Raw genomic sequence first — 144,179 nt, 5'->3', positions numbered from 1 at the left:
ATGTTAGCATGTCCACAGGGCGAACCTACCCATACGACAGAATAACTATGTCTCTAAGCTAATTTGGGAACGAAGACTGAGTTCTTGAACCCTCCCATAAAGGGAGCTGAGTATTTAAGATGTTAATCCATCGGAGTCGGTGATGAAAATGCCCCTGAATTAGGTTCCGTAGCTGTATTTATACCCCCGCATGTCAAGCAGAGCGCCTCCCGTGACACAAAAGATAAACATAGCTACAGCTGTGATATGCAGAACTAATTTGTGTATAATGGCAATATTCTAAAGATTAAACAGTATGTTCCATAAGGTTCATTTTTCTATGTCTAAAACAACAATTATGATCCTTGAAGTTTCTATAATATTATCTACTACAAAGTTGTCACATTCTTAAAAACTTCTTTCCAATGTCCATAAGGCTTATATTACTAATAACTCCAACTGAATTTTAGCTCTTATGGCTTTCATAATACAAGTAGTTTGATTCTAAAACTGAGAACACATACTTTTGACTAATTGTCAACAATGAAAGCTTTTGCTTTCAAGAAGCTTGCAAATAACAAATTCTAAACTTCTCGAATGATAGAATTAGGTTATTAGTTCAAATGTTAAATAACTCATCTTTCATAACGTTTTTTAACAGTGAATATATAAAAAGTAAAATAATTAAGAATAATATTAAATATGACCGAATCCTTGATATGGTTCGGGAGGATCATATCAATATCCCCCCTGGTCAAAAAATAATTTCTTCGGCGTAGTTAACGGAGAAGGAGAAATTATTTCAGCTCATAAATCTATATATGAATTGTTTTCACATAACATTTAGATAATGACTTTTTCAAATTTCAAACTATAAGTACTTATATACATATATAATGAGAGATGCACTTGTATAGACGTCAGATATTTACAATACGCTCAACTTAACCTACACAAAGACTAACACACATATAGACCAGTACGCATATAGATTAATATACACTTGGATTAAGATACACATAGACTAATCATAGACAAAGATACAGATCTGTATTCACTCATACACGCACACCCATTTACTTACATCTATTTATTTACATCTATTCACAAACGTATATACCTATTTACATAAGTGCCTGCTGTTTATGCCCCACAGTTAGTGCTTTCAAATGTTTTTGCGTCTGAGGCTTGCGAATCCATTTCTTACATTGACATAGCGTAGAATTCGCCTCTTAGCAGCGGACTTACTATAAACGGTGCAAAATTTCTGCATGACTTCGTGCACTAAGTCATCGAATTTTAACTGCCTTTCCCCCAATATGCTTTCAATAACACACTTAAAGTCTTTATTGGGTTCCATCTGGTTTACGGTACGACCACTAATCTGAATCGTCTCACTTGCACCATTGTCGCATCCGAGCGGCACTCCATCTTCTTCTTCTAGAAACTTGTCCTCTATAGGATCATTCGTCAAAGTACTTAATATCTGGTCAAATTCTATGTCCAGATTAGGCGATAAACACAAACTGACCATATCGTCACTATCCACAGGGTACACATTTCCTGCAGTTGCAACGTCAAAGATGGTTATTTCCTCGGATGTTATTCTTGGGGCATTAGTCCCAGCACTTGGATTCTCTGTAGCTACAGCAACGTCTGGAAATTGAGGTTCAGGATGTCCTTTCAGTTCCAATGGATCGATTCCAGCCTCCTTCATTTCCGGGTTTCTAGTCTGGGTTGACTTTTCCACGCACTCTCTGGATCTTTGCATATCCTTGGCTGCGCTCAGCTGATCTTGCATCCAGGATTTAAGGTTGTCAAACTGGGAAGTTAGCTGTTGTGACAAAGTCTCGGTGGCACGAGAAATTTCGTGGCTGACGTGACCTTTAAGTCTATCTTCCATCTTGTGAATTTGCTCTTCAACCACAGTTGACATGGATGTTTCCAATTTAATCTCTCGATATAGCTCCCTTTCAGCTTGCTCGAATTGTTGTTGCCAGTCTCTATACTTCTGGGAGTTGATGTTATCTAATTCTCGCTTCATTTTCAATGCCTGTCTCTCGTTATGTTCTTTATACCTCTGGTCAATGGTAGCCGACTTTAAATTCAAAGGATCGGTGTTATACACTTGTGCAGCATGATAAACACGGGAACTGCCTAGATCCATATCGTTTAGACGAGCACCTAATAAGAGTTAAAGAGGATCGTGACCAACTTGTCCAACTTTCTGAGAAAGAATGACAACAATGGGATGCGTCGCGACTTAATACAGTAGAAGCTCAATAGATTTATTTTTATCAAATATGCTTTGAATCCGATCTTCCTCTTTTTCCTTCCATATGTTCACTAAATAAACTAAATTTGCCCTTATACATATTTTTCCAAATGATCCTTCTCCCATGCCTTGCGCTGAAGTTTAATACATTGTTGTTTAGCATCTTTATAAATAAAGTAGAAGCTCTGGAATTTCGTGATCTTGTACACAAATGTGGTTCATTCTTTATCAATGTCTCGACAACAATCGGGAACATTAAGTCCTGAACTCGAAGTAAGATTTTTACTTGTGCTACTCAAATGCTTCATTTCCATTTCGAAACGAAATAGTTCTGTGCTTTTCTACTACTATGAAAGTTCAATGGTCTTGCACAATGAATCTCAACTTTAAACAATTTTCTTGCCCTTGTACACTTCACAATCGAGCCAACACGTTTAGGATACCTCTTTTGATATCGTGCCCCACGTTGTGGATGCCATTTGTAACGTTCCGAGGCCGTCGTCGTCGTGATCACTATCTCTCCCTTCAGTTTTCCTTTCAGCGTCGTGATCAACACATATCAACAGCTGAATGACTATGAAGAGCGACGCATAGCGTTACGCAGAATTGGGAAGGAAAGAAAAACATAACTGATGAGGGAAAACGCTCAAAATCAAAATAAAACAAATACCATCCTTTTGAAATCATCATGGCTTAGCTGCATGGCTGGGGAGAGACCTGCGCTCGATCGCCAGCTCTAAACTTCGAAGGAGACGAAGAAAGTGAGCGGAAACATCCATCGCGACACTTTAGGCTGCTCTCATACTGAACTAGGCTTCGTGGCGGTTCCTCTCTCGAACCTTTAGGCCACCCTCTGTCGTCAGCGTCCTCGAGCATAAATCGCCTTCGAAAAACTATACAATCGCAGCTATTACATTTAAAAAAATCACGAAGACAAAGCGTCCATCCTCATCTTTACCTTCCTATTTCCTTCAATCACCTTTCAATATCCTATGTCATCTGTTTCTTCACCTCGGCTAAAACTCAGTGGGCTAATGGGATACTCTGACCCCTCTCAGGTACGGGTATAGTAGTACAAATACGTGGGATATGAAGCTTCGACTGTTATGTACTAAATCATTTTACAGGCTATGGGAAAAGGGAGATTTTATAAATGAATAACATCTGTTTCCGAAGAAAGGTCTGCGTCTTCAGTAGGCTTCTTTATGGGCAATTATTTTCCTGAAGATGGTTTATTTCCAAGATATTTTTATAAATTTACATCTTAGTTACAGAACATATTTCCTTCTTATAATTAAATCCATGCGACGTTTGCAGTTTATTTACATAATATGGATCAAGCTGTCATATCAGTTATATAAAGACGACCAGGCGCTTGCTTGGAACTTTATGAACGCTCCTTGACATAATGAAGCATAACTTTGACGTGACTGGCGAAGGTTTTAAGTATTGACTCCGATTTTAATATAAATTGGACATTATGGGCTGGCTTCAAGATATATGTAGAAATAAAAACTGCTGTAATTCGTAAAATATTAGAGACATCGACTTGATATCGGGTATGGCAACATGTTAGCATGTTCACAGGGCGAAACCTAACCATGCCAGATATCAATAATGAAAAACCTGATCAATAAATAATAATCATGGAGACGAAATAATCTGAACTTATTCTTCCGTATGATGGCATGTTAGCATGCCCACAGGGCGAACCTACTCATACGGCAGAATAACATTAAGTCCTGTTGCTTTATGCAAAAATTGAAAATATATTACGTATAAGTTTCGAAGGAAATGAAACTGAATTATCACAAAGGTTGAAGGAAATCGTAAATTAACTTATTCTCACGCATGGTGACATGTTAGCATGTCCACAGGGCGAACCTACCCATGCGTCAGAATAACAGTAAGTTCTGAGTCGAAATTTAACATTATTTTGTGAAGATTTTATTTAAAATTTCAGAAAACTTCAAAATAAAGTTGAAATGAACTTATTCTTTCGTATGGTGACATGTTAGCATGTCCACAGGGCGAACCTACCCATGCGTCAGAATAACAGTAAGTTCTGAGTCGAAATTTAACATTATTTTGTGAAGATTTTATTTAAAATTTCAGAAAACTTCAAAATAAAGTTGAAATGAACTTATTCTTTCGTATGGTGACATGTTAGCATGTCCACAGGGCGAACCTACCCATGCGTCAGAATAACAGTAAGTTCTGAGTCGAAATTTAACATTATTTTGTGAAGATTTTATTTAAAATTTCAGAAAACTTCAAAATAAAGTTGAAATGAACTTATTCTTTCGTATGGTGACATGTTAGCATGTCCACAGGGCGAACCTACCCATGCGTCAGAATAACAGTAAGTTCTGAGTCGAAATTTAACATTATTTTGTGAAGATTTTATTTAAAATTTCAGAAAACTTCAAAATAAAGTTGAAATGAACTTATTCTTTCGTATGGTGACATGTTAGCATGTCCACAGGGCGAACCTACCCATGCGTCAGAATAACAGTAAGTTCTGAGTCGAAATTTAACATTATTTTGTGAAGATTTTATTTAAAATTTCAGAAAACTTCAAAATAAAGTTGAAATGAACTTATTCTTTCGTATGGTGACATGTTAGCATGTCCACAGGGCGAACCTACCCATGCGTCAGAATAACAGTAAGTTCTGAGTCGAAATTTAACATTATTTTGTGAAGATTTTATTTAAAATTTCAGAAAACTTCAAAATAAAGTTGAAATGAACTTATTCTTTCGTATGGTGACATGTTAGCATGTCCACAGGGCGAACCTACCCATGCGTCAGAATAACAGTAAGTTCTGAGTCGAAATTTAACATTATTTTGTGAAGATTTTATTTAAAATTTCAGAAAACTTCAAAATAAAGTTGAAATGAACTTATTCTTTCGTATGGTGACATGTTAGCATGTCCACAGGGCGAACCTACCCATACGACAGAATAACTATGTCTCTAAGCTAATTTGGGAACGAAGACTGAGTTCTTGAACCCTCCCATAAAGGGAGCTGAGTATTTAAGATGTTAATCCATCGGAGTCGGTGATGAAAATGCCCCTGAATTAGGTTCCGTAGCTGTATTTATACCCCCGCATGTCAAGCAGAGCGCCTCCCGTGACACAAAAGATAAACATAGCTACAGCTGTGATATGCAGAACTAATTTGTGTATAATGGCAATATTCTAAAGATTAAACAGTATGTTCCATAAGGTTCATTTTTCTATGTCTAAAACAACAATTATGATCCTTGAAGTTTCTATAATATTATCTACTACAAAGTTGTCACATTCTTAAAAACTTCTTTCCAATGTCCATAAGGCTTATATTACTAATAACTCCAACTGAATTTTAGCTCTTATGGCTTTCATAATACAAGTAGTTTGATTCTAAAACTGAGAACACATACTTTTGACTAATTGTCAACAATGAAAGCTTTTGCTTTCAAGAAGCTTGCAAATAACAAATTCTAAACTTCTCGAATGATAGAATTAGGTTATTAGTTCAAATGTTAAATAACTCATCTTTCATAACGTTTTTTAACAGTGAATATATAAAAAGTAAAATAATTAAGAATAATATTAAATATGACCGAATCCTTGATATGGTTCGGGAGGATCATATCAATATCCCCCCTGGTCAAAAAATAATTTCTTCGGCGTAGTTAACGGAGAAGGAGAAATTATTTCAGCTCATAAATCTATATATGAATTGTTTTCACATAACATTTAGATAATGACTTTTTCAAATTTCAAACTATAAGTACTTATATACATATATAATGAGAGATGCACTTGTATAGACGTCAGATATTTACAATACGCTCAACTTAACCTACACAAAGACTAACACACATATAGACCAGTACGCATATAGATTAATATACACTTAGATTAAGATACACATAGACTAATCATAGACAAAGATACAGATCTGTATTCACTCATACACGCACACCCATTTACTTACATCTATTTATTTACATCTATTCACAAACGTATATACCTATTTACATAAGTGCCTGCTGTTTATGCCCCACAGTTAGTGCTTTCAAATGTTTTTGCGTCTGAGGCTTGCGAATCCATTTCTTACATTGACATAGCGTAGAATTCGCCTCTTAGCAGCGGACTTACTATAAACGGTGCAAAATTTCTGCATGACTTCGTGCACTAAGTCATCGAATTTTAACTGCCTTTCCCCCAATATGCTTTCAATAACACACTTAAAGTCTTTATTGGGTTCCATCTGGTTTACGGTACGACCACTAATCTGAATCGTCTCACTTGCACCATTGTCGCATCCGAGCGGCACTCCATCTTCTTCTTCTAGAAACTTGTCCTCTATAGGATCATTCGTCAAAGTACTTAATATCTGGTCAAATTCTATGTCCAGATTAGGCGATAAACACAAACTGACCATATCGTCACTATCCACAGGGTACACATTTCCTGCAGTTGCAACGTCAAAGATGGTTATTTCCTCGGATGTTATTCTTGGGGCATTAGTCCCAGCACTTGGATTCTCTGTAGCTACAGCAACGTCTGGAAATTGAGGTTCAGGATGTCCTTTCAGTTCCAATGGATCGATTCCAGCCTCCTTCATTTCCGGGTTTCTAGTCTGGGTTGACTTTTCCACGCACTCTCTGGATCTTTGCATATCCTTGGCTGCGCTCAGCTGATCTTGCATCCAGGATTTAAGGTTGTCAAACTGGGAAGTTAGCTGTTGTGACAAAGTCTCGGTGGCACGAGAAATTTCGTGGCTGACGTGACCTTTAAGTCTATCTTCCATCTTGTGAATTTGCTCTTCAACCACAGTTGACATGGATGTTTCCAATTTAATCTCTCGATATAGCTCCCTTTCAGCTTGCTCGAATTGTTGTTGCCAGTCTCTATACTTCTGGGAGTTGATGTTATCTAATTCTCGCTTCATTTTCAATGCCTGTCTCTCGTTATGTTCTTTATACCTCTGGTCAATGGTAGCCGACTTTAAATTCAAAGGATCGGTGTTATACACTTGTGCAGCATGATAAACACGGGAACTGCCTAGATCCATATCGTTTAGACGAGCACCTAATAAGAGTTAAAGAGGATCGTGACCAACTTGTCCAACTTTCTGAGAAAGAATGACAACAATGGGATGCGTCGCGACTTAATACAGTAGAAGCTCAATAGATTTATTTTTATCAAATATGCTTTGAATCCGATCTTCCTCTTTTTCCTTCCATATGTTCACTAAATAAACTAAATTTGCCCTTATACATATTTTTCCAAATGATCCTTCTCCCATGCCTTGCGCTGAAGTTTAATACATTGTTGTTTAGCATCTTTATAAATAAAGTAGAAGCTCTGGAATTTCGTGATCTTGTACACAAATGTGGTTCATTCTTTATCAATGTCTCGACAACAATCGGGAACATTAAGTCCTGAACTCGAAGTAAGATTTTTACTTGTGCTACTCAAATGCTTCATTTCCATTTCGAAACGAAATAGTTCTGTGCTTTTCTACTACTATGAAAGTTCAATGGTCTTGCACAATGAATCTCAACTTTAAACAATTTTCTTGCCCTTGTACACTTCACAATCGAGCCAACACGTTTAGGATACCTCTTTTGATATCGTGCCCCACGTTGTGGATGCCATTTGTAACGTTCCGAGGCCGTCGTCGTCGTGATCACTATCTCTCCCTTCAGTTTTCCTTTCAGCGTCGTGATCAACACATATCAACAGCTGAATGACTATGAAGAGCGACGCATAGCGTTACGCAGAATTGGGAAGGAAAGAAAAACATAACTGATGAGGGAAAACGCTCAAAATCAAAATAAAACAAATACCATCCTTTTGAAATCATCATGGCTTAGCTGCATGGCTGGGGAGAGACCTGCGCTCGATCGCCAGCTCTAAACTTCGAAGGAGACGAAGAAAGTGAGCGGAAACATCCATCGCGACACTTTAGGCTGCTCTCATACTGAACTAGGCTTCGTGGCGGTTCCTCTCTCGAACCTTTAGGCCACCCTCTGTCGTCAGCGTCCTCGAGCATAAATCGCCTTCGAAAAACTATACAATCGCAGCTATTACATTTAAAAAAATCACGAAGACAAAGCGTCCATCCTCATCTTTACCTTCCTATTTCCTTCAATCACCTTTCAATATCCTATGTCATCTGTTTCTTCACCTCGGCTAAAACTCAGTGGGCTAATGGGATACTCTGACCCCTCTCAGGTACGGGTATAGTAGTACAAATACGTGGGATATGAAGCTTCGACTGTTATGTACTAAATCATTTTACAGGCTATGGGAAAAGGGAGATTTTATAAATGAATAACATCTGTTTCCGAAGAAAGGTCTGCGTCTTCAGTAGGCTTCTTTATGGGCAATTATTTTCCTGAAGATGGTTTATTTCCAAGATATTTTTATAAATTTACATCTTAGTTACAGAACATATTTCCTTCTTATAATTAAATCCATGCGACGTTTGCAGTTTATTTACATAATATGGATCAAGCTGTCATATCAGTTATATAAAGACGACCAGGCGCTTGCTTGGAACTTTATGAACGCTCCTTGACATAATGAAGCATAACTTTGACGTGACTGGCGAAGGTTTTAAGTATTGACTCCGATTTTAATATAAATTGGACATTATGGGCTGGCTTCAAGATATATGTAGAAATACAAACTGCTGTAATTCGTAAAATATTAGAGACATCGACTTGATATCGGGTATGGCAACATGTTAGCATGTTCACAGGGCGAAACCTAACCATGCCAGATATCAATAATGAAAAACCTGATCAATAAATAATAATCATGGAGACGAAATAATCTGAACTTATTCTTCCGTATGATGGCATGTTAGCATGCCCACAGGGCGAACCTACTCATACGGCAGAATAACATTAAGTCCTGTTGCTTTATGCAAAAATTGAAAATATATTACGTATAAGTTTCGAAGGAAATGAAACTGAATTATCACAAAGGTTGAAGGAAATCGTAAATTAACTTATTCTCACGCATGGTGACATGTTAGCATGTCCACAGGGCGAACCTACCCATGCGTCAGAATAACAGTAAGTTCTGAGTCGAAATTTAACATTATTTTGTGAAGATTTTATTTAAAATTTCAGAAAACTTCAAAATAAAGTTGAAATGAACTTATTCTTTCGTATGGTGACATGTTAGCATGTCCACAGGGCGAACCTACCCATGCGTCAGAATAACAGTAAGTTCTGAGTCGAAATTTAACATTATTTTGTGAAGATTTTATTTAAAATTTCAGAAAACTTCAAAATAAAGTTGAAATGAACTTATTCTTTCGTATGGTGACATGTTAGCATGTCCACAGGGCGAACCTACCCATACGACAGAATAACTATGTCTCTAAGCTAATTTGGGAACGAAGACTGAGTTCTTGAACCCTCCCATAAAGGGAGCTGAGTATTTAAGATGTTAATCCATCGGAGTCGGTGATGAAAATGCCCCTGAATTAGGTTCCGTAGCTGTATTTATACCCCCGCATGTCAAGCAGAGCGCCTCCCGTGACACAAAAGACAAACATAGCTACAGCTGTGATATGCAGAACTAATTTGTGTATAAAGGCAATATTCTAAAGATTAAACAGTATGTTCCATAAGGTTCATTTTTCTATGTCTAAAACAACAATTATGATCCTTGAAGTTTCTATAATATTATCTACTACAAAGTTGTCACATTCTTAAAAACTTCTTTCCAATGTCCATAAGGCTTATATTACTAATAACTCCAACTGAATTTTAGCTCTTATGGCTTTCATAATACAAGTAGTTTGATTCTAAAACTGAGAACACATACTTTTGACTAATTGTCAACAATGAAAGCTTTTGCTTTCAAGAAGCTTGCAAATAACAAATTCTAAACTTCTCGAATGATAGAATTAGGTTATTAGTTCAAATGTTAAATAACTCATCTTTCATAACGTTTTTTAACAGTGAATATATAAAAAGTAAAATAATTAAGAATAATATTAAATATGACCGAATCCTTGATATGGTTCGGGAGGATCATATCAATTGGATACTCAAGATGGAATTAGTTTTCACGTGTTCCTTGCATTTTGCTTCCAGATGGCCAAGGGCACTTGCAAGGGGCGGTACCACCCCCCCCCTCAATTTCAAACTTTATGCAAATAAAAATACATTTCGTAAAATTTTCTTGCTCGCAATGTCTGTTATTCTTATAGTCCAAGAGCCATAACTATGGGGCGGCGGGAGTCGGCCCTGGGAGCCAAACTATCTATATGGGGGAAAAAAATATTAAAGAGAATGCCATGGCGCCCCGTAAAATTATTTGCGTCCTATTGGAACAATTTCTTTCTATGAATTATTAGTGATGACATTGTAATCCAAGAAGTCATTGATCAATGAAGGGATTCCTATTTGTTTGTCAGGTGTCAAAACATGTATTTCAACTATAATATAATACAATTCACAAATATTTTGCGAAATTTTTAAGGTAACCAGTAGGCAAACATTGTTTGTAGTGATGCAAGAGTCTCTCCCCTTTGAAGGAAATACAGTCCGTGTTGGAGTAAGGGACCCATGTTTTGATGTTTTAGCAAGTACAAAAAAATGTATTTCAAATTTTTACACAATTCATCAAAGTATAACCATTATTATTTAATTAATTCAATTTTTCTTGCATAACACAACACAATGGTGTTGTTGGATTCTCGTTAAATTCCTTTGTAAGTAAAAATCTTGCATACTGGAAACTAGAGGGAATCATTATATAGCATGATTTATAAAGGGTTCCCTTAACCAGTTCTGCAGAGAGGTCCTAAGCTGTTGGTACATATTCATCGTCTATTAACATTATCGACATGTAAATATCAAGTAGATACAGTCAATTTTAGCCTATTTATGTTAAACTTTATCTTTATATTCTTTGGCAATCTGGAAAGATCATTATCGAAATATTGCTATTTAATGTTGCTCGATGTTCTGCCCCCTCTAGAATTGACCGCCCCCCCTAAAAAGAATTCCTGGCTACAAGCCTGTATTTAGAGAACACATCACCCTTACCAAACAAAATATGCGAAGTCATGAAAATAGTAGCCCTACTTATGAGCAACTGGGAAGGTCTTTCCACTCATCTACCTGCGAACTGAGGCCATTAAAAAATTTGCTGATGTGGTAAGCATGGACAGAGAGATTGAATTTTTATTTGCCGAGAAATTTCTGTAAGTTTTAGGCTGACAGAGGGCAAGTGTGTACAGAGGCGCCATCTTTAAAATAACGAAAATGGCGTTTTGAAGCTCACTTGATTAGTGTTGCAGCCTTGAGGTAGTTTTGTAAATGACAGTTGATACCTCATGTAAATTTGAGTTGTATACAGTCTGCCCTACAATTTTTATTGGACTTACAGTTTTCATTTGACTTGATAGAGCTCTTTCCATGGCCGTATATAAGGGAAGGGTTTAATGGGTTCAACGACCTCCCATTGGTTTAGTAAACATATTGCACTAATTATATAAACAAATCTCAAAAGTTGTCCTGACATTGCGTTGTTTTGAATGTAAGTGTTTTAAAAATAAAAGCTCAATCATAATAAAGTTAAATGCAACGATAATAGTGTTAGGATAAGCCAATATTTGCATCAAAATTGTGTATAGAAAATCTTATTGGTTATAGTTTATAAGTTGTTATTCACAATTAATGAATAGTAACGATTAATTGATTCATTTGGTTTATTTTTCTTCGCTTTTCTGTCACATTTGGCTAATCGCGAAGATGATGATATGATGAAATTGATGAAGGGACACTCGGATCGGGATTCAGACACATGGCCAGCCCGGGATTCGATCCCCGACCCTGGTAACCCCTGTGCTAACCATTCCACCATGGAGGTCGGCAAATGGTAACAATTAAATTGTAAGTAATGAATTTGAGATTTGGGCTGCTGTACATTGAACCCTGGTTTATCGATGGTTGAAACCTATCCATTATTTCTGTATATATAATTCCATGGCTCTATTCCTTTCTTTCTTCTATTGCAGGGGTTTCCAACTGGCGTCCCGCGAAGCCGTTTGCAAAATACATTAATTTTATGTATTTTTATTAAAATACGTTCTTTTTTTACTGAAGGAACGGATGCTCTGTGAAGAAAGACAATATCACAGGTAGAATTGATTTTGCAATCAATAATGATCATCAGAAGAATCTAAAGTGACGTAACTTTCTCTTCACACCATGCATTCCAACCCCTTCGCTATGCGGAATGAACTCGCCCGTGAACGTTTGAAAGTGTTTTTTCTTCAATGAAGTTCATCAAGAACCGCTACGAAGCCGAGTGGCAGATTCTTCACTGCTTCACCTTCGACTTTCAAATACAGATATTGAAGTGAACATTCCAACTTTAATAAGAGAATCATATCGGCCTAAATTTTCACATTGAACACTTACTATGAAGGATTCTCATTTGTATGGTGTTTTTTTTTCATTTCTTTCAATTCATCCATAAGTATTGTTTTTTTTGTGAAATAAATTGTAATTATACAATTTTGATTTGTGATTCCATTGTTTTTATTGCCTCATTTTAGAAATTTAGGTCATGCGAAAGTACTACATTTTCAGTTCAGTACTTACAATTTTTGTAATTTTTAATCCCCCCCCCAAAAAAAAAATGCGGCACGCCAATCAACTGCTGGATATAATGTTGGCCCTCAGACCTTTTGAAGTTGGAAACCACTGTTCTATTGTAATGTGATAAAGTTTGCACAAGAAATGAATATTAATAAGAGATTCAATAATATTACATAAATATTTTGCAAGCGCGACGCTCTGTGCGGTGGCACGCGTCGTAGACCCCTAACTGCGACCCTGCAATAGCCAATAGGTCACCTGTGCAGATTTCAGCCCAAGGATAATCTCTCTTTAAGGACCCCCCGCAGTCAGAAAGGTCATCAGCCATACGAAATGGTTCACGTGCCCCAGACATGTTAGTTCGTGGAAATTCAAGTTTCAGGACTAATCCCCCTTCCGTAGATGTGGTCAGGCCCCGTCACTTTGTCCAGAGTAAAATAGCCGCATGTGAGCAGGTGTATGCTCACAAAGCTCACGGCCCTAGGGAGGAGCTACTCGGGCAGTCAGATAAAAATAATTGTTTGTGTATACGTGCCGTTAACACGAGTTATAGGACGCTGGTGGCTTTTTCCTGTTTTCATGGATTGTTTTGACGTCCATAAAAATATCCAAAATTACTGCAATCATATTCTAAACAAAGTAATTACTACTTCGTGTATTTTTCATCAAAAGTTGTTAATATACACTATTTGTGTGTAATTAGAATATAATAGTATTTTTATTTTCTACTGAGCGAGATTCAGCCTAGCCTCTTAACTAACATTGTAGAATGAAATTATGTATGAGGGTTGTTCAAGGTCCAGGAATTTTAAATAAATTCAATTCCAGTCCAGGAGAGAAAATCAGGAAACGTAAATGGCATTTGGACAGTAAAGAACCCCTTTTCATGTTTACAGTACTTCAATTCGAACCAGGAACCTTTTTTTCGGATGAATTTAAATGCGGTCAAGGAACTTTTTTTTTTCGGATCAAACGTTCCGTATTGAAATGAAACAATACGCAACTTGGACAGAATTTAAATTGTGCGAGAAAAAAGGTTCCGGTCCTGTTGCGGAACACAATAGAACTCATTAGATTTTATGAGTTCCTGACATTTAAGAACCCTGTTACGACGTGATATATATACGAGGGTCATCCAGAAAATAAGGACCGTTTGGTTATACAAAATGAAAAACACAATATTTATTGGAAAAAAAAACAATTCTGTTACATACCTGAAGCTTCCTTCACTTCTCTACATAATCACCTCCTACATTTAAACATTTGTCGTTTCTGGGCACGAGCTTCAGAATTCCCATGTAATGACGTTCTGGTGCTTCCTGTCCATATTGTTGCCGGAATCTTCTTTGTACCGTTACAGGAGACTTCAATTCTGCAAACCAAAAGCAGCACTCAACTTTCTGACGAACAGTAAACGGCGCCATTGTACAGACTACTCACGAACAAAGCCGCGCATGCGCTTAATTATGTTACGGTTTTTTCCCTTCTGGTGGTAAAACAAATTCCTTTCTTCCCTCTTCCAAATAAACGTTATTTTACATTTCTATCATTAACGATTGTTGAGTTATTTAAATTCTTTATTGGTATATTTTTTCTCGGACACAATGTATAGCAGTCGTACAATTCCTCACAATACAAAATAAAATGTGATGAAAAAATGTTTGCAATGGGCTTTATTTTGTACCCTATTTCACAATAAGGCCCGCGTAGCAACACTCAAAGTTCGATTGTAAATTGTTACAAAACTATGCTTCAAAGCACAAAAAAGCAATAAGATCAGATTCATCAGATTATAAACCACTTACGAAATAAAAGTCTAAGCTTCCAATTCAGTTTCAGTCCATCTAGCAGCGAGGGCAAGTGAAAATGTCCTCGTCCTGAGGTAGTATCCCAGCATACTCCTCATGACACCATGTCCCGCATACCACACAAGCTCTTGGGCCTTGTTGTGTAACATGGCACGACATGCCTTTTCGTAATATTACAGCTCAGTACAATAAAAGTACAACGGGGAACACTTTGTTGTTGTAACGGACACGTTTAATGTTACATGCAGACCAAGTATTATTCTACTTCTACAATACATGAACATATACAAGACGAAATATGTGGTTTGAAAGTTATATATCTCACCTTTTTGCAACAGCAACAAAACTTCGGACTGCTCCAGTTCCACGACGACTCATACTACGCAGGAATTACGGGTAATGTTCTTCCTTGAATACTTTCAGCTCTCATACAATGTTACCATCTTGCAGTCGCTCTTCATAGTTTCAGAGAAACAGTCAGTGGGCTATATTGTGATCCTGGTCTTATTGGGGTAACTTACCTTATATATAAATTAATTGTTTAATAGTAGTACAGGTGGCCCGGTTCTAAATCCTCATTTGGGGCTCGAATCATCATGTGGGGCTCGCAGTGGTGCCAACTCACCCCCCGAAAATTTCACCAACTGATATTTTGAAGCCTTTCACGGTGTATGTTAACCTCACAAGCAGTGTTGCTAACTCGGCGTAGCCTTTTATGGTGTATGTTAACCTCACCAGCAGTATTTCCAACTCGGCGTAGCCTTTCACGGTGTATAATTTTTTTAGCTTTTTTTTGTGTGTGAGTGTACATGTGTTTGGGCGAGGCGTAGCCTTTTATGGTGTATGTTAACCTCACCAGCAGTATTTCCAACTCGGCGTAGCCTTTTATGGTGTATGTTAACCTCACAAGCAGTGTTGCCAACTCGGCGTAGCCTTTTATGGTGTATGTTAACCTCACAAGCAGTGTTTCCAACTCGGCGTAGCCTTTCACGGTGTATAATTTTTTTAGCTTTTTTTTGTGTGTGAGTGTACATGTGTTCGGGCGAGGCGTAGCCTTTCACGGTGTATGTTAACCTCACAAGCAGTGTTGCCAACTCGCTTTACAAAAACACTCGCTGAAATGGCGCTCGCTGAAATAGCGCTCGCTAAAAATGGGCGCTCGGGTTCAGTTCTCGGAGAGAGGTTAATTTAACCTAATTTTTTTTTACCTCTGTCTTCCACATGTATGTAATGCGATTTGAGGAGAAGAGGGTGAATTAACCTTATGGCTGACAATGTTCTATAAAATAACAATTCCTATGAACTCTGTAAATTTCCGAACATATGTTGTATTCACACTTTTACATATCTTCGAGTGTACATTACAAATCTGCAAACAGATTGTGGCTAACTCGTACTGTTTAAGAGATGAACCTACTTCCGGTTGCTATTTTGGATTTCCGAGCATAGGTTGTATTCATACTTTTACTTATTTTCGAGTGTACATTACAAATCTGCAAACAGATTTTGGCTATCTCGTACCGTTTAAGAGATAAACCTACTTCCGGTCGCCATTTTGGATTTCCGAGCATAGGTTGTATTCACACTTTTACTTATTTTCAAGTGTACATTACAAATCTGCAAACAGATTTTGGCTATCTCGTACCGTTTAAGAGATAAACCTACTTCCGGTCGCCATTTTGGATTTCCGAGCATAGGTTGTATTCACACTTTTACTTATCTTCGAGTGTACATTACAAATCTGCAAACAGATTTTGGCTATCTCGTACCGTTTAAGAGATGAACCTACTTCCGGTCGCCATTTTGGATTTCCGAGCATAGGTTGTATTCACACTTTTACTTATTTTCAAGTGTACATTACAAATCTGCAAACAGATTTTGGCTATCTCGTACCGTTTAAGAGATAAACCTACTTCCGGTCGCCATTTTGGATTTCCGAGCATAGGTTGTATTCACACTTTTACTTATCTTCGAGTGTACATTACAAATCTGCAAACAGATTTTGGCTATCTCGTACTGTTTAAGAGATGAACCTACTTCCGGTCGCCATTTTGGATTTCCGAGCATAGGTTGTATTCACACTTTTACTTATCTTCGAGTGTACATTACAAATCTGCAAACAGATTTTGGCTATCTCGTACCGTTTAAGAGATGAACCTACTTCCGGTCGCCATTTTGGATTTCCGAGCATAGGTTGTATTCACACTTTTACTTATCTTCGAGTGTACATTACAAATCTGCAAACAGATTTTGGCTATCTCGTACCGTTTAAGAGATATTCCAAAATTATATATATATTTGATAAGCGACAACAACAGAGCCATCTCTGTACAAATGTTGGAACTCGATGAATGCTTGAGTGGGACAAGTTATTTTTTTTCAGTACGTCAACATTTTTAATTTTTTTTGCCAGTGAATGGGTTAGGTGACTTGCAACGACGAAGGCCTTCTAGCAATACGAACTTAGCTTATGCCGGCGTAATTCGCTAAAATATCTTTAAATTTGCATATTTCTCATACCGCCGTATCTTGTTCTATTAGACCTCTTCAAGAAAATCGCCAATTAGTGAAAACTAATTGAGCACAACAGCAAAAGAGGTGCTAATAGGGCAAGCATACAATGATATGGGGATATGTGAATTGTCGGTTTCTTCGATTCAGATAAATGGATCGAATTGAAACTGGGATATTTTGCATTTTTTTATATGATAGCTAAAATAACAGAGATTTTGATTGGCTAATAATTTATACGTGGTGTTTTCTGATTGGTTTAAGTAAGCAAAATTTCTATTGGCTGTCTAAAGCCGGAGCACAGCGCTGATTTCTCACCTTTGCTGGATTGGCAGAGGAACCCACATGGCGGGGGATAGAACCTGAACGGGCTCCACCAAAGTATAGGAGACTAGAAGCATATAATTTGGCGAAAAAACCTAAGTAAGGTCATAGAGAATATTTCAAAAAAAGATTTTTTTTTTAAAAAAAAGTTAACAATTATATTTTGCATTGCACAGCATTGGATATTAAATAACATACCCCCAAAAAATCTCTGCATTATGCGTTCTGTAAAAAATTGCCCTACGTGCCAAACTGCTGTGTCAAGTAAACATTTTCAAAGGCACTGTCGTACTTGTGTGCCGGGAAAACAAATATGTGCGACCAAACTGTGCTCTAAGTGTGGAAAAAATATTTCTATTCCCAACTTCAAGCGACACCAGCTTACTTGCAAGAGCACTGGAACATCTCTACCGCAACCTTCCAAGCGAAAGGTAGAAGTAACCTCTCTCGATGCATCGCCACCTGCCAAACGCGTCAAGCTGGCGAAGAAAGCAGACCGGTTTGCGTTTGAGCATTTATTAGAAGACTTTGACATAACATCAGACAGCTTCTGCGATGTGCGTAGTTTTCTGGGGAGCGAGCGAGCTAAGATAATATCCATCCTCAACGATGCATTGGCCACACACTCCACTAAATTCTATGCTGTGCTATGCTGCAAGTATAAGAAACCGTCTGATAAAATATATAAATTCTTCCATGCCACAAAAGCAAAAACACTGCATCAGGCAGATGTCACTGACCTCGACAGCATCTACGACAAGTTTGTCGAGGAGCTTGTGGCAAAGCACGAGGAGCATCAGGCTGAAGGCTCGGGCGGTTCGCTGTGTGGCGACCCCCACAAACTTTGTTTGAAACTTAACAAATTCCTGCCACTGGCAGGGTCTAGCTATATTGCCCTGCCACCCGAGGTTAAAGCAAAAAAAGCTATTCTCAATATTCAGAACAAAGACACCAAATGCTTCCTCTGGTCGGTGCTGGCAGCATTGCACCCTATACCTTGGGAAAAGAGTCCACGCCGTGTTGCACACTACAAGCAGTATGAGTTGGAACTGGAGGATGCAATGGCGGGGATTGCCTACCCTGTAGAAGTCTCGCATATTCGCAAGTTTGAGGTTCGTGCTCGTGACTTGTTGGGCCTGCAATTAGCCATCAATGTTTACGGTGTCGAGAACAAACATGAGGTCTACCCCATCCGCGTGAGCAACGTGAGCAACAACAACGAGGCACGAGAAATCAACCTCCTGCTCATCAAGGACGAAACCCATCACCATTACACCCTCATTCGCTCGCTCTCTCGGCTTGTTTCGAGCCAACGGAGCAGTGATAGTCACCACGTCGAGGTGTGTCGCAGGTGCTTGTCTACATTTCGCAATCGAGAACAGCAGGATTACCGGCGCATCAGAGGTCCCAACATTGCTGCTGAGAAGCTAGCTCGCCACATGCTCTACTGTGGTACCAACAAGCCTGCACGAACTATCCTGCCCGAACCTGGTGCAGTAGAGTGCTTTCGCAGGCACAGTGCTATGGTGAAGCATCCTGCCTATATTGTAGCAGACTTCGAGGCCTTTCTTCAACCTCTGTCTAACTGCGAGCCCAACCCCGAAACATCCTCTACCATTCCTTTCCAAATCCACGAGGCCTCGAGTTACTCCTATGTTGTGGTGTGGCGAGACCAACATATTGCCTCCGAGCCCTATGTGTATCGCGGTCCCGACCCGGTCAAACACTTCCTGGAGAGAATGCAACAGGAAGCCATCAAGATAGGGAAGGTGCTGTTGGCCCCCAAGCCCATGCTGCCTCTGTCTCCCAAAGACAAGCATCAGCACGAAATAGCTCTAAATTGTCCTGTTTGCAACTCGGTCTTCACTGACGATAACAAAAAGGTCCACCACCATGACCATTATGGGACCGGAAGCTACATTGGCCCGTGGTGCAGCAGGTGTAACTTGAGAGCCAGGGACCCGCGCTTCATACCGGTCTTTTTTCACAATGGCTCGGGATATGATTTCCATCACTTGGTCACACATCTAGGGTACGACAATGCAAGAATCAATGTCCTGGCACAAAACGAGGAGCGTTATATTAGCGTCAGCAAGTGGGTGCCGATCCCCGGCGACTCAAAAAACAGGAGCATCGAGCTTCGGTTCCTCGACTCTCTGAGGTTCCTCCAGGCAAGCCTGGATGCTCTTGCTGGGAAGCTCAGAGACGACCAACTAGCCATTACCACATCAAGTTTCCCGAACTTAGATGTCGCACTCATCAGACGTAAAGGGGTCTACCCCTACGAATACGTCACCGACCCTTCCAAGTTCGAAGAAGAGTTGCTGCCTCCCCAGGATAAATTCTACAGCCAGCTGAGAGGTTCAGGTATTACCGACGAGGAGTACAAGCATGCTCAGTCTATGTGGGTCAAGTTGGGTTGCCGAACTTTTGGTGATTACCACGATGCATACCTGAAGCTTGATGTGACGCTTCTTGGCGATGTGTTCCAGGCGTTCCGGGCGACTGCGATAAACATTTACAACCTGGACCCTGTATATTTTTACAGCCTTCCTGGACTGGCATGGTCGGCCATGCTCCTGCTGACTAAAGTTAAACTTTCCCTTATCTCCGATATTGATATCATGCTTTTCATCGAGAGAGCTATCCGGGGCGGCATGGTCCAAGTGTCGCAACGCTTCGCACACGCCAACAATCAGCACATGGCCACTGGTTACGACCGCTCCCAACCATCAAGCTACATCATGTACACTGATGTGAATAATCTTTACGGGCACTCCATGATGCAGCCACTCCCAACAGGACAGTTTGAGTGGGTTGATCCTTTATACCACGACATCGAAAAAGAGTGCGACGAGTTTGGGTTTTTTGCCGAGGTGGACCTTGACTTCCCCGAGAAGCTGCAGGATACATTCTGTGACCTTTCGCCTGCTCCGGAATTCAAGTGTCCACCTGGCTCAGATCAACCAAAGCTCGTCATGGACTTGGAGCCCAAAAAGCGTTATGTGCTACACTACCGGAACCTCCAGTGGTTAATGCAGCAAGGGGTCTCGGTCAAAGCAGTTCACCGCGTGCTCTTGTTCAGGCAGTCTCCATGGTTGAAGCCGTACATCGAACTGAACACCGAACATCGCACTGCTGCCACTTCGGAACTTGATCGCGATTTTTTCAAATTAATGAACAATGCGGTATTTGGGAAGACCATGGAGAATGTGCGAAATCGCGTTGATGTGAGGTTGGTGACGAAGAAAACACAGTGTCGTCGACTTGTTGCAAGCTCGCTGTTCAGATCTCGAACAATTTACAACGAACAGATGTCTCTGATTCACATGAACCGGGGCGAGGTGCTACTCAACAAGCCCATCTATGTGGGAGCTGCAGTTTTGGATCTGAGCAAGTTGTGCATGTTCGAGACATATTACGACATACTACGTGCACACTACAACCACAATATCTCACTCCTCTACACAGACACAGACAGCTTGGTGTACCATGTTCGCACGGCCGATGCGTATGGCGCTGGGTGAACGGGTTGCAGCATTGGGCACGACCATTGCCATGAATACAAAACGAAAATTGGGGTGGGGGCTGTAATTAAATAACATACAGTAAAAAATGTCTACGCATATAACAGACTTACCAACAGAAGTGTTATACAAAATATTTACATTTACTTTCGACGATAGTCACGAGGATGTTAAAAAGCTTATTGATTTAGTTAAAATAACACCACAATTTCGCTTGCCCTGTGAAATGCTACTTCTGGATCATCTGAGAAAAATAAGCGATGTAAAATCTTCTTCTTCTCCCTATGCTCTTTTTCGGGCTGCTGATGAAAAATTGGCTGATAAGATGGACGAACTTCACGAGTGGAGACAGGGGAGGACATGATATACAGACGACTGGTATGCTTCAAATGCTGAAACCAGTAGGATCATCGATCACCTCATCGCATTAGGCAATGCCAAAACTTTTTTCTATAAATAACACACTGTAAAAAATCTACGAGACCAAAAAAATATTTCTTCGATATGGGTGAAAAAATTAGTGACGTCCAGGCATTAAAACAAATGCTAAATTTGTCAGTCGAGTATGTAAAAATTCAGGAATTGGAAGTGGACAAACCTTACGCAATAACTTCCGGTTCAATTGTTGCAACCCAGTATGGTCCCAAAGTACGTCTGTTGCTCAACGGACAATACAGTCTATTTTTACCAGATCGATACGCTAGCATGTTATCCGACGAGAAGCTATCTATTTTAATCGAGAGTACAACTCGAATCGTGTACAAGGGGACAAAAGAACTTCTTGGTAAGAAAACAAAGCACATAATAGAATTTGTTTAATAGCTGCAAAGTATATATAAATAACATACCGTAAAAAAAATTACACGGGAGGGAAAACAAAAAATCTCTGAACATATATAAAATAACATACCGTAAAAAAAAAAATTACATCATGAAGCCCAAGGGCGTCGTGTACCAGATACCATATTCGAATCTGAAAACGCTGGGTGCCCTCGATGGGTTACTCACCAAGAAACAACGCGAGAAGAAACGTTCATGCTTGTCTAAAGGACACGGAATGAAATTGCTGCTCAGCACTCCACAATTGAAAAAGTTGCAACATTCGCGGAAGCAGCAGAAGATTGGAGGTTTCATATTCAGCATTCCGGCCATCTTGGCAGCTTTGGGTGCAGTGGGCAGCTTGGCAGGAGGCAGTGCTGCCATTGCCAAAACCGTCATCGATGCAAAAAAGAACAAGGCCGAGCTGGAAGAACAGAAACGTCACAACCTGGCTATGGAAAAGAAGGGGAAAGGTGTGACCAAAAAGCGAAAAAGCAACCTCGATGCTTTGAAGAAATATAAAAAAAAGAAGAAGCCCTGTCCAACTTCGATATTGAATCTCTGATCGAACTGTTGGGAATAAGGAACTTCAGGGGTGTTTTCATGTCCGATTCTCTACCCTCTGCTGTGAAGAAAAAGGAGTATGGCGTGGTCAACCTGGACAGTTACAAAAATCCTGGTACACATTGGATATGCTACCTCAAAATTGACGATAACAATGCATTTGTTTTCGATTCGTTCGGTGGCACACCGCCTGCCAGGTTGGTGAAGTATCTCAGTGTTGCCAACCTCTACTACAATGACAAACGCATCCAGGGTTTCACCGATGTTAACTGCGGCCACCTATGCCTTTCCGTTCTCGCATACATGTCTAAAATAAATAACCCCTCAGTGGAGCATTTTCAGAAAGCATTGTGGTACCTAAAACACCATGGGAGTGTTCCATCTCACCAGCGAGACTTCGGTCTTGAAACTCGCGTTGCATGACGACATCATTTATCCTAAATCTATTGCTCTTCGTGCATTCTACAGCATGTACCTGATACCCAATGTCACGGAGCACAATAACAAAATTACTGTTGGAAATGAAAAAATAGTTATCACGCCAGGACAGTACAATCTGTCTACCTTGCAAGCCCAATTGCCAAGAAATATACTGCTATCTCAAAATTCTGTAACTCACAGAGTTGAAATTGTGTCTGCTACGGAAACAGTAGACCTAGGCACTGTTGGAGAGCTTCTGGGATTCGAGAACAACACAAAGCTCGAACCTGGCATCAAGCACATCGGTGCCAACATTCCTAAATTTCTAGCCATCGAAACTCTGAACATACATTGCAACGTGGCAGAAGGCATGATCACCAAATCCTCGGATGGCATCCCAGGCAGCCACAAGCAGACAGGTATCATCGCTACGTTCAAACCAAACTCTGAATTCATGGAACCGATTATATACACACCCTCACCACCGATATACTTCCCTATATCTCGTAATCGCATAGACAACATAGAATTGGCAGTGACAAACGAAAAAGATGAGGTGGTGAATTTTGCCGGAGCTACTACCACCGCCGTCGTGGAGATTAACGTATAATAAATAACAATCATGGAGCAAATCGAAAGTTACGAGTTGCAATCTTTCCCACCCAATCGTCGCACGTTCGCCAATTTGAACGAACCGAACAGGGAGATCGAATACGATGTGGACGTCGGGGATGGGTTCATTCACCCTCACAGAGCTGATTTGTATATCAAGTTTGATGTGGTGAAGAGAGACAACGGGGAAGCATTTAACGCCAATGCAAATTTAAAACTTGTGGACAATTTTGTGCCGCATCTGTTCTCGCAAGTGGAAGTTAGAAAGCATGGCACCGTCATCGATAGGGTTGACTACCCCGGGATTACTTCTACAGCTGTGGGAACACTGAAACTCTCCAAGAGCGATGCGGCATATTACCAGGCAGGGGGATTCGAAGCAGATACAAAAATCAAAACTCGAAGCCACACAGTACTGTTTCCCATGCGCTTGCTTCCAGGCTTCTTCTCCGACTACACGGAGATTATGTGGAAGGGTGGCTTGCGCGTCACTTTTCGCAGAAGCGCCAATGACAACGATGTGCTGATGCGTTACAGCACCTTGGGTGCAGACGGTGCAGCACTTGCCAACACACTACCCGACGCAGCCAAGTGCGTCATCCAGTTCATGGAGCTGCGCATGCCTGTGGTAGAATACGAATCTAACTACGGTCTCAAGTACAAAGCCGATATTTTGAAGAACCCCCAAGTACCCATCCAATTTTACGGCTACCAGTGCGTGCAGAAACCTGCTTCTGGCAGCCATTTTGAATTTGATGTTACTACGCAGTTCAACAGCATCCGGTACGATATGCCAGAGTTTACCGTCGTGCTCTTCCAGACGGGGAAAGATAATAACCAAGAGAAAGATTCTAGCCAGTTCGATAATTGCAAAATTAAGAATGTTTACCTCAAAAATGGAAGGAATGAAGTTTTTCCACGCGAGAATTATAACTTAAACATTACAAACGATGATTACCTGAAACTTTACGAGGCGTACACAGCTTACAAGAGAGTGACCTCCGGCAATGTGGACGTGTACTACAACCCCGACGAGTTCATAGCTCGCAGACCCATGTTTGTCATCAACACATCTAAAAGAAAACAGGTGGTTGTTAACGATCGTACCAACATCAAGATTGTATGCGAGTTCCACGACGCCTTGCCTGCAGATACTCTGTGCAGTGTCATTCTTATTGCAGAGAAAACATTTGTGTATGACGTCAAGAATGAAAGAGTAACTGAACAGTTTTAGATACAAAAAAAAAATTAAAAAAATAGCACACAATAAGAAATGTGGAATTTTATATACACAAGTACAAACTACAATAAGCAGTTTCCCAGAAGTTTAATTTTGCTGTGCCATGCATGTAATCGAGGAAGTTGAAGTAAATTAAAATTGATTTTTTTTTTCATTTTGCATTGCCTATTACTTTTTGTTGCACTCTGGGCAGGCCTTACTAGTTTGGAGGCGATAGTGGCCCCACGGAAGTGTATGGACCCCACATTCAAGAATACACCTCTTGTCGTCGTGTGCATCCAGAGCAACTTTCCTGACAATATTAGTTGTAAGCACATGATCGACGCTTTGGATACGATGCTCTTTTTGTAGAATGGGCGATTTTGTTCTGAGGCACTCGAGGTAATCCTCAAACTTGAGGTGCTCCCGAACCACTTGCCTGCTTACACCCTTTGCCTTTTTTGTTACAGAACCCTCAGCCCGGATCGCATAGGCTTTGGCACGAAGTCCAGCAAAGTCCACAATCACATCCCCGTCTTTCTCGTCCTTGAGTTTGCCGGGTATTTTTTTGTTTCGGGGCAGAATTCCATACCGGTTTGGCTGGGGATAGCCCGATGTGTCGAAGAGCTTGACAAGAGCTGGAACTTTGGCTATATCTGCTGACGAGTCTCCCGAACGCGGCATGCTCCAATTTTTTATCAGCATCGTGACGCGCATCTAAATTCGTATATGTGTTGTAAGCAATGTCGTGATCCTTGCATGCAGCATCCAGCAGATTTACCCCCTTGTCACCTCTCTCCAGTCGCCGTTCCAGTTTAGTACCCGGTCCGCAGTATTGGTAACCTGGTAGGTGCATCTCGAAGGGTAGCTTGTTGATGATGTCGTTCACGAGACCTCGACCCTCGGCCACATTCCAGAATTTGGGAGGCAGGGTGTTGATGATTTTGATAAGGTAACCTATACCTTTGTTGTCGTTGACAATAAAGTTGCTAAGCTTGGTGCTAATCATGTCCATGATGCCCACTTTCTCGTTGTGGAAGTTGCGATTGCCTGCATTTTCCTCGCCTGCGATAACCAGCAATCGATCTACAAGCTTCCTTACGTCGTCTACCCAAACAAACTCTTTAGGTAGGGTATTGTAGAGTTTGACACCGCTGCCAGTCTTGAGCTGGTTCCATATTGGCTTGATGAGGTTCCTGTATTTTTCTCCACTGCTTGATTTTACGCGATTCTGTGTTGCATCGTTGTTTTGGTACAGGGCATCCGTCATGATTAAAATTTCTGTGTAACTTTGGTAATCCTCGTCTGTGTAATCTTTAGGTTGCTTTTTGGTGATAAGTTCCCACAGGCCCACAGTGCCAGGATACCTAGTCCAGCTGTTCTTCTCGCCCAAATTAATTTTCACGTCGTCACCTTCGAACGTAACTTTTGACTTTCCAATTTTCCAAACCACACCCTCGTTAAGTTCCACAGAGGGGTACAATCCAAACACCTCGTCCTTTTCAAATTTCCCAGTGCTCAGGTAATCTCTCGCCAACGGACCTAATTCAACTACCTTGTCCGAAGAGGTACTGCCTAGAACCTGACGTCTCAGAGGTGCAGCTCCAAGTTCGAACGGGGTAGTGTGAATACTGGATATCGGTGTAGGCACAGCATAATTTCGAGCAGCAAGTGGCACGAGCTCGTTGATTAAATCTTTATTTTGCTCGGTAACATCTTTGATGTCTTTACCTAGTCCACTTATAGCATCAATAATAGGTTGGTCCTGTCGCTTTTTCTCTTCGTAAATTCCGCGATTCTCTGATTTCCAACCCCTGAAGCGTTTGGCCAGGTAGTCGCGCAGCTTCAAGTTGTCGTCTGCGAGTTTGCGTTTCATCATTTGTTATTTATAATACGTCAAGACGTTTCTTGTAACCTCGCAACGTTTAGAAAGTTGTTTATTTTGTTTCTGTATTTTCCGTCATTGGGTTTCCTCGTCATGTCTATCGTGGCGAATCCGAAATCATCTTGATTCCAGCATGAAGAGCAAAATTTGGAAAACTGATTGTAGTTCATGTCCCCGCCTACATAATCATCGTAAGCATGTTTTAAATTGGTGTGGTCTTGACGAAACAAGCAAATAAAATTAGCGTTGTCTCGGAGAAGCTGCTTGGGAATTTTAGAAAAAGTCTGAGCAAGGTAGAAGCAGTCCATGCCTCTGTGCCGCCCCTGTGTAAAAAAATTGCGAATTTCGTTATGGTTCTCCAGGATGACATCGTCGAAGACCACCACCGAATTTTCATGGCAGCAGTCTAGTGGCATTACTTCGGAGGCAAAAGTAGCTATGCTCAGCCCTTCGTACAGTTTTGTCAGCTGTTGATATTTTGCTTGCTCCAAACTTTTGGAAAAAACATACAAGTGCCTGTTCTTCCAATCTAACCAGTCGGGAGCAAGAAGAAAATTATCAATAAGTAAAGTTGTTTTCCCACACCCTGAAGGTCCGACAATAAGGCAGCGAATGTTGTCCGGCAACAGTTCGCCGTTTTTCCTAGCCTGACGCTCCGGGGGAAAATCTGGTAGTCGCCTCACCACATCCCAAGCACCCGTTACACAATCACCTCGTTTGCATCGATCCAACTTTTTTCCTCGAGTCCCAGCCATTTCACCAACAGTTTGTCACCTTTTCTACGTAATACTTTTTCGATAAGATACGTATTGGGGTATTTTGTTTTAGAGAGTTCCTCCTCGTAGAATCGCCCTTTCAAAATTTCGTCGCGATTATCTTTTATTATATACGTGTGACGGTTACCGGGTAACAATCGAGCAACAGTGAAAAGTTCCGTACTCCAGTTTTTGGTAAAGCCTTTTTCAAACATGCGCTTAAATTTACTAATTCTTACTTGGTCTCCAATTTTGAATTTCGGTTTTTTGTTAGTGGGCCGGTACTTGGGGCAATAAACAGTAGAGATCAGTCGTGCCTCATCAGACTTGCTGACATCGGCAGGCTTCATGCGTATCGTGCTATGCAAACTGTGATTATAGTCGTTTACGAGTTCCGGAAGCACATTGACCCACTTGTGGTTACCTTGAAGCGTGAATCGTTTCCACATGCGTGTTTTGAGAGTACGGTTAAAACGTTCCACTACGCTGGCTTTGATGTGACTGAAAGTCGAGTAATGTTGAATATTTTGTTTCTGAACAAACTGTTGAAATATCGAGTTGTAAAATTCCTTTCCGTTATCCGTTTGAAGAAATCGAGGTCGCCTGCCACTTTCATTGAAAATAGTTTTGAATGCTTCCATTACGCACACACCTGTTTTAGCCTTGAGGGGCAAAGCCCACGCAAATTTTGAAAATGTATCTATAACAGTAAGAAGATACTTGTATCCTTTGTTGATTTTATGTAAATTTTTCAGGTTGCCGCTACTCATTTCCACAAGGTCAGCCTGCCAAAGGTCATCCACGCCTTTGGTCACCACCGCCAGTCGTTTGTAGTTTCGTCGTGCAGGTTTATGCAGCTCGTTCACGATACCCTGCCTAGACATGGCGCGAAAATAAGAATATAGCCTGGATGGGATTTCTGGCTGCAGACAATGCTGGGTTTTCTATATACAGCTTGTCACCTATTTCTATGTCGATAATTTGAGTGGCATCTTCGGCATAGGCAGTCTCGCGACTTTCGGGGTGTGTGAAATCGACCAGCTCAACTCCTCTTATTTTAGGCTCATCGCCAATGTTCGTCACGGTCATGATTGGGTAGTGGGTTGCGTGAGGCAAAGACCAGTAGGAAACCTTGACGAACTGAAGTGTGCCAGCGAGGAAAAATTGATGATAAGCTTTTGCAGGAGTCAACATGTAGAGTTTGTAACCTGGATTGAAAGGGGAGGAGAACTCTCTGTTTGGTATGCTGTACAGTTCGATGACAATCGTAGACTTGAGATTGTCGATGCTGGCATTTAAAGTGTTTACGTTGGTTCGAACCTCGGTCTCTATATCCTCCAATCTGCCATTCACCGATTCCAGGTGTTCCTCGATAGCGTGAACAACAGTGTCGTAGTTTGGTTTGATCTTTACATCGACAATAAGGCTCTTGAATTTTTCATTTAAGTCATGTAGTTGGGTGCTGAAATTAGCTATAGTCGATTCCTGACTTGCCTCGATACTCCCAATTTGCTCTTTCACGCTGGCAATAATCTGCTGCAGGCTTTCTACAAGCGTCAACTTGGAGCTCTGTATTACAAGGTCGTGGACCTGGGTTCTAATTTCCGCAAACAATTCATGCAGCTCGGTGATGTTCTGGTTGGTAGGTAAAGTCGCGACAGACCCCCGTATCGATTCAATTTCGGATTGGATGTTTTTGATGTCGTCGGATTTGAGTATTCGGTTGAGAGTTCTCTTCACGCTTTTCAATTCCTGAGAGGTAGGCAGGGTGGCCACCGTGTTTTGGAGCGATTCCAAAGCTTTTTTCACCGCGTCCAACTCGGAGGCATCGGCAGCAGCACGTATGCCTTCTTGCAGTTGTGTTATGTCATCCTGGGTGGGAGTAGATTGTTGCAGGGTTTCCAACTTAGTCTGTATGTCGTCGATCAAGTGATGGAAATGAGACAACTCGGATTCTGCATTCAGATTTTCCAGTTTGGCGATTTGCTGTTGAACGTTGGCCAGTGTATCCCTGATGCCCGGCAGTTTGGTTTCCAGCTCATCGTGAACGTTCGCCAGATCATTTCTAATGACAGCAAGTGCATCCTCAATATGGGTTATGGTGCCTTGCAGCTTCCCGAAATCCTCGTAGGTCTCAAGTTGGACTTTGATGTTGGCCACGCTACGGGCAATGGCGTTCAGTTCGCTAGACGACGGTAGATTGTTGATAAAATCCTCCAGTGTTTGGAGTTTAGTTTTTACTTCGTTGATGGCCGCATGCAAAGCGTCCGTTTGTAGCTCAGCCTTGATGCTTTCCAACGTAGGGATTTTGAAAGATTGAAACTGTTCGCGCAATTTAGCAATACTAGCGTTCACGCGATCGTAGTCGTCTTGTGTTTTAATGCTCTGGATGATAGTTTGCAGTTCGGTCTGGATGTTGCTTGTTTGGTCCTGCAAGCGTTGTTTCAGCTGTTCAACGTCTGAGGTTTGCGTTTGTTGCAGCTTCAGAAGTTCGTTCTGCAGATTGCCCACACTCAGTGCCAGCTTGTCGAGATTGTCTATCGACGCAAGGTCGGTGTATTTTTGCAGCAGCGATTTTAGCTCTGCATCAATCTTGAGTACAGGGTCCAAGCACTGAGATTGCAAGCTAGCTATCTCGGACTGGAGGCTGGAGTTGAGCGTGGACTGGAGGGCCTGCAGATCGCTTCGCAACTTCTTGACCCTGACGTCGAGCATGAGAAGCTCGTCGCCATGGTCGTCGCGTTTCGTATGGCCAAAAATATCGTTAGGCATTATTGTTATTTATTATAGGATAGCTAATTTTCATTTCTATGAAAAAAGGGATGAGTTTGTCGTAGTCGTCCAAGAGCTCTATGTACAGGCGATCGCCAGCAGATACATCGTACGTGGTGGTACTGTTCATCCTATCGTGTTTGATGCGATAGATGTTCTTGCCGGAGGAAATTTTGGCCTCTCCTTTATTCTCGGGATTCATGTCAAACTGCAGTTTGCCGGAGATGGGGAATTGGTAATAATTCAAGTTGTTGTTGAATATGTAGAAAGTTTTGCCCACATCCTCGTCGTACTGGGTCAGGATGCTATTCAAGTGTATAATCAACAAACCGTTGAGTTTAGATAATAGGGAGGGTAACAGGTCCAAGCTCGCAGGTGGCGACGGTGCACTTTGGGCGAATGCCTCCATAGCCTGCTTCCTGAAGCCAAACAGGTTCATAGGCATTGTTATTTTATTTTATATTTAGCGATTTGTTTCAAGCGTCAAATAATAATTCGAGCCTCGTCAGTGCTGCCAATTCCTATTTGTAGGTTAGCTTAGCCAGTAAAAAATTATATAGTAGAATTTTCTTTAAATAAATTGGCAAAAAAACCCAAGCCTCAAAGAAGGCTACGCCGAGTTGGAAATACTGCTGGTGAGGTTAACATACACCGTGAAAGGCTACGCCGAGTTGGCAACACTGCTGGTGAGGTTAACATACACCATAAAAGGCTACGCCGAGTTGGAAACACTGCTTGTGAGGTTAACATACACCATAAAAGGCTACGCCGAGTTGGCAACACTGCTTGTGAGGTTAACATACACCATAAAAGGCTACGCCGAGTTGGAAATACTGCTGGTGAGGTTAACATACACCATAAAAGGCTACGCCTCGCCCAAACACATGTACACTCACACACAAAAAAAAAGCTAAAAAAATTATACACCGTGAAAGGCTACGCCGAGTTGGAAATACTGCTGGTGAGGTTAACATACACCATAAAAGGCTACGCCGAGTTAGCAACACTGCTTGTGAGGTTAACATACACCGTGAAAGGCTTCAAAATATCAGTTGGTGAAATTTTCGGGGGGTGAGTTGGCACCACTGCGAGCCCCACATGATGATTCGAGCCCCAAATGAGGATTTAGAACCGGGCCACCTGTACTACTTTTAATAATTGTAATAATGCTCATATTGTGATTATATTTGTAGGACAGCTGTATTTCATACCAAGGAACATAAGTCTGAATTTTCAAACCTATGAAAAGAATGCAAGGGGGTTCTCGCCCAATGTAACTATTAGGCCTCGTGTCCAGGACTGGCTTATCGCTTTGTTTTAGTCGTGAGAGAGAAAGATGTTGCCATTTATTCTTATATTCGCGGATGACTTGTTAGTTCGAAAGGAGTGATCGCTCAGTTGTATAGCAAGGAGGCATGGCCGCTTTTTTTTAGGTGTGGGCAATCAGTGGTGTGTTTAGGATTTTCGAAAGTGCTTACATATACTTTTTTAGTATTCGGTCCTCATTTTGTCATCTTTACCTACCTTTAACGTTCGTTTTTTAGGAATTCTGGGCCAAAAGAGGGATTATGACCCCCACCAACCCCTCCTTAGGCACGCGTCTTAGCTTCTCCAAAAATATTTCTCTGGGATTTTGAAAATCTGAGCGGGGGGTGGTGATCTGTCAGGACCTGTAAAGTTAAGACAAGTGGAAAACATCACCTTTTGGCACAGTACAACATTTTTTTTTTCACTTCGTTTTTTAACAGCTAAACTAATGTTAAATCAATATCTCTATTATTTTGTCTTAATAAAAAGGGGGGTAAGGGTCTAAATAATACTAACCCGTGGCTCTACAGCGCGTAAGGGCCTTGTCCTATCTCACAACTGCCAGTTCTTCAACCGGTAATGGGGTGACGTGGGGTCAGCACGTCAAACCCCCAGCCGTTATAGGAGATTTTTATGACCTGGTTACACTACTCACTCGTAGCTCCCCAATTTCCTCACCGGTCCTATACACAGGCCCCTAAAAAGTATAGGGGCCTGTGTATAGGACCGGTGAGGAAATTGGGGAGCTACGAGTGAGTAGTGTAACTGAACTGCCCTTCTACACGTGGCCTAAGGGACAAATGGATGAAAAACTTAACAGGCAGGGAGATGATAGAAGTGGTAGACGACAGAATAAAGATAAAGGAAGCGGCGCAGCAAGTGGGGAAATACCTGGGAGAAGTAAGAGAACGGCGGTGGAAAGCTATTAGAGAAGGCAGCGAAATGAGTGATCATGCTCCAGACGAGCCATCTTTATAGTGTAAGTGTGTGTAAAGCAACATGTATGCGTGTTTTGGTGAGAGTGCAGGAAAAGAGAAGTGAGGAGAAAGACTGAAAGAAGAACTGTCGAGGGAGGGGAAGAATGTGTATATAGGGAACAAAGTAAGAGACAGCTTAAACGAAGACTAAATGTAACAAAATAGTGTAGAAAAATCAAAAATATGTAGTGCGTACAGCCTATGGCTCGCACAAAAAGAAAATAAATCTAATCTAATCTACACAGGCCGAGAACCCAGGCGTCCCGTAGTCGGAGCCCAAAGCATAGTGCCTTAGACCGCGCGGCTACGGAAGAGGACTAAGGGTGTAAATACGTGCCCTATAACAAAGGGAGCAAAATGTGTTTGAAATTATGCTTAGCTGTGGCAAATGCCTTACCAACAGATAGATAAGAAAATATACATAGTTTGACAGTAATATTTTTTACACCATTGTCATCTAAACACAGTCAAAAAAGTTTTGCATCAGGACGGAAAATGACAAAAGATATACGATATGAAGCACAAGATTTATTGACAATGACAGTGGGAATACAAAAGAAAAGATGAAGAACAAGACATGTTGAATGAAAAGGGAACAAAAAAAGTACAATTTTCTCAGAAATGTGTTTAAAACGAAAATGGCACAATTCATGATGGATGTGAAAAAACAAAGAACTGTCACAAGAAGACTGTTCGTCATAGCGGATCCACCAGAAACATTGTCTACCACCTGATGTGTCCTCCCCTGGCTGCAAGAAGGTCTTGAACATGCTGTGGCATACTGAGGATAAGACGATCAAGGTGATCTTGCGGTAAGCGATCTCATTCGTCCTGTGCTGCAAGAACAACTTCACGAAGATTGGTGGGAGCCACAGGACGGTTTGCAATAGCATTTTTTTAGCATTGCCCATGCATGTTCGATGCAATTCATGTCGGGACTTCGAGCTGGCCAGAGCATGCGACGGATATTCACCGCCTACAGATAATCGTGCACCATCTGGGACGGGCATTGTCATCCACCAAGACAAATTCGTCACCAATTTCCTGATGAATTGGTTCCACAGTCGTCTGTAGAATGTCCCTGACATAACGAACAGCTGTTTGTGTCCCTTTAATTGGAATTAGGGGCGTTCGACGTCCGAGCATGATCCCTGCCCACACCATGATTCCTCCTCCTTGGTACGGATGGACCCCCTGGACGCCACGAAGCCGCTCCTGCAGTCCAGGGCTTCGCCACACCCGTCCTTTTCGTGAATCTGGCCTTAGACAGAGCTTACATCCATCGGTGAAGAGCACATGAGCCCAATGATCGGGTCCCCAATTTCGATGTGCACAGGCCCAATGCACACGGTCGCGCCGATGTCGTGGCAATAGGTACTGGCGCCGGAGAGGTCTTCTGGAACGTAAACCACTTTCTCGGAGTCTGTTACGGACAGTTTGGTTTGACACACGCACACCAGAGGCTGCCTGGAGGGCATGAGTGACGTTCCTTGCCGTCATGGTATTCTGTCGCCGAGCTGAGAGTCGTACATAGCGGTCTTGTGCTGGTGTTGTAACCCGTGGACGACCTGTCCGTTGACGATCTGCTACTGTTCCTGTGTCTGTATACCGCCTCCAGGTCCTACAGACATCGCTTTGCGCACTCCCAACAGCCCTAGCTACAGCCCGTTGTGACATGCCAGTCTGCAGTAGCGTGATGATCCTGGTCAGATCAAACTGCACTATCGTACGCCTAGGCATGCCTTGCACATAGCTGCACTCGCTCGCCTTCGCTAACTGGACACAAGGAACACCTAACCAACCTTCGCCAACTACCGTCGTGCTACGCTCGAACACACGCCTGCACTTGCCGACTCCGGTAGTCGTCTGTGGTGATCGGTATTGCACGTCGACCGCGTTACTTCGCACAATGAGCTCTGCTTCATCGTTTCTTGTCCGCTTCGGCATGTTGCGGATTCTATTTTCATCACTTCTCGGGTGATGCAAAACTTTTTTGACTGTGTTTATCCATTTTATGACTATGTTAGATCATTGAATGCACATCCTTCATTAATTTACGCGTAATTTAACACCTTATTTGCTCTACATTTCCTTTTCCATACGTGAAATCACATCACATTCACACTCCCGTGATTATTCAGTAGCCTATATTTCCAGTTTCGTGAAGCCCTTGTGTGTAAAGATGACTTTAAAACCAAAATTTGTCATTTAATTTTTTCTTGTTGAAAACGACAGTCTTAAGGGTTTTTTTGTCAAAAAGTTAGATATTATGCAATTTGCACTTACCTTGAACTTGAATATTAACCCTAGCAATGCCAAGGTATTTTTTGTTACACGGGTGACCATGGGCCTCAGAGGCCCATGAATGAAAGTTCAATTGAACTGGACTGATGTGTGTTTTCTGTCATTTGTACACATACGTTAACTAATTAGACACTACTTTCATGTTTTGTTATGGATTATACATGAAAGATAAATTACATAATGATTTTTAAGTAATTATATTAAATCACTGTAACATTTATTACTTTTCTTCATTTACAATGTTGATACTTGGAACAATGCTTAAACTGTGCAAAATTCTAGCAAAGTTATCTTTTTTCTTTTTCTACTACACATACATTCATTATTTAAAATTGTTACTGTAGTTTAGCAATTGAATATATCCTGTCATGTATTGAAATACCTTTAAAACATCATTGCGAAATCTTTCCTTAGAATTACCAAGGCCCGTAAACAATATCAACGAAATAAAGTAACTTTTTAATGAACATTTTTCAGAAAAATCACGTGATGTCATTCTAAATATTGCAAAGAACAATTACTATTTTTTTATGATTTTTTACATTGATGGATATACATGTAATACGCAAAAAATGAATCAGTGGGCATAAGAGCCCCCCTCCCCTTGGTATTGCTTAGGTTAATACACGAAGTGTCGCCTTATAAGTGTGTAAAGCACATAAATCTAATAATTTATCCTAAATGGAGAGGCTACGGCGACAGGGGTCCTTGGTTCGAATCTCGGTTAAGACATGGATGTTTGTGTTTGTCTGTCCTGATTTAAAAACTATGGATTTGAATTTAATTAATATGAGGTTGATATGTGGGGGGAAAAAATAAAAGTTGATAGGACGTCTGATCCCTACACGGGAGACATGGGTGATCTAAGGTGGGAATTTATCGTGTCCTCGTATAAAGAAACGCTGGGATTCAACCAGCCTCAAATAAATGGGTAAAGTTGAAGTCCTGATTCGAACACCAGTTCGGTATCCTTGATATAGTTCGAGAGGAAGCCGACCGGATGCGTATCTGGTTTCAAGGCAACACCTTTTTTTTCTGAGAAGCGCTGTTTGCCACTTTTACCTGCAGTGTTTAGACATACAACACGAACTGCGACGACGCTACACTCCCAAGGTCTCCCACGTTGTGTAAATATAAAAAAGAACTAGCAGAACACAGTAACGCAACCTAGCAAATATAACCGAAACCTCACGTTAAGAAATCTCTAAAGAAACTGAATTGGCAACATCTCATTTATTCCATGGACTTCACTGAAGTAAAGTGGCGTTCCAATCAGGACTTCAACTATACATGGGGTAACCTTGGGGGATAAAGGCGGTCGGAGAGTGGTGCTGCTCACAATGGCCGCGATCGAAGGATGTATGGGGCCCTACATCCCTTGTATATAGTTTTATATATATATATCTTGTTTTGAACATTGCTGTGTAATTCTGAAAGTTGGACCATCGTGTAGGTTGAAAAACATATGAAACACGTCTGTTGTTCCTGAAAAATGTTGATATGGATACAGATGTGACGTGGAATCGATTTTCAGATTACTGTCGTTTCTAATAAGATAGAATCATAAAAACGCATTATCCACTTTTTCTCCTGAATGGATTTAATCGAGACGTTTGAGATATGTGGTGAATTGATGGGAGGTTAAATAAATATGATTAAGCATCATGCCTAACCAGGTTTCAAACCCAAGACCTCTGGCACTTTTACAGCATCACAATACTAGATTTCAAAAAAAAATACTGAGAATTATGTTTTCAGGAAACTATTTACAAGTTATAATCGTCTTCGACGTAGACGATTGTGAAGTAAATATTGTAATAATTTTTGAAGGGGATTAACCTTGTTACCCCCCCCCCTTAAATATGCCATTCATGAATACAGTACTGATTCCATTCAATATAACCGTAATGTAAAATAATATCACTGTAATGTAACTGAAATATTACACAAACTTACGGAAATGTATTTGTAATGTTACATGGACACATTTTTACATTGCTGAAACATACCTGAAACAGCGTACAGCTCGCACAAGGAAAATGTAAATTAATACTAAATACATTACTGTAATGTTTCGCAATGTTGCTGCAATGTTTCACGAGTTACGTAACCGTAACATATCTGAAACCATGTTGTGCTGTATGGGATATGCCTCACTCATGGCATGGCATGGTTGAAAAGTGCACCGGGAACTTTTATTTGCATTAATATCATATGCTTCGAAAAAAGTTATCGGAATGTCTGTCTCCTACTGGACGTTTTTCAATAACCACACTGGATATACTATTTTTCTCTAACATTTTTTTTTTTTTACTTTTTTCGCGAGACCGGTGTGCTTTTCTCCTGTCTCTATCATGAGGGTCCGGGGAGGGGGAATAGAAGTCAGTCTAAAATTATATATTTCACACACAGATTTTAATTTCAGTCATTTGCGTTGGTTATTATAATTGCAAGTAAGACTGCCACCGATCTGGAAAGAAGAGCCTTGTTTGTCCTCCTCTCATCGGAGAAAATTCCTTTCTTTTCCCCCTCCCCTCCATCTGGTCTCTGTTCGTAATATTACCTTGCACTTAAATACGTATATCATTCTGTGCAAAGAGTGTATGGAATGAGATTTCCCGAGGTATAAGTGCAATAGATGCAGTTCATCTTCCCTTGCTTGGCCTCGAGATAGAAAATGGAAAGTGTTTCCGCCCGGGATCGAACCGGGGGCCTTGCGCGTGTGAGGCGCACGTGATAACCACTACACTACGGAAACGTCCGAGAAGTTTATCAAGTGCGTGAGCATATAACGTGTATCAGGGTACGAAATCCTGGGTGGAACGGGGGGAATCCCCCCACCACCGACAATCTTGGCCTCAACCCCCCCCCCCCACACCAAAAATTTCCAGGAGACAATTTTTGTTACAACAAACAAAAGATAAGGAATTACTTTTAAATTCAAATATGCTGTACTAAGAAAGAATACAATATCGAAAACCTACACAAATTGTAGTTGTGAGTGTGTTCAATGTTTTTTCTCTCTCAAGAGATCATTAACAAATCTAAATCAATACGCAAAACAATAATAACTATATGAAATCTAATTGATTTATATTATCATGAAGCAAAAACTAAGCAGAAACTTACACATAAGAAAACCACTTCAACTATTTCATAATTTATTAACATCTTTAACCAGTTAGTAAATAAAGCAGTTTGTTATTTTATATCTGATATATTTAAAAGTAACAAATTTATTTATTTTTGTATAAATAATAATATATTTTTAATTTGGTATTTCATTTTTACTTTTAATAACATTATAATATATGTTTATTTGTGGGGGAGGGGGTTTGTATATTAAGATCTCCCCCCAACTAGTCTTAAATGATTTCGCACCCTGACGTGTATTGTTATCGATGTTTAGAGAGAATCGAGTAACTTCTGTATTTACAAGTAACAGTAACTTCTTTTCCAGACGTCCTTGGTGTCTTCTTAAACGGTCGCGGGAACAGAACTAAATTTAGCGCAAACTTCAGTAGATTGCTACACTGTTAATCACATGTTCACCAGGGGGACAAAGCTGTAAAAGTGCCTCTGTTGGTTTTAGCAATCAGCGGCGAGGACCTCCAGCAACGAAGGGATAAAACACAGGAAATAGGAGGACGCGGCGTAATGACAGTGCCGGGTGTTTATGCTCCACCAGAGGGGCAGAGAGTGCCAAGGGGCGCCGCACCAAAACAAAGACGCCGCCAAATGTCTTGTAGGTGATGGAACCGTGTGTGACGCCAAGGGTGGACCCGAATGGAGAACCCCTCATCCTCTTCTCTTACGCAATTGGGGTTTGTGAATAGAATACTGTTCTATCAGGCACGTATCTAGAAATATATTTCAGGGGGGTCCAATCCAAGTGTCTCATTAATAATATAATGCAATAATAATCATAATAATGATTTAATTAAAATAATTCTATTAAATTCAATACTAATTCAAATATATACATTAATCAATATATTGTTGTTATTACACGAATAGGTAAAAGACGCTATATATATAAAAAATTTCCTCCTGTTATTAAAGAACGACTTGTACAAGCTTTGGTCCTCTCACATCTTGACTATTGTGATAGTGTATATGCTGATTGAAATGAAATGCTGGCAATGAGAATTCAAAAAATTCAGAACTCATGCATAAGATATATATTTAACCTTAAGAAGTATGACCTCTTAACTGAATATTATAATACATTAGGCTGGATTAAAATGAAAGAAAGACTGAGGTACAGAAAACTAGTGTTGCTGTATAAGTTACTTTATACAGTAAGTCCTTTACATCTCACCGACAGATTGCTTCCCTTAGGAAACCCAGAGTTATCATACACAAGATCCCAATGACAATTAAAACTCACAAAACTGAATTTTTTAGTAACTCTTTTACTGTATCAGTGGTTAGGGACTGGAATGCACTTTCACATGAAATGAGAAAATCAATTTCCATAGGTATCTTCAAAAGAAGATTAAGAGAAAATTTCATGGAGTGATTTTTTTTTTATTTGTCAAATTAGTACATGTTTAATAATTATTTGTAATGGCCTGTTATGTATATAAACCTATGTATGAGTGTGTGTACATGCATATACTCGTATATGTTTTATACTTCTTAGAATTACATATTTTTACCGCTGTTGGTTTGACATGAAAGGTATATGTATGATCGTTATTTTCAATGTTTATATATGAATCAATTTATGGATATGTTGTGTATTATGAACTTTTTCTATGTGGTTGAGTGTAAGAAAAGGCATGAGCCTTAATCTCCGCCACAAATAAATAAGAGACAAATAAATAAAATAAATAAATAATAATAATAATAATCCGTGGCGCGAAAGCCCTTGAAGAACCTTGGCCTATCTCCCGACTGCCAGTCTCCCTCCCACAATCCTAGCTAGAGGTGTGGAGATCTTCAACCAGTAATGGTGTGACGTGGGGTCAGCACGTCGAACCCTTAGCCGTTATAGGAGAGTTCCGGGACCGAGTTACGCTACTCACTCGTAGCTCCCCAATGTCCTCACGATGGTGGGTTGCCACCGGCCCTATACATTGGCCGAGAACTCAGAGACTGAACCCAGGAGAGATATAACACCACATCATTATCTAGCTTACCTGTAGTTAAGATCAGTAAAATTTCCATAAAAACAAGTGCCCTGGGGAAGATATTAATGACAAATAGATAAAGAATTGAATATGTATTCAATAACACAAAAGGATGTTAGATCCAGTTGGCGAAAAGTAAAGATCCCTATTATATTTTACGTATACAGTAAAAGCTCGATAATCCGGACAAATGGGGGATAAGTTGACCGGTTTAACAAAAGTCCGGATTAACTGAAATAACCTAAAAGAACAGTAGAAAGTGCATTAAAACTCCGTTTATAGCAACAAAACACGTTTATTATGGTGCATTTAAATGACATAGCCTAAATACACTATAGTAAAATGTAAAGTAATACTGTACATACAATGCAGTACATACATACGCGATACCTATATTATGATGATGTGCCCGACGGATCTGGCTCTGCATTTAAATCTTGCATTCTGCTTATTTTTTTCCTTTTTGCCTTTTGCCTGTCCGGATTAAGCGAAGTCCGGCTTATCGGGGTTCGGATTAACGAGATTTTACTGTATTATCATAAATAGTAGTGTGCAAGCCTTAATCTTTGGTACTGTCCTTCAAAGCCGTGTGGTCTCAATATAATCCTTGCCTTCCAATAAGTTCACGGAAAATTAATAGCCATTTTTATACAACAGATACTAAACATTATTTAATTTTACTTCCGGAGCCGGCGGGGGGACGGGGCGTCCAGGGCTCCTAAATGCATCATTGTGTTCTATTACTGTCTTCTAACATTCTAAACGTGTCTCTTGTACCAGGATCTGCAATGATCTAGGGTTTCCAAACTTGGTATAAGGGGTGTGATGTGTGTATGTATGTATACGAGTACATGCATGCATGTATGTAGTCTCAAAATATAGTAGTTCCCAGCCCAGATTATTATTATTATTAACTAAACCTTTTTTCCACCTTGTACAAGGACTTTTTTTATGTAGCTGCCACGTTTGACTAATCTCAGCGATGAGATCAGTGGCGGATCCAGAAGTTACAGTTGGGAGGGGCGGATTTCAGTCGGGTATCTCATCTCACCGAATAGCCTTTCTAACTTACAATTGCACAGTTTTGTATAAACAAATATCGTACTGTAAAAAGGAACCAAGCTGACTTTCATGTTCTAGAGATTATTGTTTCACAAAAATAGCCGGCCATGGCTGGATTAAATGATTATTATTGTCTGTAAAAAAAAAAGTGTGCATGGAGAAAAAAATAGATTAGGTCTATACTGATTTATTGAACATAAGTATTTTCTAGAGCGTAAATATTTATTTCTTAAACTTGTTTGGATGCGCAATCAGGGGGCTAGTGCTATCAAGGGTTCTGTGGTTTGACCCCCTTTTGAGGCACACTGCGCCGGTTGTACGGATCGAAATTTAAACTCTAGGTCCAGTTCCGATTGACCAATCTGAGGATAAAGTTGAATGTTTCAAGCTTAGAAACATATTCTCGACATTAAAGTTGTTGATATAAGACAGAATCCTTGAGCCTTCAAACATATTAGGCATAATCCTACATTGAAGAACCTAGCAGTTGGGAGGGGTGATCGCCCCTATCGCCCTCCCCGTGGATCCGCACCTGGATGAGATGAGTGATGAACACTCACAAAGAACACCGAGGCCCAGGCCGGGTGCTAACCACTCCGCCATGAAGATTGGTAAGAATTGAAAGAGAATCCGTATCAACAGCAATGGACTTGTAATCATCGGTTTCGCCAGAAATTTTGGAAGTAGAGATCAGTCCGTTGATACAAAATTGAATATAATAATAATAATAATAATTATCATTACAAATTAATAGAGGAAAAGGTCTAAATATGCCCCACCCCTTTTTATGTTGTCATTTTCGGAGGAAAAAATTAATATATCAAGCACCTGCCTTTACAATGCATATCTATGAAATGTATACTTAAATGTAATAGCATGCTAAAGTATAGAAGGTCTCAATTTTAAAAAAAAAAAATCCAAAAAATGGTAAAATGATGTATTTCAAAATTGTTGTCTAAATATGGGCTACTAGTGGCAATATCACAAAAAGCAATTAAAATGAAAAAAACAGTCATTTATCGCTAAAACATTATAAAATTAATATTTATGAATAATCTGTTGTTTTGAAAATCACGCGGAATGGGAAAAATCGAAGTTAAGAAAAACATCCAAATATTTGTTGAAAATGTGATCTCAACATTAGACCTCATGTCATAGCCCATATTTAGACCATCAAGCTATTTTTCTTCTTCAATTTATTTTCGCTCTCTGTGGTACATATTCCACAAACAAATCATGGCATTATAAGAGCCCACATTTGTTTTATGTACCGCTAATATCATAACCTATACAAAGCAGATGAGAATTCAGAAAACGCTGAGTTAAAACATACCTGCAAAAAGTTTTCGGAGGTCGCAATTCTATAACAGAGTCCAAGGCCGAATCTAACCACCACTTTCTCCTGCGAATTGGCGCAGACAGATAACCAGTTCCAATAGCCTCTGCCAGGCTGCAGCACCCAGCAGCGCTGATAACTCCAAAACCCATATTTAAACCTTCGCCCATATTTAGACCTTCTCCTCTAATTATTATTAAAAATTAATAACTAAACATTTTGCCAAATTATTATTAATGTTATAATGTTCGTGATGATAACTAGACCGGTGTGGTCTAGTTGTCACATCCATGGAGGAGTGATCATCACAGCGCTCTACAAAATCAGGGATCCTAGGTTCGCATCACGGGTAAGACATGGATATTTGTGTTAGTACTAAATCAGAAAACTGATATCAGAGAAAGAGAATGACATGAGAAACTATCATTTGGGTTTTTTATTTTTAAAAATAAAACAAAAATTGGTAAGGCTGACACTCGGGAGACCCGGTGTGGGTGATCTAGGTCAGTGTTGCCACAATTTAGGGGCACAATTTCTCTTTCCAAGGGTCAAAATTTCACTTTTTGGACTATTTTTTCCCTTCGCCTAAACAAATATAGTAATAATTATTATCAGTGGTAGTAGTAGTCGCAGCAGTAGTAGTAGTAGTAGTAAAATTTCTGTTGGTTCATGTTCGTATAAATAAAAAATGTTACACAATATTTCACATACAACATGTCAGCTTCCTCGCTTTCTGGTCAGATGTCCCAGGTTTAAATCATGGTCAGGAATCCATAAATCGTTTATTCTTACTGTTACCATTATCCGAAGATACAGAAAACGACGTACAATAAACTGAAGAGAAATATAAATAGATACAGACTTATATTCAAGAGAACAGAAATGAGAAGGATCAGAAAAAAATAAAGATGTGAATATGAAATTGGAACTTAACAAACTGTAATAATGTACAGTCAGAAGTCTTAAAATTTCCCTGAAATTGTGATATTTTTCATCGAAATTCCCTTTTGGCTAAAATTTCTGTCCGAATTTCCCTGCAAAAGGGAAATTTCCCTTCATGTGGCAACACTGATCTACGGTCGCGGTTCACCAAGAACCTGGAGTCAACCCTGAGAGTTAGAGGTGGCTGGAGCGTGGTGCTGATAACGATCTCCACAAATGGACAACATTTCCATAATCCCTATACAGGGTGCGAAATCAATTATGTATTTGCCCACTGCTGTTGCAGAATTAAAGCCTGGTTTACACTGGTCGAGTAAACGGGAGAGTAGCTGGATCGAGTTGGGTAAAGCGAGCTACTCTCCCCGTGTAAACATCTGGGGAGAGCAAGGGTGCCCACAGGGGGGATTGTGGCGCGCGTTGCGGGGGGATTTTTCCCTTCAAATAATATAAAATTCAACATTTCTATCTTTTTCCAAAATATATGTAAAGATTGTACACCTTAAATACACCATATTTAATCCATTAGATGAAGAAAAGAAAGTGCTTAAGGGTATTATCGAAGGTGGGGGTGGGGGAGATATCCAACTTTTACATATTAGGCCTTAATTGACATGTGGGTTCTGGGGGGGAATCTGAATTATTTTTTTTGGGGGGGGGGTCAGTATCCAACTCTAGGTCTTAGATTATGGTGGGTATTTTAGTTAGAGGGGGATTGAGCATTAAATTTAGGGGATGTCCAATTCTTGAGTATTACTATTGTCTTAGACTGTTGCAGAAATTCTGGTGTGGAGACTGAGAATTATTTTTGGGGGGAGGCAATATCCACTCTTCAATATCAAGAGTAAGTATAATTGGATTGAATTGATTTGTTGTTTTAAGTCCACTTTATGCACAGTAAGGCTAATCGGGACTGGACCTACAGTTTAAAGTGGGATCCGAACCACTATGTGCCTCCGCTGGGAATCGAACCCGGGACCCCTTGATTACAAGGCGACGACGCTACCACTGCGCCATAGGCCCAACAGTAAGTATAAATTTGATTATTAAATTTAAAGCGGGAGATAGAAAGCTCTTGATAAAGTGATAAATCTTAGATTGTCAATGGATTTCTGTAGTGGAGAGAGAGTTCGAACATTAAATTTTGGAGACTGTATTCAGCGATATGGTATCCACACATCTTCGATCCCGAATGTGCCAAAGGAGAAGCTGCTAAAGACTAAGAAAGTATTGACATCCTATTAAAGGAATATTCTTGAAAGCCTGCAAAGAAATGGTTCCAGACATGTCCTCGTGCATTATTGTATTCATTTCTCGTGTAAAAAGTGTGTAAACCGTTTCAGAACTTTTTTTACCTGGCTAGGAAATTAGTGCCAAGTAGATAAAGAATTTGATATTTATTGAATAATAAAAAAGGAGCTAATTGACGAAAAGTAAAGTTCCTGGTTAATATTTTATGCATATTATTATCATAAGTAGTAGTGTACTTTGAATAATAACAGTAGCATATTATTATCTTTGGAACTGTGCTTCAAAGCCGTATGATCCCAATGTGTACGGCGGAAATAAGGAACCATCGATTACATAATAATTGCTACAAAAAAAGTATATTTTGATTATTTAATTTCAGTAGTTGGTAAGTGTTTTTGGGAGGGGACGGACCTCCTGGACTAACCCCCTAAATACGTGTAAATGCAGGAAGTCCCGGAAAATACAAGAGAGTTGGTCAGCCTTGTGTCAACGACCTCTTGCAAAACTTCCTGTCTATGCACTTGCTCGTGTCTGTAAACTTCGCTGCTGGAGACTTGTCATCTGTATCCCCTCAGCCGGCTGATGACTGAATGGGAAAGTTACAGGGCTGAGTGTTACAATGAAGCCATCGTAAGTCGCCGCACCCTCGACTTGTACGTCAACTGTCAAACAGAGCGGAAGACCCACCTGTTCAGACTTTTCGGCGGGCACCTGCAAACAGGTGGGGGTGCATATGTTTTGTAATTCATAGTTTGTTCTTGCAAGGGTGGTACCGGTCAACTAAATGCTGCACGCAATCTTATTTAATCCTGGTAAAAACCTCTTTGGCACGACCTTCCCCACGTGTGGATTGGATAATGAGCTCGTTGCAGAAGAAACACGTGTGGCGAGGATCCTTCCGTCTTTCAGACATAACAGGCTGTGCGGACGGATGATCTGCATTTTATGGGCCTCCCCGATGGTGTAGTGGTAACGCGTTGTCTTAGAAATCGACACTTATGACCAAAGCAGGCCATAAGAAAGGCTAGTATAAAATTCCTGTATTTCTGTCAGAAATAGCCTGAAATGGTTTTTAAACGTAAAAATCTACGTTGTCTGGACAAGGAACAAAACAAGGCCCCATAAAAGCATGCGATACAACAATCGCGGGTGATTTCAGTCACATAACATGAAAACAAGCAAATTCATTCTCGAATTCAGCTCATCCACAAATCTACCTTTTCAAATATATCTACTTTTCTTTGCAATTTTCTTAGATTTAGTTCGAAGGAAAGGAAAAGGAAAGTTGTTCCCGCCCGGGATCGAGGCGCGTGTGAGGCGCACGTGATAACCACTACACTACGGAAACGTGTAAAAAACGCATATGCTGCGTGCGTTAATTCATTATTTTAAGCACACTCGCTCACGTGCATGCACTCAATGTAACTTAAATTGGACAACAGAGGTTCGGAAAAGAAATGGATACCAGTATGCCAGCAGAAAGTGTATGACTACACAAAATGATATCATTAGTTTAATAACCAGAAATTTTTGTCAGAGGGGAACCACATCTTTGAGAAAAGGTTTTGTTGTTAGCAGTATCTACTAGTGTAATCAATATAATATTTTTAAACTAAAAATTAGCTACATCGTCCTCCGTGGCAGTGTGGTCTAAGGCACTGTGCTTTGGGCTCCGACTGCGGTACGGCATGTGTATAGGACTGGTATATTATTATTACTTCCTTTTAGAGATTCTTCTCTCCACGCATCAACTACAAGAATATTTGCCACCACTGTATTTCTATTTGTATTATTATTTTATTTTTCTCAAATTAAAAAAACAACTTTAATGCCATTCACATAAATACTCAAGTTATTCTGATGTTTGCTGAAACTTTTTTCGCTCTCTCTCTCTCTCTCTCTCTCTCTCTCTATAACTAGCTTTCTTTCTACCTTTCTCACTCTGTTGTTTTCTTTCTCTGTATCTCTCTCTCCCTCCTCTTAATCTCTCTCGCTTTAGATTTGACGTGTTTTCCCCTTGTTCCCTTTCTTTCCCTTTTCCTGCGTTCTCCTTTTCCTCTTTGTCTCTGTTTTCCTTCGTTCTTCTTTTATATTTGTTTTACTTCTTTCTCCTTTTATATTTGTCTTCCTTCTCTCTCCTTTTATATTGGTTTTCCATCTTTATCTGTTTTCCTTCTTTCTGCTTTTGTATATTTTCCCTTCTTTCGCCTTTACTATCTGTTTTCCATCTTTCTCCTTTTCTATGTTTTTTCTTGTTTCTCGTCTTCTATTTGTTTTCCTTCTTTCTTCTTTTCTATTTGTTTTCTTTCTTTCTGCTTGTCTATTTGTTTTCCTTTTTTCTCCTTGTCTATTTGTTTTTGTTTTCCTTTTCTCCTTGTCTATTTGTTTTCCATCTTTCTCCTTGTCTATCTGCTTTCCGTCTTTCCCTTTTCTATTTGTTTTCCTTCTTTCTCCATGTCTATTTGTTTTCCTTCTTTCTCGTTGTCTATCTTTCCATCTTTCTCCTTGTCTGTTTTCCTTCTTTCTTCTTTTCTGTTTGCCTTCTTTCTGCTTTTGTATATTTTCCCTTCTTTCGCCTTTACTATCTGTTTTCCATCTTTCTCCTTTTCTATGTTTTTTTCTTGTTTCTCGTCTTCTATTTGTTTTCCTTCTTTCTTCTTTTCTATTTGTTTTCTTTCTTTCTGCTTGTCTATTTGTTTTCCTTTTTTCTCCTTGCCTATTTGTTTTTGTTTTCCTTTTTCTCCTTGTCTATTTGTTTTCCTTCTTTCTCCTTGTCTATTTGTTTTCCATCTTTCTCCTTGTCTATCTGCTTTCCGTCTTTCCCTTTTCTATTTGTTTTCCTTCTTTCTCCATGTCTATTTGTTTTCCTTCTTTCTCCTTGTCTATCTTTCCATCTTTCTCCTTGTCTGTTTTCCTTCTTTCTTCTTTTCTGTTTGCCTTCTTTCTGCTTTTGTATATTTTTCCTTATTTCTCCTTTACTATCTGTTTTCCATCTTTCTCCTTTTCTATCTGTTTTCCTTCTTTCTCATCTTCTATTTGTTTTCCTTCTTTCTCCTTTTCTATTTGTTTTCCTTCTTTCTCCTTTTCTATATGTTTTCCTTCTTTCTCATCTATTTATTTTCTTTCTCCTTTTCTGTTTGTTTTTCTTCTATCTCCTTGTGTAATTGTTTTCCTTCTTTCTCCTTGTCTATATGTTTTCCTTCTTTCTTCTTTTCTATCTGTTTTCCTTCTTTCTGCTTTTGTATCTTTTTCCTTCTTTCTCCTTTACTACCTGTTTCCTATCTTTCTCCTTTTCTATGTTTTCCTTCTTTCTCCTTGTTTATTTGTTTTTCTTCTTTCTCCTTTTCTATTTGTTTTCCTTCTTTTCCTTTTCTATTTGTTTTCCTTTTTCCCCTTTTCTCTCTGATCTCCTTTCCCTTTTCTCTTTATCCACCACAGCGAAGAAAATATATTTGAAATCATCTCATTGAACCATTAACTTCAGATTTAGTGGCAGGATTTGAAAACGCAAGTTCTAACATGATTATTTTTAACATTTTACACAACTCTTTGAGCTCATTTTTTCTTTCGCTATTTTATACTTATTATACAAATTGTTATGTATTATTATTATTTTAACTATGCAGTTTTATAATAACGGCCTGCGTGACCCTATTACAAAATTTTCTTGACATGTCAATGCTTGGAACACGAAGTTCGGGCAATTATTTTCGCTGAGAGAAAGCCAAAATAATTGAAAATTTAAAATTTTTCTACATTCACAACTTAATCACACTTTTTTCTTCCTTTGTTGTCTTACGCAAAACCACAAGTTCGCGAAAAATAGAGTTAGTTGAAGCAAATGGAACATACACATGAAACAGACTAAAGATTTTTCTCTGTTGTAATCGCAACAGTACTCACAAAACCTTCATAATATTTTTTAAAAATTATTTATCTATATATTTCTATTTTATTATTAAAATACAACATACAACATACAAAATACAACATTGAAAACATCTACAAGAGAGTTGAATCTCGAATCAACACAATAAGCAATGTAGGCCTAGGACTTGTAAGAAACTGGTGAACCATAAAGAGTCTACAAAACTTACGTCAAATAATAATAATAATAATAATCAGAGAACGGATTTATATGTAGTAAAAATGTGCTAAATATGTAAATAACATATTTAGTTATTTTCACCAAAATATGGACTTAAAATTGTAAAAATGTACCTTTTTAATTATATAAGACACTACACGAACTACATAAAATAAAATAAAATTGTGAAAAAACAAAATGTGCTTTCAATTTCTGTTTCTAAAACAATGAATAACAATTTTTTGTTGTAAAGTATTCGAACGTGAATTTTCTTCTGCTGTCTCTTAGATGGATTTTGGGCCTCCCCGATGACGCAGTGACGAGTTGTTGCCTTGTAATCAAGGTGTCCCGGGTTCAATACCCGGTGGAGGCACATGGCATAGTGGTTCGGATCCGACTTTAAACTGCAGGTCCAGTCCCGAATAGCCTTACTGTGCATAAAGTGGACTTAAAACAACAGTTCAATCAATCAATCAATCAATCTTAGATAGATTTACATTGACTAAAACTGCGTTCAATATCGCAAGAAGTAATGGGAGTGTATTTCAAATTCGTCACTCAACTCTTTCGGTCACACGGGGACATGTAGTTATTGCACGAATATATGCTGAGAAATATGGAAAAAATATGCAAAAATAACTAAAATAATATGTAAAATATGAGTCAAAACGTATATCTGTAAAAATTTGGAAAATAAAAACTGAATTTTTCGAGTCTACATGCCCTGATGCGCAAAGGTAATGCAAAATATAACTGATTGCATAAATATTTATTTATATAAAAATCCCTTCCTCGATAATAACTAGGGCTCGGAAGTTGAAGATCTATAAATTGCCAAAAAAAAGACCTATAAAAAGACGTAAAAATATAAAAAAAAAGGACCTAAATATGGAAAAAGGACGTATAAATGTGATCCGAATTAATTAATAACTTCAGTTTTAATTACATATTTAATGAATAAGTCCTCCTCCGTAGTCGAGCGGGTTAAGGCGTTCACTCGTCTTGAGATCGTTCGCTGCGGGACGGCGTAGGTTCGAATCCGGCTCTGGTCGGAATTTATTCGGCCTACGTATAGGGCCGGTGGCAACCCACCATCGTGAGGAAATTGGGAAGCTCCGAGTGAGTGAGCGGAACCCGGTCGAGAAGACCTACAGTAAACGGCTGGGGGTTCGTCGGGCTGATCACCCGTCCCCCTTTACTGGTCTAAGAACTCCACGCTCCAACAAGGTGACGGCGGAACAGTGTGGGAGGGAGACCAGCAGTCGGTAGGTAAGCCAAGGCCCTTCAAGGTGCTGTAGAGCTGTGGGTTATTATTTAATGAATAAAAAGAATTACAAAATTCTGGTGGTATGGAACACAGTGCGATGAAACTATATGAATGAAATGCATCTTCTTTCAGTCAAAAATGTTTTTCTCTCGTTTCAGGGATGGTTCAAATATAATAACCCACAGCTCTACAGCACCTTGAAGGGCCTTGGCTTACCTACCGACTGCTGGTCTCCCTCCCACACTGTTCCTCCGTCACCTTGTTGGAGCGTGGAGGTCTTAGACCAGTATTGGGGTGACGGGTGATCAGCCCGACGGACCCCCAGCCGTTGTTGTAGGTCTTCTCGACCGGGTAGGTCTTCTCGACGTAGGCCGAATAAATTCCTGCCAGAGCCGGATTCGAACCTACGCCGTCCCGCAGCGAACGATCTGAAGACGAGTGAACGCCTTAACCCGCTCGACTACGAAGGAGGACATGGTTCAAATATATTTATTTATTTTATTTCTTTACTACAGTATCATGTATTGATTCAAAGAACTTATTTAATGAAATACTTGGGTTCGAACATCTTTATATTAACTCCATAACACATGTATCTAAAAAAATCAACAACCAGTAACTATAACAACAATAATATATATGGCTGTTTCAGCCCATGGCTTCATAACTTAAACTAATATATAACAATATTCCCCTTGGTTACAAAATGAAACATAATAATAACAATAATCTTAACATTTCCAATCTGGTTCATATCTGCAAGGTGGTTTATGTATCCTTGCAGACCTTCGTGGAAATGATGTTGCTGCAGTGGACTCTTGTTTTGAACATCCTGGCTTCTCCAGACCCTGCATACCTCCTTGTCTCTGCTGCTCCATTTCTTCATTGTGAGCCACAGAAGGTAATTCCATATAGTCCAAGTTAGCAAATTGATTTTGCTCACCACCAAACTCTTCTGTACATCGTGTCGAGCGTTCACCATTTCCATATCTTCCACTCTCGTTCCTTCTGGAAATCTCTGGCTTCAAAAATGAAAAATGAACATTTCTTGTGTAATTGTCCCTCTTAACTTTGAAAATTGAGTGCGATAATTGTCCTACTATCTCGCCTTTTTCATACTGCCTTCTTTCTGGACAATAATAATATACTCCAGATCCTTTCTTATAATGCTCTGCCTCATAAATAACCCTTGTTCTATCATTATGAATTAATTTATTGGCATTTACTTTGTATGAAAATAAAATTTCATTTGGTGATTTCCCCATAATCACATTTACAGTATTGTTGTGATAGAACAACATTCTCTTTAAGAATTTATCCACAGAAGCATTGCGTCTGTTGACGTTGACTTTTGTTATCTCTCCTGTTAAAGTCATGTACACTTCGCAACATCTTATTTGACCGCCCTGAAAAATTTCAAAGTCCGGAATTCGTAAATTTGGCAGCATAGCGCTTCAGAGCCAACTAAGAGTAGCCAACTTTGCAACATTTCATCTTCCTGAATGAAAACGCTCGTGATTTTTTTTTCATTCTTTCACATTCCATAAAGTAAAGATACCCTAAAGCAGTAATAAAATATATGAGTAGACAAAAAATTGTTAAGTAGAAATACGAATGTTGAAAATATTTCAAGATTCTTCGTTCTGAATTTGAAAATAGGAAAATGTATGTGCATTGTGAAACACTGAACAGGTTCTCATCCACCTGGAAAGAATTGCGGTCACATTTGAATGCAAGAAGGCAAATTTATGATGATGTTATGCGAAATGTTTAGTAAAGATACCTTGCACAACACCAAACGATTCTGCAAAGTGTGTCTTTTAATTGGTTCTTGGCGAAAAATGGTTCGAAACTCCGGCACAATTTTGCTTCAACTGAGATTAACGTGTTTTACTGAGCTTTCTGTTAGCATTCTCCTGGAGTAGTTGGTTAGATGATAGCACTTTCTCTTTTTTTCTGTTTTCGTCAAGACCGAAACATCGTAGGTTCAAATCCGACCCTTTCCTTATTTTTTTTCCTTTTTATTTACCGAGTACGAAGTGTTCTAATAACATAATATAATATTATATGATATTACTGTAAATATTTATGCGATGCATGCTCAGTGGCGGCGATTGGGTTTCAAAACTGATGGGACAAGGTGGGGGGAGGGGGGAGGGCAAGGACAGTTTCTTTTCTTTGGTAGATAATGTTTAGCATAGTTCTGTGTCATCTGCTCCTCCACACTCCATAATCATGGCTACTGTGCATGACTCAAGTAATGCTTCTACTAATGTTTTTAATCTTTCAGTGATTGGCAGGATTTTAGGAAATACTTTTCCTTTCATTCAGCTGTTATAAGTTAACAGATATTAAGAACTTACATGTCAACTTTCTGCATCCGGAAATGCTGGACATAAATCGCACAAATATCAACGGAAATATCCAAGAAACATAGATAAGCATTCTCGTCCAAAACCGTTTATTTCCCGAAAAATATTTTGCAAAGAAGTAGGTTTTGAACCCATGACCTTCCATTCCATAAGCAAACGATACCCCTACACCACACGATTCATGTTATTTTATGCACTCGGTTCGGATCCCACTTTAAACTGTAGGCCCAGTCCCGATTAGCCTTACTATGCATAAAGTTGACTAAAACACCAAATCAACCAATTCATCTCCTTTCAGAGTGGGCCTTCTATGATACGGTAGTCGGCCAGCATCCGAAAATACAGTTCTGCTTCGCGTATACCAGAGTGTAATTGCATTTAATGACTAATTTTACTTTAAAACTACAGATTAAAGCGATAATAGTGTCCAGAAAAAGAACCTCAAAGTAGATCTCACACAAAGTATTTTAATCCATTGCCAAACATTTCAGTTAAGAATAATATTATGCTTTTCCATTGACCGTATTTTCGATTCATGGTGAATTTGGTAAAAGAACCATATCAAGAAATCTAAATATGTAAGTTTTACTAGTAAATGCATTTAAAATGCACGAAACAACAAGGGAGGAGAAAAATAAACCTCAAAAATAAGTAAAAATTCAACAAAAACTGTTAAAAATACTGACAAATAAACTAAAAGCCAAAAAAGACCGAAAAATGCAAAAAAAAAAAATGTAAAATAGAAAATGTTTTCCGGCTCTAACTGAAGGGAAACGGACATGATATCAGGTTTAGCATTGTTTTTAAGGATCAATAAAAAAGTTGATTTTTCATCAACTTCCGGACCCTAATTAGTAATTATGACCATTGAAAAAGTTGGAGGTAGCTTACTTAAAATTTTCTTGCTGAGGGATCGTATCGTCCCATATCTCTACTTCATAATAAAGAAAAACATCAAGTTCATATTTCGAAAATGACTTGAGTTTTCCACCACGAAAATGTTTTTCATAGTTTGAAGTTCGTTAGTATTATCTTTCAAGGTTTCCATTGTTTTAATTTCACACATATTTTATATTTCATACGTTCCTCTCTTTTTTCATACAGTCTTTGGAAAAAAGCTGAAGTTTCTTGTCAAACGGGGTCTGGTTCAAATGACTCTTTTTCGCTCTCCTGTTCCTACTTTAAACAAACAACAAAATACTTCGTAACTAAACGATTGCTTGTTCAAAACACGGAATTTTTACACAATTTACAAAATATGATAAAACGCCAATAGACATGTTCATCATTTTTCCCTTTCAGCGTTTCTCGATTTTATCTGAATTCGTTTCCTCATGAAAATTGCCATGAGGAAATTATAGATAGCTATGACATTATGTATTTATTTGTATTTGTATTTTATTTACATTTTCCTTGTGCGAGCTGTACGCTGTACGCACTACATTAATTTTACATTACACACACTTTCTCTTCCCTCAAAGTCATGTATTAATATTGTACCTTCTTTACGTTAGTATACAAATAACTCTTAGCAGTTGATCAGATACAAAAGAAAAAATTAAACATAATTAGTATATTTTAACAATCGAAATATTGCACATGCAAATAAAGTTGTGTGTCCGGTTCATTCGGCCTCCTGTCTGGAGACTTACTTGAATTTGAATTTCTTTGTTGAATAATGTGAAAAACAAAACAGAACAGAACAAAACAAAACACATATACATTGCACACTGCTAGACCCACAGTACGCGTATTACACGCTCGGCTCACTTTGTGCGGTTTCTTCGTTCTTATCGCTGTCCGCTAACGCCTTTCCTCGTCGCTCCCTCACTTCCCACAAATATCTCCCCACTCGTTGCACTATCTCACTTATGATTCCTCTTCTGTCTTCTACCACTTCCATTATTTCCCTCTCTGTTACGTTCTCAACCCACTTGTCCCGTAAATCACGCGTAGAGGGGCAGGCAGAGAGCAGATGCTCGCCCGTCTCTCCCTCCCCGCACAAAGAGCATATAGTTTCCCCTGCTTCATTCTTAATTTTTACTTGTTTCCAACCCCCCAGTCTGAACCATGCTATCCCTCCCCTTTCTTTTTTGCCTACCAGGTTTATGTATCTTGCTTTCCCCCAATCCCTTGATTTCAAATGATCTCTTAGTGAAGTCTTCGTCTGACAGTCGGCTAGTATTTCTTGTCTGTCTATGTCCATAAGTCTCCCTCTAATTTGATTTTCAACTGATGTATCTACCCTCCCTCCTGCTTCCCAAACCCACCCCATCCCAATAGAGTTCAACATGTTTTTTATATCCCTCGCCCAGTTCCGTGTATTTTCTTCTCTTACTTGCATTATCAGACATTGACCCTTAAGTGTCGTGTTACCCTCCCTTGCTAGCTGAAGCCAATACTTTAAAGTTCTCATCCTAGCTTGTACTGTCTCTTTGCTTAGACCTAATTCTTTAAGTACCCCACAATTGGCAGTACTTCTACTTACACACAACACTTTTTTGTAGTATTCTGTTTGAATGCTTGCGACTGTGCTCCCTCCTCTTGCCCCCCACAGTTCAACCCCATAGTTCAAAGTTCCTGTTATTATTGACTTGTACAAACCCTGAATCACTGAGATGTGTGAATTGGTTTCTTCAAACTGGTAGCAAATTTTAATATGAGCCACCAGCAGAAGTGGTAGCGTGCTTGATTCTTACGAGGGAAGTCGTAGGTTCGATTCTCCACCTAGGCAGGATTTTTTTTTCAGGAGTATATCGTTGGGTGTAAAGTTTATCCACCGTGCTAAGAAGTTAACTTTGGTGTCTGTATTTCACGAGAGGAAAGGAAATAGTAAGAGAAAGTTATTTCGATGATAGGAGAAAGTCACATGCCACGTGGAATGCGCAGAGTCAAGTTACATTGAGCTAAGTCTGTAATGGTGGTTTCGAATATTGCAAAGTTAGTGCGGAAAGTTTGTTATATCTGATACTCGAACTTTCTGTTCAAAGAAGACAAACATTTTAGATACAAAGCAGTGAGGAATTAACGATCATTATGAGGTTTTGAATTTTTTGTTTGTTACTCACTATATAAATACTTATTAGTAGTTTCTTATCGTATCGGCCTTCGTCGCAATAACAATTTATTTATGTTAATAAGCGATTTACTATTAGTTTTAGACGCATGGTAAGATGGTGGTGAGGGGATTGACAACAGTCATTACGAAGGAACGGACATAAAATTACCAATGTTAGGAATTTGAACTCATTAAACGCTCTCCTTCGTTACAGTACTGCACTACATCACTACATAACGTAACTGTATATCTTTGTTTAGTATATCGAAATCAAATAATCAATATTTTAGGTGTCAGTGAAGAACAAACAATACATATCTTAAATAACATTACATTTTGTATCCTGAATGTATGATTTGTGAATTAATCATGATGTGTGTGTTAACACAACATATGAACAATAACTAAAGAGAAAAGTTTTAACTTTAAATCCTGGAAATCTCCAACTTCTAAGGGGAAATATGCGCAGAAGGGACGTCCCTCAAGTGTGCATCGGATTCATTTTTTAAATATTCTAATATCAGCGGTATCTGTTCAGCAAACAAAAAAAAAGAAAAAAAAGGAAGAGGAGAGAGTGGGATTTGAACCCGCGATCTTTCACGCTTGACGAAAAATAAGGATAGCAGCACCTTACCAACTGCTCTACGTTAACCTAACGAATTTATGCCCTTAAAAACATGTTGACGTTTATGAAGACTCCCACCTTCCTGTGTTTCAAGCACATTTTCTCGACAAGTCGTGTAAAATATATGTTTTTGAGAACTGTTCGATATTATGCAAGGTATTGTAAATAAAATGTCGCATAAAATCCTCACAAATTTGCTTCTTTCTGCACAAACTTGATGGCAATTTCCTCCAGGTGGAGAAAAACTCTATTCAGTGTTTCAAACCCCTCAAATTTCAAGTCCTTCAAGGTTCTTTTTCCAATTTATTATTTCTGTTTGATTGTGTATTATAATAGCGGTTTATAGTTTCTAAGTTCATGGAAAGTGTTAAATTGAAAACCTATCACCGCAGCGTTTTCCGTCTAGTGGAAGGACCTACTCAAAGTTGGCTACTCTCACCTGGAGCTGAAGTGCAATGTTGCTACGTTTACGATTTCGGGACTTAGAATTCTTTCTGGGCGGTCAAATAAGATGTTGCGAAGGTACCTCTTGATGATTTGTACGTGCCTTTCAGCTTCTCCATTTGCACATGGTCTATACGGTGGACTGTGAATTAATTTTATTCCATGATTGTTACAAAATCTCTGGAAATCCCTGCTGGCAAATGGAGGGCCACCATCAGAACATATGGTATTTGGTATTCCAAATATGGAAAAATGATTTGTCAACTTCTGAACAGTTTCTTCAGCCGTTAAATGAACAACTTGCCAAACATTTACGTATTTACTAAATGCATCCACTAAAATAAGAAATTTATATCCATGGAAGAAAAAATGATCTATGTGTACTCTGTGAAATTGTTCATTTTCGGGCTTCCATGAAACATACTCTTGTTTACTTGGTGCTCTTGAATGTCTTCTGCACACATCGCACGAGAGAACATAATTCTCTATATCCTGGTTCATGCTCGGCCACCAAAAGTACTTTCTTGCAACATGTTTGGACTTCACAACTCCAGAATGAAATTTGTGCAAGTCTTGAAGAACCTTATTTCTCAATAATTTTGGCACTACAATTCGCTCACCATGGCATAACATTCCATTGTTGCAATTTAAGACATTTTTATTCTGAGAATAAATTTTCAATTCTCCATCAGCTTCTTTACGTGCTATATTCCTCCAATCCTTCACTGTGTATTCATATGCTAGTAACAATGTTTCATCCTGTTTCATTGCTTCAATTACTTCCTCAACTCTTAAAGGATCTTCACGCATCAATGTCTCATTATCCAAAAAATAAATAGGTAAATCCTCTTCTTCATTCACTAAACATGACACAGGTAATCTGGACAAGACATCAGCTATCCCTACATTCTTCGTGTAATGAATGGAATAATCATAATTTGCTAGAAGTAACCTCCATCTTTGCCATCTCATAGATACTGTAGGAGAAATTGCTTTGTCCGGATCTAATATCGATTTACCTGTTGAAGAATCTGTTAGAATTTTAAATTTGTTTCCTGCCAAATATATACGAAAATGTTTTATACCTTCCACTACTGCCAAACTTTCCTTGTCAGCTTGAGAGTAACTTTTCTGACTATCTGTTAAAGTAGCTGAAAAACATGCAATAGGTTTCAGCACTCCTTATATTTCATGTGTCAACTGACAACCTATCCCATAGCCACTTGCATCCGTGACTAAAACTAATGGCAATCGAGTGTCAAATGCTACTAAAACGGGTGCAGAAACTAATAGCTGCTTAACTAGCTGAAACTCCCTCACACATTCTTCATTCCAAACCACTGTACACTCTTCTTTTGCAATAAATAAAGATTAGGTATCCTAGAACTCAAATTAGGCAAAACTCGTGCATGATACGCCACTAAACCCATGAATGTCGCCAATTCCTTTTTATTCTCAGGCACCTTACATTTTAACACTGCCTGAACATGTTCATTCGTAGGTAAAATTCCATGTTCCGTGAATTTCCTTCCTAGAAAATTTACTTCATGAACAAAAAATTCAGACTTCTGCAAATTTACTTTTACATTGTACTGCATCAATCTTTCCAAAACTAATACAGTTAGTTTGTAACAGTCATACAATGTATCTGCTCCTAAAAGAATGTCATCAATAAATGATACCACTCCATCAATACCACCAAGTATTGTGTCCATGGCTCTTTGAAATACTTGAGAACTTATTTTAGTTCCAAATGGTAAACGTTTATGTACATACAAATGACCTTCATTTACAATGGTAAGAACATGTTGAGACTTTTCTTCGACTAATAATTGATGAAAAGCTGAACGTAGATCAATCTTCGTATACCACTTATGTGAAGCTAACTTATGATAAAGCTCGTCAAAAGTTGGAAGTGGATATTGTAAAGTATCTACATTTGGATTTACAGTTTTGCTATAGTCAGCACATACACGAATACTTCCATCTGCTTTTCGCACAGGAACTACAGGACTACTCCAATCAGAACTTTCTATTTCTTCTAAGATTCCTTGCTGGCACAAATCTTTTATTGCCTTGCCTACTTCATCACGCATAAAGTAAGGTAGATTGTAACCTTTCCTTTTCACAGGTACAAATCCAGGCTTCAATGGAATTCTAACATTAATATTTCTTATAGGTTCTGAAATGTCATTATTGAACAAAATTTTAAATTTTACTAAAATATCAGATTTCAACTTCGCTGATTCCCCATTCGATGTGTCTGTGTACAAGCTCCTTGTAATACTATTCCAAAATATTTTGTCCATTTGCCCTTGTACAGTATCAATTACCAAACTTCTTCTCCAATCGCCAAAGAGAATACGCAATCCTGCTCGACCAAGTATAGGTTTTAAATCAGTAAAATCTCCTACTATAAACGGCATTTCATAACTCAGTGAGTTATACTTTACAGGTAAGGAAATTTGACCCTCAAATTTCAACTTTTCTCCTGTGATAGTACCATAGCCATTTTTGAGTGGATTCAATCGTAAAACGTCGCTGCTTTTCCATACACTACTTTTAGGTAGAATGTTAGCATAACTTCCTGTATCCACTATAAATTTAACTGGTTCATTGCAGATATATAGCTGAACATGTAAGGGTTGAATCTCATTGCATAATAACTCCTCAACATGCTTGCTACTTTCTTCACTTTTATGCTGTACAGTATTACATTTATACTGAAATTGTGCTGGCTTCCACTGTAGTCAAAATTATTACCTCGGGTTTTGTTTATCGCATCTTCCTCCTCAGAGGGTGTAGAAGAAGATCTTACATTAGATGTAGTCTTATTTAAATATTGCACAGCCCTTGAGGTGTAGTTAGGTTGTTTTTGATACATGAAATCTGCCTTCTTCCCAGATGATCTTTTATCTACATCTTTTATTTCATTCTTGTATCTACAAACATTTGGAAAATGATTTATCTTGCCACAAAATCTGCAAGCTTTCCCCATAGCTGGACAACCTTCAGCTCCATGTTTTGTTTTCGAACCACATCTATAGCAAATCCAATTAAAATTCCGTGGACTATCTTGTTGCAATTGTCCTTTATAACATTTCACCTCTAATTTGCTCTTGTACATACTTCTTGGTGTGTATGTGTTAACTTTGTGGATGTTTGAGTCTTGCTGAATATGGCTACCAAATCTGTCTTGTACTTCATGATTCCTAATGTAATCACAAACATCTTTTTACGTCTTTGGAGTCTCCATAATTAACTTCCTTTTTAATGTACCTTCCTCAAGTCCAAAAATTGTTTGTTGCTTTAATTCATTATCAAACTCTTCTGGCTTAAACCCACATGTTAATGACAACTTTTTAATTCGTGATATATAGTCATCCATTGATTCACCATGCTCTTTTGTAGCATTTTTAAATTTATATATCTCAACCAACTTGTTTGTTTTAGGTTCATAAATATCAACGAGTTCTGTCAGCAAAACTTCGACAGGAAAACTACTAGTATCATTTGGAGCTAATTTAATATACAATGCCTCATACGCATTATTTCCAATCACTGATAACAATAAATTAACCTTTTTATCTTCTTTAACTTCTTGTGCTTTTAAAAATGATTCAAATCTTCGCACATAAGCTTTAATATTACTTCCTACCTCATAGGATTCGAAGAATGGCAACGTATTCATTTTTCAAACTTCTTACAGTAGATTTGAATCTTCTATTCAACTACAATAATCTTATTAATTGTTCAACTCACAAATGTATCCAATCCATCGTCGCCACTTATCATGTATTGATTCAAAGAACTTATTTAATGAAACACTTGGGTTCGAACATCTTTATATTAACTCCATAACACATGTATTGTATCTAAAAAAAATCAACAACCAGTAACTATAACAACAATAATATATATGGCTGTTTCAGCCCATGGCTTCATAACTTAAACTAATATATAACATACAGAAAGGATGTTTAAGAGGTGATGAACTCATGATGATTCGAATTGAGAATGGGCAGTAAGAACGTAGTGGAAATTAGGTGAAATTGCAAAAAAAAAAAAAAAAAAAAAAAAAAAAAACCGTTAAGACCTAAAAAAAGGCTAAAAAAAGGACCAATAAGCCGAAAAAGGCCAAAAAGGATAAATAAAACCCACCCTTTTCTGGCCTACAATGTCCCAAAATGAACATATATTATGTTGCGCCTCGTCTTCGGACACTAGGGAAAAAAAGGATTTTTCCTCAACTTCCGAGACCTAGTGATCATAAAACATATAATTTTGACAAACTGTTGACTCATTGAGAAACCCGTTCTACACTGTGAACTTGTCAGTTTCTCTGTATGCAAGACCTGGGTCAGTAAACTCTTGGTCTTATTATAGAATAGAACCCTTGACCGTTTGGATACAAGGTGCATATACTTTTGTTAGTAATTTACACCCTCCCCCATCCCATCGAGTAGCTGTCAACAGCGTAACATACGGTATGAGTGGTAAAAATAGAACACAATCAACAAACACGAACCAGACAGAGAAAAAATTCAGTAATGTTTCCGCCCGGGATCGAACCGGGGACCTTGCGCGTGTGAGGCGCACGTGATAACCACTACACTACGGAAACACCTAGCATCCTTCTTAATTGTCTTCGTAGTTAATGCAGCGAGAAGATTGTGTAGGGAGATTTAAATAGAAACATTGAGTTATAAATAAACACACTCACACAAGACGCAGGGAGAATGTTATCTGAAGACTGTGTATAGCACGGTTGTTAAAGATCCAGGAATTTTAAGTAAATTCAATTCCGGTCCAGTAGAGATAATCAGCAAGCGAAAATCGGTCCTGGACCGTAAAAGAGCATTTTTATCTGTAAAGTATTCAATTCGTCCCAGGAACCTTTCTTCCGGCTGAATTTAAATTCGGTCCAGGAACATTTGGTAAAACTATCAAAGACGGGAATCGGATTTCTTCAAATTTACAGGAGAAAGTACTTACGGAATTGAGTTTCTGCGTAATTTCGGAAGTTCGTAGAAGTGTTTTATCGCATTTTTCAGTGTAGTTGGCCGCTAATTCATGTATTTTTCTATAATAATGTCCGTCCGATGCACGAAAGCTGTTGCTTACATTTCCATCCATGTACTTGAACCGGATGTTGCGAGCATCTGATGACGTAATCCCCGGTGTTTCCAAACACACAGTTTTTTGCCCAGCCTAAAGCAACATAACCTAATCTTACCGTGATGGTGCGTGGGGCTATCGTGAATGGTTTATGGGGCTATTCGTGGATGGTCATACTATCCCGAATGGTTTTTTGGGCTATGCGAGAATGGTTTTCGGAGCTATGCGGGAATTTTTGTGTTAAGAAGGTTGAAACACTGCTTTGTCGTTTGAAACACAACGCTAGTCAAGATTTGCCCGCCATTTTGAGTGTTCAGGAAGCGAGAAAAGAACGAACAATAATTACTCGATATGTCGACAATAGATACTAATTTCGTTAAAAAAAAGCTAAATCCTTTGTTAAACAATCTTTCGCAATGCAGAATAAGTAAGTACGAATGTCAACAATTGCAGAATAAACGAGTTACAGACAATTCCCAGCTTTGATAGTTTTACCGAACATTTTTTCGGATCAATTTACATACGGTCCAGGAATCTTTCTTCAATAAAACAATACGCAACTTGAGCAGAATTTAAATTGTGCGATTGATTGAATTATTTGCATGATTTTACTTCGCTTTTTGTGCCACTCTTGGCCAAACATTGTGCGAGAAAAACAGGTTCAGGATCCTGCAGTGGAACCCAATGTAACCCTTTAGAATATATGTGTTTCTGGACCTTTAAGCAACCCTGGTGTATGGCATGATATTTTCATTTTTCCTTTTTATGATACACGTTGATAAACATACGAGAAAGCCTCCAAGAGAGCGACTGGTGGAAAGCAGAAGTGAAGGAGAAATAAGGACAGACAAGGAAACAGAGAAAAGAGCCACATGGGGCTGGGAGAGAGAGAGAGGGAGGAAGGGAGAGAAAGAAAGAAAAACACCGAAGAGGGAGAGATATAGAAAAAGGAGATGCAGGAGAAAGAAAACAAGTGAAAGAACGGGAGACGAAGACAGAGAAGACACGGTGTATGTGTGTGTGAGAGAGAAAGAGCAAAATACAAAGATAAAGATTTTCGGGGTCGCCAGAACAACAACAAACCCAGAGTTATCATACACAAGATCCCAAAGTTCCAATCTTCTAACAATTAAAACTCACAAAACTGAATTTTCTTAGTAACTCTTTTACTGTATCAGTGGTTAGGGACTGGAATGCACTTTCACATGAAATGAGAAAATCAATTTCCATAGATATCTTCAAAAGAAGATTAAGAGAAAGTTTTATGGAGTGATTTTTTGTTTTTGTCAAGTAATTAATACATGTTTAATATTTGTAGTGGTCTGTTATGTATATAAAACCTATGTATGAGTGTGTGTGTGTGTGTGTGTACATGTATATATCGGGTGACAAGAAATAACCCGTACTAATGTTTGTGATCATAAAGTTATTAAACCGACACAATTGAGCAAAACAACACTGAAGAACAATGACATGGGACCTTAGGAACAAGATGTTCAACTGGTTTCGAAGTGGCCTCCCTGGGCGGCGATACAGAGGTCCAAACGGGCTTTGAAATTTTGGGCAATGGGCCGCAGGTCCTCGGGCGACAATCGGTTCCACTCATGACGCAGCGATTGCTTCAGCGACTCCAAACTGTGGTGGCGTTTAGCACATACCCTGGCCTCCAAAATCGACCACAGACTGTAGTCCATTGGGTTGAGGTCCGGCGAGTAGGGCGGCCATTCCGTCGATGCGATGAAGTCCGAAAAATGGGTTCTGCACCACGCTTGCGTCATTTTCGCCCTGTGGGCCGGAGCGGATACTTGCTGGAATGTCCATTGTGTATCGCCGGAGTGCTGCTGGGCCCACGGAAGGACAACGTTCTCGAGAATGTTGCGGCGGTACACTTCTTGGTTGCTTTTGACCCCTTGATCCACGAAAACCAGGGTCGTCTTGCCGCTTGCGCAAATTCCGCCCCACACCATGACCGACTGCGGATTTTGGCGGTGTTGGACGATGGCTGAGGTACCGGGAGCCCCTGCAGACCAGGTCCTGTTGTTTTGGTGGTTGTGCGCCTGCTCCACGGTGAACAGCTTCTCGTCTGTGAAAAGAATGCGCTCCCATTGCTGACCTGCGGCCCGGCACTTCAGAGGGCAGCATCTTTTGAGTCGCAGGCGCTTGATTTCGTCCGTGAGAAGTTGAACTTTTTGGAGCTTGTACGCCTTGAGGTTGATGTTCTTTTTCGCCATTTGCCGCACTGATTCGCTGTTGATCCCGATCTCACGGGCGACTTTTCTCATGGAGACCCTCGGATTTCGCTGAACTCGCTTTTTGATGATCTTGCGGTTCTGGGACGTGTTGATGGTAGGCTTTCTTCCTCTTCTGGGAAGGTCGCCTTCATGGCCGAGCTCCTTGAATCGCCGAACTGCATCTGAGACTGTCATTTTTGGAACACCCAGCAAACGAACAATTTCACATTGACGCTTTCCCTGACGCCACAGTTAAAAAATTGCACTGCGTTTGGTTGACAGTCAGAAACACAAAGACTGTAATCGTTATGAAGCCGAAACAACAAGTACAGTTACAAAAGACTATGGAGAATCCAATAACACAACAATTATTTGGCTACGATACACTACATTCTTGGCAGGATACGCCAAACTTTGTACGGGTTATTTCTTGTCACCCGGTATATGTTTTATGTATTTCTTTGAATTACATATTTTTACCGCTGTTGGTTTGACATGAAAGGTATATGTGTGATCGTTATTTTCAATGTTTATATATGAATCAATTTATGAATATGTTCTATATTATGAAATTTTGTATGTGGTTGAGTGTAAGAAAAGGCATGAGCCTTAATCTCCGCCACAAAAAAATAAGAGACAAATAAATAAATAAACTGCGAAAGAAATTGAACGATTCCGTTCGCGTTCAATCTGTTTCGCGCTTAAATTCATTCGCTCTTTTTCTGTTCGCCCTTTATTCCGTTTATTCCGTTTCGCTCTTGTTCCTTTCGCCTTTAATCCTGTTATGCTCTTTCGCGGTTATTCCACCACCCCGCGAAGTGTTTTACCGTTAGAGCTTTGGGCGTAATTGAAGTTTCTTTGCTTTTTGTACCTTTCAGTTCATCAGTTAATCAATCGTACAACAGCACGTTCTCAGAATGAAAGCCAAGAACTGTCCCTCTGCTAAAAGTCTAGGTCAGAAAAGAAGGAAGGCCCACGGAGGTGGTGGTTGGGGGGGGGGGGAGTTAAATTACTCCAGGTTCAAAGTTAAGATAACATAAATTGTTTAACTTGGTTCAGGCGGCGCGTCAGAAGTCGTGAGCGGCCACAGGAAGCGGTTGGATGGAGATGTCCGACTTCGGTTACAAAGTAGCGTCCGACTTTACAGCTTCTGCCACAAAAGCGCCATACGAAGCAGTGTTGCAAACTAGTTGTTTACAAAAATCTCCATGCGTGCGTGCACGATATTATATGACCTTCACTTATCAGTGGCGCCAACTTATATGGGTTCATGGGACAGAGCCAACTCAAATAACACTGATGAACAAATTTAAACTTTTTTTTTGCTCCTTTGAACGAAAATAGGTGATTATTTATAATTCGACCCCGCTGAATCCAAATCTGAAAGTAGAAATGCTGTATCACCTATCGTTTTCCCTGGATTTTCATATTTTGTTTTTAATAAAAATGTAATTCCCTTTGTAATAATACATCGAAATTTGAAATTATTTTTGTTTGTTTGCTCATGAAATAAGATTTAAATATTGAAGTGAATAACTATGAAATATAAAAAAATTAAAAAAATATATATAGGACCGATTTTGACTGTTCAATTAAGAAATTTCGTGCAAAAAAAAAGGAGAAAAACACATTTTTACTCACATTTTCAAAATTTCTTTCTTGAACTCTGCCGTTTGTAACTGCCACCAGAAACTTCTTCCTTGAGGTTCCAACAGTAGTCTGCTAACATGTTCTGTACCAATTTTCCTGCATATCGTTTCTCCATGACACAAATATCCTGGTGAAATCTCTCGCCGCATTTGTCACTAACCGCGCCCAAGTTAGGGGGGAAAAAGTCCAAATGCGAATGTAAAAAGTGAATTTTCAAGGACATATTGCACCCCATGCGCTGATAACACTTCAACAAGTTCTTAACAAGTTCCTTGTAGTTGTCAGATTTCACATTTCCAAGAAAATTACAGCATACTTGTCTGAAAGCTAACCATGCGCATTTCTCTTTTTCTGTTAGCAATTCCACAAAGTTGTCATCATGAATGATCTCACGGATTTGCGGTCCAATAAATATGCCTTCTTTTAACTTACTATCACTGAGTTTAGGAAATGTTTTTCTCAAGTACCCAAAACCCTCACCGTGTTTATCCAAAGCCTTAACAAAATTTTTCATCAGACCTAACTTTATATGCAACGGTGGTAACAAAATTTTGTCTTTCTCAAGTAGAGGGTGATGCCTAACACTCTTCTCTCCAGGAATTAAGTTTTTCCGTATGGGCCAATCCACAATGTTGTAATGTTTATCTCTTGCCCGGCTGTCCCATTCGCAAAGAAAGCAACAAAATTTTGTAAACCCAGACTGCATGCCTAACAGTATACCAATCATTTTGAGGTCTCCGCATATCTGCCAACCATATTTTTCATAATTTATCACTTTTAATATTGTATCCATATTTTCATATGTTTCCTTCATGGTGGAAGAATAGGCAAGGGGTACTGATGGGAATATATTACCATTATGCAACAATACTACTTTTAAACTATTCTTAGATGAATCTAGAAATAGTCTCCACTCGTTTGGGTTGTGACTCCTTCCAAGTTCTTGCAGAAGGCCTTCTACATCATTGCAGTAAGTTAACTCATTACTAACAGAAAAAAATGTGTCAGTGATTGTTGGCGTTTCCGATACGACACCTTAACACCATCTTGTAATAAATTCCACCCTCGGAGACGAGAACCTAATAATTCCGCTTGAACTTTAGAAAGATTGAGGTCTCTGATTAGATCATTTAGTTCGGATTGGGAAATAAAGTATATTTGGATCAGGAAAATTTGGATCGGTGTTTGAATATGAGGTTCCAGGTTCGTCATCTGGAGAAGCACTGCTTGGTTCTGTTTCATCCACTGTCCATTCTTTAGGAGGCTTAGGAATTGGTATAAAATCATGACTCATAGGTTTTTTGGCTGAAGGAACATCAGGATAAAATATAGAATGTTTTGATTTTGAACTATATCCCACTATGTTTGTTAAACAGAAGTAACAATCCGTAGTATGATCTTTCTGTTCTGTCCATATTACAGGGTTTCCGAAGGTCATTGATATGTGAGTGCCATTAAGCCAACCACGTAAAGTTCGCGAACAATTACAACAAATTTTACCTGGTGCCCAGCTTTTTCCCTCGTCTACTTTACTTCCAAAATACAACTCATATGCTTTTTTCACTATAGGAGTGATAGTATTTCTCTGTGACTTCGGAGTAAATTCCCCGCAAACATAAGAAAACAAGTTCGGGTTATTCACGCATTTGCGTGACATGGCGAACTCATTAATTGAGTTATAATATATTTCTTTAAAAAAAACAATTATGAATGCTCTGATCGTTTTGTTAAAATACAACTTACACTTCACTTCACTATACACAATATTACATTCACAATTTCACGAACATACACAAACATAAAATACGGCTACTCGCGAAGTTATCGGAACGAAGTTGACTCGACTAACCCACAGAAGAACAAATTTTGACAAACAGGAAATTACTCTACTACCAGATGTTTCCTCCACGAAATATTAAGTGCCAGTCATAAACACACAAGGTCGCTATAAGGTTCTTATCCATTTGCTAGGAACCAAACGTTAAGCCGTATACGGAGCAGGGTGCGGAGACCTGAAACCATAAAACTATAAAATGTGCGTTTTCTGCAAAAACTTTAGGTGATACAGGAAAACGGATGCGATATTCGTTATCAGCACATCTGATTACATAAGGATCACTTAGTTTTATTTAAAGGAGTATTTCATTGTTTATCAGTGTAATTTGTCCTGCTGTTATTATTATTATCATTATATTTGTTATGGTTTTTCGTGGTTGATTGCTTATTGAAATCGGTAAATAACAGATACTAAAAAATGAAGTAAGGATGCAATGTTGATCTGCATTAGCATCAAGGTAGGATTTGTGAGATTTAAGAAAAATATATAGCATAAGTGTTTGAACCCACCCATTGTTTTTTCAAAAGTTGGCAACCCTGTTCACAATTACAATTACATACCAGCATGGGAGGGAAGGTAGGATTTCCAGCCGACAAGGACTATTTTGTGATCAAAATAACAAAATATGGATCCCTTTCCAATACATTGCAGTCCGTCTGCAGTCTGTCTCACCTCCCCGAACATAATTTTCCTGCAGAAAACATAAGGTGTAATGAATTCCCTACTCATATCGTTCTGAATGGTTTTTCAGCAGTTCAAGCCATAACAGCACCCAGATATTTTTAAACGAATGTTTGGGCGTTCAGTTCATTGACTGATTACTTTAGTTTATTTAATGTCTCATTTCTGCCACTTTTATAAAATCGCGACGATGAGGATGAATGATGATAAGATGAAATAAACGAAGGAAGAATCACGAACATTTATGGACGACCCAACACACACCGCCACAGAGGATTTTACTGGCTATGGTTCCAGGTGCCAGATCCTCGTTAGCCTGCGAAATATAAGCAGCCCAGGGTGTACTAGTGACGGTTCAACTGCTGAAAATCATGTTTTCTGCAATTATGAATGGGAATGCAGGGTAGAAGATTTATATTTCTCATTTTCTTCTAAGGTTTCAAATGCTACGTTCATATGGACTAATCAGGACTCATCCGAACTTGTTTTTTCTTGTGCACAATGAAATACGAACTGAGTCCTGACCCACCGCAACAACAATTCGATACGTCTATGGTTTGAGCGTCCTTTCTTTCTGGTTTCCTTCATGTTTGAGCCAGGGCTGTGTCTACAATTTTCAGGAAATATATTGTTTATTTATTTTATTTATTAACTCCTTGTTTTGGCTGGCGAAGTTAAGGCACATGCCTTTTCTTCCACTTAACCATCTCTACTTTACATTTTATAAATGGATTTTTACAGCTAACTGTTTGTGAAATATATAAAAACTAAAAACATTAAGATACCAAAAAAAGAAAAACACAAGAAAGAATAAAAGAAAAACACGCAAAAAAAAAACAAAAAAATAAAAACAGAAAAATACATACACACTAAGAAAACTTTTAGAAAATACACGTAAAACATAAGCACACACACAACAAACATACTCAAATTACAGAAAAAGTCGGTGCGTGTCGGTACTACAAGTTTACACGAAGGTTTAATTTTATTTCCCTGTTTTCAGTACTTGTTCGATAAAATAAAAATTCAACCACGATCAAGTTTCGGTTGAAAGTCAACATTCTCGTATGGCGAGAAGGTATTATAAATATTACTCCAATAATGTTGTTGTGCGATGGAAACACATATGTTAACAAGATTAACTGCATTTATTACACAAACTCACAAACAACGTAATACTTTACATTATAACGAAACTACGTTCACCATTCCAGGTTCTGTTTGCACAGACTCATGTTTAGCAACAGTAGCTTGTTTCTTCTTCCTCTAGGAGGCAGCACTACATTCCTCCCAGAGTTACAAAAAAAAATTTAACCAGGGTACCCGTATCTGTCAGGGGGTACCTTAATCCTGGTCGATCTTCTAGGCAAATGAGGAGTGGATATTGGTCGTGGAGCAGCGTCAGCGTCTTGGGGTTGATGGACATCAACGTCTGATTGAGGTGGGGTAATTTTGGAATCTGAATTTCGATTCTCCGCCGCGCCTTCTGGTCCGGGTGGACTATCATCTTCCCAGGTTTCTGGATGGTTTTGTTGTCTGTTTTTCCTGTGACGAATCCAACGTGAATGTACCACTCTTTGAGTTCCATCGGCAAAGCGCACTTTGTATAGGTGAGTTCCACCCAACCTTTCTACAATATCTGTGCCTCCTTGAAGTTAGGTGACAAGCGCCTCGGTGATTGAATCCATACGGTTTCAGTAGGTGAAAATGTCCTGTGTGGTTTGTTGTGGTTGATCCTAGGTTTGAAGCAAGGAGGAGCTTCTGTCCTCTCCGCATCTCTATTATGATCACCACGTATATAGTTCCACCATGTTCTTGGACTGAAGCTGAGGACTAAGGCTGCAGGAAGACTACGTTCCTCTCCCAACCGGGAATTCCTCAAAAACAGCAGGTACTCCGCTAACTTTGCATCGAACTGTAAAGAAGTCAGATGTGGATGTTCGTGCAACACCTTCAACATGCCAGTCTTCACCGTGCGTACGTACCTCTCAGCAAGCCCGTTGCTAGGACTGTGGTACGGTGGTATTATGATCTGTTCAATCCCGAACTGTTGGCAAAAGGAAAGGAACTTTAGGCTGATAAATGCCGGACCATTATCCGAAACTATTGTTTGTGGAATTCCGAGAGTCGAACATGACTGAAGAATCCAGCGTATGGTCTCCGGTGTATCTAAGGAAGATACTGGCCAGACATCTATCCAGTGACTGTAAGCATCCACAAGCAACAGGAACTTCCTCCCAGCCAATAAGAAATGGTCGACGTGGAGTCTTTGTCCTACGGATCTAGCTTCCGGCCGCCTATTACCTGAACCTTTCTTGACTTTCGGACTTGAGGATTGACAAGTTTCCTCTTCAACTAATCCTTCCTTGTTAAAAGACCTTCCGCTATCCGATGTAGGTGTAGCATCTTCACTTAACGGTACGTGTATGGTGTTGGACATCGGCTTCATTACGACTACACCAGTGTTAGAAGAAATGACTGGATCTGAATTCGACTGCGAGTCTTGAAGTTGCTCAATCTCTGTAGATATCCCTACCATAGAACTTGCCGGCTCTGAGCGTAACAGTAGCGTTCTCCAATCCGGAGTAACGATATCTAACCAGGTACGACCTATGAGTGGATAATTTAGATGTTCCTTGCACAAAATAACAGGAAGTGAGAAAGTCGATCCGGAGTGTGTAAGTTCCAGTTCAGCCTGACCTTGCACTGAAAGAGCATGTTTCCCTACGCCATATATTTTTATGGAGGAATGGTTAATATCGGACGTTGGAAACCAATTCCTGAATGAAACCGCTTGGAACAGAGTTACGGCAGACCCTGTATCGAGCTCACATTGAATAAACTTGCCGTTAATAAGTAAATCCTTTAGCATTGGATTCTTTGATAAAGGGTAATTGGACGTAGGTGACCCGGTGATGTGTGAGTCACCACTGTATGAAACGACACTAGGTAACCATGCTGTTTGCTCATCAAGTGAACTTTGAGATGTTGACATCTGTAAATTTGTGTGTTTAGTAGTTTGCCCTACGTTATTACTATTAGGTTTCCGTTTAAACTTCCCTCTCTTCCTACACCGCTTTTGCCAGTGACCACGTTTCCTACAGAATGAACAAACAGAATCCTTGGCTGGACAGTTGTCTTTAGAATCATGTTTGTATGTACAGTTAGGGCAGCTGTAATCAGTATATTTCATTCCGTGAATCGTTGGATTAGACGAACTATAAGTATGTTGTTTTGTATGTTTGTCCCCTTGCACTGTTCTTTTTGGAAATTGGGTTGAGGTGCGTGAAACTGCTGACTCTTGCTTTACACTTTCTGATCGTATTAACAATCGGGTTTCTTTCTCTAACATTTCATTTTGTAATGTCAGTTCCTGACATCGCTGAAAGGTTAGTGACTGTACTGAAAGCAACTTTCTTCTAGTAACTTCAGATCGTATGCCCAATACTATCTGTTCAACTAAAGCTTCGTCCAGATAATTGCCGTAGTTACATTTTGTGGCTTGTTCCTTCAGCCTTATGACATAATCAGAAACGGTTTCACCTTCCTCTTGTACACAACGTCGAAACTTATATCGTTCAACAAACTTATTAGTTACAGGTTTGTAGTGTGACAAAAGACTATCCTTTAGACGAGAATACGACAGATTCTGTACAAGGTCTGGTGCGACTACATTTTTCAAGACTTTAAATGCCTTTGCACCTATAAAGGCGATGAGTATAGGAACTCTCTGATCATCGCTGAACTTTTGAATGATACACAACTGTTCGAAACGTAAGAGATAATCTTCAATGTCCTCTGAATCTTCGTCGAAAGCGTTAAATGTCAAGTTTGTGTACATATTTATGACTGTAAATCCAAACGTTTAACCTAACAACTATGAAAAGTGAGTTTTCACGTATAATTATACTTGATCTGCATCGGATCACAATGTATCTATGAACGTGACAAATCCTTTGTACGTTTCATGATTATAACTTGGTTCCACGTTAGAAGGAATCTTGATATATATATATATTTACATCACACTATTTTTGTAAGACTTTGTCACGGTATCTAGTGACATGTGAAACGCAGTTCGATATAAATTATTTTTTGTTTATTGATTCATTTTATGTTCAAATATAAAAGTGTGAGGTTCTTTATTTTGTGGATAAATTTGTATCCGAGCCATACGTCGGAAGTTGGGGACGGGTTTTTCTTGAGTAACAGCGGAACTGTCTTTTCGGCTTAGGACATGACATATTTGCACCGACACGGAGATACGAAAGGAATATTTTCGTCGGGACCGAGCTTGAGTCGCAGCAGGCGTTCTAACCCATGTTCACGGATGACCAGAGATATCAGCTAGACCCCAAGCCTGCAAGGATCGAAGACGCCTCGGTGACCGACTTTCAAGACAATGGACAGAGGTCATTTCCATCCCTTGAAAAAGCGAAGCCAAGCTACCTGAGCGTGGGTTTCAACGGACAAATTTGATTCTCTTATAAATATACGGTGCTACCATCCCAGACACAGTTTTTACCCGGATTTCATAGAGAGAGCATCTCCGCGCTACACTCTCGCGTGATCATTTCTTTGTGTCCGTGAACTTTGTTTCCTTACGTACTGTGAGCGACTTGCAGATAGGGAGTTACCAGTGTGCGCCTTATTTTGGTGAAGATTACGCGGTGATTTGTTTTTTGCCAAGCGTGGACTACATAAGGATGGAGGGCTAAAGGAGATTGAGAAGGGAGTCTGTCGACTTCCCTGACCCCGCAACGATGCATCGCCATCTTCCGATGAAGCCAGTCAGCCAACGCCAAAGACGACATCAAAGCCAAACACTGCCCAAAGCCTGAAGGACGTCTGCAGAACGACGCCAAACGAAGCCCGTCACCCGAGAGAGAGATTGAAGGACGACTCCAGAACGACGCCGATCGAAGCCAGAGGGAGAGATTGAAGGACGACTCCAGAACGACGCTTCCAGAACGACGCCGAATCGAAGCCAGTCACCAGAGAGATTCCTGACCGGCGCGTGACCACGTACATCCGACGCTAGTGACAAGAGGAAAGCCCGAAGTACTAAGGAGGTGCAAGTACAACAGATCGTCGCAATTATTCTTCGTCGCGATCGACCTCGGAGGACAATTTCGCCACAAAGGAACCGTGTGCAAGTCCCGCGTCCAGGAGAGATGAATGACCACGCCATGTAGCAGAGTCTGGTACAGTATACTTCAGAGGGTCTCATGTACATGTAAACGTGCGTCGTTAGTATCAACACCGTACAGTTAACGCCGAAGCCTCACTTATTAGCAAAGTTACTCAGGAAAAACCTAAACCTAACCCCGCGTCTGATAATTTTTGGTATTGTTATAAAAAAAGAGTTATTTCATGTTCAGATGTGCTAATTTAATTGTCTGCATTCAGCGTTAGAAGCTCCATTTCATTTCTTTAATATTTAGTATAAATTGTGAAAGTGTGCTCCATTTCTTGTGTAACCGACCGCCCCGTCGCGCCATTTAATTTGTCGATAGTTGACTGGTGAGTCCCTTTTAATTGTGGAAAGCGTAGTTGTTTTTATCGCAAGGTCGTGTGCGTGAAATAGTATTTATTTGTTGCATGGTGGTTTTTAAGGTAATTTTTGCTCGCGCCGACGATTGATTAGTGTATTCCGGCAGCTGGAGCCAATTAAGTTTTGCATCACTATGTAATTGAGTAGTTGTTCTCATTGGACGAGAGAGGCTGATGTGTAATACCCCCGTCCGGGAAACTAGTATAAAGTCGAGCTTACGACTCGATGCACACGTTCATTCGAACGAAAGATTTAACCACGCCGACCCAATTGTCTTAGTTAACCGCTTTCCGAGGGCTGGCACTTAAGTTAATTTAAAAGAGCACAGGAGCTGGCAGACAAATGCCCTAAATTCACATTAAGGTTGAAAACTAAAAAGGAATGATATGTTAATGAGATCCATGATTTGTATCCATACTTCACATGTAAAAATACCTCATGTGTGTGAAAGAGAGATAGAGTGAATGTTGTGAGAGTGAGGAGGATTTGTAAACAGTTGTTGATTGCAATATTTTTCGTTGTTACAATATATATTCACTTTTTTACCGTTCGTCAGTGTTGTTATTTGACGTTTTTCAGGTACCAGATATTATGCTATTAGTGTTTTATGATTGTTCGAATCTACATATCAAAGGTAAACAAAAGTGTAACATTTCAAGGTATTAATCTCCGCCTCGCAATAGTATGACAATAAACGACCGTCTCAGTACCGAACTTGATAACTGGACCGTGAGTCACGACCGGTTTCCCGTACACATAACGACGTTTGGCCCCGTGCCGGGGTATGATTGACACGTCATTTCGGGGGCCGTGAGTGCACTCGTTACATTTGGCGCCGCGAACAGGGGACGGCAACTTTTGTCATGTCTTTCCAGGAAAGCCAGGTTGCGAGAGCGGTAGAAATTTCATTGTTGTATACGTCACGCATAAAGTTCTTGTTTTAGGTTCCTGGTTATTTTTGTGTTTTTTGCTTTGCATTTCGAGGGTTATTTCCATGTATTTGTCGTAGGTTCACGTGTAAGGACACGTTATTGGGCGTAATTGGTAACAATAGGGCAGATATTTTTTCGGCGAAAGCAGCAAGGGCAGCTGCATTTTTATGTACTTTTTGTGTATTTTTTTTGGTTTTTGGCGTAATTTATGGCATCAGGCTGAGTTGCGGGATAAGGGATTCCCGACGGACCTCCTTTTTCTTTTTATGTATCGATTTGTAATTCACATTTTGTGTGAGCTCGCGTAAGTTTGCGTAACTGTTCCAAAGTGCGACATAAGATTGAGCAGATAATTAAGGAAAGGCCTTCATGAGATTAAGAAATCGTCGCATAGACTGTTTGAACAAGAGTGACGTCATGATGGTTTGCAAGGTTTGTGGACAGGAATTTTATGATTTCGAAGTCGACAGCGAGAGAGATTCCAGACCAATTTGTCTTCAGTGCAAAGGCCCGTTGGAAATGGAAAGGGAGATACCAAGTGCCCAAGGGGGTACAACGTCACGTGCGGACGACGACCACGGCAAAGAACAAGGAGATGACGTAGGAAGTGGCAGTGTTGCCAACCAATTCCGGCTAATCCTCCAGATGCTCCAAGGAATGGAAACCAGGATGCTAGCCAGCATGCAAAGAATGCGGATCAACATCCAAGAAATGGGAACCAAGGTACAAACCACCAGCCAGGAGTTGCAGACCGAGGCGCAGACCAATATCCAGGGGTTGGAAACCAGGATGCAGACCAACGTACGAGGGATGGAAGAACGCCTCCAAGGAACAGTTCGCGCCCCCGGAGAAGAAATGACGCAACAACTCCTCCCAACGATCCAAGAATCCGAAGCTCAAATCAAACCCAGGACCGCCGAGACCGACGCTCGCATCAAGGACCAAGGAGCCAAGGTGGCAACACTGGCGCAGAGCGTACGTGAACAAGAAGGAGCCTCTCAACACATCGGCCAGCAAAGTGCACGGCTGGAGTTCCTTTGCAATCGGAGCAACGATGCCCTCGAGCGACAAGTGCGGCGAGCAGCGAACCCAGCGGAAGGGAATTCCGAGAAGATAAAGGGAATCGAGGAAAAACTGCAACAATTGAAAGTAGCCGACGTTCCGGTATCGCCGCGAGAGCCGACAGCTATGACGTCATCGCAGCCAGCTGAAGTTCCTTCGCCTTCAAGGAGCACGAGTGACGTAAGACCGACTAAATGTGTCAGCCGAGGAAGCGAAGTGGAATCGGGACTACATCTTCCATCGCCGCGACCGTTCGAAGCCCAAACTTCAAGCCAGGACGACATACGGCCTGAACCACCGTTCGCGGGGAGAGCTTTGTTCCCACCCGAATATGAGAAAAACTTCAAGAAGTTCTCCGGGGACGACAGGATATCGCCGTCTGCCCTCGTCGAGGAATTCAAAGCAACAGCCCGGGAGTTAGGACTGGCGGATGGAGAGCGATTGCTTGTGCTGAAAGGCTGGGTGCAAGATCGAGCACAGAACAGGCTGGATCAGAATGAAAGACACTTTCATTCGTACTCGGCGTTTAGGGAAGCCTTCCTGACGCACTTTCCACGCTCTATGCAAGTGAAGGGAAAGATCAAGAAGCTGTTTTTCATGTACGATGGGCAGCAACGCGCTCCAGGAGCCGAAGTTCGTCAGCTTCGAGATGGTCCGCCTTCGTCACGACAGAGACGCCACTATCGGGGACAGAGACGTCGAGGTGGTCAAACTCCTAGGTCGCCGGGTCACCATGGCAACAGCGGCGACAGCAACTTTTACAACGGTCGAGTGAACAATGGTTATTATCAACGTCATCCCAACAGTAGACCGGAGAGCCCGCGTTCGGACAACGAGAACGCAAGGCGCAGCCCGCCAAGGGTTCAAAGGAGTCCGACGCGAAACGCGAATAGGCCGAATCCCAGCAACACATCTCCACAGTCGGGCCCATCAGGTCGTCAGCGCCGAAGGGAGGAATGGGATGGCGAAACATGGTTAAGCGACATCGCGCCATTTTAGTAAGATAACATTGCGCCATACCCAGAGTGTATAAAATGTATATTTATTATGTAAATTGGAGGTATCATTTATATCATGTGTTTTGTGTTATCGAACTGGTTTACTTTTCTTGTACAGGGTGTTAAAAAATTTGTAGTCAAAATTTCATGCCCCTGAGTAGTAAAAATTTTATTCACCTACAGAATTTTTTGATCGGAAGGAGGGCGAGATGTCACGGTATCTAGTGACATGTGAAACGCAGTTCGATATAAATTATTTTTTGTTTATTGATTCATTTTATGTTCAAATATAAAAGTGTGAGGTTCTTTATTTTGTGGATAAATTTGTATCCGAGCCATACGTCGGAAGTTGGGGACGGGTTTTTCTTGAGTAACAGCGGAACTGTCTTTTCGGCTTAGGACATGACATATTTGCACCGACACGGAGATACGAAAGGAATATTTTCGTCGGGACCGAGCTTGAGTCGCAGCAGGCGTTCTAACCCATGTTCACGGATGACCAGAGATATCAGCTAGACCCCAAGCCTGCAAGGATCGAAGACGCCTCGGTGACCGACTTTCAAGACAATGGACAGAGGTCATTTCCATCCCTTGAAAAAGCGAAGCCAAGCTACCTGAGCGTGGGTTTCAACGGACAAATTTGATTCTCTTATAAATATACGGTGCTACCATCCCAGACACAGTTTTTACCCGGATTTCATAGAGAGAGCATCTCCGCGCTACACTCTCGCGTGATCATTTCTTTGTGTCCGTGAACTTTGTTTCCTTACGTACTGTGAGCGACTTGCAGATAGGGAGTTACCAGTGTGCGCCTTATTTTGGTGAAGATTACGCGGTGATTTGTTTTTTGCCAAGCGTGGACTACATAAGGATGGAGGGCTAAAGGAGATTGAGAAGGGAGTCTGTCGACTTCCCTGACCCCGCAACGATGCATCGCCATCTTCCGATGAAGCCAGTCAGCCAACGCCAAAGACGACATCAAAGCCAAACACTGCCCAAAGCCTGAAGGACGTCTGCAGAACGACGCCAAACGAAGCCCGTCACCCGAGAGAGAGATTGAAGGACGACTCCAGAACGACGCCGATCGAAGCCAGAGGGAGAGATTGAAGGACGACTCCAGAACGACGCTTCCAGAACGACGCCGAATCGAAGCCAGTCACCAGAGAGATTCCTGACCGGCGCGTGACCACGTACATCCGACGCTAGTGACAAGAGGAAAGCCCGAAGTACTAAGGAGGTGCAAGTACAACAGATCGTCGCAATTATTCTTCGTCGCGATCGACCTCGGAGGACAATTTCGCCACAAAGGAACCGTGTGCAAGTCCCGCGTCCAGGAGAGATGAATGACCACGCCATGTAGCAGAGTCTGGTACAGTATACTTCAGAGGGTCTCATGTACATGTAAACGTGCGTCGTTAGTATCAACACCGTACAGTTAACGCCGAAGCCTCACTTATTAGCAAAGTTACTCAGGAAAAACCTAAACCTAACCCCGCGTCTGATAATTTTTGGTATTGTTATAAAAAAAGAGTTATTTCATGTTCAGATGTGCTAATTTAATTGTCTGCATTCAGCGTTAGAAGCTCCATTTCATTTCTTTAATATTTAGTATAAATTGTGAAAGTGTGCTCCATTTCTTGTGTAACCGACCGCCCCGTCGCGCCATTTAATTTGTCGATAGTTGACTGGTGAGTCCCTTTTAATTGTGGAAAGCGTAGTTGTTTTTATCGCAAGGTCGTGTGCGTGAAATAGTATTTATTTGTTGCATGGTGGTTTTTAAGGTAATTTTTGCTCGCGCCGACGATTGATTAGTGTATTCCGGCAGCTGGAGCCAATTAAGTTTTGCATCACTATGTAATTGAGTAGTTGTTCTCATTGGACGAGAGAGGCTGATGTGTAATACCCCCGTCCGGGAAACTAGTATAAAGTCGAGCTTACGACTCGATGCACACGTTCATTCGAACGAAAGATTTAACCACGCCGACCCAATTGTCTTAGTTAACCGCTTTCCGAGGGCTGGCACTTAAGTTAATTTAAAAGAGCACAGGAGCTGGCAGACAAATGCCCTAAATTCACATTAAGGTTGAAAACTAAAAAGGAATGATATGTTAATGAGATCCATGATTTGTATCCATACTTCACATGTAAAAATACCTCATGTGTGTGAAAGAGAGATAGAGTGAATGTTGTGAGAGTGAGGAGGATTTGTAAACAGTTGTTGATTGCAATATTTTTCGTTGTTACAATATATATTCACTTTTTTACCGTTCGTCAGTGTTGTTATTTGACGTTTTTCAGGTACCAGATATTATGCTATTAGTGTTTTATGATTGTTCGAATCTACATATCAAAGGTAAACAAAAGTGTAACATTTCAAGGTATTAATCTCCGCCTCGCAATAGTATGACAATAAACGACCGTCTCAGTACCGAACTTGATAACTGGACCGTGAGTCACGACCGGTTTCCCGTACACATAACGACGTTTGGCCCCGTGCCGGGGTATGATTGACACGTCATTTCGGGGGCCGTGAGTGCACTCGTTACAACTTAAACAATGTAGACGGTAATCCTTACCGTGTTATGACAAATTGCGTCAAACCGACACGTTTATGATTGTTCCAACAGTTTGTTGTACGAATGAGGACAGTCAGTTCGAATAGAATAAACTTACGGAAATGTAAGGTTCTTGCAAATCCTGCAATCCATGAAGAGTAAAGTTCTTTTATACCGACTGCGCCATAATGTTGTGCGATGGAAACACATATGTTAACAAGATTAACTGCATTTATTACACAAACTCACAAACAACGTAATACTTTACATTATAACGAAACTACGTTCACCATTCCAGGTTCTGTTTGCACAGACTCATGTTTAGCAACAGTAGCTTGTTTCTTCTTCCTCTAGGAGGCAGCACTACAAATGTTATTGATAAACATTACTTTGTTTTCAGGAAATCTGTTATGCAATAAACTCTATCCCTGAATTACATAATAATTACCAATAAAATTTCCGTTAACGCCAGTTGTTTCCGTAGTGTAGTGGTTATCACGTGCGCCTCACACGCGCAAGGTCCCCGGTTCGATCCCAGGCGGAAACATGACTGCATTTTTCTTTGAATGTATTTGGTATATGGTTCACCTCACATTAAATTGGAAACTTGTTAACCTATCTGATTCTCACTACTTTATTGAGCATGTGTGATCCATTTTTATGAAAACCCGTACAAGGTTTCTGAAGGAAATACGAACTTGTCTGATTTTTAAGGATTTTGAACAATCTCTTTACTGGATTTAGAAATACATATATCTCGGAATCGAGTCAAGTCCGGAAGATCAAACTAGTATTATTTTGAATAACAATAATACAGTAAAACCTCGTTAATCTGGACCTTGATAAGCCTGACTTCGCTTAATCCGGACAGGCAAAAGCCCCCCCCCCAAAAAAAAAAAGCAGAATGCAAGGTTTTAAATGTGGCTGGAAGACAACAAGAGAACTTCCCAAAGAAAAGGCAGTCAACCACTGATGAAATTCTGTTTCCCGCAGACTTTGTACTGTATAGGCTATGCCCTTTAAATACACCATAATAGACGTGTTTTGTTGCTATAAACTGAGTTTTAATGCACTTTCTACTGTTCTTTTAGGTTATTTAAGTTAATCCGGACTTTCGATAAACCGGTCAACTTATCCACCCTTAGTCCGGATTAACGAGGTTTTACTGTAGTACATGTTAATTGGCCACATATCGCAGGGGTAAATGAAACAGAAAATAATTCAGGCGCCAGCATGCATGCGTATTTGTGTGTGTGTGTGAGAGAGAGAGAGAGGGAGGGCGGGAGGGAGGGAGGGGAGGAGGGATAGGGGTAGAAAGAACTGAAAATAATTCAGGCGACATCCTGAAAGAAGAAAAGAGTAAGAAAGAAGTGTTTCCGCCCGGGATCGAACCGGGGACCTTGCGCGTGTGAGGCGCACGTGATAACCACTACACTACGGAAACAACTGAAGGCATAATGAAATCAATGAACACATACACTTCACTTGCGACAAGTTGAATAACTTCATGGAAAATCGGGTTCCAGATATAAATTAATTTTTTAAAAAAAACACGTACTGTTCTCGTTATATTTTAAAACTTAAAAGGTAAAACTTCAATAAGCGAACTTGAATAATAGTAATAACAATAAATAGAACTGAATTTTAAAATTCATGCGCCAGGTAAAAATTTTCTGGCGCCGTGGCGATTGGGCTCCTTACCCAAATTCTGTATAACTAATGACAATAATAAATTGAATGAAACTGAAAGAGAAACATGCCATTTTTTGTACAACTTTTCTATTCGTACACTTAATAATATAAGAGAAAAAAGTATATTCAGAGCAAATTGATTCCGTCTCTTTCTTTCATCTCTTATCATCTTTCTCTACCTTTCTTTGTCTATTTCTCCTCTGTTCTTTCGTCATCTTTCTATTTTTCTTGCTATCTTCGTTTGTTTCTTTATTTTTCTTCACTTTTATCTCAATATTTCTTCATCTCTCTTATTCGATCTCTCAATCTTTCTCTCTCACTCTACGCACATCGCGCTACGACTACAGGGGTCCCGGGTTCGAAAAGATACATAAGTACGTACTGTACGTTATTATACTTTAAAAAGTGTACCAACATGTTGTGTAGTTACATAATTGTAATTTCTGCCCAGCTTATTGCAACTGTATCGCATTTTTATTCCTGTACATACATGCATTAGTAGTCTATATTATAAGTAATGCGAAATGTAAATCTGTCTTTCGATTATTTCCTGCAGCGTTCTATACTGTATTTAAAGTCAACCCTGTATAAGAAGGAAAACTGTTACGACGGAAAATTTTACTCGGAACCATCGTGTTCCGGGAGAGACAGGTTTTACTGTATCTCGGGAACGTGTCAAGCTCGGAATATCTAACTGGTATTATTTTGAATAATAATAATAAAGTAAAACCTCGTTAATCCGAACGTCGGTAAGCTTGACTTCGCTTAATCCGAAAAGGCAAAAGGCCCAAAAAAAAGCAGAATGCAAGGTTTTGAATGTGGGTAGAAGTCAACAAGAGAACTTCCCAAAGAAAACACAGTCAACCACTGATGAAATTCTGTTTCGCGCAGACTTTGTACTGTACTGTATAGTGTATTTAGGCCTATGCCCTTTAAATACACCATAATAAACGTGGTTTGTTGCTATAAACGGAGTCTTAATGCATTTTCTACTGTTCTTTTAGGTTATTTCAGTTAATCAGGGCTTTCGATAAACCGGTCAACTTATCCCCCCTTAGTCCGGATTAACGAGGCTTTACTGTATTAATCTGGTTATATATCGCAGGGGTAAATAAAACAGAGTTCTCCTCCGTAGCCGAGCGGGTTAAGGCGTTCACTCGTAGGTTCGAATCCGGCTCTGGTCGGAATTTATTCGGCCTAAGTATATATTACCCACCATCGTGAGAAAATTGGGAAGCCTCGAATGAGTAAGCGTAATCCTGTCGCGTAGACCTACTACAACGTCTGGGGATACGTCGGGCTGACCCCCGACTATTCCAATCCTGGTTGAAGATCTCCACGCTTAGAGGTGACGAAGGAAAGCGTGGGAGGGAGACCCGCAGCCGGTAGGCAGTGTTGCCACAATATGAGGGCAGAATTTCCCTTTCCAAGGGGCAAAATTTCCCTTTTTGGACCAATTTTTCCCTTCACCTAAGCAAATCATATAATAATAATAAGTATTAGCAGTGGCAGTAGCAATAGCTGTAATTATTATTATTATTATTATTATTATTATTAGTTATGGTGGTGGAAGCAGTAGTAGTAGTATGTTAAATTTTTCACATACATGTCACTTTCATTGCTGCCTGACGAGATGTCCCAGGTTTCGATCCTGGTAAGGAATCTGGTAAGGAATCCATTTAATCGTTAATTATCATCGTTACTAATATCCGAAGGTGCAGAAAAGCGATGTACTTAACTGAATTATAAATAGATACAGGCTATACTCAAGGGAGCAGAAAAAAGAACAGAAAAAATGAAAATGTGAATTTGAAACTGGAACTTAACATCTACTGTAATAATGTAGTCAGATGTCTTAAAATTTCCCTGAAATTGTTGTATTTTTCATCAAAATTCCCTTTTCCCTTTTGGCTAAAATTTCGGTCCGAATTTCCCTCCAAAAGGGAAATTTCCCTTCATGTGGCAACACTGCCGGTAGGTATGCCTAGGCCCTTCATGGGCTGTTACGCACAGGATTATTATTATGTTAAATAAAACAGAAAATAATTCAGGCGCAAGTCTCTTTCTCTCAGGAGCCAGCATGGATGCATGTGTGTGTGTGTGAGAGAGAGAGAGAGAGAGAGAGAGAGAGAGAGAGACGGGTGATAGGGTAGAAAATAATTCAGGCGACTTCCTGAAAGAAGAAAAGTGTAAGAAATACATGTTTCCGCCCGGGATCGAACCGGGGACCTTGCGCGTGTGAAGCGCACGTGATAACCACTACACTACGGAAACAACTGAGAGCATGGTGAGATCAATGAATATATACACTTCACTTGTGACAAGTTGAATATGTTCATGGAAAATCGGGTTCCAGATATAAATTAAATTTTAAAAAATCACGTCCTGTTCTCGCTATATATTGAAAACTTAAAACGTAAAACTTCAATAAGTGAACTTGAATAATAATAATAATAATAATAATAATAATAATAATACATAGAACTGAGTTTTAAAATTCATGCGCCAGGTAAAAATTTTCTGGCGCCGTGGCGATTGGGTGCCCAATTTTTTTCTGACACTGCTAATATGTATTTCCATTTTTAGGGGGGAGCGAATTTACAATACCGGCAGTATCTTCAATTGCTTTCAAATTCGGCATACTCACTAATTTCGGCCTCGTAATCACGAATCTGCAGTTAAAATTTGGCGGTCACGTCTAGAAAATGCGAAATAAATCGAAAAAAGTGGGTCCGTGAACGGAGTAAACATCCTTGATTTATGAAGAAAACAACTATTTTTTGCAATGATTAGCGTTTCAAAACTATGTTTATGATGACCCTTAATTTGAACTATGCTTGCCTAACCCAACCTAACCTAACCTTACAGTGAATGGTTCGTGGGGCAAACATGTTTTCAGCCTTTACGCAGGATGCCATTTTCGCACATGCAAAAATCAACGCTCTCCCTTATTGGTGAGCTTCCAAGTGTCTTCTAAATCCCATTCAAAATTGTTGATGTTTTCCTACAAAAAGGAGACGGTTAACCAAATTTGGAATTGTGATTAGCCTAGTTTCCTCAAGGAAACCACTTTTTTGGAGGTGGGCGTAAGGGGCATGTCATTAGTTCCAAAAAGCTAATTGTATAATTTATTTCATTTCTTTGAAATTGTGTCTAGAATTGTAGAGTAGCAGCTCTTTTCTTCCCCATACATATACACATAACACAAATAAGAAACAATCGGTGGCGGCGAATGGGGGGGGGGCGGGGGTGCAACCGCACCCCCCCCCAGGTTTTGGAACCCAATCGCCGCCACTGGAAACAATAGTTTGTTATTAGTGAAATTGATTAATGAATTGTCTATTTACATGCTTATGAAATGTAAATTAGTTTTGAAACCAGCAATTTAAATTCCCCTGGTCTGAGACCTCTACGCTATAACAGGTGACGGCTGAACAGTGTGGGAGGGAGACCAGCAGTCGGTCGGTAAGCCAAGGCCCGCCAAGGTGCTGTAGAGCTGTGGGGTTTATGTTATGTTAATTTAAATTCCCTTAATGTTATTACTTTTAATTTGTATCTGAGTAAAATGGAAGGATACAACGATCATCTAGAGACAGTGGCGTGCCCAAGGGGCGAGGGTCATAACCTTCTCTTTAGCCCAGTATTCATAAAAAAAAAAGTTGGTAAGAATTGACAATATAGAGAAAGTCTGTAATTTTGTCAATTTTCGGTATACTAACTAATTTTGGCCTCCTAATCACGAATCTGTTGTAAAAAACCGGGGGTAACGTCTGGAAATTGTACATTTTGATGAAACACTGTTCGTTAGCCCCAAAAACCATCCACGGGTAGCCCCACGAATCATTCACACGAGGTTAGGTTAGGCCTGTTAGGTTAGGTTCCATTAGCATTCATTTCACCCCTAAATTCATCGAAAAAATATGGTTCGTACTAAAATTGAACATCATAAATCATTTTCTAGTAAAACAACGGCATGGTTGGAAACAATGATAAGAGATTACATTTTCGTTCCTAAAACTACGCATATACACCTATATATAAAAAAAATCAATCGGCTTTTTCTTCAAATTTCCAGACGTGACCCCCGGTTTTTTACAACAGATTCGTGCTTAGGAGGCCAAAATTAGTTAGTACACAGAAAACTAACAAAATTGGAGACTTTCTCTATATTGTTAATTCGCTCCAAAAAAAAGATAGCAAAGTGGAAATTGACTATTAAAAAAGATATACGTAACCCCCCCCCCCCTCTTATCCTTTCGAAAATCTTGGACACGCCACTGTCTAGAGGCAAAGACCCGAGGCCACTGTTTCATTGGGTGACTTCCTACATTTTCCACTTGAGAACTTATTCAACTTGCCACAAGTGAACTGTATGTGCTGATTGATTTCACTGTATTGTCAGTTGTTTCCGTAGTGTAGTGGTTATCACGTGCGCCTCACACGCGCAAGGTCCCCGGTTCGATCCCGGGCGGAAACACTTACTACTTTTTATTATTTTGTCTTTCTATATTGATAATTAGGGAGCGGAAGATGATGAAATGTCATCTTTTTTCTGACATCTCGGACACGATTCCCATTAAATATGCACAATATTACACTTCTTCTAGAACCCAAAGAAAGAAGGTAGTTTTAAAGTGCATTTTTGGCATTTTTGCCAATTTTCAGGTTTTAGGTCATTTTCCCCGATTTTCGACATTTTTCCGTCATTTTTCGCAATATTCGGTATATTGTTTCGTCATATTTTGTAACTTCTTTCATTTTGGTAATATTATTGAGTCTTTTCACCAAGGTGAACATTGGCCTATATATATCTCGCAGGATTGCAATTTACGAGCAAAAGAAATGCTGAACTGGTGACAGTCTTTGTTGTATCGGGGAAACCAACAGGTGTATCCTCGTTGCATATTTTAATTGAATATGCATGTGGTATCATTTGGTGCCTTTTTTTTTAAAAGCAAGATTGCATTTTGTTTAATTTCCCTTCCATTTCAACCTGAAACTAACAAATTTAACGGTCATTTATTGCATTTTTTAGGACATTCTATAGGTCATATACCTATATTTTTTAGGTCATCAACTTCCGCTCCCTAGTAATAATAGCTGGTCCTCATGGACAATTTTCATATTTTGTTTGTTTGGCTGTGGACCTCTTGGCTTCTCATTCTTAATCCTTTCTCGTTTACACGTCTAAGGTTTTTCCGTGGGTTCTGTGCGTTCCTGTAGATTGCATTCAGGATATAACAAGACAGTGTCCAAGCTCCGCCCCATCATAGCCACATATTCAGCTTTGCACTGTTCTCCTTTCTACATTCCATGCGCTCGAAACCTTGGAGGCTAACGTCGATTTAATTTGCCTGATAATCCGAGAAGACTCGTTCAAATTACGTTGCCAGAAAAGCTACAATTTCTATTATTATAGGACTCATTTCTATGCGCGGTTGTTCTACGCACACTTCTATGTAAATCAATGATTATTCTGGATACCGAATGATTATTGGTCCTTGTTCTGATATGATATTAAATCATACCATCATGCAAAAAAATGGAAATTACAAATAAAGGATAAAGAACAGAGATAAAGGGGGAATCCAGTAAGTATTTCGGGGACAATATGCGGGTGGAGGAGGTCATTTTAGGGGGGCCCCTTTATTTGTTCTCTTAGCTCTTATTTTTCCTAGCTGCGCTTATTATATTTCGTTCTCATTCTCTTTCGCTCTTATTCGTTGTTTTTTTTGCTATTATTTCGCAGTTGTTTCATTTGACGCTATTCAAATTCCTTCTTGTTCTCTTTCGCTTTTATTCCCTTCGCAGTAATTTCGCTTTCCTCTATTTAATTTCGTTCTTATTCTCTTTCGCTCTTATTTGCGATTGTTTCGTTTGTGCTTATTCTATTTCGGTCATATCGCTTTCGCAGTTTTTCGTTACTCTTATTCAAATTATCTTTTATATTTATTTTGTTCTTATTTGTGGTTGTTTCTTCTTTTCTTATTCTGCTTCGCTCCTATTCCCTTCACAGTTGTTACTTGTGCCCTTATTCCATTTCGTTCTTATTACCGATTGTTTCGTTTGTGTTTAGCCGGCCCCCGTGGCGGAGTGGGTAGCACATCGCGCTACAACGTCAGGTTCCGGGTTCGAATCCTGACCTGGACATGGAAGTTTGTGAGTGTCCATTCATCAATTTCATCATGTCATCACTCATCCCCATCTCAGCAAATTAGCCAAAATGTGGCAGAAAAAGGGAAGTAAAATAAAGCAAATCAATCAATCATTTCTGTTTATTCTATTTCGGTCATATCGCCTTTGAGGTTTTTCGTTACTCTTATTCAAATTCGTTCTTATTCTCTTTCGCTCTTATTCGCTGTAGTTCCGTTTGTTCTTATCTCGTTTCGCTCTTATTTCCTTCGCAGTTGTTTCGTCTTCCCTATTCAATTTCGTTCTTATATTCTCATTCGCTCCTATTTCCGCTTGTTTGGTTTATTCTTATTCTGTTTCTTTCTTATTTCCTTTACAGCCACCTTTAGATGCCAACATTAGTGTTATGTTTTTAGGAATACAAATTGATAACAAATTAACGTGGGAACCGCATATTAAATATATTAGTAGTAAGTTGTCAAGAGTTATTTATTTGCTACGGCGTCTAAAAAATTGTGTACCTGTTTACTATATTAGAACTTCTTATTTTTCATTTTTTCAAAGCATTATACTTTATGGAATAATCCTTTGGGGGATTTCCTGTCAGGTCAATGACGTTTTGCTAGTGCAAAAGAAAGCCATCAGGGAGATTTCAGGTTCTTCTTATAAAGAACATTGTAGACCTTTGTTTATTCATTACAAAATAATGACTGTAATAATTTACTCTGTTTTGATTTATACTAAAAATAGGTTGCCTGAATTGAAATATAAACAAAATGTACATAATTACAATACAAGGTATAACAGAGAACTTTACTTACCTCATCATAGATTGTCTAAGTCATTAAATAGTTTTGACGTAATTGGCCAAAAACTTTTCAACAAAATTCCATTCTACTTGCATAATGAATCGTTACAGAGTCTTAAAAACAAATTGTATAACTGATTAGTTTTACACCCATTTTATGATATTAATGAGTTTTTTGAATGTCTAGTAGATATATGATTTAGTTTTGGTTCATAATTTAATTAGCTTTGCATAGTCTATAGGTTTCACATTATTATGTGCATATCTTAACTATTGACTTTGTCTATTGCTGTACTTGGCCTAATGACAAAATAATGACTGTAATAAATTTGTATATTTACTCTGTTTTGATTTATACTAAAAATAGGTTGTCTGAATTGAAATATAAACAAAATGTACATAATTACAATACAAGGTATAACAGAGAACTTTACTTACCTCATCATAGATTGTCTAAGTCATTAAATAGTTTTGAAGTAATTGGCCAAAAACTTTTCAACAAAATTCCATTCTACTTGCATAATGAATCGTTACAGAGTCTTAAAAACAAATTATATAACTGATTAGTTTTACACCCATTTTATGATATTAATGAGTTTTTTGAATGTCTAGTAGATATATGATTTAGTTTTGGTTCATAATTTAATTAGCTTTGCATAGCCTATAGGTTTCACATTATTATGTGCATATCTTAACTATTGACTTCGTCTATTGCTGCACTTGGCCTAATGACAATATACTTTTTTAATATTATTATTATTTCTCTCTTACCGCTTCTTTCGTTTCTGTCTATTCTGTTCCCTTTATTCCATATTGTTCATCGGAAACGTCACCCTTAACACCAGGTCAACGCCCTATGTATAACCTGTGGCCCTACAAGCGCCAGACAAGTAAGTGAAACTGCATGAATCACAGGCCGGAGTTGGTTTCGGAAAGCCTCGGAGGTTTTGTCCGTTTGATTTTTCTTATCAGTACCAAAATAGGCGTAGCCAAGACGCCAATTCTTGGGGCAGAGCTTAGTGTATCGGCGGGGTGATTCATCGATAAACAAAGCAAGCGATTGAGAAGCTGTTTTTCACGATCACCAGGTTGTTGTTCACAGAGTTGCGTCAGCTGATAAGAAAGGGGGTGAGTTTCGAACCAGCGTCCAGCTGAGTTGCATGTTTTGACTGGTTTCTTCATTGACCATGACGAGTCGAACGGCATGTTTCCATTGCAAACACATATTCTAGCCTTTTCGACCAGTGATGCCAAAAGCAGGGAAATTTCCCTCGGCACAGGGAAATTTGAGGGTGAAAAGGGAAAAGGGAAATTTAATGAAAAATAGCTAAAAAAACAGGGAAATTTAAACTCACATTTTCGTTTCATTCTTTTAAAAAGTTCGAAAATATTTTTTTTCAGCGTGTACTTTTTCCAAATGAATAGTTACCAACAGTGACACTTTTCAGTAAGCTTTCTTTCTCCCTGTGATAGATGACCTTGACCGGTCAGTCTTATATTTGTCGCGTTTCCTAGAAAGGCCTCAAGGCACGAGCCGCGCTGCACCTGGAAAGAATTTGGGATGCGATTTTCATTTTTTTTTTTTCTTGTTCCGTCCATCACTTCAGAACGTGTCTTAGTGGCTGTGTGTGTGACTTTGTGATTGATTGATTGATTGATTGATTTAGTTTATTTTACTTCGCGTTTTGTGCCTCTTGGCTAATTTGCGAAGATGGGGATGAGTGATGAAATGATGAAATTGATGAATGGACATTCACAAACAACCAAGCCCGACCGGGATTCGAACCCGGGACCCTTGGGTGTGACTTTGTGTGTCCTGTGTCGTTGCAAGGAGAATGGAAGAGGTGACTGATAGGAAGCTACCTGCAACTCCCAAAAAGGTTAGAATACGTCGTGGGGATTTATCTGCGGATGAAAAGATATCTGGGAAACATGTGAAAAAAAATCGTATTGAGTGGCTGCCCATTACTTCACACTTTCATGATTTTTCATAAATATTTAATAATAATAATAATAATAATAAAAAAGTTTGTTCCTCAGGTAAAACAGGCGTCAAAAGAAAAATATTAACAGCAGGCCCCTAGCTAAGCTTTGACAATGGGTGGGTTTCAAAGACCGACAATCATTGCGCCGCAGACGAATTTTTTTTTTTTTTTTTGGTTTGGGGATTTTTTCAATACATCAGTGTTTTATTTTAAAATTCAAATGTTTATTTTAGGATAATTATATTATGAAACTATGATCAGTTTCTAGTATTTTATTCAATGGGGGGTTTGAACCCACTAAACCGTCTTATATACGGTCCTGATTAACAGTTATAGTAATACAAAGATACAGCTCCAGATGTCTTTTGAAAATCGAGGGAAATTTAGGTCGAAAAAGGGAAATTTTACACTGGTAAAAGGGAAATTCGGCATTCGGAGATTGGCAACACTGTTTTCGACGCGACAGAAATGGATTTATCACATACGTACGGACGTCTCGTAATTTTTTTTTTAAAAAAACACGGTATTTCGGAGCAAGGGTGTCTGAACTAGGGATGGCCAGATCCGGATCCTAGCGGATCCGAAATCCGGATCCGATTGGTTCCGGATCATAAGGATCCGGATCCGAATCCAGAACTTTCGGATCCAGATCCAGAACTTTCGGATCCGGATCCAGAATTTTCGGATCCGGATCCGTTTTGCCATCCCACATGCGCTTCTTTGGAAAGTAAGAATGTGCTCATAACATATTGTTACCTGCTAATATACATATATATATAATATACATACATATATATATATATATATATATATAGTGTGTGTGCCCCCGTGCGCGATTTGTAATTAATTAATACACTTACAAGGGAGGTCTAAGTCTCCCCTTCCGATTTCCATGAAACTTGGCAGGTGTATAGAGGCCCCCCTATACAGGCGGCATAGGGCCTCTCTATACACCTGTCAAATTTCATGAGAATCGGAGGGGGACACAGGGGTCAGATAATCCCCAATTTGTCCTCATCTTGACATTTGAGGCGGGTTTTGCCCCCTAAAACAGTTTTTAGCTGAAACAAAAAAACACGTAATTCTTACTTTGGGCCCCTCTATACACCTGCCACGTTCCATGGAAATCGGAGGGGAACACAGGGGTCATATCCCAACTTCAATTTGTCCTCATCTTGACATTTGAGAGGAGGTTGCCCCCTAGAACAGTTTTTTAGCCGAAACAAAAAAAACACGTATTTCTTCATTTGGGCCCGTTTATATACACACCTGCCAAGTATAATGGAAATCGAAGGGGGACACAGGGGTCAGATCCTCACTTCAATTTGTCCTCATCTTGACATTTGAGGGGGTTTTGCCCCCTGAAACCGTTTTTTAGCTGAAAAAAAAACACGTATTTCTTCCATTGGGCCCCACTATACACCTGCCAAGTTTCATGGAAATCGGAGGGACACAGGGGTCAGATCCTCACTTCAATTTGTCCTCATCTTGACATTTGAGGGGGTTTTGCCCCCTAAAACAGTTTTTTAGCTGAAGCAAAAAAACACGTAATTCTTCCATTGGGCCCCACTATACGCCTGCCAAGATTCATGGAAATCGGAGGGAGACACTTAAATAACCTCCCATGTTAGTCTTACACTTTGTAATTATTTAACACTGCATATATTATAATATTTTATTTTAATTTGTAAAACTGTAACTGTAGAACAATTGTATTATTTGTGTATAATATTTCTATCTTGTTATATGTGTTAAAGGTTTCATCCTGGAATGGAATGTCTCACATGTATGTGTGTTTTCATTTCCAATACATTCGTATTAATACATATTCGTTTTTTACAAAATCACCTCTGACATTTGTGCACGAGTGTGTTAGCCGATGCGTAGCAAAGTATTTTAGGAACAACACTTGAAAAAAATTCTTGTAGGACTAACGAAAAATTTCTTTGTAATCGAAGATCATAATACCTTTTAAGGTGTGGTAATATTATAATGGGATTGAGATACGAAACTCTCGGATCCGGATCCGTTTGGCCATCCCTAGTCTGAACCAAGTGTCTTATAAAAATTGATTGATTTGCTTTATTTTGCTTCGCTTTTTGTGCCATTTTTGGTCAATTTGCGAAGATGGGGATGAGTGATGACATGATGCAATTGATGAATGGACACCCAGACTGGGATTTGAACCCCGGGACGTTAATATTCTATATGTGTGTGATGCTACTGCCTGATCATAGGTGTTTTTGGGCAGGAGAGCAACTTTCTGAATTGGCTTGACTGGCACACGCTTCGATGACACCTGGCACCTGGTTGCTTTATCTATGCACCTGGCACACACAGCATTTGCATGGCATATGAGTGGGGGAATGTCTCCTGCAGGGAACAATTGACTTTTGACAACTTTACCTCCCACTCCAACAGTCGCCACTATGAACGGCAAGGGCAACTACCCACAATCCGCACAGAAGACTTGTGGAGGGGGGTGGGTAGCCTCCCTGCTAATGAAGAACATATGGGCAAGACCTGAGGTTTTGTGAGATGTCATGTCCGGCCTCTTTATGCGGATCATAGTAAACGGAGGATGATTTAGAATCCAGGTACCTTCGCCAAATCTGCTCTGGTGCGGATTGAAGCAAAGCTTTGGAATTAGTCACGTGCTTGTTGAACAGACAGGACAGGTTCCTTGAAGCGTCGGTAATGATTTGCATTTTTATCTTTATCCATTTACTTCTACAGAATCAGAACCACCGTACATTGTGTCTTCCGGAACCCCTATCGTGTTACCACTACGCTATCTTGGAGAATCTCGACCTTATCCGACACGTCTGTGGTAGAAAAACTTGACTTGACTTGCGTTTTAAGCCAACTTTATGCACGAACATGCTAATAGAGACTGGATACACAGTTTAAAGTGGGATCTGAACCACTATGTGCCTCTGGTAACAAACCCGGGACTCCTTGATTACAAGGCAACCACGATACCACTACATCATAGGGAAGCCCTGTGGCAGACAAGCAAGAGGGTTTGTAAATGGTTTCAGAGCAATGGGGCCTCCCCGATGGCGTAGTGGTAACGTCGTCGCCTTGTAATCAAGGTGTCTCGGGTTCAATACCCGGTTCGGATCCCACTTTGAAACTGTAGGTCCAGTCCCCATTAGCGTATCTGTGCAAGTGAACTTAAAATTTTAAGTGGATAGAAACTAAAAGAAGCAATAATGACAATATTTTTTTATCACTGTCTTGAGAAGACCGTTGTACAGTCACGCACACTTCTGGGTTGTAGCAATACCATTGTAAGCCAATAGGAGTGTTACAACCCGGAAGTGTCCATGACTATACTCAATGGACGAATCAAGAGGGACTCAAAAATAGCAAAGTTTTAAAAGGAACCTACTGTTTCAAGTGTGGTCCGACCACTGTGCAGTGTGCCTCCACCGGCTATCGAACCCATGACCCCTTGATTACAATTTGTTTGATTTGGTTATTTTTCGGCTCTTTACTGCAACTTTTGGCTATTGTGACGATGAAGATGAGTGGTGATAAGATATAAATTGATAAAAGGACAATCACAAAAACAAATGGGCAGACACGACACAGTTGCGAGTCCAAACGCCAGAGCCTCGTTAGTCTGCAATAATGCAGCCAAGGTGGACGATGTGGAAATGAGATTGGCACTTCAGTTAGTCCATGAGCCAGGACCTCAAATTTAGGCGATCGGTACCACTCAGTGGGACGGGTTCTCATATGATTTTTTTGCAAGGTCTTGATGCCTGGAGCTGGAAAATGTGTGATAGCATCTCTTTGCTTTTTATCTAATATTATTGAATTAGTAACAATAGTTGGTTTTTCATATTTTTTATAAATAGCATATAAATTCATCACAATATTTGAATAAAAAAATTAATTTCAACAGACTTATTGCATTAAATATTACTTTATAATAATTATATTTATTAAGTGTAATAATATTAATATAATCCTTTCAATAATAATAAAACTTTATTATATTGCTTATATACTGACATAGATGAAAGTCATAAGTTTTACTTCCAATTTTCAATAATAATAGTGGCTAAATCTTAAATACGCATATATGTTATAATTTAACATAAACAAAATCTTATTATTTACATTCATCATCATCTTCTCAATAGGTGTCATGACTCATTGAGTTTCACATGTGGGTAGTCGGCACTAGTCGTCAGTGCACCTGATGTTATTTAGACAGAAGATGCAGTTTGTAGTTTCTAATCGGATTTTGATTGATTTGGTGTTTCAAGTCCACTTTATGTACAATAAGGCTAATTGAGACTGGACCTACAGTTTAAAGTGGGGTCCGAAACGCTATGTGCCTCCACAGGGTATCGAACCTGGTACTCCTTGATTACAAGACGACGACGCTCCTACCACTGCGCCATCGGGAAGGCCTTTTCCCTTAAAAGTAACGGCCCCTCAGAAAACACTATTTCAGTCGGAAATTATCATGTTTCTTCAACGAATTTATAATAATTAACATAAATAATTTTGACTGAAATAAAATTTCGTGTGAAATATATCATTTTTAGGTGGACATTCATTTTCCCGGGGGAGGCGTGGCTCCCCCTTGCCCCCCTCCCCCTTCCGGGCGTCCATGACCATAAGTATTTGTACTTTTTCATTATTGCTATAATTCTGTAAAGTTTTGAAATGTTTTTCCCTGGACCTTTATTTTTTTTCTCTATATCGAACTCTGTGCTTTATGAAATGGATTGTTGCTTTGAAATTCTAAGCTTGCCGCTTGGGAGCATCGAAGAAAATGTCTTTTAATGTATAGAACGAACACAAAAACCTGTCCAAAACTGCAGTACTAGCTCATTACACATAGGAAAGGATTTCTTATTCACAGCATTGTTAAACACCTTTTGTCTCCTATGTTTACCTTATGAAGAACTTAGCGTCTAGCTCGGGAACGACCAACGTTTGATAAATTTTACCCTCCGGAGAGCAAAATATTCCTTGTGTGCATGCATGATCATCAGCTATTAATAATCATAATAATAGTAATATTTTATTGTCATTAAGCTTGCACAGCAATAGACAACGTCAAGAAACAAAATACATGTGAAATATATTGTAAAATCATATAAAATTATAACCCCTTTTATGTTTAAGTTGCACTAAAATACAATATTTTTAATTTCAAGAAATTCTTGAGTTGAGTACAATGGTGTAGCAACTAACTAAGCATACAGTTTATGTTTAAATACATTCAGAGGCATATTTTTCACATCAAGAGGTTGCTTATCCTTAATCCTAGAGCTTCATAACTGTTCAGGGATTTCGAGAGTCTATGGTATGGTATATTTATACACCTGCTGTTTCTTGTAGTATAGGAATGTACATCTTGTCTACTTTGTAGTTGTGGCATTTTTTTTCTTTACATACAACAGCACAGTATAAATATATAGATTTATCACAGTCATCAATTTTAACTTAATGAACAGTGGCTTACAATCAGTGATGTGCCGTACACTATAAGTTTACGTCTACATGCGCTGTCTACACGTAATCTACGCGTAGATTACATTGGGTTGTAGTTTACAGAGACTACGTAGAAAATATAAAGTGCATTAAAATTAATTTGAAGGCTTTCATGAAAGGAAAGTCACATTTCCAACTATATTGGTTCCTAACGGACTGAAAAGAATCCTATTTACAACAATATTTCTCTTCTCTTCTATGGAAGAAGATAAATAGTATGCAAGAAAAGACAACAGATGGCAGTCGTGAGGCAAAATTAGTGTTTTTTCCCATAAAACACTAGAATATTTGCTATATTAGGTTTTTCCCAGGTGAGAAATTGTTCGAATTTACAAGGAAGAGTATGAAAGGTTCTCCTCACACGTTGCCAACTGATACGCAGTATAATTTTCTTTTAATTCCACAGCGCCCTTTTATCACCTTTTGCTATGTTGTTTACATAGATTACGTCATCTACGTGTATAAAATAGTCTACGTGTAGAATGCAGACTATCGTGGTTTACTCGTAGACGCACATCACTGCTTACAATGAACTAATTTGTGTGAGTTGGTAATTATTCTCACGGCTTTTTTCTGCAGTATTAAAATTTCCTGTACATACATTATCAAGATTCAGGACAATGAATTTTATCATCTGATCGTTGGATATATAAATGGACTGAAATATTCTGGCTCGAATTTGACGTAAAGGCTCTCTTTTACTTTTTAGCTCAAATAATAAAATAAAATTTTAGAACTGTTCCTTAAAAACCGATTTAAGCGAAACAAAATGTTTAGGCAGCCCCTCCGTTAGGGGTGTTCGACGTGTGCCACCGCACAGGAAGTACAATGTTATTGAATCGTTTATTTATTCATTTGTTTTGCAAGTGTGATCATATTCGAATAGAGGAAAGGAAATAATATAATAAGACAACTATATTAGCGATAGAGCTTCATTTGTAATCAGCATGCCTGGTACAGAGAAAAGAAACCGATTTCAAACGGATACAAGACATGGCAATAGCCCACAGTCAAAATTATAGTTGTGGAAACAAAGGTTCCCCTATATAACACAGTTTAATTTCTTATTAGACATAACTGTGTGTACATTTTTGGCAAATACGTGCCTTCCATCGATCAAAATCTGCCGACAAAGAACAGCGACATCTGTTTGTGACCCTAACACTCTACCGATTTCCTGTCATAAACCGTTACTTAGGAGGATTGCGTAAAGGCACCGTAATATCATTCTGTGTTGGAACTGAGGGAGGCTGTTCCTTCCCCCCCCCCCCCCAACTTTGTAAATTTCATCCAAGCATCGGCAAGTTATCTTTTGTGTGAAACACATCTCCATAAAAATCTGGAGGAAACCTTTTTTTCCTTCCTCGAAACCCCTCCCAGAGTAGGGGTGGGGCGCTTGCACTTTGCAGATTTTGTCAGATTTGATCTCTTTGCCAAAGGGCCAAAAAGTTTCAAGTCATTGTACGCAAACGAAAAAGAAGATTGTCAAGAATATGATATATCTCAAAAAGTCACATGAAATTTATCATACACAAAAGAAGATATTACTGCACAGAATTTCATACATGAGGGCATATATCTTATAAACAGTACAAAATAATTAATAGATTTAAAGTTAAAAGAAATAATAATGAATAAATACGGCATAATTAAATATGATAATAACTAGAGGTATTATTAGTTAATTTCTAGACCTCCTGTATTTTCCAAAAATTCAGTTAACTGCTATAGTGCATTGTTTAGCAAATAGTCTTTTATAGCTAAAGTCTGTTTATTTCGGGACGTGAGTATTATAATAGCTATTGTTTGGGAGATTATTATAGAACCATATCCCAGCATTCAGTGGTGTATTTTTTGATAACTGCAGTCTGTTTTGTTTTAGGTGGTAAGTTTTGGTCACCTGACCAGTATTTAAAACAAATAAGATGACTTTGTATATGTATAGATAGAAAACAGTCATTATTGTTGCTCTTCAAAAATTTCCTTACAGGAAGTTCTATAACCTAATTGAAACATAATTCTCAAGGCCCTTTTTTGAAGTCTTAGTATTCTGGAGATTTTAGCATAAGAACGGTCGCACTTTAACGCCTAAACAAATTACGCTTAATATGGGGACATGACTTTAATACGTTAAAACCTAATATATGACATGTGCGCAGACTAATTAATTTGATTGCCTATCTGGACAATGTTATGCCTAATTGTCGTAACGACATGTTCCCTTTTCACAGAAACCATTAGGTATGTTAAGATAATATTTTAACATTGTAGGCTCTGTTTGGAGAAAGGGAGACAGAGAGTGGAATTTAAGACCCGTTAGGGGTGCTCAGGCACCCCGTGTGCATGCATATGACACTATATGTATAGTAATATGACACTATGAAAGTAAAAGAGCGTTTTCGGTTGGAAATAGGATTTGAAAACGTGGTGAGGAGGAAAATTAAGGGTTCGTAAGAACCCCTTCGCATCACCTGGCGCCGCCCCTGTGTGTGTGTGTGTGTGTGTGAGAGAGAGAGAGAGAGAGAGAGAGAGAGAGAGAGAGAGAGAGAGAGAGAGAGAGAGAGAGAGAGAGAGAGAGGTCCATAAAGAGAAAGGGTGATAAATAGGACGTGGAAGTTGAGGAAAAATCCTTTTTTTCCTAGTGTCCGAAGTCGAGGCCCAACATAATATCGTATATGTTCATTTTGGGTCATGGTAGGCCAGAAAAAGGTGGGTTTTATTTGTTTTTTTTTGCCTTTTCGGCGTTTTTTGGCTTATTGGTCTTTTTTAACGTCTTAACGGCTTTTTTTTTGCAACTTCACCTTCATTCGACTAAGTTTTTACTGCCCATTCTCAATTCGAATCATCAGTTCACCGCCTCTTAAACATCCTTTCTGTAGTAAAGAAGGAAAGAAATATATTTGAACCATTCCTGAAACGAGAGAAAAACATTTTTGGACCACTGAAGCAGGTACGGTACAAGATCCTTTAACAGTAACTTGTCTGGAAGGTCGCGCTGTAAGTGGCAACTTTCTCTTGTTTTGAAGCTTTTAGTTTTTTCGCATACCATACCACCAGAATTTTGCATTTTTTATTCATTAAATATGTAATTAAAACTGAAGTTATTACTTAATTTGGATCACATTTATACGTCCTTTTTTCAGTTTTTAGGTCCTTTTTTATATATTTTTAGGTCTTTTTATAGGTTTTTTTTGGCAATTTATAGGTCTTCAACTTCCGAGCCCTGGTGATAAACATAGACAGTCATAAAGAGAGAAATCGAAGGAGGAAAAGAAAAACAGAGACAGAAACGGAAGGATGGCAAGAATGGGTAAAACGGGGCAGGGAGGAAAATAGAGAGATCAAGTGATTCCAAAATACAGATACCGAGAAAGAATAGGAAAGAAAAATTGGCAGACAGAGAAAGAGACAGAAGAAGATGGAAACTGAGAAAGAGGTATTCACGCATACACATACATACTCCACAACAATCAAAACAGGATAAATTGGTAAACATCATGTTTACGGACGTCATTAGCGGGGCGACAATGAGAGTACATCCCCTGAATAATCCAAAATCTATAATTTGCATATGTAACGGTAAGCTTTATTATATTTTTTTCTATTTGCAAAGAAACAGCAACGCTAACTTGTTACTTATTGAATAACTTACCCAAGTCTGGAATAATATAAATATACATTCTTGCCATTATTTTTCTTTACACATTCTGGCCTGTCGGTGCGTCTTCTTTGTGAGTGTCCCTTCCATTAATTTCATCATATCACCACCCACCCTCATCTTCGGAATGAACGATGAATGTACAAAAAGAAATAGACTCGTGTTACAGGACAATTCAACATAAGACAGCATATCACATTCAGGGGGTAGCCCAGACGGGAAATCCCTGCGGAAATTTCAAAAACCTGGCAGAACATATAGCCAAGAAAATTGGCAACCAGGTCCCCTTTTGGTTTCTTTCATATACTTTAATTTAACGTAGAACATAATTTTTCTGGCTTTTTCGTAATAATACGCATTGATTCAATCCACTTTATATTTAAAAGTTAAAGTAATGAAGGAATATAAAATATTGTCCGTCATTAAAACTCAACAATGGATACAGAGCGGCAGATCTGGTGCAATGTACGTTTCTATTGTTGTAACGATAACGAATTTCAACTTCTTGCAGCTGTTTTAGCGGTTAGTCAGTCTACAGTTTGTAATGGTGGTGACGTGCTTGCGTGCAGTCTTACCGAAATTCGCACTTAATTAAATGTAATTACTAGGACTAGGAATTTGATGACCTTAAAATTGCCAAAATATGACCTTTAAAAAATGCATTTATGACCTAATACATGCAAGAAAATGACCTAAAAATTCTGAAAGATCTGTAGAACAAATTTATAAACTACCAAGAGAAATTCAAATTATAAATTTGATCTATCACATGTTCATTGCGTATGGTATAGAGGAACCACAAGCAAGAAAAACCTGCGCAGAAGCACATCGCGCCTGCGGGTGTTGGAAAGGACAGGGGGAAGGAACATTCAGGGAGGCCAACGTCAGTGTTGCCAGGCCTATTGATTTCTCGGGAGAATTCCTTAATAACCTATCGCTATGGAACTTCCAACGGCCTGCTCAAAAACACGTTTCCTGCTCATCTTACTTGAACATGGAGGGGAGAGGTAGAGTGGAACTTCACTCAGCCGTGAAAAGTGCTGTTTGAACTGTGAAATTATGCCAAACGCTACTCAATTGTGCTAGCATATAATTATTACTTTTACTACATTACTATTTTTAGATGGCTGTATTTTATCTCACCCCAAAATCTATTTCTATTTTAGTTATTTTACGTCGCTTTTGTGCCTCTACGGGTAAGTACGACAACAAGGATGAATGAAGAAGTGATGAAGTGGATGAAGTGACACAAACACAGTGAATCGTCCATGCCTTACTAGGTAGAACCTCTGACTTCTTAGCGTGGGCAAATTATTTTATACATGTATGTATGTATATATGAACCGGTGAGATCAAGAAGGGAAAGATTCCACTTTTTGAACAAAATGGGCTGAATATTTTGAATATCTATCAGAGCTAAAATATAGGTTTTAAAAACAAACCACTTATGGAATATTGTTACTATATGGTTATGAATGATGAATAAGTTTGTAATTGTAAGTTTCTTCATCCGGTTTTTAGTTTTGGTTGCTATGAGGTTTTTTTTTTATGTCCCGAAAGTAAGGTCGAATGGAATCTTTCCCTTCTTGGTCTCACCGATTCATATGTGCGTGTGTGTGTGTGTGTGTGTGTGTGTATGTGTGTATTTCTAGCAGATGGGGAGAATAGGTGAACTCTAGCCTAAGCGCTGTTATTTTCAATTATTGAGGAAGACATGCTGTATAATTCACCAATATATTTCACATATGTAATGCATTTTCTCATTATGGTGCAGGACGCGTGCCAATCCCTAACGATACCTGTACACCGAACACCAGCAGAAGGCAAATTAATTTGTTATTGTTAGAGTCCAGCGCAGATATTTCTGCCGTGCGATGCGCGAAACAACTAAAGAAGCAGTGTTGCTAATGGAGCATTCGACTTGAAAGATTGTGGAAAATCGCCGTCAACGAAAGTACCTATTATTTCAGATATATGAGTTGATTTCAGTCACAGTAATTTGCTTAATTTGGGAACACAACTTTCTACGATTTACTGTCATGAATATTCTTTGCGAAAATAGAGGCATGGCAGACCCCTTGTGCCGGTGATGAGAAAGGGCAAACTTGAGGGTGTGCGGAAGATGCGGAAGAGATTAAAGACGTTGGTCGTGTCCCTCGGACGGTTTACTTTCCTTTGTTTGAAACACGTCCACTCCTGAAATGGAGATGTTCGGTTTCTTTTCGCCAAACACAGGGTGCTGGGTTTAGCACCACTGTTACAAAAGTATCTGTGACGTTTACGCCGTAAACAACGCGCGCCACTGAAGCAGGGGGCTGTTATTATGACCCTTTGCTTGGCGACTCGAGGTTATTCACAACATATCTCGTTCCCTTCCCTTCTGGAAAATGAATGTTGACATAAAAGTACCTATTATTTCAGACATATGAGTTGATTTCAGTCACAGTAATTTCCATCCATTATTATAATAGGAACGTGATAATTTCAAACTTAAGTGGTGTTTCTGAGAGGGCAAAGCTATTACTGGTTAATATGCCTCGTTTACCCGCCTGATAAAAAAAATACATTGTTTCCCCCTCGCTGGAAAAATCTGCGGACGTTCCCTTGCCCCCCCCCCCCCCCCCCAGTGCGCACACCTATGCCGCCACTCCAAAAACGTCGTTCATCCGCTACTATTATTAGGTATGCTATTAGATCATTGGATTTTGTAGCAGATCTTCTGGTTTCCCAAGGAACAATCCCCGATTTTTTCAAGTCTGACCTGGCAACACTGCCCCGAGCACTGACAACGGCAGGGAAGATGCGCGAACGCTTTTGAAGGAAGGTTTTTTTATGGTCGAACTATAGTTCAAGTAAGAAAGTTCACTTTTGTTATATTTCACACTTCATGTTATGAGTACACAACGAAAATGCCAGTGGCGCAACCACAGGGGGAGCAGGGAGGGCATTTCCCCTCCAACCTTCGACGGAAGTCGAATCTAGGGGGCAAGTAAATACGGCTAAGGGCACCTGCAGGGGGCACAGAAAAGAATTACCCCCTTCGATTTCAAATGTTATGCAAATAGAAGAACATTTCGTAAAATTTTCTTGCTCGCTTCTTTCGCAATGCATGCTTTTCTCTGTTTTGAGCCGTAGCTAGGTGGTGGCTCGAGTCAGTCACGGGCGCCGAATGATCTAAATAAAAAAAAAAAAACGTTTTGAAAGAGAGAATGCCTTGGCACCCCGTGATATTATTTGCGCCCTATTAGGGGCAAATAGGGGGCAAGGGGGTGCAAACATTGACGGCAAAGGGCACATGCAAGGGGGACGCAGAGGAGAAATTGCTCCCTTCGATTTCAAATTTTATGCAAATAAAAGTACTTTTCGTAAAATTTTCTTGCTCGCTTCGCTCGCAATATGGTTGTTTTCTGTGATGTAATGAATTTATATAATTTGTTGTATATAATATATATTGAATAAACTTTCAATACGTACTCTATTAATGTTAGCATGTTGCATATATATTTTCTTATTTTATGTCGCTTCATGTTGCATATGTGTAAGACATAAAAGTTATACATGTTATATCTACAAAAATTATTATCTACGGAATGCATTTATCATTCATTTTCTGCCATTCAAAAATACAGTTTGTGCTTGTTTTCCATTATTAGCTAATGTGAAATTGAAGGTGTTCTAAAAATATTTCAAATAGTTTGTTCCAAACAAATGTTTTAGCACCGACTTCTACTCCCTCTTTGCGTAATATATGAGGATAATAAAGTTTTTGATACTACTACTATAATAATAATAATAATAGTCACCGGTACTTGCCCCCCCCCAGACAAAAATTCGTGGTTGCGCCTCTGCGAAAATCATACGCAAATTTTCAAAAGTGAATAATTGTCGGACAAGAGAATTGAATTGTTACACAACAGCTTGTATCAACAATACTGCACAGAATTTCTTTTGTTTCTTCAAACACAGTCGTTCAGAACTGCGCTGAAAGCAAGGAGACGAGCGTCTGAACTTCTCTCCTTCAAAGGGTTACATTTGCATGTAAAATGCCCCTTTTTTCACCGAAATGTAGGAAAATGCATAAGATGACTTTTAAAAGGCCGTAAAATGACAAACGGTTTAAAAAGTTTAAAAAATGACCTTTACTCCAAAACGGTCAAAAAATGCAAAAAAAAAAAAGACCTAACAAAGACATCCCAAGTTTTTCACTTACGTGTAAAACACGTTCGTATCTACTTATGCAAGGTTTATGCCTTACCAAAAAAAAAGTTGCATTTGCATCAAAATCCTAGCGCTAGTAATTACGTAATAGAGATAAGGGGCAATTTAAAAATATTAGTATTGTTTTTGTTTCTATTATAATATGGTGCAAGTAACATCCCCCCTCCGGAGAAAAGTTGCTGGTCGAGACACATCCAGACGAAATGTTAATTTTGTCCCTTTAGGAAGGAAAAACGTTATCATAGAGCTTAGTCTAAGTGACAAACAACGCTTTCGTCACACAACACTGGCCAATTTTAGTCACATGAGGGCAAGGGGTGGGGTGGGAACTTGTTTGCAATAACAGTGCAAGAATCTTATCATAGAGCAGCTTTGGACTTTGTAGCACGTGTTTTCCGCGAAGGAAAACACACTTATCTCCGCCCCACTGACGACGCCTTCAGCAGCCGATAGCCAATCAGAGAACGCCTGACTCATGCCCCGTTGAGTTCGTCGTGAAGCGGCAAACAGTTTTTTCCACCCCTCCTCACCCCACAAGCACCGATCAGCAGTTGTGGACGGGGAGTGATAAGCAACAGGTTGTGAGTGTGAGGGTGTTCAGTGGCAAAACCGGCGCTTTTTCTTGAAAGTATTAAAGCAGGATGGAACAGAAAGATATTGCGCAGTTGCACTTGCAAACAGGTGAGTTAACCTTTAGAACAATGTTTGTTTTTAGAATTTGAAAATCATAAATTTTGCGTTTGTGAGTAGTGAACTTCTCACGTTGTGTCTTTTTCTTCAGTCGTGAAGTTCAGCAGCTTTTCAACAACCACTTGTCTAGCTTGAAAAATAATGACGTATAAATGGGTATAATGCACGCTTTTTGTGTGCATTCGAGATAGTAAGAAACGCAAATGCGTTGCAGCAAAAACAAGAGAAAAAATATTAACTCTCTGTAATCATATTCCAACGCATAATCATCCCGGAGATTAGGCTATGCTTTTTTTTTTATGGCAAAACAGTAGGGTGTGACCATTATGTACAGTTTTATTTTTTTAAAAAAATTGCGCTGGTATTACCAGTACTTACAAATCATGTGTTACTAGGTAAACTGTATGCACATGATACTTATGAATATACGTTAGAATTGAATAGACACATAATTTCTTCGTGACAGTTTAGCGAATATTTTTCTGCTCTGAAGGAAAAAGTTAACACCTTAGACGTTTTGGTATGTCTTAAGATGACCGGACCCCTCTCCGATTTTCTTAATATTTGGCATACTTACTAATTGAGGCCTGCTAATGACGAATCTGAAGTTAAAATTTGTGGCAAAGGTCTAGAAATTGCAAAATAATTGCCAACCATTGGCGCTAGCCCCACGAACCATTGACATGTGGTTAGGTTAGGTTAGGCAAACATAGTTAAATTTTGGTGTCGTGGTAGTATCAGTAATATATATATTTGCTTGTGAAACAAAAAAATTCGCGAAAATAGACTGTTTCCATTCCGAAAACTAACGCCTTATTTTCGCTTATTTTGCAATTTCTAGACGTTTCCGACAACTTTTAACTTCAGATTCGTGATTAGGAGGCCTCAATTAGTGAGTATGTCAAATATGAAGAAAATCGAAGAGGGGTCCGGTCATCTTCAGTCGTTCCGATTACTAATGCAGTAATTTCCCTACTAGCGCGAACTAGAATGAATAAAAAAAGCTATTCTATAAATATTTTGAATGCACACCGAAAATACCATATTATTGGCGCACCCTGATTTTTCAGCCAAAAAATTGATTTACAAACCTTCATCGTCGCGTAAGGTAACGAAACCACGAAAATATTCATAGAATAGTTTTTTTTATTCATTCTAGTTCGCGCTAGTAGGGAATTTACTGCATTAGTCATCAAAAGTGGAACAGGCAAGTTTTTAAAGATTAAAATATTCGCTCCTTGTTTCGCGATTTTAGGGTTTTTTGCCTCCGCCAAGGAAAAAATACTTCACACTAGGATTTTGTAAAACTTACTATTTTGTCTGAAAGAGTTAGGATTTATTATGCAGATAAGAGGAAATGTGTTGAATCAAGTTATATCAAATTATTATGCATTGGCGGACATGGCGTTTCAGACAGGGGAACTAGAAGACACCTCGTTTTCTAATCCATATATAACAACGTTTATGTAATAGTACTACTATTCGTGGACATTCTTCCCTCGGGGTGCTATGCATTTCGTATATGAACTGTTGATCGCTGACCTTGTACGAAAACAGAAGTTGCCCGTGCTTGCTTACTTCAGTGTTTCAAAGGACAGCTACTGTTCACTGTTTTGACACCTTTTTCTCTGTAATTTCGTTACCTTTTCTCTGCGTTCCATCATTATTTTTTTATTGTGGAAAGCTTGCAAAAATGTTTAAACTTAGTACGAGATGTTATGATTGTTCTCGAAGCCGTCGGAAGGTTTGTAAACTATAATAAAGTTGAATTATTTACCCTAAATTTTTGTGCTTTAGATAAAATTAAGTGGAGTTGCTATACGCCTTTCTTTGTATGGAAGCATTCGGGGTATTTTTTCTGGCCCTGCGTCGTCCTTATCTTTAAACCGACCTCCGTACCGGAGTGGTTAGCACGGCGTACTACGACGCATGGGGTCCCAGTTTCGACTTCCTTCAACAATTTCATCATATCACTCGTATTCGCGATTAGCCAAACTTGTTAGAAAAGCGGACAATAAACCAAATTAATCATTCGACCCCTATCTTTGTTGCCTACACACTTCAGCTCCCGTAGCTTCAGGGTTGGCAAGGTAATTTACTCGTTACGTTGTTTCACGTAAATTACACGTAATTTATTGTTAATTTATTTCGCGTAGAAAACCAGTTTTACGCAGATGTAAAAAACTATTTTTCTTACGTAAATATGTAATATAAAAACTAATTATATTACATTTTAAATTTAATTTTTCTTGCATATTTCAGCACAAAATCGGTATTTTCTGAAGATTGTTTATACAGCCACCTCACACCCCTCGCTAAGAGGTTTTTTAAAAATGAAACTGTTCTTTCGCATATTTTTAAACATTGAGAAACGTGTTGATATGTATGTTTTGCACTAGTACTTGTATATTTATAACATAACAAAACTATTAACGACAATTTGTTTGAATTGGATTTCAAAGTTTTAGTAACAGCTACAAATTCCTTTTTCATACATATATAGAACTAAAAAAACGCGTTAATTGTTATACGTTATACTGAAAAAGAAACTGCTGATTGAACAAAACATTAACTTCTTATATCTTGTTTGTAAAATTTCAATATAAGACAGCACATACAAATTCGGAAGGAAAGTTTTTGAAAGCGTGTTTTTTTTCTTCTTTTAATTTTTATGTTTCATTCTAGTTTTCTACGTACTTTATACTTATTGTATCGTAGTTTAGCTGTCATGTAGAAAACCTTTCTTTTTAAGCGTAATTGCACAACCCTGGGCCTCACCGATGGCGCCTTTTAATCAAGGGGTCCTGGGGTTAATACCCGGTGGGGCACATGGTGGTTCGGATCCCACTTTAAACTGTAGGTCCAGTCCCGATTAGCCTCACTGTGCATAAGGTGGACTTAAAACACCAAATCAATCAATCACAAATTTTGTCTTCTTTTCTATCTTAGCTACTATTTTCGAACTTTGCCGCGTTTTCTTTCATTTTGTTTCTTCTTTCATTTATCTTATTAGCTTTGTTTCCAATTTTCTCTTTCTTCCATTCGTCTGTTTATTTCTTCATTCCTCTTTCTTACTTTATTTCTTCTTTTGTTTTTCTGTCTTTCACGCTTTCTTGTTTTTGTTTCTCGTACTAATATTTTCTTCTTTCCATAACTTTGTGTCTCTTCTTGTTCGATCTTTCCTCAATCTTTCTTTAGTTTTGTTTCTTTCTTTTATTTTTCTTCCTTTAATGTATTTCTCTTTCGTTCCCTTTCTCACCTTTTCTCTTGTTCGATCTTTGATCGGGCTTTCTTTAGTTATGTTTCACTTTCTTCCTTAAATTTGTCTTTCTTGCCCTTTTCTTCTATCTTTCTTGTATATTTCCTTCTTAACTTTGTTTCTTTTCCAATTTTCTCCTTTCCTTCTGTTTTCTACGCTTTGTCTTTTAGTTTTCCTTTCTTTGTTACTTTTTCCCTTTCATTTATTGAACTTTCTTCTTTTGTTGTTTCTCCCTCCTACCTTTAACTTTCTTAATCTTTTCTCCCATTTTCTCCTCAATTTCTGTGTCTTTCTAGCTCTTCCTCCCTTTATCCATTGGTCACTCTCTCCGTGTGTGTAAAGGTGTGTTCTTTTTCTACTATAAATGATTTTATTTCCAGCGTAAAGCAATTTCATGACGGGCTAGTGTCCCCTTCGCCCATCCGGTGGCGACGCTCCTCCGTACTGACCGTTTCGTGGCCTTCGTTAATGGCTCATTCCGAAATTCTCTGATACGAGTGAGGGATACCGCGTTGAAATTCCCTCTTGATTGTGAAACACGATATTTGAGCCCCCGGATGCGAGGCCGTGACCTAACATTAGTTCCGCGATGTATGTACGCAAATTTTCACAATTACCACCCGTTCTGAACCAAGACGGTTCTGAACTAGTTCTCACTTATCGCACAAGCCTCAACCAACCTCTTTGCCATTTGCTCGCTACATCAGCCGAAGTTCTTTCGTTGTTAGGCTTGTTGGGTTTAGGGCTTAGCAGAACTACACTGCATTTTTTCTTGTCTAGACTACTATTTGTACCAAGAGAACTAAACTTGACGACGAAGGTGTTTCGGCTGACGCCAGGCGAAGGGCGGTGAGATTGATCGAGGCTTGTGCGATGAGTGACACCCGCATTGCCTAAGATGATTTATGCACAACACTATAGTGGATCCACATGGAAAAAAAAAACCTGCGCAGACCAGCGACTCCTGTGCATCGTATTTCCACACGGAGGGGAGGTGCAGAGTGGAGCATGCTTCCTTATGGACCGAGTTGAACGGTTGGAGGGGAAGTTGCGCGAAGGTTCTTATTTGCGAGACACTTAGTTCGGGTCCCTCCCAAAATAATTTTCTAGATTCTCATACAGCTCATACAGTAAGGTCCCATAGCTTACATTTAGCAACTACGTTGGGTGCACTGCATTCCTATCGCAAGATTCATGCACAGCTGTCATTCTAAAAACCAATAGGATTTCTTAGAAGCTAGAAGTTGTTTACGTTAACTCAGTAGCGTACTCAAGATTTCATCACCAAATTCACATTACCATTATTTTATTATACTTTAATTAAATAATATTAATCATAATTAATTAAAAATGATTATAATTTATTAATTAGTTGAATTACTACTAATAATACATTTAATACCACTACTACTATTAAGTAGAGGTAAAGGTAAAAAGGTAAAAGGTAAAGTGCTCCCCTGTGCATAGCACCACGCCATGAAGGCGTATAGGGGTGTGGGGGTAACGCCCCACACTTTCTTGATCCGGTCGTGAGTGGGGGTGATGTGATCAGCATCATGCCCCTGACCGCCTTTACCCCCCAGGGTTTCCCCCAGGTACCCATGTTATTCGACGCTGGGTGGGCGCCGGGGCCGCTTCCATCGTTAGAAAAGTTCCCGGATTTGAACCGGCCGGGGATCGAACCCGGGACCTTTAGCATTAAGTAGAGATCTACATAAATATAGTATTTATGAAAGGAATAGAACGAAATTACTTTCTAGTCATTCGATTTTGACAAATTATAGGAGCATTTTTTGTTTCTTTGATACGAAAAAATTGGAATTTTTCAGCTCTTGTCCCCGCATAAATGTCCCCGATAATTCACATCTGGAATGTCTCGCTGTTATTACCAACAAAACATTTTACAATAGTTAATGTTATTGTCGTTTGAAATCAGAAATTTAAACTTGCCAGTGTAAACAATGGGAAGGTGGACATGGAGGCTGTGTATTCTTGCCGCCTAGCTATACATTACCCGCTTACAACGAACCAAGAACTTTCTTTAGTTAATGCTCATTATTTAGACACTCAAACAAGTACATGTTCATTGAACATTGATGCAGCTGAGATACAAAACAACTTTTTTCTCTTAAAGGTGCCCTCATATTTCATTTTCAAGAATTCGTGTTTATTTTTAAGGCATTCGCTCTGAAAGACGCGTGTGTTTGGAATGCTGTTCTTTTCTCCATGCTGCATGGGAATAACAATTCAAATTATTATTATTAGTAGTAGTAGTATTGTCGCAGATCTTTCGCTGTGATAAATTCGCAATTTTTAGTTTTCTTCAGCATTTTTCATAATTCAAAAGCTCAAGGAAGGGGGTTAAACTGACCAGGTTGTGTAATAAAAATCTTTTATTTTCGCATTCTTTCAGGTGTTTCGCAATCTGCATTCCGCCCATTTGCTCAGTCATGGGTACAATCCCAGAATCCTCAGGGAAACCGCGCTAATGTTCAGCTGGAGAACAGAGACCTCTGGCGGAAGTTTCACGAAGTAGGGACGGAGATGATTATCACCAAATTGGGAAGGTAAGTGATCTTAAAAAGTGCCTTTAGAGTAAGCGCGTTGGTCTTTCTGATGTTTTACAGAAAGGTTCCATCTGAAAGAATGTGGTAATTATCTTACTCTGTTTATCTTTTCTTGTATCTATGAACCAACTCAGATCTATATATTTGTCGGAGCATGGGAAAGGGGGAAGGATATATACGCTTATATGAGTTCTGCGTAGTCTGAATGGTAACTTTTAGACCTAAGTGATACGTGTCACTTGGTTACGAACCTTTAGAAGCAAATGTAACATTTCGTACTTAAGCGACACGATAATCTGATTTTATCCGACAAGTTCAATGATATTAACTTTTCTTTTTTTGGTCGGTGGGGGGCAGAATCATAAAATGGCGTCCAGGGCTATTTTGCTAAATAACCTTCATTTGAGAAATCACAAAAAATTGGTCTTTATTACGTTGCTGCTCATGTCCCAGGAGGCTGACGAAAGTACCCTAACTTTTAAATTTTAATAAACCTGAAAATTCTGGGGGTCAAGTGCCCCCTTGGCATAGTCAAATTACGCCGATGACTTAACGGAATCGTTTACCCTTTGACTTACGTTACAAATACTAGGCTACAAAGTCAAGTTCGTGACTAGAACGTTAAATAGTTTTTGCTGGTTTTGAAAAGGGCGTAGAAGGAATATATGATAATGATTATGTTATGGTATATTGGGCTAGACATTCACTTATTTGGTTTATAGAGTGGGAAACGACTTCACAAAGGTATAATAATAACGGTTTACTATTACCTATGATAAATGTTACTATTGATTTCATTATAATTGCTATAGATCCGCCATCATATTTATAACTCTTGCCTCGAAATACTTAATAGCGGCGCTAGTAATGAATGGCAAACGACAGGGACAGCATCCTGACCGCTCGGTGGCGACGCCAGAAATTTTTCTTTGGGTTAAACTATTTTTAGGTGGGCTCTGGTTCAGTGGACATGGCCAGGGCCGGTCATAGGAATATTTCAAGGTGGAGTAACGTTTCATTAGAATGCACTCCCTCTCCCCCCCCCCCCCCCAATCAACGTTGTGCTGTACCGGAGCATTCTTCTTCATGGCTCAAATTCATACTTATATGCAGTTATGACAAATATTTTGTATGCAATTTTTATTAGTGTTAAAAATTCGGCATATAAATTTCCTGTATTTTGTAAAAAAAAAATGAATATTACAAAAATAAAGCGAAATAAGCTTTCACCGGTTAAAGAAAAGCTTCTCAATGCATTTACAACACAAACGAAGCTTGTAAACGTAACCATGGAAAAGTTATATTCAACTGGTAACATTATAAAAATAATAATAATTTGCTAAAATTCATTTACTCACAGTTACCAGAAATCTAAAGAGAATTCTAACCATTTTGTACAAATTTATTTAATACATTTTTCCTATTTTTGTAGGTTTACTCATTGTTTTTTCATGTTCCAAAAGTTTAATTTCATCATTTTTCGCACGTTAATGAAAGGAAACCAATCTAACGGAGAATCTAGAAACGTTCTTCACTTTTGAAGTGAAACTGAGTTATGGTAGTCAATTGTTAAGGTCGCTTTGTGTGCTTTATACTATAATCATTTACTAGCTTCTTACTTAGCGTTATCTAAATCGTATATATATCATGTATTCATTCTGTTTGGGTGGGCTAAGACTATTTTAAGGTGACTGGAGCCCACCCAGTGGCGACGCCCCTGTGACCGCTTCTACAAAAAGTTCCCGGCGACGGCAATGCTTTCGCTTCAATGGCTATCGGCATAGCCTTGTGCAATTAGGTTAGAGATTTTGGTTTTAGTGGGTTGGTGTTGTTTTAAACGTGGATTCTCGCGAAAAATACGCCAATATCTCTCCTAGATGGCGCAGCTGACACTCTGGCAGGCGCCGTCTCGGAAGCGACCGACCAGCCACCAGACTTCTACACCACCCCCTTCCCAGGGAGCCTTTTAAAACAGGTACTTATTGTACACAGTTTTTCTTCGGCGCCTCAGAAAGAATATAGATAAATATGGACCAAACTGACACAGCCTGTCTGCATTTTCCTTGCTGCTGTTTGTATTTGTTTTCGGAGAAGCAAAAATAGACACTTCTGCCAAAGGTCGAGGGGTTTAGAGGAGGGGGGGGGGACACGTGTTATCAGCAAAAAGGAAAGTCAACATTGCCAAATGGACAGAGTCGAGGGCAGTTTTGAAAGACGATGCTCGGAAGTGTACCCTCCTTCAGCTTTTTTGGAAAGTGCCGACAAACTGACAAGAAACTCCCTTTCGACTGGCATTTAAATGTAAGTGTTGCTAACTGCTCGAGACGTTCACTATTTTCAAGTAACTTCGAACCTTCTCTCCTCTTGCGCTATGTAAGCTATCCAAAAGCGAAAAAGTGGGCATGATGGTGCAAAAAAAAGTTTGTTTGCGAAAATTCATTGTGTGGACAGGACCAGTATCATATCAAATTTCACTGGTGAACCCTTCGGGTATTTGCACAAAGCTTCAGTATATGTGAAATCTGGAATTTCATGCGGAATTCCACGAATGAGGGATCATACATTCTAGCGGTGTATGGAATCTTGAAATGTCCGTACCGGGATCGGGTATAGCGATCCCGACTTCAGAATATTATTTCTGGATTTTGAGATCTCGAACAATCTGATAATTCAGAACAAACAAGTGTTAAAAGTGCTTAAAAGAGTGTATTCTGCACCAGGAGTGTGTGAAATTGATTGGAAACAGCAGTTTAAAAAAATTGCAAAAGTAATCATTGCACAATAAGTAGAATTGAAATTTTTGACAGTGTAGGGAAGTTTCAAACATTTTCCGTCGCGAGTAAAATTTCCCATCCTGCACTCCAACAATACGCAACACCACGGCACGCCAGCCCGCTCACTGTATTTTATCTTGACTATTTTACGTCCTTTTCCCTACTTCTACCCTTCTACGTAGTCGAAACACCGGAGATTAATTATGATGTTTGGACAATACTCTGTAGTTAAAAATAAGAAAGAATAATTTATTTATTGATTTATTTTTATTTATATACTTAGTTTTAATTCCAGTACTGAACGATCATTTTATACTAACTCTGTAACAGGAAAACGACAAAGCAATTCAAGATGCGACAGAAAAAATAAAAAGTTACACATTCCTTCTTAATGATTGTCGGACACTGTGTTCTCACAAGAAAATGTCCATATTTAGGGACAAGTTGTTATATAAGTGCAGAAGTCTATAGAAAAGAGACAGTTGTAGAAGCACATTATAATATTCTCTATTATCTATTTATTTTCCGTCCTTGTACAGTGGGATCCATGAGTATTACCGTGCAAATTGTCCATGACTATTTTCATTCATTTTTCTCTTACATCCTATGTGGACAATTTTCACGTTAATACTCATGGATCCCACCTTACTAAAAAATTACCGTTAATGAGCTTTTTGAACTTGATTGCTAAATACTAACTAGATTTTTTCATCGCTGAGCTAGGGATTACTAAAACGCATTGGCTGGCAACTCTGACTCGTCATTTGGCGGAAGAGAAAAGCTTGACAATTCTAAGGTGGGAGGTGTCTGGTGTAATTACAAAGGGCGACAGTTGCACCGGCAAGGCGCCCGGCGGGCTGACCATCGGAATTGAAGGGCGTTTTTTGAGCCCTCTAATGAACCAGGCCGGTTTCTGGACAACTTGTCGCCTCCCGGGGAAGTGACGAAACTTACCGCCGTCGCCTGAGCGAAAGTGCAAATGCTCTTTCTTATGTTCGCCAGCTGGTGGCAGCGTGCGAAGTGTCTTGGTTCTTGGTTGTATCTCGTCCCACCCATTTTGACCGAGCGGTTGCCTTACGGTGCCCCATGTTCTAGCAATCAGTGTTGTCACACAAGGAATCCACTGTCGCAGAGAGAAATTCAGTCAGAATTTTTAGGTAACATGTGAAAGAGAGAAAAACTCATGAGAAATAGCAAAATTTCAGTGAAAATTTGAATATAGTTGATCCACACGTTAAATTTAAGTTCATTATTGTTCGTCGCGCATCCCAAAACCAGTGGTGCAGGAACGTTTTTCATTTGGGGGGTACAAAATTCGAGATCTCTTTCTCTCTCTCTCTCTCTCTCTCTCTCTCTCTCTCTCTCTCTCTCGTACTTGTTCTAGCTAGGCTTATTTCAGATTTAATGAAATGGGGAAATCAGAAGTACGTAAATGAATATTGTGAGCAAACGTCCATCTATTCCGGCCATCGTAGCAACTGGTGACCATTCACAGCACAGAACGGTCATTTTGACAAAATCCTGTTTTCCTGCACGCTGCTGGGGGGGGGGGGAGATTTTAATGTTGCCGCTTCTTGCCCAAGCATTAGGCCTAATTGGTTATTTGACTGCGAGTGCCTTCGTAGGTAAACGCGGCAACAGAGGGTCACTGCCATAGAGGCGGTCTCCGCGCCGGGTATAAGGACGTCGGTACTGTAGGAAACACCCCTGTTCCATTTCAACTAAGGATGAGCTCCTTCTTGGCTCTTATCTGGAATTATAAAATGTCCGTTCTCAATCTTGTCTCAAACCTTTGTCAAACAATTTTCCTCTCGCTTTACGCATCGTTCCGACGCTGCGAATCCTCGAAAAGCAGAATTTACCTGAATGTATGACGCCAGGCAGCACACAAGATCACTACTGTAACTAATTGATTAGCGTTGTAATTACGATAAACAATATCAATAATCAGGTAGATAGGATGCCAAAATTTCGAACGAGACAGCGTGTCTCGGACACGAGGAATTTCGTTTGAATTTTACACGGTTTTGCTTGCCCGGTTCCTCCGGTCTCGTCTGGAGACTAAGAGCTAGCCGACGTCTTTGGTGCAGTGGTTGAGTCCCAACATGCGCATGGGTGTTGCGATTATCCAAAAATGTCGAAAAATATGAAAGCTGCTTTAAAATGCTGAAATATTTTATTTTTCATTTTTAATTTCTGTAAGTTTCAATTACATCTTTTGTGACTATTGAGTCAAGAGAGAAAACAAAGAAAATTTTGACCAAGAGTGAGCCGAAAAGTGTACTTTAATTATTTAGTATTTAGTTACTACCTATGGTTTATTACCGTATTTTCCAGCCTAGTCTAGTCGATATGGTGTCTGATTTCTACGCGGGAGACCCGGGTTCGATTCCCGCTGTGGGTGATCTGATGTAGGAAATTTTCCGGCCTTGTTCCCGCATGAAGTGGCTCTGGGGCTCACCAAGCCTCAAATCAATAGGTATTTTGGGGGTAGCTCCAAAATTGTATGGCACAAGTGCTATATGCACGGGGAACTTTACGTATATATTTTTTTACCGTCTTTGCGCATTTTGATTTGCTGAAAATCGGCAAAGCATAAATATCCGACGTCGGGGAACAGTTATACTTATTTCTACAACACTTGACCATCATTGTGCAAAAGTAGAGTGAGATTATTTCCGTAAGATCTTTGGCTGTTATGTACTTGAAGCTTCGGAACGAGTCACAACTCTCGAAGCAGCCAATTAACCAAGCGAGCCGCTGACGTCATCTCAACCCAGAACCTATCGCTAAGCCCCTTGCTCAGGTTCTACACGCCCACTAGGCTCGCTAGACAGACTCACGCAGTCCGCTGGAGATGTTCCGAAAGTAATTCGACTCTACATTTGAACGACCATATCCCTAAATTTGATAAAATTAAGGCGAGGTATATTTTAGTTGTTCAATTTTGAACGTTGAACACTCAAACGGCTTGATAAAATAGTTTTCAATATTTTAAAATTTCCTTGTGTTACTTGTGTCAATACTTAAATTTACATACTTCCTGAAACTTCCTGTGCAATTTGTAAAACGTACCGCATATTTTCAGTAAAACGTAACTAATACTTGACAGTGGTCTAGTGGAAATATTTTGTTCATGAAAATTCCAAGTGAAGGTCAGTCGTGTACTCTTCTGAATCAGATTTATCTTATCTTCCAGTAGGCACTTCTTGATTATGTCTCCTATTCAAAGGGGCATTAGCATGCAGATTGATTGCCTTAAATTAAACTTTATCTTATTTCAAATGCAATGTTTGTAAACAATATGAACTTTTCGTGTTGAGCTATTAGAAATGAGATTATTTGAGCAGTAGCACCTTGCTTCTGTCAAATTATTTGAAGGGGGTAAACCTCCGTTTCTGAGCCACTGCCCAAAACAAACCATAATTGAAGTTTAAAATTGATATCTTCCCCTTATATAATAGCTTCATGGTCACGATATCACCACATTCCATTTTCTTCATAAATCTAACATTTGAGAATTTTCTGTGCTCCATTATCAGTCAATCTCATCTCCTCTTGACCCTTTTATGATTTTTCCTGGCATCCCTACTGTTGAAACAACTAAACAGACACCCAGGGGACTCAAGGACGTATTTAGAGGGGGGTCCAGACCCCCCGAAAGACTTACTAATTACAAAAATTAAGTAATGAAAATATATTGTTCTTTAATCGAGTGTTATTTATTTCCACCAAACTAATTGGAAGGCAAGGATTATATTGTAATCATACTACTTTGAATAACAGTGGCTTATGCAAGATTTAGTACTACTTACAATGTAACATTCATAAAATATCACCAGGAATTTTACTTTTCATCATCTGAATCTAACATTTTTTTTACATTATAAAATATTCAATTCTTTATCTATTTGACATTAATTTCCTTGCCAGGGCAGTTTTTTTTGTACAAATTTTGCCCACCTTAACTACACGTAAGCTAGATAATGAATATGTGCTGTTATATCACTATTCTTATGCCGTTCTTCTACCTATTCATGAAATAAAAATAAATACATTTTTAATAATTATTTTTGTGTAAATATTATTATTAATTCGATACACTTGGTTCAGACCCCCCACCCGAAACATAGTTCTAGATACATACCTGCCAGGGGTATTTCCAGAATTTTTCATTTCGGAGTATAAGTTCGTGTTTAGGGGGGAAGGGTATATTCCAAAATAACTATAAATGGAAATATTTAAGGGAGGGGCTTGAGAAAATTTTGGGGTGCGTCTATGGATAAATGACTGCAGAAACATGCTGAAAGAATGCTCCTAATGATGATTTGCAGATAACCAGATTTTAAAAACCTTAATTTACGTTTGAATAACTTGTATGAAGTTTCTATATATGCAAATTTTATATTTCAGGCGGATGTTCCCTTCCTTAAGGCTCAGAGTGACAGGACTAGATCCACACAAGAGGTACTACCTGCTGTTGGACATGTCTCTGGCCTCTAATTCCCGTTACAAGTTCACAGGATCTGAATGGAACACGTATGGCAAAGCAGAACCACAGCCTCCACCAAGATCTTTTGTACATCCTGATTCTCCTGCTACAGGTGAACACTGGATGAAAAGCCCCGTTGTTTTCCAGAAAGTGAAATTAACAAACAACACACTGGATCAGGGAGGAAATGTGAGTATTTTTGTCATATTTCTTGCATGTATATTATTATAGAGACATGTGAAATGAATGGAGCACCTTAGTGCCGCACTATTTAAGTGATCTGTCCTTGGATCAGCTCAATGTAGTGAGGCCCTCCATAAATACTCACATACTTAGGGTTGCCAGGATTAGAGAAGTTGTTTTCATTTGCAGTGCGGCAGAAAGTGCTATACTGTGACACTTCCAGGAATTATAATTGGAGAACATCAGGGTCCTATTAAAATCACTCTTGGATTTGTTATCCCCAACATGCAACAATAAAACAGGTTTTATTCACAACGTACAAACAGATAAATATCAGATGAACTTTTAATGTACATATATGTATCATCAGTGTTTGAAGCAGGGAAACATTAGGGAGGAGGTGGATGCTTAGTTAATATTTTCTTTTTATAAGCATCCTTTCCAGCTTGTCCAATCTTGATGATACATAGCCTTTCAAATATTTTGTTTTTTGTACTACAATTATGCTACACTTCATTCATGTTGATTTCGCATTGTATTTAGTTTGAATTCAATCATTGCAGCATAGGAAGAACTTTTCAGTATATGCACAAGACAAATTAGAGAAATTTGCTATTTTTTACACTTACAGTATATGTAGTTGGCATGCTGGTTATGTGACACATTTTATTTTCCTTACCTTAGGTAATCCTTACATCAATGCACAAGTATATTCCATGCATCCACATACTAGAAGTTGGAAGCCAACCAAATGCACAGCCAGTAGGAACTTTTTCGTTTGTGGAGACTGAATTCATTGCTGTCACTGCTTACCAGGTAAGGCACAGAGTTAAATTTGATTTTTCAAATTTTGCAGTTGTTGATTGCATCATAATTATAAATAGTAATATGACTAATGTCTACATGAATAAACACACATGCTGGCAGTGAAAGAGGAATCTTTTGCTCATGACTTTTGGTGTCGTATGGTTTTCAATGTTTTAAATTGTCTTTTAACCTCTTGCTTATTTTAACCTATGCATAATCTTGTTCTATCCTGCTCCACTTGTTCGAAAATTTGGCCCTTAGTTCAAGGTTTGTGTCCAGATATAAATCATTTTACTATTTATGAAGTAGAAAAAGTACTTGAAAGTTAATATTGGTCACTTGAAAGCTGTTCCTTTGCTTTTCTGGAACAGAATACACAATAGTTAGACTTTATACAGGGGTGGCACATATTAAATCTACCAATGCCAGCTGGTAACTTTGTCCATTGATTCCCACACTAACTGTAGTGTCCAGATTACAGAATCTGATAACCTGGAAGAATCAAATTTCCAGGGTGTACCAGGCCCATAGCCAAGCCAACTGCTGGCAGCCCCCCCCCCCCCCCCTTGGCACTGCCATCAGCCTCCCTTGACATTAAGTTAACTATTTTACAGAATTTGTTTGCAGTGAAGAGTGAAAATGTAGGCAACTCACAACTTTAAGGATAAATCCACAGAATATGAACAGCATCTATTATACATTCGCTCATTTTGTTTATGAGCAGAAGTAGCTGCAAGTATTTAGAATATTCCCTAGACTTCAGAAAGTTCTTTCATAGGGGAGCTTCTTTATCTGTACCTTCACTGTCCCTGTTGCAACCTCCCGTTTAGACAGAAATCCGTGACTTTGATGTCATCATACAAATTCCCTCTTCATCTGCATCAAATGTCAACAGCTCCCAAGTTTTGGGAAGAAAGGGGAGTTTAAATGCTTCAGCCGGGGGTGGAATATACTGTTGGTACTGTGATTAAATATTGTGCATTTTTTTGTGCGAGATATAAATATCTGTATCATTTAAAGTAGTATGGAGTGTGTAAGGGATGATTTCAGTACCAGTCAATTAACACTTCAAGAGATGTTTTAAAATATGTAGAAAAATGTAGTATTTGTGTAGTATATGATATTTATAAATTTTATATAGTGTAATGAACCCTTCCCCCACATAATTTACCTTCATTTAATGCTGTTAAATTTTTTAAGAATGGACTTTGTTTACAAAGCCCCCCCCTGATAACTCGTGAGGCCCCCTCCTTATAGATCAATTCTAGCTACGAGCCTGGGGGTACTATATGAGACTGACATGTGAGTGCCTTCCAAATGTCGCTGTTACAGTACACGCCATTGTGTGATTTTTGTGAATGCAAACTAATGTTATGATCTGTTGGTCAGGGTTTGGGGATCTTGTTTTTATAGTGTTCCACTCCTATTCCAGGAGTAATCACAGCCATGTATGTTGTAGTTTGGAAACTACAGCTAATATTTTCCCAAATGGAGGAAAATACAGAGTTTGTCAAGTTTTATATTCCTGCCCGATTCCACTTCTTGCTGAAACCATGGACTGTGGTTACATTGCCACATCTTGCCTTGCTTCTCAGCTGTGGCAGTGTCAGGTTCACCCAGATAAGGAACAAATAAAGGTCATATTCCTTGAATGACAATGTATACTTGCTAAATATGGTCCATCTTGGAAAAAATCCTCTACACGATGGATTGAGTGATCTGGAAAATTGGCTTTAGGAAAAAAACTGCAAGCAAGGATAAATATTGCAGCAGTGTGCAGGATCATGGACACACTGAATGATATGAATTCTTAATGCCAACTACACACCGGATCCAACACAACGTGGCATGACATGACAAAGTGGGTGGGAAGAACATTAAGGGATGCTAATTTTGTCAGGCATCCCCCAACTAGGATAATTTGTGGAGACATTCCACCACGTGCTGTATTGTCTCCAATAGGTAGGGTGTGAAATCCTGGGTGGGGGGAGGATTTCCCCCCCACCAACAATATTAGCCTCAAATATCCCCCTTTGTATAACAAACAAATGATAACCAATTACTTTTAATTTCAAACATACTTTACTAAAAATAATATCGAAAACACATACAAATTAGTGTAGTTGTGAGTATTGAATGCATTCTCTTTCAAGAAATCGTTAACAAATCTACATCAATACGCACAATGAAAGTAAAACAAGAATGCAAAACAATAATAACTATGAAGTCTAATTTATTTATATTAACATAATGCACAAACTAAACCAAAACTTACACATAACAAAACCAGTTGAACTATTTCATAATTTATTTAATATCTTTAACCAGTTAGTAAAGAAATTTGCTTCTTTGCAATATCTGATATGTATAAAAGTAGCAAATTAATTTCCTTTATGTAATTATTAATAATAATAATAATATATTTTAATTGAGTAATTTATATTTACTTTTAATAACATTACAAATATGTATATCGTATAAGATACACATATGTTTGTGGGGGAGGGGGGTCAAGATAAAGAACTTTCTCCCCCCCCCCCAAACCAGTTTTCAATGATTTTGCACCCTGCCATTAGGGATGGCCAAATCTGGATAAAATTTTATCCAGATATCAGATATTCCTATATTTGGATATGGATTATCTGGCTGTCTGGGTATTTGGATTATCCAGATATAAAATGGATATAGTTTATCCATTTTATGGGCTATCCACATATTCTTTTATTTCTCATGCTCATATTTCACTGTACGGATTTTCTACAAATCCTCCATCAAATCTGTTCTATCTGGATTATCCATTGCACCTGAAACGAATATCAGATAATTTGAAATCAAGATATCCATTATCCGGAATTTTTAGTGATCCCTAGTAATGATGTTGAATCATACAAGCATCCCCCACGTATCCCCAAACTCCACCAAGAATCCTGCCAGTTAGGAATTTGCACTTCTAGTATGGCTTTCAATGCTCCAGTACCTCTCTTCACTCTGCAGTCCACACGTGCATACAAGTATGTTCTTCCACAAGCACGGCAGGTTTACCAGACCTGCAGTAAATACAGGCTTGTTGTAGTGTTCCTGATGTTATACTTAACTAGGGTTACCACACGTCGGGTTTTTTCCGGACATGTCCTACATTTTAGCCTTATGTCCGGCGTCCGGGAGGAATTTGAAAAGTATCATAAATGTCCTACATTTTGAGAGTCACATAATATTAATTAGGAAAATAGGTAACAGAAAAAAATCATGCAAGTTACAAGTCTATGGACAGGTCATAATTCAAATGTTGAAAGAGTACTTTCATTACCATCAGCACAAGACTCACAAGAGAAATTATTTTTTCATAAAGTCTGTAAAATGTTTGTTTGGTACTGGTCCCTATAGTTTCAAAGAGTTTGACTGTCCACTCTAACATAAATATAGTTTGACTAAACCTGAAATTTTGATAAAAATTGTCTCCTCTGAGAAGTACCACTTAAATCATGTAGCAAGAAGTCCACTGATTAGTATGATTGGAAGTTTTGAAATTTTGTATTTACAAATTCATCAAGATTGATTGAGTTGGTGTTTAAGTCCACTTTATGCACAGTAAGTCTAATCGGAACTGGACCTACAGTTTAAAGTGGAATCCAAATCACTGTGCCATGTGCCTCCACTGGGTATCGAAAATAAATCATCAAGAATTCATTTTTTAAACCTGAAAAGTCTCATTTTTAAACTACTTTCTAACGTGTTCTATAGAAATGTATATTATTTATTGAGAATGTTGTGTCCTACATTTTGGGACATGTCCTACATTCCCCTTATAGCGATCTGGTAACCCTATACTTAACACATGTTATTTTTTGCAGTTTTAACCTGTATTTGCAATTTTGTTGACTTTAGATGTATTTTTTGTTCAATTTTCTGATATTATTAATTTTTCCTAAATTCAAAATAAGTATACTAACACCATGTCTACTAACATGTCCTTTAACTCTTACAGAATGATAGAGTAACAAAACTGAAAATTGACAACAACCCATTTGCCAAAGGTTTCCGTGAAAATGGCCAGTCAAGATCAAATAGGAAACATCTACTTCCAAAACAAGATCTAAGTGATGAAGAAGCAGGTGAGTTTCATAACATAAAGAAAGGCATATTTTTGTCATGTTTCAGAAACTATCACAAAATATGCAATACTTACTGTTAACTGAATAATTGACTACAGCTGGGATGGCCTAGCATCCGGTGAGGAGACCGCCTTGATGGCAGTGACCCTCTGTTCCTGCATTTTCAAAAGAAGGAACTCGTCAAACAATCAATTAGGCCTACTGTTTAGGCAACAATAAAATTCCTCCTCCCCATAGCAGCCAGCAGGGAAACAGGATTTTGTCAAACCGTTCTGCACTGTGAATGGACACCAGTTGGTATGGTGGCATAGGAATATGTATATAATACAGTACCACTATAATGCTTGAGCATAATTTAAGTTTTTTGGTTAAAATTCCAGTTGCCTACAAAATCATTTAGAATGTTATTTAATTTTTCCGTGTTTAATGGATGGATGGAGTAGACTTTGTTTCTCCAAAGACATACTCAGTAGTGAATGTTCAGAAAGGTACTTTTATGAAGATTTCAGAATGAAGTGACAAGTGATACATGTTACTTGGGAATGAGTCAATCAACAGCAACATTTCACATCATAGTGGTATGACAGGCTCCACAAGCCTGCATTCGATTTGTGAAATCCTCAAGCAACATGTGTTGCTTCTTGCGTCTGTGTGAAATCTCCTTAATGAACCCTTGTCAAAAGTGATCCCTGTAATCACTCCAAAGCTTTTCTTACTCATAACCCTGGGGGATGGACAAAAATTATACATTTTCAAAAATTAAATAAGTAATTTATAAATATATTTTTGTTTACATACCACTCTTATCTTTGCATAAGGAATGGAGGGGAGGGTGAACAATAAACACACACATGCACACACACACAAAATGACTTGAATTTCTTCTTTTAGAATTCACTTTATGCAGAAAAGGCTGATCTGATCAGGAATGGACCTACAGTTTAGAGAAATCTGAATTATTATGTGCCTCCACTGAGTATCGAACACTGAACTCATTGATTACTACTATGCCATTGGGGAGGCATTCAGTTGAAAAAGACAGACAGTTCTCGAAGTGAAAATATTCCTAGCTGGGGATGCTTTGTTGAGTTTCAGGATAACGAAATAATAGTGGTCTAATATGTTATTTATTAAGGAAATTATTGTAGTAATTCATAATCAAAGAAGGTAAGAGGAAACAATCACTTGACAGTGGAAAAATTCCAAATTTTCGCTAACTTTGTAGCATCTTTGGTGTGAGAGGAAAGAGATGGAACCGGAAGTTGGGGCCCTGCAGAGTTGCCAGGTCCCCATCAAAGAAGAAACGGCGCGTAGAATGAAAAAAAACAGTGTTTCATCACTAGGATCGTCGAAAACTGGGAGTGGGTGGGATGGGTTAGGTTGAGGGGGGATAGGGTGGGCTGAGGTGGGGACGTTACTAGGTGGCCTTGTTCAGACCAGGTGGAGAGGTACCTCTCACACCCTCCAGGTGCACACGGCCAGGTGCACCCTCCATCCCCAAGGGACCTGCCATGCATCAAACCTAACCTACATCCTTACCTGCAACATCTGTGGTGATTTTTACCTGGGGGAAACATCTACTGCCCTCAACCTCCTCATCAATAACCACCGCTCCTCCACCAACAACCTGGACTTCACTTTCACTGTCCATACCAACCACCACAACATCCGTTTCAATGACTGCTTCCGGGTAGCGATCATCCATCTCCTACCCCCAACCAGCCAACACCTCAGTTCGCAAAAGATGGGAGAGAGCCTGTATATCGGCCATGAGTGCAACCACTCCACCTGGCCTGAACAAGGCCACCCAGTAACCTGCCCGCCTCAGCCCACCCTATCCCCACCTCTCAACCTAACCCATCCCACCCACTCACAGTTTTCGAGGAGCCTGGTGACGAAACAGTGCTTTTTTTTCATTCTATGCACCACTCCTTCGATGGTGACCTGGCAACTCTGCAGGGTCCCAACCTCCGGTTCCATCCCTTTCCTCTCACACTGAAGATGCTACAAAGTTAGCGAAAAAATGGAATTTTTCCACTGCCTGGTGAGTGTTTCCAGTAGCATATGCAGGATTTTATCGGGGGGGGGGGGGGTTATTTCTAAAACTTTCTCCAAATTCACATTACCATTGTTTTATTATACTTTAATTAAATAATAATAATCACAATTAATTAATAATACTTATAATAAATTAATTAATTAGCTGAATTACTACTAATAATACTACTACTATTAAGTACTAGAGATCTACATAAATATAGTATTTACGAAAGCAATAGAACAATATCACTTTCTAGTCATTCGATTTTTATCAAATTCTGGGAGCATTTTTTTGTTTCTTTGTTACGAAATAATTGTCTGGTCAACGAGGTGAGACATTTTAAGTGTGAAGAAAATCCATAAAAACAAGAAAATATATTAAAATAATTAAAGTATGGAACTCATCCAAGGAGCTGCGGTAGTCTGGTCGGTAGAGCGTCTGACAACCACGCGGGAGATCCGGGTTCGATTCCCGGAATTGGTTGGAATTTTTCCGGCTTCTTCTCCTCATAAATGTCCCGATAATTCACATCTGGATTGTCTCTCTGTTCTTGCCAACAAAACATTTTCCAATAGTTAAGCTTATTGTCGTTTGAATAATTGTATAGTCAACAAGGTGAGACATTTTAAAAGAGAGACATTCAAACATGCTGCGGTAAACAATGGGAAGGCAGACTGGTGACTGTTCTTGTCCGCCTAGCCTTTGTCCATACATTAGCCGCTTACAACGAACCAAGAATTTTCTTTAGTTAATTCTCATTGTTCACACAAAAAAAAATACATGCTCATTGAACGTAGAGGGGTGGCTGATGCGGTTACAGCCCCTACCAAAATTTTGAGAAAATCAGAATTTTCAAATAAAAATCCGTTAAGAACTTTAAAAAATCAAAATGTGTAAATGCGAAACCTCTTTTAAAGTGAATTCCGATTACCATTTTTGTCTTTGAATACAATTTTAATAGACTGAAAAGCTCCAAAAATACGAAATATTTTATTATGCATCCTGCCCTCCAAAACGAAGGCATTGCTATCCACATTTACTATTCCAGCCCCTCACGAAAAAAATCCTGCGTACGCCAGTGTATTGAACATTGTTGCAACTGAGATACAAAACAAGCTTTCTCTCTTTTAAATCATAGTTGCCCTTATATTTTATTTTCAAGAATACGTGTTAATTTTCAAGGCTTTCTCTCTGAAAGACGCATGTGTTTGGAATGCTGTGCTATTCTTCGGGCTGCATGGAAATAATAATTCAAATTATTATTATTATTATTAGTAGTAGTAGTAGTAGTATTGTCCGAGATCTTTGACTGTGGTAAGTTGGCCATTTAATTATTTTTTCCACAGCATTTTTCATAACATTTCACAAGCTCAAAGGGGGGGGGGGGGGTTAAACCCCGTAACCCCCCACTTGCGTACGCAACTGAGTGTTTCCTTTCTCCTTCTTTGATTTTTATTTAGCCCTCTTGGCCCTCCTTGCTTTTATCCATTATATATATATATATATATATATATATATATATATATATATATATATATATATATTTGTGGTTTTGGGTTCCTAAGAGGGTTGACGAGATGCTGCTTGCTTATGTGTGAATGTTAAGGGTGGGGGGTTCTATACTAGAATAATAACAGCATTTGATCCAAGAAGAATAGGGGAAGGGATGTCAAATTCTAGTCTTGCATCTGGTATGGCCTGCTCAGTGGAGTAGTGTTAACGTAGTCGCCTTGTAATCAAGGGGTCTTGGTTTCAATACCTGGTGGAGGCACATCGCACAGTGGTTCAGATCCCACTTTAAACTGTAGGTCCAGTACCTTGATTAGCCTATCTGCGCATAAAGTGGATTTAAAACAACCAATCAATCTTGCAAATGGCGTAGAAATCTCCTCAATTTTGCTCTGTAGATGTGCAAAATACAGTCCATCATTGCAACTTTGAAAAGTTAGAGGTACCAAGTCTCTATTACTAATTTAATTAAATACAATGGTAATGTTGGAATATAGTAATGCGTTTAGAGTAGTACAACAAACCTTGTTCATAAAAAGGTCATTTGTATTAATTATCTACTTTGATGCCTTTTACAATTCAAAAATCTTTTTTAGCACAAAAGGGCTCTAAAATGTTTCATTTTATAATATGAAAGCTTGACTTCGTGTATGAGATATCATATTCAGTTCATGCACGAGTCCTCTATTTGTTTAGAAGATGGTAATACAAGCACTGAGTCCAAGCATTTTTCCTAGGACAGTTCACTGAGCTGTAGCCCTTGAAGTGGAAATTATTAGGTAGAGAGGGTGGGGGGATTTTTGCTCAAACCTTGAGCTGGCTAGTGGGAGGAGGTTGGTTTAACATAAACAATGAGAAAGGTGGTTGCAAAATTTTTCTAACTGAGAGGATACCTTCCCTCCCAACCAAGCACTGTTGAGCTCATCCTTATTTGTCGAGGACTATTTTCCTACCTAGCTAGGACACATAGTGGTTCGGATTTCACTTTAAACTGTATGTACAGCCTGTGCATAAAGTTCACTTAAAAGAAAAACTTAAACCTTAGCTGTCTAAGTGGCCGAGAACATTAAGTGATTGTCTTTTGATCTCACCACTGAAGTTCTCAGGTTCGAGTCCTATCACCACTGAAGTTCTCAGGTTCGAGTACTCTCACCACTGAAGTTCTCAGGTTCGAGTACTCTCACCACTGAAGTTCTCAGGTTCGAGTACTCTCACCACTGAAGTTCTCAGGTTTGAGTACTCTCACCACTGAAGTTCTCAGGTTCGAGTCCTAATGTGAGCATCAATGTTCTTTGTGTGTCTTCATCCATTGCATCTAATCATCATTCATTCTCATTGTTGTGATTAATCAAAAGTGCCAACAAAAGCAACAGAAAGTAACAAAACTACAAAATACCCCTACTTTTATAGTTAATTTCACATGAACATTAGCCTTGGTTACATGCCTGTTGTGTAACAGTTAATTATAATGTTCTGATTAGAAGATATTTTAAGAGAAATAAACATCCATGTGACTGAATATATTTTTCTTTGTTTTCAGATAGTGCAAGAAAAAGAATTTGTTCCGGAGCCAGTACCGACAGTGGATATTATGAATCACCAAGAAGCACTACTCCAATTGAAGAGGAAGTGACAGAAGATGGAAACACTAGCAATAGCGACAGTGTTTTGAATTTATCAAAGTCAAATGTGAGACTGAGGGACTTAGAAGTGAATGTGAATGAAAACTATAGGATGACTCATGGACAGTTCTATACCCGTGGATACTCAGACAAATTCCCACAGAGTGAGGTTCCACAAATCCATCCTTTATACGCCAGAGAACTGTACATGAATTATTCTTTACCAAGGCCTGATGTGCATCTTGTAGGGTATCAGAATCCTTATCTAAATTATCCTCCACAGTACTATCACCATCCATACTTTTTTCCACATGTACCTAACCATGGATATTACAACATTTTAAGTTCCTTTCCATACCCATTGTTACCACCCAATATTCCATTAACAAGTGATATTGAGAGAAACACTGTTTGCAACCAGGCAAGAAGTCAGTATGAGGAAGCAAATTCCGAGCCAAAAGACTATTCACTTGGACGAAGATCATAAGAAAGTGACAGTTGAAGACTCCATGTACCTTTTAGTTTTTATTTATATGTATATTTTTGTAAAAGAAGATTAATTTTCATTTCATATATTTACTTTTTTATAAAAAGAATTGTGTTTAATTTTCCTTTAAAAACAAGAGCATAAAAACACTAAGTTGCTGACCAAGGCAGTTTATTAAGATAAAAACACTTAACAGGTAAAGTTTCGACCCTGTATCAGGGTCTTCCTGAGATGAAGAACTAAAAAAACTCAGCACACTAGTATTAGTTCTTCGTCTGAGGAAGACCCTGATACAGGGTTGAAACGTTACCTGTTAAGTGTTTTTATCTTAATAAACTGCCTTGGTCAGCAACTTAGTGTTTTTAAATATGGAAACAAGGCTTAATTATATTACAAGAGCATAAACTATGGGGATCGAGCTAGTGAACACTTAGGGGCCAGATGGTAGAGCAAGGTTATGTTTTATATTCCCCATACAATCTCACTAACAAGCCCCGATAGTGCAAGGAGTCCTGCGTTCGATGGCACACAGTCTTCTTTCCTGTGGCAGAAAGAAGTTATGCTGGTCCTGGAGAGATGCGTTTTGAGAACGTGCCCGAGCGACGGTCTGACTGATGGCTATAACTTACAAGCTGCAGTACTGAGTTCGGTCAACTCGCATATGTAATTAGCGGTTGCCTTTGGCGAAAGCTACGTCTCGGGATCCCGAGCCGGGCCTGAGACCTGCTAGTGTGCGGAGGTCTTTGCCTGGTAGCTGGTATCCCTGTAGAGGTTCTTCTGAATTCTGAGATACCCAATTCTAGTGCCTACCTCTTTTAAGCTGCTGAATTCTGAGATACCCAATTCTAGTGCCTACCTCTTTTAAGCTGCTGAATTCTGAGATACCCAATTCTAGTGCCTACCTCTTTTAAGCTGCTGAATTCTGAGATACCCAATTCTAGTGCCTACCTCTTTTAAGCTGCTGAATTCTGAGATACCCAATTCTAGTGCCTACCTCTTAAGCTGCTGAATTCTGAGATACCCAATTCTAGTGCCTACCTCTTTTAAGCTGCTGGCAAATACTTCCTAGCTGCATGTTTAGCACTTCAGTATTTGCCAGCCGATGATGGGTTTGAACCCGGTAGAGCAGAAGAATGCAGTGTCTCCTGATGTCATGTGCTTCCGCTAATGCTGGAATGTTAATGTGTGGTGTTTTGTCGCTTGGCCCAATACCGATGTCTGGAAAGAGATTTTAGCTTTTTACAGATTCTCCCTTGAGTCATTCCGCAATATATAAAAAGTTCAGGATACTATTTCATACTTATAATTTCTTACAAAAATATGTCTACACAGTTTCGGATTAAGATCTCTATGCTGATATGGGAGCTGACACAAAACATTACAAGTAATTTTTACAGTGATTTATAGTTTCAAACATACAGCTTTGAGAAGGTGCCAGAGGGACGGTCTGGCCAACGGCTATAACTTACAAGCTGCATTACCTTTTCTACATCTAGGTTAATTGAAACCAAGGCCCTCAAGTAGTGTTGTGGGGGAGTCAAGTTGGACTTGCAGCATCAGTGTTCAGCTATCAAAGGAGCTCGTGAAATGACTAAATAATAATAATCTTTTGAAAGTCTGAGTGTAGTCCCTTTTTTGGTTCCATACATATTTACATATGGAACAAATTAATTTACATAAATAATACATTCTGACTTGTCAGACAATTACTAGCTAGTAGCTACAACAATAATACAATTGGCATTCTATTTACAACCAACCATGAGCCACCAGGCAAGCTCATATTTCTTGGACCATTGCAAGAAGCACTTGCAATAGGCAGCATGAAGGTTCTGTTGCAAAGTAGCCGAGTGTCGACATCAGGTCCAAGTGGATCTTGGAAGCTACAGCCTCAGGCCTCAATCTGCAGAACGGCCTGCACTGGGGAAAATTACTTTGGAAAGGGTCACAAAATGGTTTATAAAGTATTTGAAATGTGGCAATATCGTAAAAAAGTATAGCTACTAACCATCTGACACAACTTCGCCTAAATGTTATGATCAAAATTTTATATAGGAGTCCTCATGATGTTAGCCCATTGGCTTTGTGTGTGTGTGCATTAGGGATGGCCAAACGGATCCGGATCCAAAAGTTACGGATCTGGATCCGGATCTGGGTCTGAAAGTTTCGGATCTGGATCCGGATCCGAAAGTTCCTGATCTGGATCCAGATCCGAGAGATCCGGATCCGAGAGTTTCGTATCTCAATCCCATTATAATATTACCACACCTTAAAAGGTATTATGATCTTCGATTACAAAGAAATTTTTCGTTAGTCCTAGAAGAATTTTTTTCCAAGTGTTGTTCCTAAAATACTTTGCTACGCATCGGCTAACACACTCGTGCAAAAAATAATCTTACTTGTTTAACATAAAATGTCAGAGGTGATTTTGTAAATGCCATTGAAACGAATATGTATTCATTCGAATGTATTGGAAATGAAAACACACATAAATGTGAGACATTTTATTCCAGGATGAAACCTTTAACTGTTAAAAGTAAAAGTAAAGTGCTCCCCTGTGCATAGCACCATGCCATGAAGGCGTGTGGGGGTAACGCTCCACAATTTCTTGATCCCGGTCGTGAGTGGGGGGGGGGGGTGATGTGATCAGCATCATGCCCCTGACCGTCTTTACCCCCCAGGGTTTCCCCCCAGGTACCCATGTTATTCGACGCTGGGTGGGCGCCAGGGCCGCTTCCATCGTTAGAAAAGTTCCCGGATTTGAACCGGCCGGGGATCGAACCCGGGACCTTGAGCATGGTAGTCAGACGCGTTACCGACTGAGCCACCACGGCCACATATAACAAGATAGAAATGTTATACAAAAATTATACAATTGTTCTACAGTTACAGTTCTACAAATTAAAATAAAACATTATAATATATGCAATGTTAAATAATTACAAGGGAGGTTATCTAAGTATCCTCTTCCGATTTCCATGAAACTTGGCAGTATAGTGGGGCCCAAAGGAAGAATTACGTGTTTTTTTGTTTCAGCTAAAAAACTGTTTTAGGAGGCAAACCCCCTCAAATGTCAAGATGAAGACAAATTGAAGTGAGGATCTGACCCCTGTGTCCCCCTCCGATTTCCATGATACTTGGCAGGTGTATAGTGGGGCCCAATGGAAGAAATACGTGTTTTTTTGTTTCAGCTAAAATACTGTTTTAGGGGGCAAAATCCCCTCAAATGTCAAGATGAGGACAAATTGACGTGAGGATCATCTGACCCCTGTGTCCCCCTCCGATTCTCATGAAATTTGACAGGTGTATAGAGAGTCTGTATGCCCCCTGTTTCTTCCTATGCCATATTTACGTGGTTTCGGGGTCAGATCCCCACTTCAATTTCTCCTCATCTTGACATTTGAGGGGGGGGGAATGAAAACACACACAAAACATTCCATTCCAGGATGAAACCTCTAACACATATAACAAGATAGAAATGTTATACAAAAATTATACAATTGTTCTACAGTTACAGTTCTACAAATTAAAATAAAAAAGTTCTGGATCTGGATTTCGGATCCGCTAGGATCCGGATCTGACCATCCCTACTATACACCTGCCACGTTTCATGGAAATCGGAGGGGAACACAGGGGTCAGATCCCCACTTCAATTTGTCCTCATCTTGACATTTGAGAGGTGGTTGCCCCCTAGAACAAATTTTTGCCTAAACAAAAAAACACGTATTTCTTCATTTGGGCCCTGCAAGTTTCATGGAAATCGGAGGGGGAGACTTAGACCTCCCTTGTAAGTGTATTAATTAATTACAAATCGCGCACGCACACTATATATATATGTGTGTATGTATATTATATATATATATGTATATTAACAGATAACAATATGTTATAAGCACATTCTTACTTTCCAAAGAAGCGCATGTGAGATGGCAAAACGGATCCGGATCCGGACCTGAAAATTCCAGATCCGCGGATCCGGATCAGAAAAATTTAGGATCAAGGATCCGGATTTCGGATCCGCAAGGATCCGGATCTGGCCATCTCTAGTGTGCATACGTATATAAAAACAGTGGTGATGATTGGGTTCCAAAACTGCAGGGTCAAAGGCAGTTTAGTTTCTCTTGGTCAAGGGTGGATTAAAGGGGGGGCGACTGCGCCCTCCGAGGCCCATGAGCGGGCGTCGTGGGCGAATTCCACCAAGGACCTATTTTATTTTTTCACATTGATAAATAATTTACACAGTTGGAATGAAGTATATCACACATAGTTTCAATTAAGAAACATACAAGACTGGAAAAAAAGGGAGACGGAGGAGCGACAGACCCTTAAGAATCTAATTTTATTTCTTCAATAAGGCAAATATTGTGGTATTTTACGAAGAACTACCATTATGGGGAGCAGGAAGCTTAACGGCGAGAGTAGTGTGATTTGTGATATTATAAACCCGAGAAAGTATGAACCCCCCTCAGGCAGATTTGCCTATACTTAAAACTAGCTCAACATGCCCATATGAGCTTTTTGCTCAAGTGTGGAACTCTGTCTAATCCAAGATTTTTGTAAAAATGCCCTCGGGAATTTTCCGAGAAAGTATGACCCCCCTCAGATTGATTTGCCCACACTTATAAAAGGCACTTCTGTGAGATTGTTGTCCATAAATTTGTTAAAAATATGCCCCTCTTGATATTTTTTTTGGCTACACCTAAATCTAGGCCAAGACACACCCACCCACACACACACACACACACACACACACATATTTACTTCCGGTTTAAGTTAAATTGGATACCAGGTTCAATTTGTTTATCTAATATTAAAACAATGTAATATGCAGAGCCCCTCTAGAATTGCTCTGTGACTCTCTCATTTCTTACATCATAAACATATGATTTTTCACCTATGAGAATAACACTACATATGGTGTCATCAGGTAATGCCTCATGGAATTCACAGATAATTTTAATGTTTGTCCTGTTATTAACCACAACTTGTTTCCTTTTTGAAGTGTTGATTACAAACATGGGTCTCTGTGCTTTGAATTCATCTGGTGTGTAATACATGTCAGTATTGCCAGTAGTGACTCTTTTGAATGCCGAAAATGCCTCATATAATTTGAGGAAATCATCCTTGGACATGTCTAAATTATAATTTACTCTAGGAAATACCTCATTTCTGCCATTTTTAAGATATATGTTCTTGATGTTGCAGTTATCAAATTTACTTGAATTTTTTTCCTGATTATTGTGTCTTCCAGTCTGAAACAGTACCACCACAAAATCCGGCATGTCGTATTGTATACTGGAGAATGAATTTGTAGCATCAAACTCATAATAAGTACCAGTTGCGGGCTTCTGTACACATTGATATGTATAAAATTGTAAAAAAACCTGTGGATTTTTTATTATATCAGCTTTGTATTTAAGAGCATAACTGGCCTCATATTCAACAACCGGGATTCTTAACTCCATAGTCTGAATAATGCATTTGCCTGCATCTGGTAGGGTATTAGGCAGAGCTTCCCCTGTAGAGTTTAATGCACTGTACCTCATCAAAGCATTATTATCATTGGCAGCTCTTCTAAATGTGATTCTTAAACCACCCTTCCACATAATATCTTTGTAATCTGAGAAGAATCCTGGCAACAGGCGCATGGGGAACAGCACTGTGTGGCTTTTAGATAATATCTTATCACCAGCCTCAAATCCACCTATTTTGTAGTAAGAAGCCTCGGTTTTGGATAATTTTAATGTGGCCAAAGCTGTGGAGGTAATACCCGGATAATCTACTCTGTTTATAACAACACCATGCTTTCTGATCTCAATTTCAGAGAAAAGATGCGGCACAAAATTGTCCACCAATCTTATATTTGAATTTGCCGGATAATCTGTACCATCGAGCTTTACAACATCAAATTTGATGTATAGATCTGCTCTGTGGGGGTGTATAAAGCCATCCCCTACATCAAGATCAACCTCAATTTCTGTGTTGGGTTGATTTAAATTTGCAAATGTCCTCCTGTTTGGGGGGAATGATTGTAGCTCATAACTCTCAATATTTTCCATTTTCTTCTTGTATGTATTTTTATTTAAATATTAATCTCTATGATTGCAGTTGTTGTGGCTCCAGCAAAATCAACTAATTCTTCTTTTTCATTAGTGACCATCAATTCAATATTATCTATTCTATTATGTCACACAGGAAAATATAATGTTGGGGATGGATTGTAGATGATGGGCTCCATAAATTAGAATTAGGTTTGAATGTTGCAATGATGCCGGTTTGTTTGTGAGTGCCTATGCCATTTGATTTGGTGATCATACCCTCAGCCACATTACAGTGAATATTCAGAGTCTCTATGGCTAAGAATTTAGGTATATTAATAGCAGTATGTTTGATGCCTGGTTCAAGTTTTGTGTTGTTCTCAAAGCCTAACAGCTCTCCTATAGTACCCAGATCCACTGTTTCTGTAGCAGATACAATCTCTACTCTGTGAGTGACAGAATTTTGACTTAACACTACACCTCTGGGTAATTGAGCATTTAAAGTGGACAGATTATACTGCCCTGGAGTGATGACAATTTTTTGATCCCCAACTGCAATTGTGTTGTTGTGGTGTGTAATATTAGGGATTAAGTACATGCCATAAAATGCTCTGAGAGCTATTGTTTTGGGATATACTATGTCATCATGTAATCTCAGTTTCAATATTGAATTTTGGCTGGTGAGATGGAATACCCCCATGATGTTTTAAATACCACAAGGCTTTTTGAAAATCTTCAATTGATGGTTTATTTATTTGAGACATATATCTAAGAACAGATAAACACAAATGTCCGCAATTAACATCTTTGAAATTTTGAACACGGGCATTATTGTAATAAAGATTAGCTGAATTTAGATATTTTATTAAATTTTCAGGTGGAACACCTCCAAATGAATCAAACACAAATACCTCATCTTTTAAATATTTAAGATAACAGATCCAGTGAGTGCCCTGATTTTTGTACTTATCCAAATTAACAATGCCACACTCTTGAGTGGTTGTTCTGGCAAAGAATCAGACATGTACACACCTCTAAAATGTTTGATGCCCAGTGGCTTGATTAAAGCTTCAATATCTTGGTTTGTAAGTGGCTCTTGTTTTTTTTAAACTTATTCATGGCTCTCTTAACACCTTTGCCTTGTTTCTCAATGGCCAGGTTATGGCGCCTCTGCTCATCTAATTCTGCCTTATTTTTCTTGGCATCTATTACTGTTTTTGCTATGGCGGCTGATCCCCCGGCCAAGCTCCCCACAGCCCCGAGAGCAGCTAAGATGGCAGGGATGGTAAATATGAATCCCCCCACGTGATTTTTTTCTTGATTGCTGTAATTTTTTTAATTGGGGGTACTAAGCAACAATTTCATACCATGTCCCTTTGCAAGACAAGAATTTTTTTCTTCGCTGCTTTTTGGTCAAAAGGCTATCAATAGTTTTAAGAGATTTAAGACCTGCATAAGGTATTTGATACATAACACCCTTGGCCTTCATTGTAGGTTTATTATATATATATTCACAACCCCCACCCCAGTTTTTGTTTGGTGCTCATAGCTATGGTGGTTCCCAATGCTGCTATTTTTTCACTTAAAGAAGCATCTTTGCTTACAAATCTACCAAATGCAACCTGTTCTAATTTCTTGTCTGCAACATGTCTCTTGTCAAGATCAGAATGTGTGTTGTATGCTATGTCATGGTCTCTACAAGCAGCATCTAGGGGATTAACACCAGGATCACCTCTGTTTAATCTATGGTCCAATTTTGTGCCTGGACCACAATACTGATAGCCTGGAATGTGTAGTTCAAATGGCAGCTTGTTTATAATGTCACTAACAAGGCCCCGACCCTCAGAAATATTCCAAAATTTAGGTGGTAGAGTATTAATAATTTTTATAAGATATCCAATCCCCTTAGTGTCATTCACTATAAAATTAGACAATTTTGTGCTTATCATGTCCATAATTCCAACCTTTTCATTGTAAAAATTGTGGTTGCCAGCATTTTCCTCCCCAGCTATCACCAATAACCTATCTACAAGTTTCCTGACATCATCAACCCACACAAATTCTTTAGGCAGGGTGTTGTATTGTTTGATTCCACTGCCAGTCTTGATTTGTGACCATATGGGCTTGATTAAATTATTGTATTTTGCCCCACTGCTAGACTTGACTCTTTTTTGTGTGGGATCATTGTTCTGGTATAGAGCATCTGATTTTATTAATATTTCTTTGTAATATTCATAATCTTGATCTGTATAGCTGCCAGGCCTTTTCCTAGTCATCAGTTCCCACAATCCAGGTGTGCCGGGGTACTTAACAGAAGCACCTTTTTCTCCAAGACGAGATTCTGAATATACAATCAGATCATCTCCCATAAATGTTACTCTGAAATTGCCAATTCTATGTATGATGCTACCATCACGCTCTGTGTCAGCATATAAGCCAAAAACCTCATCTTTGTTGTCTTTAGATGTGCTTAAATATTTTTGAGCAAGAAGACCCAATTCAATAGGATCCTGAGTAGCTTCAATTCTTCTAGGAGCAATAGGACTAGGTGTATGAATACTGGAAAGTGGGGTGAATGGATAATCTAATATGTTCCTTGCAGCTACAGGTACAAGCTCTGTGATCAAATTTTGATTTTGCTCTGTAACAGTTTTGATATTTTTACCTAATTCACCAATAGCATCAATTATAGGCTGTTCTGTTTGTTTGTGTTTTTCATAAATTCCTCGGTTCTCTGATTTCCATCCCTTAAATCTTTTTACAAGATAATCTCTTAATTTAAGATCATCAATGATTGGCCTTTTCATGTTTATTTATTTATGTTTCAATGTCTAGAAAATTGTTGATTTTATTTCTATATTTCCCAGTATTAGGTGTTCTTGTCATATCAATTGTGACAAACCCATAACTGTCCTGGTTCCAGCACCTACTGCAAAACTTAGAAAAATCATTGTAGCTCAAGTCCCCACCTACATATTCATCATGAATGTGTTTGAGGTTGGTATGATCCTGATGAAACACACATATAAAATTGCTGTTGTCTCGGATCAGCTGCTTGGGTATTTTTGAAAAAGTCTGTGCCAGGTAGAAGCAATCAATGTTTTTGTGTCGGCCCTGTGTAAAGAAATTTCTAACCTTGTTTTGATTATCCAGTATAATGTCATCAAACACAACAACAGAATTATCGAGACATTCATGAAGTGGCTTAACATCTGGTTCAAAAGTGGCTATATCCAATCCATCATATAGCTTCATCAGCTGCTGATATTTTAATTGTTCCAAGCTCTTAGAGAAGATATACAAGTGCCTGTTTTTCCAGTCTAACCAGTTGGGTGCCAATAAAAAATTATCAACCATTAGTGTAGTTTTACCACAAGCAGATGGCCCAACAATAAGACACCTAATATTTTCAGGCAGCAATTTTCCATTTCTCTTATTCTGCTGTTCAGGTTCTGGCAGCCTTTTTATAACATCCCAGGTGCTCATATTATTATTTTGTTTGCATCGATCCAGCTGTGTTCTGGGAGTCCTAGCCATTTGACAAGTAACTTGTTGCCTTTTCTGCGGATGATTTTTTCTATGAGATATGTGTCAGGCTGTTTAGTTTTGCTGAGCTCTTCTTCATAGAACCTGCCTTTGAGAATTTCTCCTCGGTGATCCTTTATTATATATGTGTTAAGGGTCCCAGGTTTAACTTGAACCACTGTAAATAATTCAGTGCTCCAGTTTCTTGTAAAACCTCTTTTGAATAAGTGCTTATATTTGCTGATTCTTACTTGATCACCCACCCTGTATTTGGCTTTTCTTGTTGTTGGCTGGTATCTAGGATAATATACAGTTCTGATCAATTTTTGCTCATCAGATGAAGTTACTTCAGAGGGTTTCATGTTGATTGTGGAATGGACCGAGTTGTTATATTTATGTAGAAGTTCTGGAAGAATATTAATCCATTTATAATTACCTTGCAGTGTAAATTGTTTATACATATGATTTTTTAGGGTTCTGTTGAATCTCTCTACAATTGAGGCCTTGAGATCACTGTAACTCGAGTAATGTTGTATTGCCTGGCTTTTAATAAATTGTTGGAACACAGAATTATAAAATTCTTTGCCATTATCTGTTTGCAAATAGCGCGGTGATCTTCCACTCTGATTGATGATTGTCCTGATGGCTTCTGTAACACATGCCCCAGTCTTGGATTTGAGTGGCACAGCCCATGCAAATTTTGAAAATGTGTCTATTACAGTGAGTAGATACTTGAAGCCCTTGTTGATTTTGTCTAAGTTTTTCAGCTGTCCACTTGCCATTTCAATCAAATCGCTCTGCCATAAATCATCTATGCCCTTTGTGACTACTGGCAGTCTCTTATAATTATGTCGGGCTTGTCTGTGTAATTCATCAACAATAATTTGTCTAGACATAATATGTAAACAAGAATATTGCAACTATGGGGTGTTCAGCAGCTGATACTACAGGATTTTCTAAATATAATTTGTCCCCTATTTGTATTTTAAATTCCAGAGAGCCATCATCTTCAACATATGCTGTTTCCAATGTATTGGGATCTGTAAAATCCTCCAATTCTACACTGGTGATTTTCACTTTGTTATCAGCATTTGTTATTGATAAGGTGGGGTAGTGGTGTGCCTGTGGTTGAAGCCAATATTTGATCTTGATTGGTCTCAATGTGCCCCCAACAAAAAACTGGTAATAAAATTGTGCAGGGGACAGCATATATATTTTGCCACCTGGTGTAAATGGAGAATCATATTCTTTGTTGGGGATGCTGTACAATTCAAGAATTACTGTATGTTTTGGATTCTCGATTATGCCTGTTATTTCTTTTTCTGCTGTAAGCAATCTGCTTGTTACAGATTCAAGATGCTCATTGATGGTCCTAACAATCTCATCGTGCCCCGGCTTGATTCTTATGTCCACAGCAAGTTTCTTGTATTGTTGCACAATTTCTTGAAGCTGGGTGGCAAAAACAGACAGAGCATTTGCTTGATTGGATTCCATGGTCCCTAGCTGTTGCTTGATATTAGCTACAATTTGCTGTAAATTTTCAACAACTGCCAATTTTGAATTTTGAGCAGTGAGATCATGGACCTGTCTTCTGATATCCTCAAACAGGGCATGCAATTCATTAATATGTTGATTGGTTGGTAGAGTGGCCACTGTCTGAGTGAGATGTTTGATCTCTGCCTGGATATTCTTGATATCTTCTGATTTCAATATGCGATTCACTGCTCTCTTAATATTTTTAAGTTCCTGTGATGTAGGCAGATTTGATACTGTATTTTGCAAAGATTCAAGTGCCGATTTCACATTATTTAATTCAGAAGCATCAGCCACATTTTGCATAGCATTTTGGAGCAGAGCTATATCTGCCTGAGTGGGTGTGGATTGTTGTAAAATTTCAAGTTTTGTTTGGATATCATCGATCAAGTGATGAAAATGAGATAGCTCAGATTCAGTGTTGAGGTTTTCAAGCTTTGTGATTTGTTGCTGGACACTGACAAGGGTATCTACAATACCGGGCAATCGGGATTCTTGTACATTTGTCAAATCACTTTGCACTGCTGCTATTGTACCTTCAAGATGGGTTATGGTACTTTGAATTTTTCCAAAATCTTCATATGTTTCAAGTTGCAGCTTAATATTGGCTACACTGCGAGTTATTGCACTCAAAGCATCAGAAGATGGCAAGTTGTTCATAAAATTTTCAAGTGTCTCAATTTTTTCTTTAACCTCGGCTATGGCATTGTTCAGAGGGTCCAGATTAGGTATTTGGAGTGACTGAATCTGTTCTTTTAGAGTGGAAATCACTAGATCAAAATCTTCTTGTGATTTTATGCTTTTGACAATTGTTTGGAGCTGTGCCTGGACATTATTTATCTGCTCTTCTAATTGCTGTTTCAATTGCTCAGAGTTGTTAGCCTGGATCTTAAATTTGGCTTGAAGAGCTGCTACAGCCTCTTCTAAACTTTGAAAATTATCCAATGTGGCCAAATCAGTATATTTCTGAAGCAGCAATTTGAGTTCAGAATCAATTTTAAGAAGAGGGTCCATGCATTGTGATTGTAAATTTGTAATTTCTAATTGAAGACTGGCATTGAGTGTGGTTTGTAAAGCTTGTAAATCACTTCTTAATTTCTTGACTCTGACATCAAGCATCAAAATCTCATCACTATGATCTTCATGTCTTGTATGGCCAAATATATCATTAGGCATTTTTGTTTTAGTGGTTATTTATTATTGAATATCTGATTCTTAATTCTATAAAAAAGGGTATAAGCTTGTCATAGGATCCAGGGACCTCAATATATAAGCAGTCACCAGCAGAAACAGTATAAACAGTGCCAGAAATCATGTTTGAGTGCTTAATTCTGTAAATATTTCTCCCTACTGAAATTTTGACATCACCCTCAGGAGTTGTAATAAATTGCAATTGCCCACCTACAGGTAATTGGTAATGATTTAAATTATTGTTAAATATGTACAATTTTTTACCTGTTTCATCATCAATATCTGTAAGTATGCTGTTCAGATGAATAATTAACAAGCCACTTAGTTTAGATATTATATCAGAAGAGGGTTGTGGTGTTGGCAGGTCCATAATACCTTGTTTTTTGAACCCAAATAAGTTCATAGGCATGTTTATTTATTTCAAATCATGCTCTGTGCTTGGGCATTGATTGCCATTTTTCAAATCACAATGACCCCATGGTAGAGTATGTATGCCACATGATAATATGCATCTCTTATCATCATGTGGGTCCAGAGCCACTTTTCTTACAATATTGCTAGTCAATAAGTGATCCACACTCTGAATTCTGGATTCTGATGTTCTGATGGTGCTACATGATTTGAGGCAATTTTTATAATCTTCAAATTCAAGCTCTTTGTCAACAGTTACTCTGCCAATGCCCTTGGCCTTTTTGGCAACAGCGCCACTACATGTTTCAAAACTGTACATCTTGGCCCTTAACCCAGCAAATGCCACAATAACATCACCAAGTGTCTCATCTTTTAACTTGCCAGGCACCTTTTTGTTGTGGGGTTGAATCTTTGTATGTTCACTGGTATCAAAATATTCAAGCAATTCAGGATGTGACATATCTTTATAAACATCTTCTGTTTTAATATCAAGAACAAAACTATCCGTGTCCATGTACATCAGTTTTACACTATCACCATAAAAAGGTTTCAACACATCATAATACAATTTTAACATGTGTAATTTGGCCAATTCCAATATCACAGCCCCTACATAAATAGGTTTATCAAACTTAATTTTTGTTTTTTCATGTTGAAAAGTGCCATATTTTCATCATAAATTCTTCTATAATTGAAATTAGGCTTTGCAACCAATTTTTTGCTCAGGCTGGGGTCAGTAATTATTTTAACATCGGTATGTTTTCTGACATTTTCAATAGTTTTGCCATATACAGAATTGACCATCAATTTAAACAAGGCCTTATCAAATTGGCTTTTTGCAGATGTTCGAAGCTCTGTGTTTGTATTAATATATGGCTTCAACCATTTTAAGTGCCGGAACCTCAAAACTTTGCCAAGTTTGGTTACTTGTACACCATGATGCATCAGGAACTGGAGGTTTTTGTAATATATGACATAACCCTGTTTTGGCTCCAGAGTCATCATCAATTTCTTCTGTTTAGAGCCAGGTGAGCACTTAACCTCAGGAATTGGGGGCAGATCAGAAAATATGTTGTGTAAATTATCTGGAATTGTCAGATCAACCTCTAAGAAGAGGCCATAGTTACTGTCATCAAAATCCTTAAGATCTTCAATATTGAAATCTTCAACCCATTCAAGCCCTGAATATGGCAGTTTTTTCAACATGGCATAACCATACAGGCTGTTTGCATCCACATACAATATATAATTTGATGCCAATGCTGGATCATAATCAGGCATATATTTGTTATTTGCTCTGGCATATCTCTGAGAGCATTGCACCATGCCTCCTCTTATACATTGTTCCATAAACAGATACATATCTTGATCTTGGATCAGATCCAAATGCGTTTTAGTGTTTAAAAACATTGCAGACCATGCTAGGCCCGGGGCACTGTAAAAATATATTGGATCCAGTTCATAATTTTTCATGGAAGATTTTCTGAATGCCTGCAATATATCAGCTAAGAGGGTCACATCAAGTTTTAAATATGCCATGTGATAATCACCAAATGTCTGGCATTTTAAATTGTTCCACATCAACTGGGCATGGTGATAATCATCATCACTGATTCCAGATCCTCTGATTTTGCTGTAAAACTCTTCTTGTGGTGGCAGAGCACACTCATCAAATTTAGAAAAATCTGTAACATAATCATATGGATATACCCCCTTCCGCCTAATTAATTTCAGGTCCTGATTTGGAAACAAAGCACATGTGATTTTGAATTGATCATCAGATAATTGAGTGGCCAGTGTAGCCAGGCTAGCCGATAAAATTCTGTAAGAATCAAGAAATCTTATGTGAATAGGAACACTATTAACTTTAATTATTTTGCTAATAGCAATATATTTCTCATCATTTTCAGCTAAAATATTTAAATTCTGCTTGTCAAACCCCTCATATCTGATCAGATGATGAAAATCATAATTGGATGCTCCATGGCAAAATATTGGGACAAATTTTGGTCTCTGGATCTTAATATTACAGCTATTACACAGGGCCATTTTGAATTTACCATCTGTATGAGAATTTTTGTTTCACCTTGATTTTTGTATCTGAAAATTCAGAATCACATACCGGGCATTTTTCTGCATTGTTGAAATCTTCAATCTGTTTCTCTGTTAAAGGCAACATGGGTTTTGATTTTAATAAGATATTAGATGCTATGTCATGGCACTCATTTTCTATTCTATGTGCAAATTCTTTGATGGCATCTGCTCCCATGTATGAATATTCTTTACTAACAACACCATTCTGTACAATCACATAATAAAAGCTGGAAGGTTCATGTAGCTGGTATGGTGTAATTGAAGATTCTTCAGGATCTGGATTGCAGAATGCAAGAGGTTTGAGGTTTGATTCAAAATCACAGACAATATATGCTGGGTGTTCCAACAAGGCTTCAAACTTTTTGAATTTTGCATTTTCACTTGGCATTGGCATCATCATATGAACAGGTTTATAGTTGCCACAGTATTTCAGATGCTCAATTAACTTGTTTTTGGCAATTTTTACATTCTGTTCACAAACACCATTCACCATTTTTCTACCATCAAATACACTTAAACATCTTCTACACAACTTGAATATTGTATTGGATTTGTCTAGTTGTGTTCTGACTAAAGCTTCAAGATTATGTATCAGAGTGTAATGGTGTGTATCATCCCCTTCAATTAAGAGCAGATCAATCGGAACAGCAGAATCATCATCAAATGTACTGATTCTGAGAGGTGCTATTAAGCAATTGCCACGGCCAGTGGAACAAATAAATACATTAATAGATAATTGTTTGCCATTGATATGCCTGGCCTTTTTTTCAAATTTATCAATATTCTGAATAGACATTGGATATTCTAAACCCTCCATTGCCTCATCAAAATCATGTTCATGTTGTTTATAATAAGTTATTCTCTCAGGATGCCTTGAAACTGGATACAAAGCAGCTAAAATACACCACAAAAAGCATTTCTTATCATTATTTTCAATATTAACCACGGCTCTTTTGTTTTTAATATTGGCAGGTAATGGCAGATATGTAGATCCTTGTAATGGGCTGAATTCAGAAATATTAACATATAACTTGTGTGGAGATCCGCATAGGCTCCATCCAGACTCTTTTGCTGCAAATTCAGAGTGTTTAATATTTAATTGATCTATCAAACTGCTTATTATTTTGTCTGAATTTGCATTTGAATATACAGGTACAGTTTCTGTTATGTGGGGCTGTGTAAATTTTGTGCCATTTGATTTCTTATATTGTGTAAACAATTTGAGGGACAGCTTATAAGAGCCATTTTGTGCATTTAGAATTGCCTGTACATCAGGATTTATACTGTTCAAAAAATTCTTAATGTCACATCTTGGCTCTGATACAAACCGGTAATCTCTTAATTGGCCATTAAAACTGCTATGGATGGGTTCATAGCGTGGCTGCTTTGCTGGTCCAGCATTAACAGGTGCTCCATGCTTCCTTTTCAGACCAGATGTAGATGGTTGTGGGGGCAATATTGATGACTGTGCAGAGCAAGTATCTTTATGTTTATATGTGAAATATTCCATGCTATATTTTCTATGGCATTTGGGGCATATTTTTGTGGGAGTTCTGTATTTGTCTGGATTACAAATCTTTTGGTGCTTGGCCCAATTGGGGCTGGATATATTTTTATTGCATTGATTACAATATTTTTGATTTGGCATTTTTGTTGTTGTTTATTATATACAATTTCTTGGGATTCAAATCAAAATTCTATGCTTAATAAAAAATATCAGTTGGGTTCAGCAGTGTGATTTGTGTGTGTGTGTGTGTATGTGTATGTGTGTATGTGTGTTAATATTTTTGGCTTTGGTATTTATATAAAATTTCTTGGGGTTCAAATCAAAACTCTATACTTAATAAAAAATATCAGTTGGGTTCAGCAGTGTGATTTGTGTGAGTGTGTGTATATGTGTGTGTGTGTGTGTGTGTGTGTGTGTGTGTGTATGTGTATGTGTGTAT

The 144,179-nt window shown here is 39.0% G+C and overlaps 1 protein-coding gene and 6 non-coding genes across 7 annotated transcripts; 3 read left to right on the top strand and 4 right to left on the bottom strand.

Moving 5' to 3' along the window:
• Window positions 1-37,376: 37,376 nt before the first annotated feature.
• TRNAV-CAC (transfer RNA valine (anticodon CAC)) lies at window positions 37,377-37,449 on the bottom strand. The gene has a single exon. It is a non-coding gene; the product is annotated as a tRNA-Val (tRNA).
• Window positions 37,450-60,818: 23,369 nt separating this feature from the next.
• TRNAV-CAC (transfer RNA valine (anticodon CAC)) lies at window positions 60,819-60,891 on the bottom strand. The gene has a single exon. It is a non-coding gene; the product is annotated as a tRNA-Val (tRNA).
• An 18,468-nt stretch (window positions 60,892-79,359) lies between these two features.
• On the top strand, window positions 79,360-79,432 carry TRNAV-CAC (transfer RNA valine (anticodon CAC)). Its single transcript has one exon. It is a non-coding gene; the product is annotated as a tRNA-Val (tRNA).
• Window positions 79,433-80,256: 824 nt separating this feature from the next.
• Window positions 80,257-80,329, bottom strand: TRNAV-CAC (transfer RNA valine (anticodon CAC)). The gene has a single exon. It is a non-coding gene; the product is annotated as a tRNA-Val (tRNA).
• A 2,449-nt stretch (window positions 80,330-82,778) lies between these two features.
• On the bottom strand, window positions 82,779-82,851 carry TRNAV-CAC (transfer RNA valine (anticodon CAC)). The gene has a single exon. It is a non-coding gene; the product is annotated as a tRNA-Val (tRNA).
• A 2,130-nt stretch (window positions 82,852-84,981) lies between these two features.
• Window positions 84,982-85,054, top strand: TRNAV-CAC (transfer RNA valine (anticodon CAC)). The gene has a single exon. It is a non-coding gene; the product is annotated as a tRNA-Val (tRNA).
• Window positions 85,055-103,434: 18,380 nt separating this feature from the next.
• Window positions 103,435-127,501, top strand: LOC145992717 (uncharacterized). Its single transcript, XM_083129102.1, has 6 exons — window positions 103,435-103,579; window positions 109,261-109,414; window positions 116,602-116,869; window positions 117,548-117,679; window positions 121,656-121,782; window positions 126,873-127,501. The coding sequence occupies exons 1-6, from the start codon at window positions 103,540-103,542 to the stop codon at window positions 127,439-127,441; spliced, it is 1,290 nt and encodes a 429-aa protein (XP_082985228.1). The 5' UTR covers window positions 103,435-103,539; the 3' UTR covers window positions 127,442-127,501.
• The last annotated feature ends 16,678 nt before the right edge of the window (window positions 127,502-144,179 follow it).

This window comes from Lepisma saccharinum, chromosome 9, assembly GCF_977018435.1.
Source record: "Lepisma saccharinum chromosome 9, izLepSacc3.1, whole genome shotgun sequence".
NCBI lineage: Eukaryota > Metazoa > Arthropoda > Insecta > Zygentoma > Lepismatidae > Lepisma > Lepisma saccharinum.
This window is presented reverse-complemented; position numbering and strand designations above follow the sequence as displayed.

What these genes read in the sequence shown, in the direction of transcription:
- LOC145992717 (XM_083129102.1), top strand. Translation starts at nt 103,540, where the DNA reads ATGGAACAGAAAGATATTGCGCAGTTGCACTTGCAAACAG. An exon ending in TTGCTGTCACTGCTTACCAG is followed by an intron (nt 117,680 to 121,655) that starts GTAAGGCACAGA and finishes TAACTCTTACAG; the next exon opens with AATGATAGAGTAACAAAACT. An exon ending in TCTAAGTGATGAAGAAGCAG is followed by an intron (nt 121,783 to 126,872) that starts GTGAGTTTCATA and finishes CTTTGTTTTCAG; the next exon opens with ATAGTGCAAGAAAAAGAATT.